Source organism: Diadema setosum, chromosome 2, assembly GCF_964275005.1.
Source record: "Diadema setosum chromosome 2, eeDiaSeto1, whole genome shotgun sequence".
Lineage (NCBI taxonomy): Eukaryota > Metazoa > Echinodermata > Echinoidea > Diadematoida > Diadematidae > Diadema > Diadema setosum.
The window spans coordinates 41,367,425-41,492,514 of record NC_092686.1 but is presented as its reverse complement, the minus strand read 5'-3'; the positions used below and the strand labels follow the sequence as shown (position 1 = coordinate 41,492,514).

General features: G+C 38.9%; 3 protein-coding genes across 5 annotated transcripts; 2 read left to right on the top strand and 1 right to left on the bottom strand.

Annotated features, from left to right (window-relative positions):
* Window positions 1–5,344: 5,344 nt before the first annotated feature.
* Window positions 5,345–59,721, top strand: LOC140245990 (S-adenosylhomocysteine hydrolase-like protein 1). Its single transcript, XM_072325440.1, has 13 exons — window positions 5,345–5,621; window positions 25,932–26,096; window positions 29,133–29,220; window positions 30,789–30,889; window positions 43,963–44,160; window positions 45,252–45,428; window positions 48,087–48,286; window positions 50,058–50,128; window positions 52,625–52,719; window positions 53,394–53,492; window positions 55,937–56,084; window positions 57,723–57,843; window positions 58,742–59,721. Exons 1-13 carry the CDS (start codon window positions 5,502–5,504, stop codon window positions 58,746–58,748), a joined length of 1,590 nt encoding a protein of 529 aa, XP_072181541.1. The 5' UTR covers window positions 5,345–5,501; the 3' UTR covers window positions 58,749–59,721.
* Window positions 59,722–66,931: 7,210 nt separating this feature from the next.
* LOC140245988 (DNA-binding protein P3A2-like) lies at window positions 66,932–81,216 on the bottom strand. 3 transcript variants are annotated; one of them, XM_072325437.1, is made up of 9 exons: window positions 81,142–81,216; window positions 77,394–77,539; window positions 76,364–76,478; window positions 75,234–75,360; window positions 74,165–74,473; window positions 71,717–71,971; window positions 70,686–70,835; window positions 70,186–70,297; window positions 66,932–69,380 (listed from the first exon to the last, which is right to left on the bottom strand). In XM_072325437.1, the coding sequence occupies exons 2-9, from the start codon at window positions 77,506–77,508 to the stop codon at window positions 69,142–69,144; spliced, it is 1,422 nt and encodes a 473-aa protein (XP_072181538.1). In that variant the 5' UTR covers window positions 77,509–77,539; window positions 81,142–81,216; the 3' UTR covers window positions 66,932–69,141. The 3 variants fall into 3 exon arrangements, with proteins under 3 accessions (XP_072181538.1, XP_072181540.1, XP_072181539.1); XM_072325439.1 differs by lacking the exon at window positions 81,142–81,216 and adding an exon at window positions 81,001–81,134; XM_072325438.1 differs by lacking the exon at window positions 81,142–81,216 and adding an exon at window positions 79,994–80,070.
* Window positions 81,217–83,684: 2,468 nt separating this feature from the next.
* LOC140245106 (uncharacterized) lies at window positions 83,685–124,387 on the top strand. The gene is made up of 3 exons (XM_072324706.1): window positions 83,685–83,883; window positions 117,557–117,944; window positions 123,748–124,387. The coding sequence occupies exons 1-3, from the start codon at window positions 83,685–83,687 to the stop codon at window positions 124,385–124,387; spliced, it is 1,227 nt and encodes a 408-aa protein (XP_072180807.1).
* Window positions 124,388–125,090: the final 703 nt, after the last annotated feature.

Here is a 125,090-nt window from a genome sequence, read left to right as displayed (position 1 = left end):
CTTAGCTGTCATTAAATAGGAATGATATTTGTGTAATAATTCCATGTCATCATATTTTGTCATTTTGCTTTTGCAGAAAGAGGCATTTCAGAGTATGAATGATAATGAAGCACTCGTAAGCCTCCATTTCCAATCAAAGGGAGTACACCAACTACTGTAAAAGTGGATAGTTTCACATGAGTAATTTTTCATGCTCGTCAGGTTATGATGAGCTTCGTGTGTTATTAATTCTGGGGAATCAAGACGTAAACTACTGGAACACATTGCAAGCAAAAATAATTGTGTGCTTTTATTTTCGTGTAAGTTGCTGGTTGCGTGTAATGTGTGAAAATTTCAATACCGCGAAAATTTTACAGTATGTGAACTAACATTGCAGAATGTGTCATGCTCTTTGCACCAGTTTAGAGGTAGTCTTCAGTGCATTGTTTGACTTCCTGTGTGGCATGTTACATTTATGTAGTATGCTTATGTGCATTACATTAACCATCCTAGATGTGAAGTAAATATGCACAGATAAGTTTATTTTTGACCTGTCTCTAGTTCAAAGAAAGATCATGCTAACATGTGATATGTAGTTCATCCCTATTACAGCTCTGTATCAAAGACTGTGGAGACGAAAGTGTTGTTGTATACTGGTCACTTCTTAGCACTGGAAGCAGGGAATGACACATGCACTTTGAATTCAAAGATTGTTGAATTTTGAAGGGGATCTCTGGATGATTTTCAGACTTTTACATTTGAACAACTATAAATTAGATAGACTGAGTACAGAGTTTCAGAATTTATGTTGATTGGGATGAGGAATGAGAATGTTTTCAAAATTAATAACAAATTGCAATGAACAAGGATAATGACATGGCAGCCTTACCATAAGAATGCATGAGTTGGGACTCAAGGAAGCAGAACAAAAGAAGAAGGCATGCATAGATTCTTCACAGGTGAACTTGTTGAGCAAGCAGTTTTGTAATGGAATTACACTGCTACATTTCTGAAATATGTGAGGCTCTGATGTGATCAACAGTGTTTAGTGTAATTTGGTTAAGATTTTCAGTTTATTTGTTTCTCTGTTCAAGGACCACAATAAATTCCACGAATCTATACATGGAGCTGTCGATTTATATACTACATGATGTGAAATTATGAAAATTGTCTGGAATGCCCCTTTAAACCACCTGCCATTTAGTAGGTTCTTACTGCAGGGTCTCTTCCTTGTCTGTTCTTGTCTGCATTCAGCTGCAAATTCTGTAAGATAAGAATACTATGCAAAATAATGTGGAGGCAGGGACTAAACTTGATTGCAGAGGTGCTACAATCACATTAATGATATTTGATGTTGATTTGATATAAATCTTCCTTACAACTGTACATGGTTATGTCAGTCATCTGACACAACTTTCAATGTCTGAACCAGATAACAATTGTAGTTTTGATTTCCCACAGCAGAGACGCTGCAATACTCAGCCACTGTGGGCAGTACGAACAATAACTTCAGATTTGTCATTCTTGCTTGTTAACTCTATCTGAACCCGTTGAGGACGGACTGATTTTGCTACAACGTGCATTTCCCATAGACACCTGCCCGAGTATACTCGCGACTCGTCCTCAGCGGGTTGAGGCACTAATCCCATCTGTTCCATACAATTAGCGTTAAGTGGTGAAGAAGCAAACTCAAGTGACAGTTGTGTGTATTGTTTGTACATGTACCATTGTGATGGGGTTGTGGTTCTGTAATTCCACATAGATAAATCAAAAGACTTTTTCAGGTTTATCATGATTAAGATGAGATTGATGAAATGCACACATTAATGTTAATTTGGAGACAGGATGAACTTTTTTTTTTTTTTTTTTTAATCAAATTGAAAGAAGCTTCAGGGGAGGTGTTAGCAAAGCCCTAAAGGCATTATGTGTACTTGTACCACCAAACTTTTATATGCACACCTTTCAAATTCTGTGATAATTATTCTGTATTGATGACATAAGGTATCAGCATTACAGTCTTCTGATTCTCACCAAAATACTGATAACAAGCAAAACTAGCAACTAATATTTGAAGTGAGATCATGTAAGAGAACTTCAGTTGGTTAGATAAGATATGATTCAATCATTGTACAAACATTACAGTTTAACGATGAATCATGCACTGTTCTGTACCAGACATATTGGCCAATGCTTACACAACTGTCATGGTCCTGCATTCAATTTGCAAGGAAAGTGTGATGACATTGCAGCAGTTACCAATTCATACCTCGGTAGGTCAAATAATGTTTCTTTGGAAGGTCAAATCATGGGACCAGTTAGTATCAAATCTAGTATTTGAGCTGTGAAGATATACAATGTAACATGTAGTGGCTCACCATATTACTTTGATAATCGTGTAAGAAGATTGGCAAGACTAAACCCTGTGTAATGAAGAGTTTGAGGGTGATATCAGCCATATCTCTGATGATAACCATTTGCTGAAGAACAACAACAAATACTGACAGCTTTCTAGGACTTTTCTTTCAGAATGCAAGATCCTGCTATCTTTTAGCATGTTGCTTCTTTGCCAAAAGAGACTTTGGTCCACACAATAATTGTTTACAGAAGTGATAACTCACGGTCATGTTACTTAGAAGATTATTTTCATGTGCCCAAAATGGTTGAAGCGTGACTTACTTTTTCCATTTATGAACCAATTATGCAAAAGCTCGTATGTACTGGTCATAAGTGATGAGGTAAATGTCATGTCTTAGATTTATAGCATCATCCTATTTCTGTGCAAGACTTCCACCATGTTGTGCAATTCTTTGCAGAATTTTCAAGTGTTCTGTGTTCTTTGCAAAAATATGACTTGAGTTCAGTTAACATCACTTGCTCTTTCAGTCAGTGCCTCTTAACACCGTTTTGCTTTTGTTCTTAATTTGAAGGAGATATGAACATTTTGATCTGAAAATGAAAGAGATGATAGGGTTTTTAAAAAAGAATCAAATGTTTTGTGCAAGGTCAATTTCCCATTGAAACTCTGTTGGTCATGAATAAATAAGTTTCTGCATCGTTTCAGATGCAAGATGTCACATCTCGTTAGTTGTCTCTCTCTCTCTCTCTCTCTCTTTTATTTGTGCCCAAGATGTGCACTTGTTCATAATTATGATACAATAGTACGAGTCATTTTGTGTGTGTGTGTGTGTGTGTGTGCGTATGATTTCTTGACATACCTTTAACCCTATTCTAACTGGGCTATTTGAGACCAAGTTTTTCCGGGGGGGGGGGGGGGGGGGGCAAATTTGGTCTCAAAATATGCGGGAGACTTCAATGAAAAAAAGTCATGAAACGACGCGGCAAAGTCTTTGCGTGTTGTGAAATCGTGGCGCGAAACGTCGAGGGGGGTTCAATTTGACCCCCCAGTTAGAATAGGGTTAAATTGATACTTGGATCGGAGGATAAATTCAAACTATATTCAAATTCAATTCAATTCAAAATGATTTTATTTCCATATAAAGTAATACAAAGTAATACACGTATACATAATGCTTACATGAGTACATAATATTATAAGGAGCTTTGAATCACAGAAGTTTCAACAAAACATGAATACAATTATTATAATGATATTAACTCTGGTTTGGATAGATAAACAAATAGGCAATACAATCTTAATTTATAACTCTACATGGAAAAGAAGAATTCAAAAGAAAAGCATAGCTTGTAAAATTTGTGAATAACTCTAGAAGGTGAGGGTATCTCAAGATCCGTCAAGGACTCCATGTACGTGTATAAAATTTTGATATCCTGATGTCGGGCGAAATAATCTGAAAATAATTATAAAAGAAAGACTATGACAAGGACAAGAACAAAAGTAGGGATGGAACAGACAGAAAATAAAACTAAAGATAGACATGACAAAGAAATATATATGACAGTGTATCCCTGGTATGCAAGAGACAACAGGTTTATGGTGGCTTTCATCAGCTGTACCAAGGAGGTTCAAGAGATTGAGTCATAACAGTCTTGTTCCCTTTGATCCCATCTTTGTCGTCACCAATCAAAAGTATTTGAAGTATGTGCCAAACTATAGCTGCCCCACAGACAGGAAGACAATTGATTCATGTAATATTGCATAATCACCAGCCACTCTCTAAGGAAGATCTTTTTGTCTGTATGATAGCTACTTTTCACCGTCCCTTCTTATAATAGAAGAGTGGCACATACTGGTAAAGACACAGGGATGTGTGAATAAAAGATTGTGCAAATAATGATGAAATCAAAATCAAAATCAGCTTTACTTGTCTTTACACTAATCTGACATTTCAATGAATAAAAACTACTAAATATTAGACCATATCAGGTTTATTTGTGAGAGTGAGAGTTGAGCACTGTCAGTGCTGGTTGGAAATAATGTACCCAGTGACGGGGTAATGATAGTCTGTAAAGCGCATTGAGATACTTAAAAAGTGTGAAATGCGCAATATAAAAACTAGCTATTATCATTATTATAATTATTATTATTATTACTATTATTGTTGTTATTATTTGTTGGAAGTGATCAGAAAAAATAACATGGTCAACTTTTCAGTGAGGGCACAGTTTCATATATTTTCACAACATACAGATCAGATTTACACTTTTGCACATATTACTGTCTGGATGGGATATATTTTGTTTTGTATGCTTTATCATTAGGTGATAGAAACTAGTAAGCAACATATAGCCAACATTAGCGCTCAAAATTAAAGATTGCTCAGAAAGGCGACGGGGTTGAACCTCGACCATCAAAGGCACAAATGCACCTGTGGAATTATTTTGTGCATATCCATTAGAAAACTGACAACTGAATAATTACAGCCAGCTGGAACTCCATCTCTTGAACCTCCTAGTCCTTGGTTGCACAGATGTAGAATGTTGCGTAGTAGAATGGAAGGAAAGTGTTCAACCCCGTCTGCTTATGCACCTGTGCTCCTGTTGCCTAGGATTTAGCATTAAATTGACCGCCTTTCGGAACTTTTCGCCAATGAAACAAGTTTTGTGTCTACTGCTACTCTGTCATTGGTCAGTCGATAAAAGCGTCAGCATTGCGTCGGTTGTCGATCTGTTGCATTATTCATTACGATTAGGTCGTTCTGCGGTCAATGGTTTCGCTAGCCAGCTTTTTTACCACGACACGGTCCACGCGATTTTTGGGTGAACGTGCGAAGAGCATGTGGGAAGCCGCTATCAGCTGCAGTACTGCGTTGGTGTACTAGTATCTCCCTGTTTTACCACTACTACTCGGCCACCGGTACGGTAGACATCCGTTGCATTCATTGTGTGTATCAATATCGTAAGAACTTATGCCAATGCGTAGTGAGACGGTCCATGCGTTCTCGACAAATCGGGACGTATCGCAGCATTGTCCAACATAGCTGTTAAATATCCGCTTTGCCGATAAATCTACTGACTGTATTCGAGACATCGGACTGGTGTGGCATTTTTGCCCGATTCTTACCTGTAATTGTGAATTGGGTGTACATTTTCCCGAGAGAAATATGGCTGATGCGGGAGCGAGTACCTCTGGCTCGAGCGGTAATGGTGGTAATGGCAAGGTGTCCGAGCGCTCGCGTGCCGATTCGAAGCCCTTGCATCCTGAGACTGTATCGAGGGAAAGGGTAAGTATGAAGTAGAATATTCTAACGGTTACTGAGTATTAACGGTTAGAAGCTAGATTTATATTTAGTAGATTCTAAGTATTTCTAAATAGTTGTAGAATAAGAGGACATTTATTGCGGGTAAAGGATAGTCAGCAATGAAAAGATGATACTCTTGAAGCACGGTAAAGAAATCTGAAGGTTACTGATGACTGAGAAATTTGTGCTTCTGGAAATTCAGCAGTAAATTTTATGTGGCCATGTCTGCGTCTGTCGTGAGAATCATGGTGCATGATTATGTCAAACTTTGTTCTCACTTCTGGGGAGATAGGCCTACCAAAAGAAATCCTCTCGGTCCTCTTCAATCCTGGCACAAAATTCATATAGGTATCTAGAGATTCTCCAGGAATTTGGAAACCTGCTCAATGACAATGTGTGCTATAGAGGTGGCTCCTCGATGCTCAAAAGCAAAGGATCCTTCCTCCTCGTGAGCATGGCCCGTGCTAAGTAATGAGGCCTTCGGGGCGAAATGCTCATGATGCCCCCTGTTCACTTATCATCCATCTCACATCTAACATTGTCGCAAGTTTGCATGGTTACTTTTTTTTATTTTGTTACACTCACGTCTACTCTCCATGATGAAAAGAAGAAAATTTCTGAACTCTTTGATGAAAATCCAGTTTTGATCAACTAAAGCAAGATACCCATCTTTCGACCACCTAAATTGCGGAAGCCAAATAGCAAGCTTGATTCAAACGCCCGTGCTGCGATCATCGTTCAAACGCCTGTGCTCTTTGTTCGATCCCATATGTCCGTGCTTCGACTTCACGACGTACCGCCATGCGCCACCTATGAATGGATTAGCGTGCGTGTCACGTGTACACATTGCACTATGAGAGCACGGTACTCGATATACTCCACGCTGTGCGAGAGATTCAATGCATTATACGATGTGACCGAACCATGGCAAATATCGCAATTCTGGCACGGGTGGCATGCAAATATGAATAGCGTGTATTAAAACGCACAAGTTATCCCAGAAACTGCTGCCACCGTGGCTGTAGTTATACACGCTGTACAGATTAAATTTAGATAAATGGACTATTGACTTAGACACTTGGAATGAAACTAGTCTATACATTGCTATGCAACTTTACTTACCCGTTACTTACCCGTCGAACTGCTTATGCCAGCTGACCTGGGAGGGTTGTGACAATGATTTCGGGGGTTAGGTGACGTGGCCCACTGTTGTGCTCTTCGGAACACGTGTGGATGTATTTGCATAGTCTGAATTTTGCACTTGATTTGCGCCATTTTTAATTTAATTCATGAATTTCGGTTAATTTATATTCGTAAGAGTGGTCTATTCATGGAAATGGTCAAATCAAGGGTAACGTGCTTTAATGTACAATGTAGATCCCACAGCTGCATGGCTCGCGTGCTGTCTGTGCTGGATGCAGCGGGATGCTATCATTAAATATCAATGTTGACATTCATGTTGCACAAAACTACTCGCTCTTCGCAAGCAATTGTGGCATATGCTGCTTCCATAATCTAAAGCTTAGCCATTTTCTGTTATGCAACTTATCTTTCGAGTAACCAGGAGCTACAAATCAATGATTTTATGATATGATTTAACAGCAAGTTGAAATAGAACTTACATTTGAACATCAATTGCAATGAAGTTAGCACATTTCTTAAAGATTATTAAGAATAACAGGTCAAACTGATAATTCATCCTGTAATGATCTCATCATGTGAAAATTACAATTCTCACTTTCTCTTCCATGCTAGGCCTTAAAGGAGACCTCCAGATGATTTTCAGATTTTGACCTTTGAACAACTACAAATTAGTTGTACTGATGACAGAGTTTCATAATTTATCATAATTGGCATGAAGAATAAGAATATTTTCGAAATTTAAAACAAATTCAAGTGAACAAGGATGATGACATAGCAGAGTCACTGCAAGAATGCATGAGTTGGGGCTCAAGGAAGCAGAACAAAAGAAGAAGGCATGCATAGATTATACAAAGGTGAACTCGCAAGCAAGTGGTATTGTAATGGAATTACATTGCTACATTTCTGAAATATGTGAACCTCCTATGTCATCATCCTTGTTCAGTGTAATTTGTTTGAGGTTTTTGAAAGTATTGTTTCTCTACTCAAGAACCACAACAAATTCTACAAATCTATACATGGAGCTATTGATTTATGTACAACACGATGTAAAATTATTAAATTCGTCTGGAATTTCCCTTTAAGCTTTCATACGGCACTTGATGGCTCTTGTGCGTACACTCACCAAAACCATAAATGCGAAAATGGCATAAGCACTGTGGCTTTGTGTGGGTGTGCGCCACACAGGCAGCCCCTAAAATTCTGCTCCAGTAGTTGTTACTCTGTACTTTGTCATTTCTACTGATCATGTTGTACCAGGCCCAACAGTGCATCCGTGGCATCCATCAGCATTGGTTTGTTTGTTTGTTTGTTTGTTTGTTTGTCTGTGTGCACAAGGAACAGATTATTAAATTTTGGTAGTGATCCAGGAATATTTATGGATTTTTTAAGGATCTTTTAATCTTTTTGCAGATAGGGTCAATGAACTTGGGAGTTCAAGCTTTGCGTATTTAAGGTTTGCATGTATGCCTTTAAAATGCGTGCTTTGCTTGGGCGAGTTGCCGTGCAGCTGGAAGCTGATGACATAAACAAAAGGCTTGGAACTATATTGGGAAATCAGATGATTTTCAGCATGTTTGTATGGGTGGAAATTAGCTGCTTGGCAGAGATCTGTGCTCTCAGAGTGCTTTTCTAGTTATTCATATAGTGTAGAAGACAAGTGTAGACAAGTGTAGAAAACAATCAGTCTGACATTAGTAGACCTTGTGTAAATATAAATTTCCTTTCTCTCACACTGTATGTCAAGGGTTGTGCCAATACTGGTGATGTAATTGGCACCTTGCCTCCAACTAATTTCTGTTATCCTTTATGTGTTTAACTTAAGATTTGTCTTGGGAGCATGGTGGTAAACAGTAGTGGATTAGGACCCTAGACTTGCAGGAGATCCTGAACTTGATCCCTGTATACAGTTTACATCCTTTGTCAAGATGTTGACCTATAAATAATGATATTCTTGATCCGCAACTTCAAATGGTACCTGGTACAAATGCAATTCTAATGCTAGTAGTGTATGATGACTGCGTCTTCTTGGCAGCGCAGTTCCTATAGATGCAGGAGGGCAGGAGAGGCTGCCCTGGCTGTGCTGAACTGTCACACTATGCATAGCTGCCAAGTCTTCCGGACTCTGCAGGAGGCACTCTGAAAGCATTGTACCATACCTCTTCATGTGCTGACAAGAGAATAAGACTTTCCTGATCTGGAAATACAAATTGTAATTTCCATCCATTTCTAAGAAAATGTAGGGCCTACACACTAGTCACACACAAGTACATGTACATTGTAACGCGAAATGTGACAAGTCTGTACTGATACTCATTATGATACAGTGCATGTCCCTCTACACACAAAAGATGAGCCTGTGCATTTATCTGAAAGTGGGAGATGGTGTGAATGAAAGTGATGAAATACATATGAGCAGGAGTTCGACAAAACAAGCAAAGAGTAGACACAGTATTTAAAAAAAACAAGTCTCAGGGTAAATCATGTCATGTAATAGACAATATCTTTGACACCTTAAAAATGCAATGTACGTCTGCAATCCTCATACCCCCAATGGCTTTGATAAGAAAGAAAAGTCCTCATAACAGTTTGCAGAAACAAAAAAACAAAACAAAACAAAACAACTGAGAAGCAAAGATCCTCTTGAACTGTTTTGTCAGAAGGGTGAGTAATAAAATGTCTGTACTGTTCTGTCTTGATGAGAGGTGAGAAATAAAATTTTATTGAGAAATATGAAATCCGATAGGGACTTCACGCACAGACACAAAAGGAGAAATATGTGATAAACTGGCAGTGCACTTCACAGGGCAAAGACTACTACTCTGACACATTGATAGCATGCCTTATCAGATGACTTCCTAACAATCAAATTGTCGTTAAACTATTATCAAGCATGCCTCCGGAAGAGTGAGGCTCTAATGTTCACTGATGCTTATTTAATGATTCATTATGTTCACGCATGTGGATGTCTTTAAAACATGTTCTTGAACAACTCTGACTGTACCTTGGAGGATGGTTCATGTACATTGTAGTTTAAAGTATGCTGCGATTGTGCAAGGTCTTTGGCCTACTATTTGCATCTAGCACGCCCACCAGTCATTTGCCAACTTTGGATTAAATGACATGTTTTTACAAGTAAGACGGAAAACAAAGATGGCTTACTCTCACTCGGTTTTCAATTTCCCCACCAATATCACATGCTGTGTACGTTGTATGTTTGTTTGATTATGTGTACTTGCTGCTCAGCAAAAACAAAAACAAAACAAAACAAAATACAATAGAATGTATGTCATACATGATCATTGAACACTGTTGATGTTACAAACATGTTTTTTGCTAATCCAAAAGACAAAGTTTCTTCATAACAGATTTGTCAGTAAACTGAAAAACCTTCTTAGCTTGAGATACAGTGACTTACATTGTATATCAAACTACCGCCAGTCTTAAACAGATATTCTCATTCTCATTTTTAGGAATGCTCCTGATGTTGAATTATAATGACTTTCCTGTGGCAGTTAAGACTAACCAAGCATCAAACTTTCAGTATTTGCTTTTGCTTTTGCTTTTTTTTTCCACACATGTCTCAAGCATTCAAAGAAAGTCATCTTTTCTAGAAAGTAAAGTAGATCCACTGCCCCCATACCACATAATGGATGTAATGTGCTACAGATATTATAGTAGAGATTTTGTTGTATGTGTGCACATGACAGAAATTCAGAGGGCTTTCAATGGAACTGACTCTCCATCTATTTAGTACCATCCTGCAAGTATTTCTTTGCAAGTGCATAGTGTATTGAATTGCTGTAGTAGCATACCTCACTTGCAGTACGAATGAAATGTGGCAGGAAATAGCAATAGTAATAGTATTGAAGGCAGGTCCTTTCTGAATGACTGTGAGCCTATCCTACACTGATCCCTGGCTCTAAGCCAGGGCAGGGAGACCCCTGCACTTCCAACCCACCTCGTTTAGCTTAAAGCTGCAGTCTCATGCGTCTGTGCAGACAAGGTGAACAGTATGCGAGAAAACTAGAATTAGAACCCAAACATGGACAATCCTTGCCTTAATATTTCCAACATAACCACATAACAAAGTGGTACAGTGTAATGTCTATCTTGCCTACCCTTGTTAGCTCACCTGAGCCAAAGGCTCAAGTGAGCTATTGCGATCGCCCTTCGTCCGGCGTCCGGCGTGCGTCGTGCGTAAACTTTTTACATTTTCATCTTCTTCTTGAAAACACCAAGACCGATTTTCATCAAACTTGGCAGGTAGCATCCCTAGGGGGTTAGGAACTCAATTTGTTAAAATGGGCACCATGCCCCACCCAGGGGGCCCCCAAGGGGGCCCAAACCCCCCAAAATTAAGGAATCTGTAAAAATCTTCTTCTCTAGAACCAGAAGTGAAAGAGCCAAGTTAATACTATGAGTTAGTACATTGATGACTGTAGTTTCAAGTTTGTTCATGGCAGAATCAGGGGTGCCCCCCCCCCCCCATGGGACCCAGGGGAAGGAGGTGGGGAGGGGTCCTAATGGGGCCTAAATTGTACATTTTCATCTTCTTCTTGAGAACCCCATGACCCATTTGCACCAAACTTGGCAGGTAGCATCCCTAGGGGGTTAGGATCTCAATTTGTTAAAATGGGCACCATGCCCCACCCAGGGGCCCCCAGGGGGGCCTAAATCCCCGAAAATGAAGGAATCTGTAAAAAACTTCTCTAGAATCAGAAGTTATACTAGAGCTAAGATAGTATTATGAGTGAGTACATTAATGACTGTAGTTTCAAGCTTGTTCATAGCAGATCCAGGGGTGCCCCTCTTAGGGGCGGGCGGAGGGGGGGGGGGGGAGTTGGGAAGGTCCAAATGGGGGCCTGAATTGTACATTTTCATCTTCTTCCTGAAAACCTCGTGGTGGATTTTCATCAAACTTGGCAGGTATCATCCCTAGGGTGTCAGGATCTCAATTTATTAAAATGGGCACCATGCCCCACCCAGAGGGCCCCAATACCCCCCAAATTAAGGAATCTTAAAAAATTTGGGCCCAGGGGAAGGAGGTGGGGAGGGGTCCTAATGGGGCCTAAATTGTACATTTTCATCTTCTACTTGAGAATGCCTGGTCAAATTTTAGTAGAGCTGTGAATAATTTAGATTAGTGACTGCGTGAAAGGTGAACTTGCGATACTCAGGTGAGCGCTAGACCCGCGGTCTCTTGTTCATGTTGCTAGCCAGTATTATACAGTAATTATCTATTTTGGAAACTTTTACCAATAACTATTCCCCAAAAACTTTGGGTAGTTTTCGCTCTAGATGCTTTTTATGCCGAAGGGTGCCAGAGGCGTTATTATTTTATCTATATGATTGTGCTTCAGTTATAGCAATTCTATAGCTAGAGGGATTACAGTCACAGAAGAAAAAAAAAATTACCAAAGATGTGTATGCTTTTTAGTGACAGCATTTATATTGTGATCATGTTACCTAACTAAGACTTCATGTTGTATGAATATTTATAAGCAAAAAAAAAAATCTTGTATAGCTGTAAATGTTACAAAAAGCCACACACCTACTGGTGCTGCCTAGCATATAATGGCCTTCTATGATTTTTGTCATATCTAGACAAAATGCATAATTAGCTGTCTAAACTATAAAGAGTAAATCTTGTCTCTGCTGATGCATTAATCGATGTTGTTTCCTTTTGCCAGTGGAAGACCTGAAAATGGGGGTTGGAGTTCACAGGATCACATATGAGTGTAATCAAACAAAGTGTAAAAGGTGATGCTGTGGAACATAGGAGGCTATCAAATGATAGAGCTATCACTAAATTTTTGAGGAGCTTAGTATTCAAGTCACTTCCCAGTTTCTACCATGTTCTCAAGCAAGGCATGGTGCACATGCTCATGGCTATTGTACACATACACATACACCATTGTACAAATTACACCAGTACTGCTCACCTGACACTAAACTAACATTGACTAAAGTGAAAGCAAGACCCACAGACGTAGTTGCAGGTTTCAGGAATACCAACATATCGTAATGTCTTTATTTTATCTTTTTAATTATTATCAGTGTGAACAAGAAAAACTTCAAGTTAATCTATTTTAAATACTAATGCAAATGGATACATTACACATAGGAATGGCACAGCACAGCACAACAAAGAAAGGAAAAATGCTTCTTTTAAACTGATATGGGCTGGCAAAAGCAATATGAACTGCTGCTTGTTTTGTTTTGTTTTGTTTTGTTTTTTTAGGACAAATTGGCTAGAACTGTGGGTGTGATTGGCTGCATTTATAAACAACTTTCATGTTTAAATTGCGTTTCAGTACCCACTATCAAAATGCATTTGCATTCTCAAGTTGTTGTTTTTCTTGCATCTGGTCGTGAGTCCATTTGGAGGCCTGTCACTGTGCAGCTCCCTTGCTAATTTTGATTCAAGGAGGGGACATGCGTTGTTGGCAGGGGTTGGCATGGGGACGTCTGAGCTATAAAGGGATTTCAAAACAACTTTGTATTTATCATCTCCACAGAAATGTGTTTCTGGCTCAAACGTGTTTACGATAGCCCTTTTCATGGCATTTCAGAAACACATTTCTATCCCCATTCAAAACATCTTTGCGTATCAACTGCCCAAAACTCCCTGAAAGTTGTTTGGAAACCTTCATTCTGCACTAGAAGTGACATGGGTGCAATATATTCACTGACAAGTCCAGTGTGTAATGTGTTGAGCATTGAAGAGTAACAGTAATGACACTCGATCTATTTTCATCAACTTCTCTGGAGAGGAACTGAGGGGTTCCTAATCTATGTGGCACTGAATCACACAGCATGTTATGTTTGTGAAAAGATTCGTATCCTCACTTGGTCTAATGTACAGTTGGGCTAATTATCATTTTGTCTAATGACCAGAAGGTCTATTTGCAATTTTGACTCCTTGGATTTTTTCCCATATTGTCTAATAAACTGTGGGCATTAGATGAAATGAACATTTCCCATCTGGAAGTAGACCAACTGGTAATGAGACAAAGTGGCAATTGGACTAAAATGTCGTTAGACAAACTGTTTGTAGATAAAACAGGATTAGACCATGTGGGTTGAGACTAAATGGCTATACTAGACAAAGTAGGAGTAGACCAAATGATGGATCACGTATTGAACTACACAAGTAGTGAAACCAGACAGGGGAAGGAAGAGAAATCCAGATTATGAAGATCATGTGTACCGGTATGTACCTAGATAAGCAGGCACAATAGTGTGTCAGACACAGGACAGAAAAAAATAGTGTAAATAATATTTATGGAGAGGGAGATCTATATGTATGTAAAATATGAGGTGCATGTACATTGTATTTGGTGTTGAGAGAGCCTGTTTAGGGAGGGGGGAACAAGCCTTTGTGTTTGTGTGTGTCGTACTGTTGTGTGAATTTGTAATTTCGCGAATTTTACAAGACGCAAGATTCACAAAATTAAAATGTACTTCCAGTTTTGAATGAATTACCATACTTTCCAGTTAATCGAGTACTCCACTTTTTAATAATTTGGTAAAAAATGCTCTGCCAGACACTACCCGATTAAGCGGAGAGTACTGTACCTGGCGATACCCTAGCGCAAACAGTATCCCTAACCTATGCCTCAATATTTGTGCATGAGGATGTGTTTGTGTGTGTGCGTGTGCGTGTGTATGACAAAATAGGTACCGTATGTTTATGTCCAAGAGGAAATGCGCCTAACTGGAAGCCTCTGCAATGAAACGTATGTTGTACTTGATACATTGTACAAACTACACATAAAATGAAACATTTTATTAGACTCTTGTATTTCTTATTTGGGTTTGTCAGAAATCATATTGTTTTATGGTCATAAAAGGCGGCTCCTCTTGAAGCACAACAGGCGTATTTGTTCAAGAACCTCTCCTTTCCCCCCCCCCCCATCCTGCTTTGCCAACAAAAAGCCAGCTGTCTATTTATAATAAGAGCTAAAAAGCCTATACTGTTGTCATTGTTAACAAATGGGGGGGGGGGGGGAGGGAGAGGGGGGGGGGGGAGAGATCCTCAAGGGAAAAAAGATGTAACCAGATTTATTAATGGAATGTGTACTGTAGATAGCTGAATACACACATTTTCTTTTCTGTCAAGTTTACCTGGATGAGCCAAATAAAAAAGCAAACACACACACTATGAACAATTATTGTCAATATTAACTCTCAGCACATGCAGGACTTGCTTGATTGTATTTTTATTTGCTGAACATTGTCATTTATGATTTGTTGTAAATCTAAATGATTATATTGTATTAGGCTTGACACATCTCTTCTTTTGAGGCCTCGAATAAAAGAAAAGAAGTTGCATGGAACCAGTTTGTCTTTTCTTTTTTCATGTGTGCTTCCCCCAACTACCCTAAAGTTGTTATAATGTCCCACTTAAAGATAATAAAAAGTTTTGGTACCTCAAAAGTTTCCCTGAATTTCCGTGTTTCAGGTTAAAGTACCTTTCATATAACTAACACTGTGAGACTTACTCACCCCAAAGTGCTCTCATTTCTTAGTAATCATGCAATTAACTGCGACCAGCAGCCCCATACGCATAGCGTAACGGGGCTTCGCATTGTAGCATTCAGGATCATGACAGATTTAGTATCGCGGGTAAATATCAACTTAAAATCCAAAAAATTCTTCAATTTGAAGACTTACCAATTAAGTTGAAGTATTGAAAACAGGCTTCGGCAACGTTTGGTTCTGTCGAGAGGACCTTTGGAGAGCTACATACACTACGGCCAGCACATGCGCACACATCACATGAGAACAAATTTCAAATCCATGAATGGATAAGATGTTTGTGTGCGCATGCGCTGGCCGTCAATTCAGTGTAGCTCTCCCAAGGTCCTCTCGACCGAGTCACATTCAGTCATCAATTCGAACAGAAAGGGACTACCGGTATTGGCAAAACCAAACGTTGCCCGAAGCCTGTTTTCAATACTTCAACTTAACTGGTAAGTCTTCAAATTGAAGAAATTTTTGAATTTTAAGTTGATATTTACCCGCGATACTAAATCTGTCATGATCCTGAGTGCTACAATGCGAAGCCCCATTTAGCTATGCTTATGGGGCTGCTGGTCGCAGTTAGCTATGCGTATGGGGCTGCACGCTGCTGGTCGCAGTTATCATGCAATAACGGTTTCGTACAATACGAAAATCAGACAATCCGTTCAAAAGTTATGAAATTTTTAAGTAGTCACTGCTGGATGAGAAGACTACTACTTGTACAGTGTATGATGTCACATGCGTACAATGATATAAGGACAATAAAAAGAGAATTTCACAAAACTTTACTTTTGAATAAAGTGCACATTTCTTCGACTTGTTACTGATGAATATTAAGGGTAATATTGTTCTCCCTGCTTTCTGAAAGAGAGAAGTTGAGTGTTCTGTTGTTATGCGAGAAAAATGAAAATATGTTGAATTTTCTTTATTCTTTCTTTATATCGTTGTACACATGTGACATCACAAGCTATAGTAGTCTTCTCATCCAGCCGTGACTGAGCAGAAACTTCAAAAATTCATAACTTTTCAACGGATTGTATGATTTTTCCCAAACTGTCACTGATGTCTTCTACTAATATTGCTGCATTCACAAAACCCACGTGTCTATGAAGGTGAACTTGTCCTTTAAATATTTGTGTTAAAAAAAAAAAAAAAAAATCCACTAAATTGCAAAGAGGCCCAGGATGTATTACAGCGGCAGTGGAATGGTATACAATGCCAACATTGACTGGTTGTGATAAATCTAATTTAATCAGAAAGATGAAAGGGAAGTTTTTTGTTCATGACAAAAAGTTTTATGTCTAGATATTTTTATTTTGTATAAGTTTAGGAACTCTGTGGTATTGGACAGGGCCAAATGTATGTTATTGGACGGTCCAAATATGCAACCTACAATGTAAATAAGGCAATACATGTACCATCAAATTAACTTTAAAAAAAGATCTAATTCCTGTTATATTTTGGCTGAAAGTTCAACATGTTCACCCTACTCCCCCTAATAATTTGTCATACAGTTGTATCAATACAATAAAATGTTGCATAATTGTAATACATAAATACAGTGTAGGATGAATTGAGTAGGATGGATCTTTTATCATTTAAAGAAAAGGAAATGAAGTGAAAATATGTGCAGGTCATTAGAAAACATGAAGTGATGACATTATTGCTTCATCAATTTGCAAAATGTAACTTTGACCAATGTCATATACATGTATTTCATGAGAAATATGAAACTTGTAAAACTCCATTGACTTCCTTGTCTTAGAAATTTATCCAAGTTTAATATTTCAAAAACTTCCACAACTCTGTTAAAATCTCAATTTTCACAGTCAGCTTTAACCAAGGCATTTCACTTTTTGGCGCAGAGTGACTATAGGCAATACGGTAGTTTGTAGAACTTTGCATTATACAGTAGTCATGATGCAGAGCCTCGGGCCTCACTATTCCAAAATTGTTCATACCCTAGAACATGATTTTTTTTTTTTACGCAGTCAGTGAATCTGTGTAAAGTTTGCAATTAGATAACATCTGAATTTTTTTTTCTTGAACATTTTGGAAATCGGCAACTTGATGATGACAGTGACCAAAACTGTCTGTGATGTCGTCGTAAGAGGGCTCCATTCCTGGTGCGTGCCACAAGCCAAGGACAGCTTTGGGGTAGATGGTAATTGACTATTTCTGCGGTCCCTCAGCGTTCGACAGGGGAATGTTGAATGTGCGGGTGAGCATGTTGTCCAAACCACACACGTCCTGAAACGCCTGGTCTGCGCAGGTCTGTGCCATCTGGCACGAAGTTCCATACAGGATACACAGACGTCTGCAATTTGCACTGTAGACATGACTCTCTTTTATACAACATACACTGTGTATAATGTGCAAATGTATGGTGATTCAGGCAGATAAACATATGAAGTGCTGTATGTGCCATGTTGTTACATCCTACCAGTCTAGTCTTAAAATTTTTTAACAAAACAAAACAAAACAAAAACTTAAAAAGAAATTTGAAAAAAAAACCCCAAAACATGAAGAGATGCATCAGTGAGACAGATGGCTAGATAAAATAAATGCATACATGAATGAATGAATAATAAACTGGATGTTATTATATTGTAATGAATAAAATGAGTAAAATGGGGAAATGCTTGAAATCCAGACTGAGGTGAAATTCAAATCTCATGTTACTGAAAGATATTGTGAGCTAGAGCAACATAGTTTTGTTTTAGCACACATTGCAAGATTTTCAAAATTTTCATGTTACTTATTAGTAGACCAAGTGTTCTTGGCAGAAACTGGATGACGTCTAGTTTATTATACTACCGCTGCCATGGGTGGCGGTTATGTTTTTATCGGCGTTGGTTTGTTTGTTGGTTTTTTGTTTGTGTGCAAAATAAATCAAAAAGTTGCAAACAGATTTGGATGAAACTTACAGGAAAGGTTAAGAATGACTCAAGGAATAGATGATTAAATTTTGGTATTGATCCAGGAAATTTTATGAATGATTTTCGTTAGCAAGGAGTGTCACGGGACTTCATTGGGAGTTCAAGCTGCGCATTTTTTTAGGTTTAGTGTACATATTCAAACCCCCAAAATATGCGCACTAACGTGTGTGCTCTAGTTTCTGCTAGTGCGAGTTGTACAAATCAGGCGATTTTTAGCATAATATGTAGATATGGGTGGAAATCACTGATCTCTATGGAAGAGCAAGATCAGTGGTGGAAATGAGCTGCTTGGCGGAGGTCTGCACTCTCAGAGTGCTTCTTTAGTTATTACTTTATTTGGCATGGGAGATGGCATTTGATGAAATTAAAGTATTTACAGAAGAAGACTGATAACTGATAAATAGAGTAAGACAAAAAATCAATATCTTGATCTTACTGAAAGCTTTGCACCATTATACAAATGATTCTGCAGCAAAATGCCTCCCTCCCGTGACATGCAGTATGCGTGTGCGTCGACCCAAACTGATATTCAGAGAATCAAAGCCGTAGGACAATTGTTGCATAGAAGTGTGGTGCCTAGGATTACAAGTTGCTGGGAGTGTTGTGCGTCATGAAAGGTATGCGACACTTGTCTCGCGAGTCATGTTTGCCACGGATCTCATTCGATGGCAGCATCTCCTTTCAAATAATATTTGATATGTGCCCGAGGGTGATTTTATGGGTCTGTTGTCCATACGTCTTTTGTCTGATTCTCTGCCTGCCCCTATAAATCCCCTTGTTGTCATAGACTTATTAATTAATTTCCTGTTATTGCCTCCAGACTGAACCTTCTACAGAATGGCAGAAATGGGGACAGGCTCTCCTGTAGAATCCACAAGAAAAGCTGTGTTCACACATGCACGAATCATTTATTTGATTCAATACGTACCTCACACAGAAATGGTATTTTAAGGCAGCATTATGATGATGAAGAGGTACCATATAAAATGATGTTACAAGTATAACATTGCTGTGGAAAAGGTAGACATGTGATTAAAGAAACTAATTAATCGAAAGTTTGTAGTTTTCATCTTTAGTATCAACCTTGGAATTGCATGAAAAAGAACTTTTACCCTCTGAAAATGCTATTTTGCTTTCCTTCCAAGTTTCGTAACGGTCTTGCACAAAACCATGACTGGGAGAGCATTCATGAAGTTTTGAAGAATGTGAATTGGGTTGTGATTTAATGGCTAAATTATCTCATGATCGGCAATCAACAAGTTCTGACGCACACATCCCTGATAAGTAAAAGGTTGTCTGAGCAACAGTGGTCTACAGGCAGAAATAACCACAACTTTTTCTGTTCCCCATTATGTGGGTTGTTCGCAAAGCAAGCACATCCTGCACCGTCAGCACACAAAAACCATCATCAGTGGCTTGCAGAGCTATGCAGTCAGAAGATTATTGCAAGTACAATGCATGCACTTAGTGAGCTAGGTGACATGTTCATCTGAAATTGCAGCATTCTTTGATTGTTTTATATGATGGTCATAGTCTTTATTCAATGCTTTTGATGATTCCTTTGGTATTGATTGTTCTATCATTCTCATCATTATTCCTACAGTCAAGCAATTATAGCACTTTCAGTGTCTGTTTCTTTCTCATGATTGGTTAACATAAACGAGTGATAGAGTAAAATACTTTATTTCTGAATGTGTTCTAATTACATGTCGTTATCATTGTAAGTCTAGTAATTACTGACTGATTTAAAACAAAAGAACCAAAGTAAAAATTACAGCCCACTCAAGTTTACACAAAGAGGTACAGTGTACCAGAGGGATTGCATACATATCATGAATGAGTATAATTCTTGTCTTGAAAGACTAGAGAATGCACGGAAATTCTTCATTTTTTTTTCATTTTTTTTCATTTTTTTTTTAACATGTAATGTCCCATATTTGTGTTCAAGTAGTTTCAACTGAATTCTTGGACTTGTGGTCATGTTGTTGCTGGATGAGAATATCATCTCAACTGTTGTGTGCAGCCCATGGTGTGAGAAGTGTTGGTTAATGGTTGTTGATACACTTTCTAGTACGTCTCCCACGACTCTTCTCCAACCCCCACCCCACCCCATTCTCACACATACACCTACACAATGTTATTTTCTCATGTTAGAGCAGGTTGACCTACTTTGATCTCTGCATTAATCATGTTATGATGGCATATAAAACCTTGTAACATGGATACTGCCATTGATATAACAAAGAAAATAAAGAGAATGTGGTCAATGTTGGCCATGCTCCTGTCATTATTGGTACCTTTGACTAAGTGTAACAGAAGGTCAAAAGCTGTCAAGTGTGGCTTCTATGGCTCCTGAGATGTAATTTCACAGAGATCATTAAGGGGGAAAATGCTCTTGTCTCGGGTACTTCTCATGGAGCACATCCCGTCTGGGTGACGATAATCAGCCTGACATTCCCTGCCCTAGCCAGCTGGTGTTGTTCACTTCCTGTTTTGTAATCCCCGCATCTTTGAGATTGACGTGGGTTCCTGCGAGGGGCTCTCCTACATTTTACTGCTTCCATGTGGCACTGTCCCTCAGTCTCTTCCACGCTCGTCTTCACTCGAGCAAAAGTTTTCAGCTGTGTGCAGGGCGAAGTGAAAAACACCTTTCTTCTCTGACAAGAATTTGACGGGACTGGAGATCTTTTGTACGCTTTGCATTCAGTGAAATCTTGCGCTTGCCAGTGACTTCTTGCTTGCTAGTGACTCTGTCAATGCTAGGCTGATACATAAAGTCTGTTGAGATGGAGTCTACTCTCACCAAAGAAGATAGCAACAAGCTGTGCGCCAATGGTGAAGCGACAACAGTACAGGTACATCTTGCTGATGCAGAGAGTAGCAAGATTCCAGAAGTCACCAAAGTCCCTCCCTGCACACCCGAGGTCACTAAGAAACAGGCAAATACAGAGTCCAGCGGCATCGATAAAGCCAGCACTGATGCCTCGCAGCTTGTGAGCACAGAGGCCCATAAGGATGCCAGTGCAGACGTTAATAAGAACACAAATATACAAACTGGGACTGCCACCTCTCCCGCGCCACCCAAAGCAGAGGAGACAAAAGTTGCGCAGGAAGGGAAGCCTGAGGTCCCTAAAGATGTGTCGCCAGAGATCACCAAAGATGTGAAGCCGGACTTGTCTCAAGGTACCCAGCCAGAGGCTCCTAGAGACGCGAGACCGGATACAGCAGCAAAGGACGTCAAGCCAGATGTGCCAAAGGATGCAAGGGAAGATGCTCCAAAGGAGGATGTCCCCAAGCCTGTTAGTCCTGCTGAGGGTGAGGGTGAGAATGAGGAGGTTAGTTTGATATTCTTGGATGTTGGTGTCTAGTCTTAATCCATCATTGGCCATGGGCAAATACGGTGCACTTACAGGATATAATTTGCTTGGACTAAAGTAGTTCTGGAAGTGTTTAGCACAAGGAGGGAGTAACACTTAATAACAACCTATAGCTTCTAATTTTTCAGACATAATTTTCCCCAATAATAATTGCTTACAGTTGTAGTTTGCAGTACCTTGCACATTAATGAATAATAAATGTCTTTGAAGGTGATAGAGTAATCAACTTAACTTGTAATGCACATTTATTAAATTGATTTATTGAATTCTTTTGGCTTCTGCAAACCCACTAATGGCCTTAATCTGATGTCTTTCTTATAAATACTTGGCCCCATTTTATCAAATAATAGAATTGATTTTAAATTTCCTTACCACACAGTCTGCCATAGACTTACAGTTGAAATCAACTTTATAATCAATTTTAACTCTTCATAAAACAGGGCCCAGATCTCCTTAAATCAATTAGTACAGTACACACAAAATGTTGTAAAATGCTTGAGTGTGCCCTCAAACATTGCAGTGCCATCCTGAAAATCATGTTTATTGACTATGGTTACAATTAGGCTTGCAATCTCTTTGCTAGAGCTCTGTAATATGAGAGTGCTTGCATTAAGTGTTGACTGCTCAAAGCTCTGACCGTTCTTTAAGACGTTGCTGATCATGACATATTATTTTTCACTGTATTTGTTGTGAGTAAAAACAATCGTCATAGATCATCTGACAAGAAAACTGAAGGCAAAATGTAAAAGCAAATGTCTATTCCTCTGTATTGCAGTGCGACATCATAAGTTCTATCAGCAGTCATATTCGTATGTGTGTGTGTGTGTGTGTGTGTGTGTGTGTGTATGTAAGGGTGTGCATGTGTGTGTGTGTGTGTGTTTGAAATGTACCACTGGCGAAAATTACATGTATGCCCTATAAAGTGCTGGTACTGTAAAAGTGGATATTTTCGCGCGACTAATTTTTCGCGTTCGGCGAGGTAAGAAGAGCTTCGCGTGTTTTTAATTCTGTGGAATCAAGACATTAACTACTGGAACATATGATGCATCACGCGTTACCCCGGGATACCGTAGTACCCCGGGTAACCGCTTTGTGTAGCGCCACCTCACGTCCACTCGAGGACAGCCAGAGAAAAATGCATGCACTGTGTGTGCGTGTACATAGTCATTCCCATGCCACTGCATGTTATACTATGCGTGCATGGAAGCTGCGATACCACTAGCGTGTGCTTTAGTGCAGTGCAGTGCAGTAGCTAGCACGCGCTAGCTCCAGCACCAAAATAATTTCCTCATTTTGGCACCCAGGTTACAACCTTTTTAAAAAAATAGATAATTCAACAAAATGGCTGATTTTTGTTTGGTACCCCGGGATACCATTTATGTCATCATATGGCAAGCAAAAATATTCGCGTGCTTTTATTTTCGCGCTAGTTTCGGGTTGCGCGAAATGCGCGAAAATTTCAACACCGCGAAAATTTCCACTTTTACAGTAGTTACTATTCATGTCAATACATTTGAGCAGTGTAAGGACATACAAGAAATCAAAATCATTCATTCTAGGTCTTCGAGATGACTGAATAGTGACTTGAGGTATAATGGTGGTTTTAGTTTCCTCTTTCCCGAGGAAGAGAACATTATCAATTTGTGAAGAGTCAAATAAAATGTCTCTGTCAAGATTTGTGTCATGGTACAGCCAGTGACCTGCATCAAATGAATGTGTAAAGATGTTTGACTCCATACAGAACTGGTGTCCTACGTGAGACACAATTTTACATACATTGTAAGCTATCCTTACAATATTGTAAAAAATCATCATTATTATCCTACAGAGGATTTTGAACAGCAAAGAATATTTTCATTTACCAACACAGAATTTTAGAAGAAAAAACCCCCCGATATTTGAGTTAATTCGTGATTGACGTTTTTACTTCATATTTCGGGTCATCTCGTATATCTCAACCAATCACGGTGCAGTTTCTAAAAACTTTGGGGAATCCCCCTCTTGCCGTCCAATATTTTAAATATTGGTCCCCTCGGCAAAAAATATTGGTTGAGTTCAACAAACTTTCTAAGTGGGTCGGAGGTTATGAGGTGCGTCGACAAAATAACACTTATACACTGTATTTGGGCTCTAAAAATCCTCTGTATGGATAATAATCCCTGGTATTCCATGAATTAATGCCATCCAATATCATCTACAATCAAGGAGAGCAAGCATAAACTGCACAAAAATATTTGGCTTCTACTTGTCTTTTAAGTTGACTCGGCGGTCATATCCCAGCGCTGAAATGGGGGGAGCCCCTAGAACTGCGTATGAAACAAGCAACTAGCAAGATGTTTGTGCGCTTGTGAATTGTAACAAAATGACGTGCAGTAGTAGCAAGCGCTCACGCAACAGACGAGACAGAATATGGTGTGATTTTGAACGGCCAGTAACAATGCTAGCCTATGGGGAATTGATACGTTGGTCTATGCGTTTCGTCAATATGCTCTGATATTGAACGGTAAAAAATTGAGCGGACAACAATACATGTTTTTAATGCGCCACTAAAACGTCCTATATAGACGATAATTTACAAGATTTATCTTCTCCATTGTTGTCTAAATGTCAGCCTCTGCAAAAATACATGTTGAGATTCTCTTATGAAACACATCACTTTGTAGCGTTTTATGGCACCATGACACAATTTACTGCACACAGACTGCTGGGTATTATGCAAAATATTGTACAATCCTTATACAAGACCGTGGTGATGAAACTTTCAAAAGAAGAATATTCAGATTGGGAGAGTGTGTTCCAGTTTAGAGTGAACCTCTTACTATCATGCGTTGAGATTATGACACGCTATATACAGTAGCGCACAGTATGACCAGTGAAATTAGTATTGCTGTGTGAAGTTTTATGATAGGATTTCACTCTTGCTATTGCAGCCCCTCGGGAAGAACACATACATGTGTATGTACCACATTATGTACCACACACATGAAATGTGGAATAACAGACCAACTCGGAGGGCAGATTATGGATTGCTGAGAGGATTGAGGGAGTGTGTTCAGCGTATTATCCACTATGGCAGGTTCATCTCGAGTCTGGGTCGGGATGAGTTGTGTAAGAGAAAATTGCAGATCAGCTTATTTTCTCCTTTGTCGTGATACAACCGTATGCAGGCGAAGGAATATTATGGCCTTTGACAAAGTATTCAGGACATGATTAATATACAGGTGTTTGAGAGAGATAATGAAACTTGCAAACACCCTCATGGAGAGAGAGAGAGAGAGGGGGGGGGGGGGAGAGATGGCAGAGGGACGAAAGACAGCAGGAATAGGTGGTTGTAGATAGTAATCTATATTCAATACATGTTTGGTTGTATATTTATATTACATGTGTCTCTTTTTTGGGAGATATCATGCCAGCTGGTTTTAACCACATACAAGATGATGAAAAACAGTACTGTCACTTCTATTACATAACACAGAGAAAACTAAGATGCCGAGGTACTGTATAATGCTCAATGACTTGTCAGTATTTCTACATAATATATGTGCGCATGGATTTCTCTTAGTTTCATGGTTGCTCATGTAAGTTATATCATGCATATTTATCATGGCTGTATTTTCAAGGAGGAATATATTCATTGAGTGAGTTCTACATCTTCAGAGGCATAGGAAAAGAGGACGGTTGTTTGTCATCCCAGTTCCTTTGAGACTGAGTAGATTTCGTCCCCCATGCCCCTCACTGTGGCCAGAAACCACTTTACTCTCGTTTCCTGCGTGTAGATACAGCAAACTGGATGCAATGTTCTCTTGAACAAGATGATGTAAGGCAGTCTGTATCATGTTGTTATGAAACGGATGAAGAAATGTGCGCTTCTTCCGCTTCACAGTGAGCTGGTGGAGTGATGATTGAATTCTGTGAGCATGATGGATGGCCATGAACTATCATCTGCATCATACGATGAGGTCATTTTTGACTTGAGTGTATATTCAAATTGACCGAGTGTAAGCTGTAACCAAGTGTACGGCCAGTTCTCAAAATGTTTAGTAATAGACTTTTTATTTATGTGGTCACATATGTATCATGAGCACAACGACATTAAGTTGTGATGCCATTCAGTGGTTAGAAAGGGTAAAGTGTGTAAGACATCTTTTGAGGGCACACTACGGTTGGACTTAGACAAGCAGGTGGATATGATAAACTGCTTGCAGACCTGTAGGGTTGCAGGGATATAACGGCAGACCACATACTTACGATAATCACTAACATTGAATGAAATATTCATCCCGTGTTTCTGTTTATTTATGTTCCAGAAAATCACCTTCCAAACGGGGCCACCTCAGGCGGCAGCCGGCGGGAGGAGGTACAAGAGGCGCTCCCGCTCCCTCTCCCAGTCCTCCACCGACAGTAATACGTCGGAGTCCTACTCCAGCTACTCGGAGGATGAAGACGAGATATCTCCTCGAGTGAAGGAGCAGGTGAGTGGCAGGTCTCTCCTTTGGACCCAATTAGTGCCAGTGGGCCTCTCGCCCCCTCCACTAGTACCGGGCCTCTCGCCCCCTCCACTAGTACCGACACTCTTTTTATTTGTGTGATATTTGGAAAGTCCATCCCAAATTGGAGTATCTGAGAGGAGCAAGGGTGCTTAATGGTTGTTTACATGGGTATCGTGTTGTGTTTCAGGAAATGTCTGCTCAAAGATTAGACAAGTTCATCAGAGATGCCAACTGTTACTTTTTTTACATATTTTGTACTGTGTTTTGAAAAAAAAAAATACTGCAGGTTTCATGGAAAATACTTTCACCAATTGTATTACTACTCAAGTCTGTTGCATGAAAGGTAGAAATACTGTTTTTCCACCAAAAATATGCCTTATCAGCTCATGGAATATTGCAGTGCTATCTACAATGTTGGCATCTGTGGTTCGTGCAGTGTTATGTGTGCAGATACACATGTTTGGGATATAAAATCTTCCCATTACTTTGGCAGAGCTGCCAGGCTTTCCACATTCTGCTGGAGGATCCCTGAAAAATTGGATACATGTAATTCCTATTTTTTCCCCTTCTAAAGAAGAGAATGTGGATGCCTCCCTAATTTGGGAATTCCTTTTACCAATTGAGATGCATTTCACACATGAATTTCTGCCTGATAATACTTGCAGAGCGTTGAACCCTCACCAATATTGATTTATATAAATGTCAAAAGCCCAGCTCACAAATTGTCCTCAAACTGCATGGCACATCATACACTATCATGATCATTTTTTATAAGATTCTAAATGTTTCAGTATATGGGGAAAGCAAAATAAGCAAAGGCAATCATGGAAGAGTACTGCATGATTTGGCATTGTTATTTTGAGGCTGTTGTCGTATTAGAAGGAAATGAGTTTTTGTTACACACATTCTGCTACTTTAATATACACTCTCTTTCCAAGCCAGCTACAATAACACCTACAGCAAAGGGGTACATGCTGGCACACACATTTCACGATGGGCTTTCTGCTGTCAGCTGTATAGTATTTCAAGATCAATCTCAGCTATGTGATATGAGAATACTGATAGGTGCCGAGCATGGAATACATCATGAGGGAGGTGGATGTTACAATCACCAAACATCCCATCCCATTGCCAGCAGAATGAATGGGATGGTCGTTATCTGCTCTCCCTTATTTCTCTTCCAATAAGATGCATTGGTATGGCTTACAGATTCACATGAGCCAATGATTCTGTGGTTGTCTGAGATGCTATCTTCATTTATCATTCCTCCAAGTATTTGATTTGTTTTTTCTTTTTAGAGTTTTAGCCTCAAGACAGTATTTGTTTTTAAGATAGTAAGAGCTTAAGTGTAGAACTATGGGTTGATTAAGTCTAAGAATTTTTTATAATATATTTCTGATACCACTTTTGTCTCCTTTGAATGCAGACACCTCCCAGAATCTTTGATGCCAAAGAAGTTTATTTCCTCTCGAAAAGGTTATAGATTCTGCTTTTCAGTTGAATATTGCAGCTATTATTATATGATACAACAACAACAACAACAAAAATAGCACCTCTTCCTTCCCTACCCCCCCCCCATTACTTCTTGTGGTGATATAGACTATCGTCTTTGAGTCATCGTCTGTATATCGCAAGGCTTTCCTACCCTTATGGCATAACACGTTCATTGGTGGCAATTATAGTGCAGCACCTCACCCTGAATCTGTTTAATCACGAAAAGTCAGTGTTGTGCCAGACGAGGCTTTGTAAGAAAGTAACGCCCGACGCAAATACATGTAGTTCTCCCCCCCCCCCCCCCCCTTGGGTGTTCCACATTTATACATTGTATTCCGGCTCACCTTGGGCAGTGCTGCACGCATTTCATTTCTGCAGCATTCAAGTTCATAGAGCCTTCAGAATTGATATCCCTGAACCTTACCCTTCTACCATACTATTCATAGGGAAGATGTTCTTTAATGTAGAGCTCTGCATTATCAGATTCAAGATGGGGGGGGGGGGGGGGGAGTTAATGGTATAGTGGTGGGACAGCGTTTTAGACTTAAATTCTGATGCACATAATTTCGTGACGTCTGCCAACTTTTTGCGTAGCTATGTTTCCTGGACCCGAGCCATGGCCTTGTGTTGCGGATTGTCAGGCTTGATACCAACTACTGTGACTCAGTTGGGAATATCATCACATCGAGGGCACTAGCCTAGATTTTGAGGATCATAAAATTCTATGTGTTTGATAAAGTCCACACTAGCACAAAAAGAGTGATTAGGAAATCATGTCCATTTTTTTTTTGTGTTAGTTAAGCAGTGAAAAATGTTGATATGATATGCATGTTCACCAAGAGATCCATTGGGGCATTGGTTTTGTATTTGTGCAAGATTATTGATGTATATGCCATCATTCTGCTAAAGGTCGCAAGGTCTAAAGTCAAGTCAGATTCTAAAATTTCAGTTCATGCAAGAAGAGTAATATCTTTGACTTCTATCTGTCTGAATACAGGCTATGAAAGGATGGTATGATAAGACAATGCATTGGTTGGATTTGAGGCTGGAACTTCTTGCAGGTCAGGGGTCAAAGGTTTGAGCAAATTAATTCTCGACTGTCACAGTTTCAGCAGCAACAACAGAGGTAATGTCAGTTACCATTGCCATGTCAGCAGAAGGAAAAATTCGATTTGCTGTGTACCATAAGCTCATTGTACCACAGTCTGGAATCACTGGCAATGATGCTACAGTCAATGTTATTTTCCTTTTTTGTCATACTCTGTTGGACAATCTCATACTTTCATATTGATATTTGGGAAATAGGAATGGATTAGAAAATCCAAAATTGCAATCCTCGACCGTTTATATCATTTTGTTTGTGTTGTGGCAGAATATAGATGGCAGTACAGAGACACAACAGGATATCACCTTTTTGGTGGGAGAGCTTGCAGTGACGCATTTATTCGTAAATGAATATTGAATTGCTGGAAAATAAGCAAGTACGTAAATGCCAACCTTTCAACCATCTTTCTGACCTGGCAGAAAAACTCAAAGGGAAATTCTGACTTCTGCGTCAGGAACATCAAGAAGGCTGCCTTCGGTCGCCGAGAGATCGAGATCGCAGAGCAAGGTAGGTACTATAAATTATGTTATAAATGTGGGAGCCACTAATTTAATTAGTTAGGGAGGCATGCATTTGGCAGAGGCTGCCGTGAACTCTTCAACCTCCCCTGTTCTCAGAAGGAAGAGTGTATGTCATTTCGAGCTTGTAGATCGTTAAGCCTACCAAAAATTTGCCACTGGTGTTGTAAGAATTGTGTGGTAATGAAATTCGGTTGTGCTTGATAACCCACTGTACAGCACATACAAGGTATGTTGTTTTCCCAAGGATACTCAACAAGAAACAACATATTTAAACAGGAAATGTCTATCCCTGTCTATTTCATGTTGGCATTCTAAGCACACAGGGAAAAAACAACGTAGCAACTGAAAATGAAGCAACTTTGTATTTGTCATCATGGAATGTGGCTAGTGCGTAAGACAGTATGCAGTAGGCTACATGTATGTCAGTGTAATCTATACATTTCTGTTTGTTTGGTTCACCCAGATGAGCTATGCAGTTTCTGTCTTACATGTATGTAGGTTGTATAATGAAATCCACAAGAAATGATGCTCAAAATGACAGGAGAAATTCAGTATCAGACCTCAATTGATGGCAAGTTACATTGATTTTCAGAATGCCACCTTTACCCCACCACATCCAAATCCACGTCTTTGCATAACCAGAGTGTACTTTTCTGAGTGTAAATTTGACCAGAGAAATATGTGTCATTACTATGATATATCCATTTATTTATCTTAGGGATTGTATTGGAATCAACAGTTGTTACTGTTTCTTTTATCTGTCTCAAGGTATAACTGTCAAAAATTAGTTGTCACATTTGTGTTTCGTGTATTAACTTTTGAATCTGAGCTTGTTTTATGTGCTTAGTATCATTCTGTATGTATTGTCGTTTATACATGATTTTTGTTTTTACTCAAGATGTATGTGATTTTTGCTTTTTACCATTATTTATTTATGTATGTGAACCCTATGAAAACCAGCTATGCTGATCAGGGTGTTCCACCCCATGAAGTGGCAATAAATTCAAATCAAATTCAAATCCAGTCTAGTCTAGTCTTTTAGCCTCGGACTCTCTCAACTCCACAGAGACTGGCAGTAATATTACACGATGTCCTTTGGCCAGCAGAATATCTTTCCACTGTTTTGAACTTCCACTTGATACCTTGGACTGTGGATACTCAAGTTCCTCTCTAGAAACGTGTGCGCATATATTTGTTTCCCAGATAAGATTGTGTTTCTCCTGGACACAGAGTATATCAAGAATCAACATCACCAGTGGCCACCAAATTGCCTCCCCCCCCCCCCAAAAAAAAAAAAAGAAAAAGAAAAAAGAGTTACCATTTGATGGCCTTATTGGGCAGATAAAATTCATTCAAAATGAATTTGATATTTACTCTACCTCAGGCCGCTACGTTTCTTTGTTGGGGCACAAAAAATTTAATATTCAAAGATTTTAGTGTCTTGTACGGGCCACCAAGGAAAGAAGTAAACGTTGAACCATGGTATACCTGGATCTTGCGCATGATTTTATTTTTGTGTTTGTGTTTGTATCATCTTTATTTCTTTCCTCTTAGAAATGCCAGGGTTAATGTTGCTGAGAAACAAGGTTGCTGGAGAGAAGCCACTCAAAGGAGCTAAGATCATTGGATGTACACATATCACAGCTCAGGCAGCGGTAAGATTCTAATATCAGCATCAAAGTTTGCAAACTCTTTTTTTTTTTTTCCTTCTTCTTTTTTTTTTTGGGGGGGGGGGAGGGTGAGTGGGTGTTTGCAGTGGTTGCATTCTTCCTTTGTCCAGTTTCACTCTCACATTTTCAAGCACATTTTTATGATTGTGAGAGTACCCTTTTAAGAGGCTTTCCCGATTTCCCCCAAAGTGCATCTTCATATGGAATGGGCATACGAATACATGCATTGAATTCTCAGTCAACCTGTTTCCTTGTTTCATAAAGGATGCCCCAAGTGAGGGCAGTGGATTGAAAAGAGCCAGAATTTTCCAAGTATTTGCACATTTGTTTATCTGCATGTATCTGTAATTATGAAGAAAGCATGTTTTTGGGTCTTTGTTTGTATTGACTGTTTCCTACAAATGGCCACATACAGGCAATAAAGGTAAAGATAAAATGTATGTTGTGCATGTCTACCATTGCTAGGGTGGTGTGTAGTAATTCAAGAAATCACAGAAGTGATATCTCATCCCACGTTATTTAATGGTACACCCTGAAATCAATATAGATGCGTGTGTGAGACAATTTTACTGGGAATGACTTGTTAATATTTGGCAAGAGTGCCAACTTCTTGTGAGAGCTCTCATCGAGTGGGACTGTTGACTACAAAACCTTGTTGTAGTGGTTTCTGTAGATGAGTTGAATGTGAGAATAGAGTCCAGATCTGCAATGTCTTTACATGTTCCACATCATAGTTAGTGAAAGACTGTATGTGTACAGCATGCATACTTTTTTTTTTCTCCCTCTTTTTTTTTGCCTTTCAAATGGTAAGGGCCTAAAGGATTGTGTGATACATATATTTTGTCTCTTGTCTGTAGTTTATGAGGCCTATAGTTAGCAGCCAGGCTGACTCCCTGTGATATTGTGATCTTATTTACTGGTACAATACAGAATGTGATCCAATGAGGTAGCAGAAGGCCTGGTAATGAATTTCGATATGGCCAGTTCATTGTTCCACTTTGTGCATATTTTTATAGGCAGAACGAGGTCATTTGTATAATCTGGCTTGTTAGTTTTTAAACTCTTCAAGATTTAAGCATCTGTGATGTATCAAATGATTATTTATGTAATCCATATAAATGGTACTTTGCTAGCACATTTCACCTGACAGCAAGCCTGGTATTTGGCATTGTTAATCCAAAGAGCATGTTTATAATGCAATCAGTACTAAACAATGAAATGGTGCGTACCAAAATGTCAGTTGATGGGCCATTCCAGTCACCTGGTATATCATATCACCAGTTCAGTCTTTGTTTAAACATGAATTCTGTAAATTGTTACTTTGGGCAAGCTTATGTAGAACCTATTGCCAGTATTTCATGCCTCTTTGTAAACAAGTGAAGTGCATAACCAACTGAAAAAAAAAGAAAAGAAAAAAAAGGTCATTTGTACCGATGTGCACATGAGCTAATTTTGAATTGGCTTATTGGAGCTTGTAATTAAACAGGGATCATGACAACTTCTTGATAATCACTGATGTGAGATACTACGGGAGATGCAGGCTTGTTTGAAGAATGTGGAGGATTATAAATCAACTCCCATTCCATAGGGTTCACTAAACTTTCCATGTGCACTTTGCTCTTTTCCAAACTTGTCATTATGCTTTTGTGTGATCTGTCTCATGGGCAGTTTAGTGAAGTGCTTAGGGGACAAACAGGTCACCCGTCTTTGATGACACAGTCAGGGAGCTGTTGCCAGCGAGTGCCAGGGTATCGAAACCAGAAGGACACAGCTTATTTAACCTTTTCGACACTACGGCATCAAAATGCTATGGCTGAGATACGCACACAGGTGGCTGTTGGTAATGACAGACTTAATCAGTGGGGGGGGGGGGATATCTAGGTCCCTGTTTGTTATTTGCAATTCCTCCCATCTCAAGTCGCCCACTTGGAAGCCTGAGTGATGAGGCCAGGATTTCACCTGCTTTTAGGACAGACTGGCTCTCTGGCGACTTGTAGGGCTATCAGAAATGCATAATGTAATTCCCCCGCAACCAGACTTTTTCTGAATCTTTCCACACAAAAAAAGGACCAACTGTCGCAGAGGATTTACAATGATGGAACACTTGCTTTATGCGAGACTCGATGCAGCTCGACTTATTCTGACTTGGAACAATTTCATTGAACCCCTCTTCCCAGTGATTAAGTACATTTATTGGAAGGTACATTCCTTTCCCTTGTTTTAGTCTAACATCATATAGATTGTTAGGAATAAATGGGGAGGGGGGGGGGCAGCAATGTGATACGGGGGTATAAATGCATCCGATGCAACTTCACAGGTATCTCCGTGTAATTTTGTGGTGGTGATTGTCTCTCAAATTGAGAATGTTAAAAATGGCATCAAAGTGGTAATTCATGTAGCAAAGTGAAATTCATTCAGCAAAGAAAATTCTTCTGAATGAGCACAGTGTTACTATAGAATAGTGGTCGTGGGATGGGGGAAGGAATAAAAATGATGAAGCAAGTTGAAAAAAAAAATATATATATATATATGTATCATGAGCCAGAATATCATCTGGCATCAATACTTTTTTTTTTGTGCTGCTCACTCAATCACTCTATCTCGTTTATGTGCCATTCCCTATTTGTTTACCAATGCAATAGAGCCAAAATGTGATTTTTTTTTTTATTTTTTTTTTGGTGGTAATTCTTGTTCCTGTATTAGATTTACCCTGTCATTGATAATCTGACAGAATGACATGTCCCCTGTTTTATACATGTATCTTGATTCTTATTGAAGAATTGAGCTCTTCCTCTGTCTTGAGATTCAAACAAGATATTTCATGCACAGGATGCATGAATCGTAGGACCTACTGTTAAATGAGGAATTTTAGCGTGCATTTTAATTTTGCAAATTTTGTGAGAGCCAAGATTTGTGAAACTAAAATATACATAAAACTTCTTATCTACACTATAAAATATGCACTGAATGCCAGAGCCAATTCACAAAAATTTCATACTGCAAAAAAGGATGTTGGCTCCAATTCGCAAAAATTTCATGCTGCAAAAATATCTTACTTTACAATGGTCTGTGATCAAGATTGTAAATCCCATGACTATCAAGAAATCTCTTTTTGTGGTGTTTTTATGCCTCCGCCACGAAGTGGTGCCGGAGGCATTATGTTTTCGGGTTGTCCGTCCGTCCGTCCTTCCGTCCGTCCGTCCTTCCGTCCGTCCGTCCGTCCGTCCGTCCGTCCTTCCGTCCGTCCGTAATGAATTTTGTGGACAAGGTAACTATCAAAACCTGTTGAGGTATCCTAATGAAACTTGGCATGTATGTGTATTAGGGGGTGAAGTTGTGCCTATCAACTTTTGGGTGCACATGCTCAAGGTCAAAGGTCAAAAGGTCAAGGTCAAATACATAAAATTTCACTATTTCCACCATATCTATTGAATGCCTGAAGATATTTTCTTGAAACTTAGTGTATACATGTATTACCCAATTAAATTTCTCTGGTGAAATTTTGGGTCATGAGGTCAAAGGTCAAAAGGTCAGGGTCAAATACATAAAATTTTACCATTTCCACCATATCTATTGAATGCCTGAAGATATTTTCTTGAAACTTAGTGTATACATGTATTACCCAATTAAGATTCTCTGGTGAAAGTTTGGGTTATGAGGTCAAAGGTCAAAGGTCAAAAGGTCAAGTAAAAATATTAAAACTTCTTTTTTTTCTCCATACCTTGGAAAATTGTTCAAGGTATCTTCATGGAACATAGTATATACATATACTGACTGGAAGTGATTATCTAGAGAATGTAGGGTTCATGGGGTCAAAGGTCAGGGGTCAAAGGTCAAGTGCAACACTTCAAAATTTTACTATTTCCCTCCTATCATGCAATGCCAGCAGGGTTATTTTTTTTTTACACTTGGTGTATGCATACATGTGTAACCTAATCGAAATTCTCTGGAAAGTTTTTTTTTTTTCTTCTTTTTTTTTGCCTCAAAGGTCAAAAGGTCAAAAATCAAGTGAAAGTGCTGAACTAACTTTTTCCTCCATATCTCGGAAGTGGCTCAAGTTACCTTGAAACTTAGTACATATTATGCATGTTCTACCTGAAAGTAATTATCTTATGAATTTTAGGGTCAAGGGCCAGATGAAAATGGTAACAATTTACTATTCAATTCAGAAATTGCACTTTTTCTCCACACCTGTACCTTGAAAATTACTCAATGCCTAAATGTATGAATGGGTCAAAGTCGAGTTAAAGTCCTTAAATCCCTAGATACATGCTCGCCTATTCATCCAATTAAACCTAGGTCAAGGAAGGTGAACATTCAACACATTTGTGACAAACTTGTCATTTCAATATTTTGCCAATTTTGTGAAAATGTAATCACACATTGTCCACATGTACTATCTAGACCTATTGGGAAAATCATGCATTATGGCGGAGGCATACCAGTCGCCAAAGCGACATTTCTAGTTTGTTTTGTTTTGTTTTTGTTTAGATACTTTCAGTGCAGTACAAATTGTTGTGAGTTTAAGGATCCGTTTGCCACTTGTGGTACAAATCTTGGACACACTGTCATGTTTTGTGAGACATAGGCTGAGTAAATGATGCCAAGTGCCTGCCATGGATTGAGTTGTATGGAAATGAGGCAAGCCTACTTGTGGGGCAACCAATGCATATTACGAACTCTAGAAATCAATCATTACTGTATCCCAAACACATATTATTATGTCAGTCATACAAGTACCTTTGTCCAGAGCTATGGAAACTCGTGTAGTCTCCAAACAAATGATCACTGCATTTGTACTATCATACAAAGGTGTTGATAGTTTACCAAGATTTGCTGAGTATCTGGTTGGTGCAGTAATACTCGGTTCAAGTGTTATCACATCTGCAGGAAATGATTAGATAGGCCTACAGTCTATCGATATCTTATTCCATTGTCAACACAAAATCGTTTAACCCACATTATTCTGCCCCACTGGGCCATTCAGTGACAGATTAGACCACTGAATTGTTGAAAGGACATTCTCTTGCAGTTTCCTACTGACTCCATGTCTGCTGTGCATGGTTAAGGGTAAAATAAAAAATAAATTTTCTGTAGCAGTTAGAAGACTGTTATCCACAAAGGTGGTTTTATATCATTGTATGCAACTGAGCACATTGTACCTGTTTAATATAGTATGTACATTGTATTGAACTTATCTGAATGATCTAACGTTGCACATTTTATTTTATGCAGGACCTGTGTAGTAATTTTGCCAATCATTTATAAACCAACTTTTAACTACTCAGAAATAGTTTAGGATTATTGGGTCTTGAGTTCACAGTGCAGGTTATTTTAAGTTGTACATGGTTGTGCCATGCTGTAGCTTGCACTTGTGAGTGTAGAATGATAACAGAAATGCATGTATGATTTTGATAAATATATTGAAGTGTGATAAGATATCAGCTTATTGTTTGAGGGTTGTTTTTGTTTTTATCCTGGACAAACATTGTACAATGCACATCCTAAGGATAACACTACCCGAATTGTGTAAACGTGTGATACTTAGGGGTGACTGGCACTTTATGTAGGAGGTTAACTATACAAATCATGCAAGCTCTTTTGTCTTCAGTACATACACATGGTACACGGTACTGCTTGCCAGGATGAGACCAAACTATACAGTGTAATCATTTCTACGAAATTCTGCTTTCACTTTGCTCTCAGTTCCAGTGTGGTATTTAAAGCAGCTCCATAAGAATTTGAAGAATGTTCTCTTTTCTTAAGATTTGTACCGTGGAAAATTATACGTGAACCAGACTCCAGCAGTGCCTGAACATTGAAATTGTTTTGACACCTATGTACAATCAGCATATATCTTTTGTGGGTAAGACAGAACAGTAGTCTGTCATGTCTAAAATATTAATTTGTTGGAACTAGAAGTACATTACATCATCTTAAATACATGTTTTTATGTCCATCTTACCAATGGTAAATAAACTATTGAATTGAATTGAATTGAAATCTGACAGTTATCTCTTTCTACATAATATGCCTACAAGTATAAGTTTGTCCACCTTGAGCTCTGTCTCTATTGCTACCAAACACACAGCCCAGGCTTGGTGTATATTGTACCAAATTCATGGCTTTTCAAGTTTACAGAATTCTTCCTGCATCATTGGAATCTGGAGCTGTAATGAAATAGAATGAAATATCTATAATGTGGAAATAGAAGTGGTAGAGACTGGTACTACACCCCTACATCATTGGAATCTGGAGTTGTAATGAAATAGAATGAAGGATCCATGTGGAAACAAAGTGGTAGAGACTGGTACTATACCCCTACATCATTGGAATCTGGAGTTGTAATGAAGCAGAATGAAGGATCTGTGTGGAAGCAGAAGTGGTAGAGACTGGTGCTACATCCCTGTACATGGCCAACCTGTCCTCAGCTTTCTCCCTACTAAAACACATTTTTAGGACATTAGGGCAGGGAAAAAGTAAAAGCAGAAGCCAGCAGATGGTGTGGTTGCCGTGGCAACATGCACATTTAGTGTGGGGGTAATTCGCTTTGCTTATTTCCAACACGGCAGCTCTTTGTCTCTTTGTTCCTGTGTCCAGTGGTGGCAAACTCCCTTTAATAGGAATTCACCTCTCTGCTGAGTTCTCTGCATCGTGTGGTTGGGGCAGTAGGTTTGTGTGACTCCTGTGGAATTTGTGGTTTTTTAAGGCCAGTTTCGATATCAAACAGCCACTGCTGTTGCAGCCCTTTGATGCAGTTCGCGGAATGGTCAGATTAGTGGCAGTTCATTTTCAATGACTAATGTTAAAGTATCCAAACAATTCCCATGCAGGTAAGAAATGAGACCTGAATTAGGGGAGCATATTCCAGTCCTCTTCATTCAGGGAGGAAAAATTTGAATTGGCAAATAAATGACATGATGGATTTTGTGGTACAGGAATCATATTCAATCATGGTGCATTCCAAGTTAGTGTTGCTGCCTTTTATTTTGTTTTGTTTGTCTTAAAAAAACAACAAGAATGAACAACATTTTTTGTGTGTATTTGTATGTTTTATTGATTTTCTTGATTACAAACAATACAAATTACACAATAATTATGAACATATGGAACAAAAAATAAAAATGAAAATAAGATAGAACAACATGATGAAAAAGATCTCCTTTTAAGATTTTTAATGCCAGCTACGGTAAGTTTCTCTTCTGTTAAGATTGTCCTGTCCTGGTGAGTAAATGCCGGGGGGGGGGGGGGGGGGGGGGTAATTGCCCTGATATGGCCAAGATGTTCATCCTGGGACCCTTTTGAATATAACACTCGTATTTCTTTTACCTGAATAAAAGATTTAATAGTGACATGATGATAATGGCAAGGCCCTTCAGAAGAGCAGGAAGTAGGATTAAACCTACAAAAATTAGCGGGATACAAATCTTGAGATTTTTGCCTGTGTAGACACAAAAATCCCACCAATTAACGCAATCAATACCGTGCTGCAAATCCCACAAAATCTTGTGCTTTTTTTCTGAATTGTCATGATAATTCGCCCCGCAGTGACCGTGGTGATAAGCACAATCAGGGTATGCAATCATGACTTTCTCACTTTAAAAAATTGTAACTTCTAAAAGAATGCACCAACTGACTTAAAAATTCACATGCAGCATGCCAAGACATCAGTAATCACATGTGGTAAGACAATAGCTAATTTCTTCTCATTTACTGTTAATTATTAAAGATTAATTACCAAAAAGTCCCCCAAAACCCACGTAATGCGTCAAAAAAAGCGTTTTACAACTTACGTAAAATCAAGATTTGAGGTCCATATTTTAAGTCTACCCCTATGTGTTTGGTATCAAATTAATGGATTTTTTCCTGGCATTGCTTGCATGCAATAAAAAACAGTGGTTCTTTCAGCTGGAGAAAGTTATAAGGTCTGAAGTCCCATCCTGGTAGGAGTGTAATGCTGGCTTATTTTTGTGACATTGTGACCTTTTAACCCATGCTGTACAGCTATACATGGAGAAACAGCTTATTTTTTCGCTTTTCCTGAAAGTACTGAAGACACACTACAATATGGTGTGCTGTTTGCCAATAAATGTTCAGCCAGTTTTGAGTTTTGAGCCATTTTCAAATGCTGAATAAAATAAGTGCAGCCGTTTTTCAGTACTTTCAGTTAGGTATATCCTGATTTGACTACTTTAAAGAATCTTTTCCCCTTATTGAATATCCTTGTTTTTTTAACCATGAATTGTACATATGTAGAAATCTATTGTGTGAAAATTTTAGCAAATTTGAGCAATAGGAACTTATTTTTTTATATTTTTACAAATTGCTGAGCATAAATAAGACCGATACACGCCCATGTAATACTGCATGAAGGTCATATGATAAGTGTTCCGTGTTCATATTTCAATGCTTGTTCAATTTCTAAAGATATCATAAGCAAAAGCATAGTATTTTGGCTTAATATGTCATTGTTTGAGTGTCACAGCTTGGATATCAACTCAAGTCATCATAAATCTCACATTCATTCTTCTATAACTGTGTTTACAAATATGAGAATTGATCCAAACACTGTGCGCACATTCAAGGTCAAACTGTACAGATAATTTTTTAGATGAAAAATATAATATCTTCCAAAGTACCAGCCCTAATTTCATAAAAATTTGTAATAATGGCCACTATATGTCTGTTACCTATTCCTGAAAGTTTCGCCTCTTCACTCTTTGGCAAAAGTGAAATATGATAAAATATGTAAAAGTGGTTTTATTTGAATTCAAAATAATGCCTACAAAATTGATCATCCATTTTGAGAAGTGAAAATATGAAATTCATTCATATTTTGTGATATGTCATGGCTATGTGCTGGTGGTGAATGAAAGGGATATTTATCAGGAATATCTAACAGCAATATCAGATGAAAAAAACATTCTCCTTTTTTTTAATGAATTTTTCCAATATATTAGTCATTTCAATGTAATTCGACACCCCTAATTTAAATGCTAATTTATGCGCAGTTTAATGCAAAATTTTGACTCTTTCTTTACATGAAATGAAAATTTGAACACTCAGCTACAACAAACAACAAAAAAAGCATTTTCACCAAGTTTTTTCATTTTTGCCCTGTTACACAATTGCATACCCTGATTGTGCTATTGACCCCGTGTGAATGCTTGACCAAAACAATCTTGAGATTTTTATATCGTATCATTCAAAACGCACATCACAACAGCACATGCACCACACCACTGTGCCTTACAACAAAGGGCGAAGAGAAGCTTGAGCAGTGAGTGCACTCTGTGTGCCAATTAGTGGGATATTTCTGTTCATGTGAACTCTTGAATAAAATCTGGAGATACGGATTGTGATCGTTATCCTGCTATTTTGTATACAATGTGTAAATGCGGCTAAATCTACCATCTGTTACTCTGAAGAGGCTAGCCATCAGGTAAATAACAGAAATGGTAATGATAACAATAATGAAGATGATGATGATGCATGCAAGTCATGTTTGACAATGTTTTTTCTACACTCAAATTCCCAAGCTTGGTTGCTGCAGACTGTACGTATTTATATTGCTAAGCCGCCATGCTGACAGAAGGCGACATGTGATACACGCATGCTGGCTCATCGCAATCCCAGCCTTGATTGGATTCCGGGCATACAAGCACCGCCGACTTCTTCATGAGCCCAATTTTGGAAACTTGAGCTGGAATTACAAATTTTAGCAAATCCAGACGGATATTTGAAGAGTACCCCTGCGGGCGTGGTCTCGGTATCGCAGCCAGCGGCTCACACTGCCTGTCCTTCCCAACATGATTTGTTTGGATTTCCCACACAAGGAGCCATCCCAAGCAATGCTGAGTAGAAGAAGGAATGAACTGTATGTCTAGATGCAGTTGTTATTGTTTTTAGTCGTGAATGAAGGAAAGAGAATTAGTCTATTTTGTTCAGCATTTGTGAGATTTGTTTAAAGTTCTTTGTTATCATTTGTGAGAAATGAAGCACGACAAGTGTTGTCTTTAGCTTGAAGATGACAAGGGGTCATGTTGCATTGGGCACGCTTGCTCATCATGTTGTACAAAACAAAAAATAGTGCACTGTCTATCATACGAACCTCAATCGTGTAGTCTCAGACAAGGGGGATTTTTAACAAATCTGATAAAGCTTTGTTTTTGTCTTCAAATAGCATGGGTGGACTGACGGATTAACTGTACATGTAGGCCCTACGTTGTGTCACGTCTGCATTGCCATTCTTACCTGTGGAATGAATGAAGGCTTGTGTTGTCAGTCATTGCTTAGTCAGAATGATGTAATAGAGTGACATGTCCTTATCTTGATTGATGGGGATCTACTAAGGAGACATGGTTTGAAACATGATTGTGAAGAGGACCACTTACAGTGATATCAGCTGGAAGAAAACTGGGGGGTGGGGTGGTTGAAGATCAAAGATACGACCGTCTTGGCTGATGTTGGGGTGTGACAGCATGTGTCTCTCTGTACCTGGTCCATACTACGATTGTACATTATATATCTCTGTATTGCCCCACTTGTCTGCTCTGCAAAGTGATCTTCAAATAATCTCCATTTTAAATGTCCAATCAATATATCTTTTGATAAAATGGGAATGTGCCAAACTCTCTATGTCCTTCTGTGAAAACAAGGTTGGCATTGTGAGAAACCTTTCGGTGTTTATTGTTCATAAAAGGAGAATGAAACCCAAATGTGTGAATTGAGGAGATGCAGCAATTTATTGAAGAATTATATATTTTTTTCAATCAATTTCTTGAAATGAAATTCATTTCCAGCCCCATGAACATTACATTTATCACATTGCCATCCCCAGTGAAACCCAGGACAATTTTCTGTATCTGCTTCTCTGTCTCAGTCTTATCCAAAATGTATTCAATATGATTGGACCCCCTCCCCTTTCTTTGCTACGTACGAACAACAAGAACAAAGTGAACATTCAAAAAAATGAGGAGTGATACTTTCTTATTTACTCAATTTGCTCTTGAACACATGAATAGGATAAGGTAAATACTACATTTTTTGTGAATTTAAAAGTTACAAATCATCTTATGTATGGTAATTTGACATCCACGAATATCCATGTATGTGATGGCTTCTCTACAATTGTACTTGAGTATGTATTGATCAGTAAGTGTGTATGCCTGGGCTGGCTTGTACACTGAAAAAAGCATGATTATGTGACATATGTACATGTGCTTTAGACTGTTTTGATAGCAACCCAGGCATGCAGGGCTTTACTTGTCTCGCCTGAGACATACAAGTAGGAAACCTGCAACTGAAAGGATCATCTGGGAGGAATATTGAATTGGCCCCTAGACGGTTACCCCTGGCTGGAGTGATATCAAAGCTAGATCAATGCTACAGTGGTTAACTGGGGCTTTAGCCAGTGGCATAGTGTGGGACTAAATAAACCCGCTGCTGTGATGTGTTGACACATTTGTTTGGCATTTCTTTCAGAAGCAAGCATTTCATAACATTTAAAGGGAGTAACGACACAACCCTCTTTAGTAAACACCTAGCCATTTCCTGCCAGGTATTATTCTGAAGATGTCACTTTGTTTCAATGAAGCATTTGATCAATATTCGTAGCCTAAACTTTTAGTGTCTTCAAAAATGTAAATAGTGTTGGCTACGAGATTCAGTTGACATGATGTTTTCTGAAGTAATTTTCCTTTTGAAAGACATCTTTCTGAAGTGAAGAAGTGTACATTTTTTACCAGTACAGGTAAATGGAATCTTTTAGTGTGGTTACAGTGTACCACATGAACTCACTGTTCGTGCTCTCCTCCACTCTGACCCCCCCCCCTCCCTTTTGTGTAGCAATCAAGAGCCACTACCTTTAAAATTCTTCCAGGGGGTGACTTGCACTCTGTAGAACTTCCTGTGCAGGTGTTTCTACCCAGATAATGTTTCTGGTCATATTGGATGTAGATTTGGGTCATTTGTTTATGCCAACATCACCTCTCTTCCAATGTAATAGGCACTATACCTCTCTTCTCAAATTTTGATGGGAGTTCTTGCAAAGTCTGTTTGCCTATGATGTGTACATGTATGTCATGTATTATTTGACTGCTACCCCTACTTAGACTTAAATGTGGCATCCTCTGCTCATTTGTTACTAGGGGCTATTGAATCAGTCTATATGTTTGAATCAAGAGAGCAACAAGTATTTCACTACTTGAGTTACGATCTACATGTAGATACTTATACTTTACTTTCCAGCCCCATCAGTTTTATGATTCTGTGCCAGAAGCACTTTGTTTCCATCCGGCTGTCCATACCTGCACATACTAGATGTGATGTAGACATTAGGAATAATGTAGTTTGAATCGAAGATGGAGGCCATGTATAAACTTGTACCATGTTTTTTAACCCCAGAAAGTACAGTCTACTTTTAAATGAACTTTCAAATGAATTGGAACAACAAAACAGAATAGCCTTACATCGTGTTCAGAGTTTTTTGGGGCAAGATGAAATGCAAGGTCGGACATGTAGGTCATGGTCAAATCATTACTGTCTAACTTGTGGTATAACTTTAATATTGGTGTACCTAAGACTTGAAACTGGGAATGCCTGTTTTAGGTCAGAGGTCAAATGTCAAGATCACACTTGAAGTATACATTATATATCACCTGCAGTAAACTTTGAAACCATTGCCTGCCAGTGACTAATGAAAAAAAAACTGATATATTGTTTATGATTTCATGTTCTGCAAATGCATAAAAATGATTTTCAGCATAATTATCATAGTTCAACTTTGTTGGCTCATCTTGCATTGCTTAGCCATATCTTTGTATGTTTTTTTTTCTGGAGTTTGTGACATATCAATTTGTTATGGTAATCGTAAGTGATATTTAGAAATAACGTGCGATGGTAAGATTACAGGTGTATGTTTGTTTGATGGGAGTCTGCATTTGCATTGTAATGATTTATTTCCACGAAAGTGTCTCAGAGTATTACCATGTTGCTTTAAGGAATTCTGACAGTTTTTTTTTGTTTTGTTTTTTTTACTTTCTTTCTTCCTTCATTAGGTTCTGATAGAGACCCTGTCTGCCCTTGGAGCCAATGTGCGATGGTGCGCCTGCAACATCTACTCCACCCAGAACGAGGTTGCTGCGGCGCTGGCCGAGGCAGGCTTCCCGGTGTTCGCCTGGCGCGGTGAGACGGAAGAGGACTTCTGGTGGTGTATTGAGAAGTGCATCCTTGCTGATGGCTGGCAGCCCAACATGGTATGTGTAGTGAAACAGCTTCTGGAAAGGAGGGGGAGGGGGTATGCATCATGCTATGAAAGTAGACATTTTGTACAATTGATTTTGGGATTTTTCAATTTTTGTGTGGTTGTGCCCAATAAAGTTAGATAACTATATAATTATATACCACATCTTTGATCTTACTTGCTTACAGTCAAGTATTACATAACTGGTGATATGAGTTTATTGCATACAAAATGGGCTAAACAAAGTATTTTCATGGATTTATGTTAATTGTTGTACTTGGTCACATGGATTTATGTTAATCGTTGTGCTAGGTCACATTTTGTCAAGTGCATGAATATTTCCAAGCCATGAACAACTACATGACAGTTCACCTTAGTTGCAGTTCAGTTATAGCATGTATTTTATGGACTTGTTTTATTACATATTAAAATCTATGAATCTGTTTTTACCAAAGGACCCAGAAATGAACATTTCTTTTGTACAGTGTTAGTAATTCTTGTATCAAAATGCATGGATCATATCTTTCCCTGAATAGTGCAAGCTGCACAGGTTATCTGTTCAGAAACAAACCTTGATACAGAAGTTAACTGTATGTATGACTGCATTTTGAAAAGGATAGGCTGCCAGTTGGATTTGTCAGTAGTTGCTGTATGACTGGCAAGTTTTGAAGAAACAAGGGATAGGATTTGAGTTTGTTATGGAATCATGTGATTGGAGTGTGCAAAAAAAATAAATACTGGCATAAATCTTACGCAAGAGAGAAGAACGAGAGAGCGAAAGACACAGACAGGCAGGCACACAGACAGACAGACAGAAAGGGGCAAATGCAGATGATAAATATCTTTGGGCATGTGTTATGGGGAATGTTGTGAACCTTTATATAGAAGACAATATATTTTGCAGTACTTGTGGTGAGGGGGAGAAGTCTTGAAGGTTATTGTCCTACAGGAGATGTTCATTTTCAGAATGTTTGTCCTCTGAAGAAAAGCAGTAAGGACGGGAAGGGGGCAGTCCAGAGGGACCATTGAGAGTCTATTCAGAGGAAAGGGTCATACCAACCAACCACAGCTCTCTCGGTAATCTTGCCATTTTGCCGCCTCCAGATCCTTGACGACGGCGGTGATGCGACCCACAGGATGTTGAAGAAGTGTCCGGAGACCTTTAAGCTGGTCAAGGGCATCGTGGAGGAGTCTGTCACGGGGGTCCATCGGCTCTACCAGCTCTCCAAGTCTGGCCGCCTCAGCATCCCCGCCGTAAACGTCAATGATTCTGTCACCAAGGTAACAAGAAGTGTGTGTTTACAGCGTGCAATATTTTTAAACCGGCTGTCAGAATTCACAAACTGGCTCCTTTACACTTTCTGCACACAAAAGTCAGGAACAGACTTTTGATCCAACTGAGTGATGTTCAAGCCCCCATGGTCAGGTATTTTGTAGCACCTCGAGTATCTCTTAATGATTAATTTATGGACACAATGTCCTTTTGAAGGAATTTGCTGAATCTTGTATGCATAGAATGAGGCATCAAAAAAAGTGATGAACAAGCTTTTCACAAACCATGAAAATTCTGCAGGATGTTTTTTGTTGTGTTTTATCTGTTTTGAGATGGAAGTTGATAGAGTCAAGTAGTACAGACTGGAGTTTGATATGTCGCACAACTAAACCCGACAGACATTTAGTTCTAGATGTCGGAACAATCTCCACCAGTGCAAGAAAGACTTGATCTTCACCCTTCAGAGCTCCCGTACATCAGCATCTAAATACTCCTCCGGGAATTAGGAGGCTCCGTTTCCATGGTAAATATTTCCTACTAGAGTTTCTGTCGTCAGGAAGTTCGTTATTTTTCCACGGTATTGCCGAAAGTGAGTCAGCGGGGTTGTGTCTGGGTGAGAGAAGTCCTCCGTTTCATTTTCTGGCTCGACAAAGCTACAAATTGGGTGATGACATCTCTCCCTTTCCATAGTATCTGCACAGGAAATTGTATGGTTTGGTCGCATCAAGTCTAGTGATACGTCTTTGCTCTGCATGTTTCGGGGACAAAGTCAACTGAATTCCTCCCGTGTCTGCTCTTGAACTATCCTGTGTGGTCATATTTGGGAACTGTAACAAAAGAGCATGTACAAGATGAACAAGGAAGAAAAAAAAGAAAGAAAAAAAAACTTTATGGGTCAGTTTTGTTCTCAGTGTCCCTTAACTCTTATTCAGAATTAGTTACCAATGTTCCATTTCGTTTGGATGTTCTTAGATTTCAGAACAACAGTCTGCTGTACTGTGTTTTGGATCACTTATTGAAAGAATTGATCAGCAAGGAGGGAGCATAATTTACAACAATAAGGAATTGGACATAAGTTATGGCTCTGCCTGATGGACATGGTATAATCGGTAGAAAATGCTTGTAACCCTTTGTGTGTTTTTGAGTACCAATTGACACAGAAAACCTCACAGCGTTGTACTCACTGTTTGAAGTCCCTGGCATAGAAAGGGTAAATCTGTGCATATGAGTAGAATACAAATTTTGTGTGAAATGGTAGAAAAGAGGAGCACATTGCATCATCTGGTCCAGGACTTTTGGGAGGGATGTTTTTGCTCTCTGCTGAAGGAGATGGAAGCACTAAAGGGAGATAGCTTCCTGTCAGTCAAATTCTGAAATGTCCGATGGCTTTAAAGGTTTTGACAGTGAGTCGAGGGTTGCTTTGCCATAATTCCCATCTCTGTCATCCTTGAAAGACGTCGGGAGCTCGACATTGCAGCCGTCGGAAAACGAATTTGATCCCTATCTGAATCACTTCCCCCCCTCCCGATGTCCCTCCTCATTTCCCGGGCAACAGTAACCATGAACTTTATGTCATGACAGTCAGTGGAAGGCCCAGCCTGGATGCTGGCCAAGTTGATTGGACATGAGAGATGTTTGAGAGTCTTACACATCCAGTTTGAGGCCCACGGAATATCAGATGACTACAATATGTACCAATGAGTTTAGTCTTTAGTGTTCATTTGTTCAGACCTTGACCTCTTGTTTTTAATTTGTTTAGAATGATAACTCATGCATGGCATTGCTTAGTGCAATTAAACAATATGTCCGAGTGTGTAATGCAACAATGAAGGATCTGCACTTATTGTGAACTTTAACTTCAGCTATTGTTTCATTGTTTTCCGAGGTTGGATGTGTAGATACTATCAGCCCCATTTACACAATCTAATGCAAGTTGGTTTTGTGTAATCCTCTGTTTTTCTTCTTCCATGTAGTGTCCAATGCAGGGCTACTTAAGGGATGGGGTTATAATAAGGTTCTCGTCATATTTCTCTGTTCTATCCAGTTTTAATACCATTTTATTGTGAATTTGTCCATGCACTGTATCTGGTGTCAGTTGAAGGCATTTTTGGTCAAATATGAGCAGGTGTAGTATTGCAACCCCACCACTAAATCAGGAGGACTTGTGAGTCCTTTGTCCTAAGTTAGGATAGTAAGTGAAAAAGAGAAGGTCAGAAATGTACAGGTAGTCATTCATATACAGCAGGAAGTTCAATACATGGTTCTACGCATCACTCACTTAAATGATGTGCAGTCCTGCAAGAAATTTTAGTCTAATGTTGATTATTCCTTCATACATGCAGTTACCTAGACTTTCTGGAGGAATGGAATGCCTACTGCTACATTTTGTAGAATGTTTATTGAATGCTTCCATGTAGTAAGCTGAATTTTAAACAAAACATATGTCCTTTAGATATATTTGGTGAATGGTATATCCTATTTAATGGATGTCATCTTGTGAAAGTGATAAGTGAAAATGTGCCTTGGAAATGCTGCTGTTATATTGTCCCATTCTAGCGAGAGTTTCAGTTTATCTGTGTTTTGAACGAATGGTGGTGGCTGTAATGCAATGTATTATCTCATGAAATCATTTGTCCCTACTGTATGCTATTCCCTTTTATCTTCAGGTCAAATTTGATAATCTGTACTGTTGTCGGGAGTCCATCCTCGACTCCCTCAAGCGTACCACCGACATCATGTTTGGCGGCAAGCAGGTGGTGGTCTGCGGCTACGGCGAGGTCGGGAAGGGCTGCTGTGCTGCCCTCAAGGGCCTGGGATCGATAGTGAGCGTGACTGAGATTGACCCCATCTGCGCCCTGCAGGCAGCGTGAGTTCTCTCTAGCTTGTAACAACCATGGGATGGGATGTGGTGTGTGTGTGTCTGTTGTGCCCAGCCCATTTTCCAAGATATGAACTCTTGTGATTAGAATCAGGAAGTGTTGATGGCTGCACAGCCATTGATGCACACAGGAGACTGTATTGTCTGAAAGGTCTCCCTCTGGATTCCCAAATTTGATTCACTGTTGAGTACAAGTGTATGACAAGAATCCATAAGGAAGAAAGGTGCACAGGAGATTGGAGGTTTGCTTATTTACACAGCAACTGTGGAGCTGAAGTTTCTGGGGTCAGATTCAATGTGTGTGTGCTTGTATGAAATCTCTTGCATGCAGAGTTGCCAAGTCTCCCTTATTACCTCTGCCCAGGAAGGAGGTTATGTTTTCTATCTTGTTTGTTTGTTTGTTTGTCTGCTTGTAAAATAACTCAAAAAGTTTCAAGTAGATTTGATTGAAACTTGCAGGAAAAGTTGACAGTGACACAAGGAAGAGATGATTGAATTATGTTAGTGATTTTGGAATATTTATGGATTTCTGAAGGATTTTTTTGTCTTTAGGCCAATAGGGTCAATGAACTTAGGAGTCCTAGCTGCTCACGCTCACTAAAGCGAGTGCTCTGCTCAAGGTGCCACGCAGAATGCAGGAGGCTGTGTGTCATAAATTAAAGGCTTCTATACTTGGAAATTTAGCGGTTTTCAGCATGCGTGTATGTATAGAACTGAGTTGCTTACCAGAGGTTTGAACTCTCCGAGTGCTTTTCTAGTTCTTGAGGAGACTACCTGAAAACTTTATTTTTGTTCATAATGTCCTAACAATAGAATACAAAAGCCTCCCTGATTTTTGGTATCATTGGGGCCTATTGAGCTGCATGGAATGCACAAGTACCTTCCTGATTGCTCTTTGGTCTAGGAGTCTTGATCTAGGAGTGTTCGTAGCCCCATGTATGAAGTCTAACAGACAGAGCCAAGAAGTGTTAACCCACATTACTGCCCATGTTTTGCCTTCACAGCACATGTGGGAAAATATTTCGAACCAAAAATGAAGTTATCAGTTTATAAGACAGAGTGAGAAGATTCTTTGAAGTGTTGTTTATTTCCACATTTATGAAGTCAATGTACGAGGAGAACTTGCAGTTCAAAATATTTTTTGTGTGTTTTTTGTGTGCTAACCTGATTATTCATTGAAAGCATATTGTGTAGGGAATATTAGCTTTTAGGAAATAGAGAGCAAAATGATGCCCTAGAGTCTGATTTACAGTTGTAGAAAGAAAGCCGCACCTCATGTAAGGCATTGCTCCCTTCGTGTGTATCAGCATTAGTGAACAACTGCCTTGACAATCAGTGTAATGGCGTAAAAAAAATAGTACCATTCAGGGTTCACTACTAACTTTTTTATCTGGTGGCCCATTTTAGTCATTAGAATGTTTAAATCTGAAATTCATTTGGGCCAAAAAAGAAATGAAGTGGCCCAAAATAGAAGGAAAAATAAAAAATCCACTTTGAATTTTAAGTGGTCAGTTGGGCCACCAAAAGGTAGCCTGTTCAGAAATGTGGTAGCCAGACATCAATATTTAGTGGCTCTAGGCCACCACTAATGTATAGCCCTGCTATTGTTGGGTGTTCTATTGCTTGAAAGGAAACTTGCTGGGTGCAGACCTCATTCAATGAAGTTGATCTTTGCCAGTGTTTTCACATCATTGAAACGACAGATTCTAGTGAAGCTTTTCTCTTAACATATCTTTTTGTTGTCTTTTCCACTTTACAGCATGGATGGATTCCGAGTCGTGAGGATGGACGAAATCTTGAAGACTGTGGACGTACTGATCACTTGCACAGGTATGGGGAGGAAGTTCTTTCCATATTCAGATACAGGTGTGGCAGTTTGCTTAGAATGTTCTCTGTATTCCAAGCAATTCATAGATACTCGCATGGAACCAACTATTTTACAAAGTTGTACTGTATCGCAGAGCTAGATTTCACAAGTCAGTTGATTTTTTGTTTATGTATTGCTTTTGTTTTCTTTCAAAACATTCCCCTTCAAAATGTTCCCCTTAGTTATCATGCATGCTGTAAGTGGGTTGATATATACATTGCTACTCATACAGCTTGTTGTGATGGTGTAGTGTTTTATTGGTAAGCTTAATAATTCGATAGCATTGCCCGCGGACAAGAGGTTTTGGTTTCACAGCCCGATCCATCTGGCTCTGCGAATGTTGTTTGTTGGTATGGTGATCCTTCTGTTAGGAGGCAAAACACTCTATCTCTACCAATCCAACATAGAGTGGAAATCCTCTGAGTGAAAGATATGTAACTCATGCATATGCATTAACCCTGACAGCACTTTGTACACTGATTACTGTGTCTGCTTGGGCACTTTCTTCACCAGATTGGCAGAGATTTCCTTAAACTACCTGGCATTGAATAGAGATTACTTAATCCCCTTAATCCCTGCTGTGTCATCATGTGGTCTTCCTGTTCATCTGAGACATTGTTACGCCTGAGCGAGCCTGCTCCCTTACAATTAGTTCAGGTTTTGAGGAATTACCTGGAAACTGGTGCACGAGCACAGCAAGTTACAGCTATGTAGGTGCCTAGGCACATCAAAGGGTTCACCAGGTTGCTGGCCAAGTTGTCTATTTCACACACATTTCTATAGATATAAGAATGAAGCTGACCCCTCATGGTTAACCCCATGTGGCTTGTCACAGTAGATGGTTTCACCCACTCCAAGTATACCATAGGACTGAAGGAGAATAGTGATATTAACCCGTTGAGGACGGACTGATTTTTCTACAACACGCATTTCCCATAGACACCTTCCCGAGTATACTCGGGATTCGTCCTTAACGGGTTAATGGCAAGAGCAGCAGGAGAATTGCAAAGATAAACTAAGGGACAAAGGTTGGCGACTTGTGACTAAGAAGGATGCAGCAAACTCATAAATGGAAGCTAATGTTGTGTGCCTTTCTTTTGTGTCCTATGTTGATGCTTGAGATCATTTATTGAGCTTTTTCCAATAACAATTTATGAGGTAATCTGAAAATTATAGGCCCTAAAGACATACAATTTGGATGTGACTCATCGGATTAAAAGGAGCTACAAATTTGCTGGTACTTTAGTTGAGAGGGGAAAAAATATGATGTCAAGATCTTTGTGTGTACATTGACTCTTTGTCACACTATCTGTGTTGTTTTGATCACGTTTATGAGTAGCCAACAGGGAGGAAGGAATTCTTCATCTGCTATTCATGGTTGAAAATGAAATGTTAATTGAAACATGGGTCCTCTTGTCGGGGTTTAATGGGCTCTTTGGAAGAGATTACATGTAGTTATTCCCTGGGCTGTAATTCTGGAGATGCTTACAATCTAGATATTTTTGTAGATTCATCCCTAATATATATGATATACCAGTATATATTTTAGGCAAATGGTTGTTCAGAAAATATATGTTACTGTAATACTTCAGTGCATTTGTTAAATTCTACCTAGGTCCAAAGCAGATCAAAATTGTATGCAAAAGATTCTGCCAGGTAACCTTTATTCTAACCTGACTTATGAACTACAAACAATGCCTAGAATTAGCATGAAAATGATTTTAAATTTTCATAAATCCAAGTGTGCTGCTGGGCGATGAAGACACAATGGGCATGTCAGTATGTGTAGATGTAGATATTAAAGTTAATTGAAATTTCTCTCAGAATACCACTTTGGGGAAAATGTTAACACGCTTTTTTTGTGTGTGGAAAAAGTTTGTAACTGCATAGCTCAGAATACAGCAATTTTTTACTGAAACTTGTCTTTTATTTATAGACTGTGTATTTCAAAGTCCATTCTAAGACCCACATCATAGGGAGATATGCATTTATTGTATCCAGTTTGAATAGTTACAATGGCAGTGACTAAGACACTCACTGCAGGTTGTCTGGCTGCCTGCCATATTTTGTGCAATTACTACGAGTTGCTATTGTTACTATAATTGCCTCGTGAAACTCGACCCTGTTGTACATTTTGTGCCATTGCTTCTTTTACAAGTCAGCATCTACTGTAAGACCAGAAACATTCACAGCATAAAACTTTCATGAATTGGAGTGGACTACAGCCTTTTTTTGTGGTATGAAACTTTCATGAATTTGCCACTGGCAATCAATGCATTGTATAGACCTTTCAAACACCTTTTTACTTTCGCGAATCTCTGCTCCTTGCAAAATTCGCAAAAGTTTTGTGCGCAAGAAAATTTCTGGTTGAACAGTCAATGCTGAGTACCTCCCAGCATAAATGTTGTTCACCTCTTTTCATTTTTTTTTTTTCACATTTTGCTTTTAAAAACTGATAGGAAACAAGAATGTGATCCAGAGGCATCACTTAGATAGGCTGAAAAATGGATGCATCGTCTGCAACATGGGCCATTCCAACACTGAGATTGATGTGGTAAGCCACCAGCTCACTTACTCATTGCAAGACTTGACATGCTACCCGGATTATTCTTTGGCAAGAGGGGAAATCTTTAAAATTAGATTCAGTTTTCACTCCCATTAAGGACAAAATTATGGTGAACTTAGTAAAATAGTGGTGAATGCCATCATGTGTAGAGCTTGACTTGGATGGCAGTGTGTAGACCAAGTTTTTGAGACTTCATCATTTTTTTTTTTTTTTATAGTATTGTTAAGTTTAGTGCAACTGATTAACAAATTTCCGTTCATTGATGTGAATGATTGACAAATTTCCGTTCATTGACGTGAGTAAACACTGATTATTCATTGTTTGAGTTCTGGTAAGAGCCATGATGAAATCGTCTGTTGAGAATGAGAAGGGCTTTAAGTCTTCTCGAACACTATGGGTTTTGTGGTCACTTAACGCCCTTATCATTCTCAACCGACGAAATTATGGGCATGCATACTCAGTTGACAGGTGGGATGGCCATGATTTTTATCATGAGTATTACTCCAAAACTGAATCATCCATATAATTGGTTTTTTTTTTTACTCTGATGAAGGGCAATTTGTCAATCGGTAGCAAGTAAGAACAATTTGAAGCAAGAATCATTACCGGTAATTTCAATTGTTGATTTTGTCAGGTGTATCCCTTTTCTTCCTGACATACAGGAGAGTCTTCGTACCCCGGAGCTCGTCTGGGAGAGGGTGCGGGCTCAGGTGGATCATATCATCTGGCCAGATGGCAAACGTCTCTTGCTCCTGGCTGAGGTAAGTTCACAAGCATTCGCAGCAGTGTATCCTCGTCCAACACCCCATCTTCTTACGTGACCCTGCATCACAAAACAACAGCAACAACAACAACAACAAAAGTCACCAGGCATGGATTTTAACCCGTTGAGGACGGACTGATTTTGCTACAACATGCATGTCCCATAGACCCCCGCCCGAGTATACTTGGGACTCGTCCTCAATGGGTTAAGGTAAGGACAGACTCTGAAAAAGTAGACTCTAAGCTTTAAGGTGACCTATAACTCGATACAAATAAACCCTTCTAACCATTCCAAATAATGGAATCAACTTCTTTGAGAACTGCAAAAAAGATTAATCCCCACTCATTTTTTAATCCCAAACCAAATAATTATATAGAAAATAATTGCCTTTTCAGAAAATATACAAAACTGAAAATTAAATAGGTTGACCCATTTCACCGATTTTGAGTGTTTTTGTGAAATAGGGTCATATGACTTTTTGTTGGTTTTGTGATGCACGGTCACACATGTACTGACTGTCTCCCAACCCAATTCTCCCGGGCAAAGCAGCTTGGGCTAGCAGCCAGCATTAATGTTGGTCAAGTCAAAGTCTCTGCTTGCATAGGGCTGGTTGAAGGTTAGTTCATGAGTTACTGGGGGAGATGGTTGATTTATTACAAAGATAGGCACTGACCATTTCTTTGGGGCAGCATGTGTGGATCCTTGCTTTGTCTTGGCTGATGTCGCATTCTATTTGGATATTTTGTTCTTGACTCATCAAGATTGATGATCGATGAATTCCGTGACCATTCCGGCGCACAAAATTTTTTCACCGCGCGGTTCGCTGACTTTTTAATTTCAAGTCTTGCGCAACTTTTGAGACCAAATTTGTCACGCCCGGGCATACCGTTCTGAAGCCACGCCCCTTCAAAAAACTTTTGTCAACCCCCAAATTGCTCAAAAACGTGATTTTGTGTACAAAGTCAATACAAATTGTGATTTTTCAATTAATTCATATAAAGATTCATATTTTTAATTTTAATGGCTGAAATCAATTTATTTTAGTATAATTATGCTTCAAAAAATGTGTGTGACAAATTCTGCTGAAAAAACAACAGAAACAAAAGTTCGAAAAAACAAAGAAATACATAAAGAATTGATAAAACAATATAAAACGTAAGAAATTAATTGTGATACTGAAATTTTTTCTATGCACAAATGTTAGTAATGTCACTAGGAATATTTACACCAAAACTCAGCATTCCTTAAGCTTTTATAAGCCAATTACAGACGAAAATGAGTTTTTTTGCATATATTTGCATAATTAATTGATTTAGAATAGAAAATGCAAATTTTTTGAAAATTTAATTTAACAGTCTTGTAGATTACATCCGGCTTTATGTTCATGCAAAATTTTGCGGCGATCGTGCGATCAATGGCTGAGATCTGAAGGGGGGGGGGCCATAATGCCCCCCCCCCCCCCCAGGAATTCAAGCTCGCTAAATAGCCCTGCTGGGGCCCGTTGCATAAAACTCCAACCAGATTTTTTTTTTCCGGTTGGAATCACAAAATTCCGGTTGGAAGCTGATTTTACATTCTTAGGATTTTACATTCTTAGGTTAGCAACCTTAAAAAATTCAGGTTGGGCAAATCCCAACCTGAATTTTTTAAGGTTGCTAAAAAAGTTTTATGCAACGGGACCCAGGTAAGTTAGGGTTAACTAGCATTGATGCCCCATGACAGAGCTTATGTGGCCTCATGTTAAATCCAAGCCTATTGTGATTCTAGTATTTTTTGTTTTCCACTCTGAATACACCATAAGCTGCCCCTCACACGACCTCATTCTTTTAGCCTTGGCTTCAATGCAACACTGTAGATGAGACAATCATATGCTTGACTAATGCAGTCAGCGAGCTGTTTTCTCCCTTCATTTGAATGCAGCATTGGATTTGTTGGATCTGTTTCAATGATGGTATAAGGCAAAGAGCGTCTCAACAACATTTTGGGCCTCACCAGTGGATATTGATGGCTCATTTGTGAATCATAATGTTCATGTCATGGGTAGTATTGTATTTTACTGAATAGGGATAGGCAAACGGATTACTCAAACAAAATCACAATAAGATTTAAGTGTATATCAGTCTACAGGGCTTTCATATTAGGCATACTTTTACACTTACTTTGGTGGCCAACTTTTGTAAAAACCACCAGTCCATGTAGACAATACATTCTATTTCAGAGTATGTTACATGTTGATTTACCTGTCTGTAGAGACCACTTGCCCATGAGCACCACCTTTTCTACCCCTCAATGGTTGGTCTTTATGCACAGATGACATTGTATTTCAACATCTTTCTCCAATGCTATCTGTTTGTATCCATAGTCCTATTTATTCCTGCTATTTCTACAGTTCAATGTGTTCTAGTTAAATCTGCACCTTCCATGTGATCTTTCCGTTGTTAGGGGCGTTTGGTAAACCTCAGCTGCTCCACTGTTCCTTCATTTGTGGTGTCGATTACCGCCTGCACCCAGGCTCTGGCTCTCATCGAACTCTTCAATGCTCCTCCGGGGCGCTACAAGCAGGACGTGTACCTCTTGCCCAAGAAACTGGGTAGGTGTTTCACGTCAGCTCAGCTCTAATCCAGTAATGCTAATATCAGATGAAAGCAATGTTACGGTATCATTTGAAAGGAGTGGTGTTGGGTGGCACCTTGAAAGGCAATGGCTCGTCTGGCAAGATGTAGTGTATGCGCCATATATTTAGCGAGTCTAAATTTTTGTGAATCGGGACTACCCAACGATTTCGCGAGTGGTTAAATTCGCAATTGTGGAGTACTGTACTGACCGGAGAAATATATATACGTGTGCGCCACATTCCTATTGGGATCAGAGTCATTATTTTGCCGTGTCTTTGATTTTGCGAATAGCACCTGACTCGCGAAATTGGCGAAAATAAAAACCTCACGAAATATTTGGCGTATACCGTGCCATGTTTGCCCATCTTTTGGTACATATGAATGAAGGTTGCGTGGGTTTAACCCATTGCATACAACAATGATGTTTGCCATGTGATGACTGCATGGGAGGGTAAGATATCTTGAAGGCAATGTATTAGCTTTGATATTAAAGTGATGATTACAGTATGTGAAATATAAGACATATAAGATGTGAGTAAAAATAGATAAAGAAGGCAAGATATAAATATTCTTATATTCCCATATTTGTATTCACTCAATGCTGAAAAGTACAAATGTACACAGAACAGACTTATGTTTTCAGTCCATAAAATTGTGAGTTTTGATTGGGATACATGAGATTCCTATGTGTACAATTATGTGGCTTATGCTGACATAATCTCCACAAAATTGTGAGTTTTGATTGGGATACATGAGATTCCTATGTGTACAATTATGTGGCTTATGCTGACATAATCTCTTTTAAGTGAGAGAACGGATCACTAAAATGAATGTTTAGAATTCACCTGAGCAATCCTTTCTCATAACATGACAAGTAATATCACTCTCAACAATTTTTTTTTTCAATTGATGCAACTACAGTGTAGTTGGTATTATAATGTCTCATATAGCTTTTTGATGCCTGTACTCTGATGATAAATTCATCATACTGCTCAAAAGACTAGGTATCCTTGAACTTCAAAAAAAAAATGTGGTAATGACATCAAGGATTTTATCAGTGATAAGTGATGTATACATTGAAAGTGTTCTTGCTGTATAATCAGTCATGCTTGTCAAAGCAAAGTTAGCAATGAATGATTCTCAGATTAACTCTGTCATAACCTGTGGCACCTCTCTGTTCATGCCATTTTAGTGGCGTCTTGAGATCATGATTCGGAGGAGGTTAAAGGCCGTGTTTGCCTTTGGGAGCAGCGATTTAAAAAAATGTTCAAGATACCACTTTTGATGCATATGTGTAAGTCAGATATATTACAAAACATCCTATCATATCAGATTTTTGCAATAAAGTCTTAAATATAAGGAGATATCACTATATTTCTCATTAAACCAAAACTGTAGATGCTTTAGTCTGGAAACATTTTTAATACTAAACATTGATTAAACTGGTTCAAATTTTTACATTGGTTGTTTCTATCTATAACTCACATTTTAGAACTATGTTGAAGCACTAATGCTGGGGTTTTGTTTCATCTGCAAAAGGTAAATTATGCCTTTAACCCACCCCCATTTCAATTGACATATTCCCCCGTTTGTGACTCCTTGTATTCGCCCAGATGAGTATGTGGCCACTCTACACCTTCCATCATTTGACGCCCATCTCACTGAGCTCACGGATGAGCAGGCCTCCTACCTCGGACTCAACAAGAGTGGACCCTTTAAGCCCAACTACTACAGGTATCCCCAAATCATGAGTTGTTGATGGAAACCGCAATGATAATGTGCCTCAAAGCAGAATGTTGTGTAAAGTAGAGTAAAGATAAATGGATAGATAGATAGATAGATAGATAGATAGATAGATAGATAGATAGATAGATAGATGATAGATACTGTATGAGCTGTTATTTTCGCGAGGATTTAATTTTTGCGAATTTTGCCAATCACAGCTTGGATCGCGAATTCAGCAACATGCTAATATGTCTCAATGCGCTTGGGTGATAGAACATTAATGTTAGCGTTGGTGTCGATTCGCGAAAACAACGTCTGTCTCGCAAAAATGTCTATAATCTCATTCACGAAAATATCTGTGCGTGAAAATGACAGCGTATACAGTGGTTTGATAGATAAAGATACATGTAGATAGATAGAGATAGATACTAAAGATAGCTGTAGATAGATAAATGGATAGAATGATAGATAGGTCGATTTTAAAGGATCAACATTATTTCTCATTAAATAATGTCACCATATTGAAATTTTTAATACAATCAAACAAAAAAAGTTTCTCCAAGATTGAAATATCATTGCTAACTCCCTCTGAATAGTTCTTACTCCTCTGGAAATTAGATGTGAAATATTTGAGTATTTCTAGTCTAAGATGAGCAGTTGGAAAGTTATCAGACGTGGACAGTTACGTAAAATATTATACATTCTACATGGAAAATTACACAGCTCATATACTGAAAATGGTCAGTGTATTTTGCTGCCTGTACCTAGGCACTCACAATTTGGTAATTGTAGAGTATGAGAGTTCAATGTTAAATGTTGCATTTTAGTTTTATATGTTCCTCCTTTTTTTTCCCCATTTATGGTATTTAATTGTGATATTGTCTTTTTTTTTGATGTACCAATGCAGATACTGATGCATCATCTTGACAAAAGTCTGGTCCTACCAGATGCTGTTCAGTAGGACATCACAACATGCATGGTCACTGTCCACATCTTCATGGGGAAGCAGAGCAGAGGTACAGGCAAGGTGGAAGGAGGGTATTCCCCTGTAACCATAGTGATATACCCACATTGAATATAGTCTGGTTTGAATGATGTAAAGTGTTTGAGTAGAGAACCCAGTATTATCACGTGATACACCATATGACTGAAAGTGGCTGTACGTATGTCGATGAAGGATTATATATATATCTATAATCATTGTATTTCAGTAAGAAAAAAAAAAATCAGATAAAATAAAATGTGTGTGAATTGATCCACGGAAATACGTGTGGATGCAATTATTCATTGTGTCTGCCTCAGTGAGAAATGTGAAAGAAACTTCATAGCAATACTAAAATATACTTTGTTGTACATGTACATGTGAGAATTGATGATTAGAAAAGTAGATCATATACTGTGAAAAAAAAAGGAGAAAACAGAGTATAGAAGGGTAGTTTTGTAAGCCTGTACATAGCTCCAAGAAGCTTATTCTTCATTGTGGTTTTTTGATGTTGTGCAAATAGTTTGGGTTGACGTAACATGTCAAGAGAACAATTGAGAAAATATTGACTTCAGATTTCTTGTTGCAAACACAACTTGATCTTAAGTGTGGTAGTCGTTCACCTTGCACTGATGTTGTCGTCAAATACGTGAGAAATATGTGACTGAGATATTATTTTCCCTCATATGGATTGTGTAGATTTATGTGAACATGTATGTATATGGCACAACATACACTAAAAACAAGTTCCCAAGGAAATGCATTCTTTTTTCTCTTGAAACTTAGTGGAAGTATCTGATATCAACCTTGTTTATTTGACAGTTTGTGTTCATGAGAATATTGAATTGAATGTATCATGTCAGCATAGGTTGTGTCTTTCTAGCATGTTCATGTATCAGTCAAGATTTATGTATGGTAGATTAAGTAACTTTTTCATTAAAGTTCTCATACAAATAAGAATGATCACAAATATAAAAGATATTAAAAGTGATGCGGTGATATATTCATGTAAATGTCAACCCTTTGCCTGTAGTAGATTCTTCCTAAATATTTTTGGAAATGAATTTGTAAACAATATTCTCAAGCATTCCATTGATTTGAAATGTTTTTCATTAAATTGATTGCAGATAGTATTTGACTGAAAAAACAAAAACAAACAAACATACAAATAGTCTGCTAGGGCATACATTTAGGGCTTTACAATCATTTAATCACATTTAGGGAAACTCTCTCCCTCTCTACATCTGTCCTTGCAAATGTGATCCAATGATACCCTAACCCATGTATAATCGAGACCCTTTCTGATCATGTATGACTTTTAATAATTCTTATTGTATAGAGGACTGTTCTTGCTGGTTGGCGATGTTTTCAATACAGGTATATTTTCTCCTTTGCAATGTCTTCATTGATGCTTACACTGTATAATGGGTGGAATGGAAAGCTGCATTTTGTCAAAATGTTTACCATGCTACATACGGATGCATTCTGTCAAGTCTGATGTGGAAAGACTGTAAAAATATGAGTTATGTCGAAGCATAGTATAGAATATGTCCCTTGGAAATGTAGTAGATGTATATTCCAAGTTTGGATAAATTAATCTGTGTGTATGTGTGTGTGCTTTTCGCGTGCAGAATATTCATAATGCTTCAGTTCGTTTGTTTGTTTAAGCATAAGGAGTGTGCATCTGTAGCTCAAAGTTCTGCTTGCACGTGGCTAGAGTTCCTATATGTAGGTGTTTACCCTTCTGTAGGTTTCCATTGGTCTGATTTGGCTAAGACAGGCTGTATGCTCAAGTCACCCTGTGAACTGATGCTTTAAATCCGGACTTTTGAGCACAAGGATATTATGTGGTAACTCTAGCTGGTGTTACAGAGTATAGGTGCCAGTAGAGCACGAGTTTTGCCAACATACAGATAAAAGATAAAACCGAATATTATTGTTGACTATTACAATCGTAAATGTCCATCTTTCAAGGCTTTTGAGAGGTTTTTGTTATACTAATTCACTTTCTACTGAATGTTGGTGAAAACATATATGTTCATGCACTGATTTATGCAAGGAATATCAAACAATATTGGGGTTTCCTGCCGTGTTGTTTCCGTGATATGCTGTTTAATTCAAGCAGCTTGAGGCAGTCCATCGAAGATCTGTCACCAACTTGGTGCAGCTGCTACATAACCCCTACGTGCATTCTACTTAATGTTGAAAACATTACCACTGAAATTCCATTAAAATCTGTGTTTCGTGTAAGAGAAGATAAAGCTCCCTATGATATGGCAACTTTTTCATTTCATTTCAGTATTAGCAAAGCTGCTGCTCTTGTATTGATTGACAGAGATTGGTGTTGCTTTGTGAATTCATAATATTATATACCACTGACTTTTTTTCATTTCTTGCCATCTTTACGTTTGATGCTGATAATGTTATGCTATTAAAGATGATTATGTTGTTTCCTTTTGCTTGACAATTATCCTGATGAAATCAGCTTCCCATTGTTGAGGAATCATCCATCTGTGTACCCACGCACACTTGGCTGGGAAACGGGAACTTCTGCATTTAGTGGACTTTTTTGCACAAAATGATTTCGTAGGCCATTTAGTAATGAAATCTGCAGTCTCCAGTATTAAATGTCATAGTGTAATATGAAATGATTTTTGTTTCTATATTTTGAAATTGATGTTCAAGGCAGGAGACAGAAATTATTTTGTTTGTCGAGGAGAGATAATTTTAATAAAGTGTGTTCGCTTCCCTGTAATAATGCAATAGGGTATATGATAAAGTTTGTAGATAGTTTTGTGTTTCTAGTCAAGAAACAGGGTTTGCTGGGCTGAAGTCATTCCACAATGCACTGCAAGATTTAGCAGGTGTTGGCTTCTTTGTTGTGAATCCAAGGAAATGTGGTTACACTTAAAGTTGTACAAATGTATAATGGACCTACTACACATGGACGCTCATTGCTCATTATTTCACGCACCCGTTTTCTGTTAAAGCGTTACAGTGATGTTTTAAACAGGCTTTCCTACTTTGATCGCATCATAACTGCTCACAGCCAGCCTGGATAGAGACAAAACAGTGCTTTGAGGAATGAAAAAACTACATGCACAGAAGATAGTAACTCTCTTAAATCAAGAAAAATGAAAGTGCAGTTGTACCGTATATTGGGAAATCATTGCGCAAGGAATTTCATTTGCGAAACGCAGGTACTTAAAAACAAATATTTTGGCAGGTTGAAGGGGATTTGTAGTCTAATTTTTCCCATTTTCTCACATTTTTTTCCAGTGTAAACATGGGTAGTAATGGTAGATGGCAGGTATGTCTTACCATCATGCAACATTACATGCATGTCCACAAGAATTCACTTCAGTAATTACCGATTTTGTGACAAAAATTTTTGCACGTTTTGAGGTTTGCTGCTCCCCATCACTCATGTTTATTCAAAGGGAGCTAAATCTGAAAAGGCACCTCCGCCATATAAGACTGAAATGAGCGAGACATTTCATGTCGGTGACAATGAACAATGGTGCAATCGTCATTGTCCAAACATCTGAATGTACTCATCAGGATGGAAATGATCAGAAGGCGGGGTTCATAATGGATCAAAGAAAGATCTGTGTTCATAGTCCATAAGTGTAGTAAGTCGAATGTTGTATGAAGCAGACACATTTTTTTTATTTTTCACAGAGAGCAGTTTTCAGGTGTTTGCCATCAAATTTCTCTTCTATTCACTGTATAACATGAGAAAATCTATGCTTTATTTCGTAGTATATGAGTGCAATGGGACACTCATTACTTATAATTGCCAAATTTGGCAGTATCCATGTCAATGATGATTGTATTTTGAAAACTGGAATCTTCTGTTTTGTAATTTGTGCAGCCTTTATTAAGTTAAAATTTAATACTTAGTAACAGGGGCTCTGAAATTTCCATCATACTACCATCCTTGCACCTGCATAGCTACTGATGTTTGTTAACTATAGTTGAGATGGCCGATTCCTCTGGAGGACCTTGAAAGTCATGCTTATAAATAAGAAGTTATCTTCCTCAATTCAGTGCTCTTTCTGGTATGCAAAGTTTGATTAAAATTCCTTCTTTTTTCCCCTAAGAGGTGAAAGTTATGAAATTAATGATTAAGGGAGAAATAGTTCATCTTGTTCATTTTAGAAAGAGTAATCATTACATGCACACTTCTGCTCAAAATGTTATTGTAGATGAAATAAAGTGTCACTTTATGGAGCAGTAATGCTCTGTTCATGTCTGTTTGCTACCTATATTTGCCAACATGTTTGTGCTATCTGTCCAAACAGCAGTGTGCTGAAGGTATAACTAGCATCAGCATAAGAAGATGCTCTTTCTATGCTTACTCTTGGAGTAGACCTTACAATGAACATATTTGTACTTCATTGTAAAAATGTGTTTCTCCTTCCAACACCATCGCACAAATAGGTCTGTATTCAAATCACCTGTTGCCTCAGCTGTACCTCTTTTGGCCATGAACACTTTTTGGACTATTATAGCATTATAAAATAGCAGTTACGCTCCTGGAAATTATTTTGTCCTGAACAAATTTTACATCTTGAATGTAAACATACACTACACCTTGCCTCGGGAAAAACAAACAAACAAACAAACAAATCTATTTGGACTGATGAAATAGCTTTGACTTAGAGAAAATTTGTCTTATGAGGGATTAAAATCAATAGAATGTAAAGAGAAGAGGACTTGAAAAAAAACCTTTCACCTAGACCCCGTTTACAGTGTGGGGCTGGGCCGAGCCCGGCCTCAATTGTGGGGCCGAGCCCCGCAATTTTGTCCGTTTACACTGCCAGGCTCAGCCCGGGCTTTTAATTCAAACCTTTCAATATTTTGTCGTAGTGGCGCTCTGCTTGTAAACAAGCGCAATTTGGGATAGTCTGATTTCCAGACCCTTTGCCAACTGGACTCCGCGACGGTGACGAAGTCGCCGCCTTTGCCGAAGGAAAAATCCTTTGCAGGTCAAAACCACCTTAAACTATACGAGTTTTTGATGTTGCGGGCGTTAGTATCCTGAATAGCGAAATAGTACGGACAAAGGGTCTGGAAGCCAGACTAAATTTGGTACCGCATTTGGCCCAGTTTGTGCTTATACTGAGAAAAGGCCGGGCTCGGCCACGGCTCGGCCGTGGCCGAGACCACCTCCAGAGCGTGGCAAAATGCACGGCCAATTTTTGCCCCGCATTTGGCCTTTTGCGTGTTTACACTGAAATGAAGGCTGGGCTCGGCCGCGGTGGAGCCCGGCCTTTTCGCTCACTGTAAACGGGGTCTTAGGCGGTTATTCGTCTTATCTTCCTCAACTTAAGCAAGGTTGACTGTATTATGGAAGTTTTGTTTTTTTCAGGGTCTTCATTGGAGTATGCTGACTTACAGGTAGGTCTACAAATTGTGCAGGATTGATGACTACAGTGTATTGTAGTGGAGGCAAGAGATATTTTGAGAAGAACTGTTCCGCATGTTCAGCAGGAAAATAATTCATTTTTGCAGACTGCTTAGTGTGAAAATACATGTACCTGCAAACTTCCTTTCCCATCAAGTAAAGGAAAATAGCGACATTAAGAATTTCTTGATACTGTAGTACATGTACTTTGAGCAAAGATTTTTTTTTTTTTAAATAATTTCTGTAAGAAAAAGTGTACTGAAAGTTCAGATCAACTGTATTTTACACTAATGTGCAAATCCCGTGTGTTCCAGTGAGCTTTTCACCTGGACCACATGTAATTCTCTGGATATAATATTGCTCATTCAAATATGAGCATGCGTATGATTCACATGTAATTCTCTGGATATAATATTGCTCATTCAAATATGAGCATGCGTATGATTCAGGGCCCTTTTGGCAAGTATGTTATCTAGTGTTGAGCTATGTTGTGAAAGCGCCACATTGCCTACCTGCTTTTCAGAATTGAAGTGTAAAAAAAAAGAAGAAAAAAGGATGATGGCTATGTTACAAGGTTTGTAAGGTAAGCCTAGTTTGTAAATGCAGTTTTTGCCAGATTGCATGTAAAGCCTGCTTTAATATCTGTTGAATGTGTTATGAAATACATGTATGTTGTAACTGCTTGAAAAAGAAATACATTCTGCTGGAGAATCGGCGCAAATGTACAAGGTATGGATCAGTCTCTATGTGAATTCTTTGCTTTCATGGAGTGAACCTGTTTAGCGTGAACACATCTTTCAATCAACACTGAATCCTTACTTGAGGAATACATGTACAGTATGTCCAAAAAAAAAAAAAAAATACAATCAGATTTTCCCATTGATAACACCCAATATGATTAAACTGTCTGAATGCTACTTCAGGGTCTTAAAATCTTAACATCTTAGCTCTATTTTGCAGAAAACCCCGTTCAATTTGGTTAAGCGGTCACAGAGAAATGTGGATTGTTGTAAAGCATGTCACGAGTCTGATTCTTCAAGTCTAGCACTTCGATGCTCTCGAGTGTGAGTACAAAAGACAGAACTTGGAGGAAAGAGATTCCAGACATCCTCTACAAAATTCATCATTTCTCTTTGACTACTGAAGCAAATCGAATGGGTTTTTTTGTAAGATGTGGGCAATGAGTTATAGTTTCATTCCCTGAATTTGTACATTTAGATTGATTCACTATTTAGATACATGTACGATGTATCATTGCGGAGGGTCACTATTTTTAAAGATACATTTATCATTGCGGAGGGTCCCGGTGTAATTTTTTTAAGGGACATGCGGTACAGTACAGCTTTGATATTCTATGTGCGTCTGTTTGCATGCGCTCATGTCCGTGGCGTGTGTGTATTGTGAGAGAAAGCACACAAGCAAGGGAATGGAATTATTGTACTACCTTCAGTGAACATTGAAGCTCATTCTGTGTTTTGCAAATCTGGCTTCTCTGAATTATTTCCTGCGTGGAGCAGCCCTTCACACCTAGAGAAGTCTCAACCACAAGATTATGTCTCAAACCCCTGATAACAACTTACATGATGTAACAGAGACTGTACTGCAACAAAGTAGGGGAAGTACATGTAGAAATCTCAACTCGCAGGATAAAGAGCAATGCATTTACACGTGTCTCCCTTTTTTTTTCTTCTTCTTTTTTTTTTTGGTGGTTTTAGTATTTCAAGATGTGTTACAAGATCAGATAAATTTTGATGATTCACTCTTTGTTCTGTCAAAATGTTTTCAAATAAATAGTGATACGAAAACATTATATCATGTCATGCATTGTAACTGAATTCTACCAATGAACACTGAATGTAATACAAGGTATTTGAATTGTTGGTTAAAGGTAAGGAATCCCATTTGCATGCCTCAAATGAAGAGTTGTATAAATACAGTGGTATGTTGAAGACAGTATCATTTTAGAAACTCCCATCAAGTATTGAAAGTGGAAGGTAACATTTAGTACATTTTTATCGACCGTTAGATTTTGAATTGAATTTTTTTCGGGGCTCACCGTAAATTCCAGTACATTACTAGGCTACCTTTGCAGACCCATGCACTGCATGTGTGTCCATCATGTATATTTTGTGAAGTTCGTTCATCAAAACTTACAAACATTTCTATATACATTCTTGCCACACACTTTATATGTTATTACATCAGCTCTTATACTTTTAGATTTGTGTTTATAGATAAAAAAATACAGAAGACTGCAACAAAAAGGCCTAAGTGTGGCTGATACACAGAACTAATGAGTAGTTGAGTTTTGTGCATTGTCTAAATTGTAGATAACTGTTGACTTCCAAATTTCTCAGCAGTGGCCTAAACAAGTCCCCTGAGGTTCATATTTAATGTTTTGCTGCATTTTGGGAGGTCTGCAAAAGGTATCCCCTACCTTTAAAGCTTTCAATACATACATAGAAACAGAATCAAAGAAAAAAAAAACTCATCAAGTTTATAATTAATAAAATTCTCAAGTTGTCCGCACAGGCACAGAACCCACCTCGTTCTCTAATGATAGGCACCAAAGCAAGTCACCTACATCACATACACACACACACACACACACACACACACACACACACACACACACACACACACACACACACACACACACACACACATTATAATAGTAATAATAAACTACACATTGCACTGGTTCCTTTTGCATGGTTTATGGCGAGCTTTTATTGTGCATAATATATTACCAGTACAAAAAAAAAGAAAAAAGAACAACCTGTGATCACAATACAAAATTCATTCATTTGCATAAGTCAACAAGTGCACTCCAACCTTCAAGTATTACATAATTCTCTTATAGAATATTATAGATAACACTTTTCTGTACAACATTTACAGATCACTCAACACAATTTATCTAGGCCGCATGAGTTTAAAGAACTCGTCAACACCCAAGACGATTTTATAAATGTGCAAAATCACTGCTTTGTTTTTGTTTTGTTTTTTTCCAACACCCTCTGTGCATCTTCATACAGTCCCTGACATGATTGATCTTAAAAGAGACGAATTGTCAAAAGGGACACCACCAAGCCAAAGAGGAATAACTAGCAACATAACATAAATCCCTGAAGAACCAACAACAGTCAAAGACATGTACCCACATGTACGTACTCCCTTACATGCATGGCGATCTTCCGGAAGAGGGGGAAAGCAGTTATCTTTACCTAGAACATGGTGCTAGAGCAACAAGGAAAGATGATTTGACTCTTGAATTACAACTTTGATCATCATTTCTGGATGCAACCTGTACATAGAGTACAATTTGAATTTAACTCGACCATCATCTGGCCTGCAGACCCGAGTTGGAAAACAAAACAAACACTTCACACATTAAGGACCTGTAAGAATGCTACAATCAAGACTCATAGAAATTCCGTATGTCAGAGGGTTGTGGGAGTTAGAAGTTCATTTCAAAATTTGTCAGCGTTTAGAGTAAAAATTGAAGTACAAGTGTTTCATACATGAGCAAGTGTGAACAAATATCTGCCTCAACTACAACACTCTTTTCACAATAGAAACAGAGGGGCCCCGAGATAAAATGCTTTACACTTGGATATTAATTTAAAAAAAAAAAAAAAAAAAAAACCAGAAAGGCATCAGTGATATTAACTACAGTCAACTCCGCGTAAGTCAATCTCAACAAGACTGCAGAAAACGCATTGACTTGGGCAAAATTCGACTCTCATATGCAGATGCGAGGCTCTGAACATAATTTGAAACTTTTCATTTTCATCGATTCAGCCGATTATTCGACATACATGCTGTTGACTTTTGTGGAGTTGACTGTACTATAACATTGGCGTGACATACAAACAGCCACAGATTTATTAGGACTGATGTAAAATCAAGAATAGAAAGGGAGGGTGGGACAGAGTGAATGGGATGAGTATCCGACCCAAATGGCAAGAACCACATACAATCTACAGGGGTGTTTTTTTTTCTGCTTTGTATAAACACCAACAACCCTTGAAAAAATCAATCAATACGTCACACTATGATTTACAACAATCATGAGCTACGCACGATTTTCTGACAAATTCCTAAAGTGCAAATAATAACTGTCTTAACATGTGCTATCCCAACTGCTGTACATATGGGGGGGGGGGGTGAGGTATCTCCAAAATGACTGATTTGATTAAAACTTAAACTAATATCTGGCACCTGTAACTGTAAATTCATAAAAATGTATTAGTATTGTAATGTACAATTGAGTGCTCTAGCACATTTGTCTTCCAATATTTCTTCTTATATCTCCCACAAACGACGTATACTCTCTCATTCTTTCCTTGTATGCATTCATACACACTGGCACTATCAACTCGGTACCAGTTGGAATACAGAATAGTTAAGAAAGTTAAAAATTTGAGGACAATGCTCCCAGTCTTCTGCAACCTTGCAATGAGTTTGATACATGGTAATGCTTACTCCTGGGGGGCATTTCATGAAGCATTTTGTCCGACAAAGTTGTCGTTCAAATTGCTCTCAGCCAATCAGATGCAAGGATTTCAGTAGCTTGTAACGGTTTGTCAGAAAAATATCCGACCAAAATGCTTCATGAAATGCCCCTCTGATGCATTTTAAAAGCCATGACAGGGCCTTCTTTCATCAAACTTAAATGAAACAAAAATGATGAAGGCTGAACACCTCATGTAAATGTGTCTAGCAGCAATCTCAAGCATCAGAATACAACACAGAGCAATTCATTCCTGATCTTGCATGAAGCAGTCGCAGAGATAGAAGAGTGAGTGCTTCAGGTAAATCCTAACCACCGTAACCACCCCTTTCCCCCTTGTGTATTTAGCTCCTGTGACAGATTAAAACCAGCTGATGCACACTGCCTATACATGCCCTGCTATGTTTGCTGGTCTTGAGGAACAGTGTTGACCACCACAGTGGCCACCTGAGATGTGATGGGTTGCGCCTGTGTGGCGATTGGCTGCGCTGCTTGCATGGCCGAGGCGTTTTTGATGGCCGTCATGGCGATGGGGGTGCCCTGCTGCGCAGCGTGGGCCACATTGACGTTGGCAATCTGGATGGGCTGTCCGTCCCCTGTCACAACCGTCTGGTAAACCGATGCTGGAATGACGATTCCTGGAATGTGACGGCAGGAATGGAAGAGGGTGGAATTTCACAAGAGCGAAACTTTGGCAACGTTTGAAACATTTTGCGAAACTCGTTAATTTCATTTCATCAAATCTTCAGTTTGTTCTCACAATGTGCTAGCTAGACATGCACTGCTTCTGCATGAAGCCCAATAGAAGTCATGATCATATGTCACTTGAAGGTAGTCTTGCCACAATGTCTCACAGAAAAATTACATAGACTAACTCTACACAGCTTCTATGCAGACAAGCAGGTCTACCATTTGTCTGGATATGACTCCTTCACACCAAGTCAAACTGCAGTCTTGTCACTATCTGAACAGCTGAAATATGGAATTCATGATCAAGAGGCTTGTTCATTGTACCATTGTATCAGAGAGGGCAAGAGTTCTCTTCACAGAGTGAACTCAGAAGGATCCACTAGTTGAATTCTCATCACATACATGGCCACTGAGCAAGGAAGTGTTTGTAACAACATAAACACTAAGTAACCTGAACCCATCGCTGCTATCCTCTGTAGAGTTTAACATGTATTTTGACAGCAAATGGGATTTCAACATACTAAGCATATGAAATGAAGTTTCATATGACACATAGCTATCCTGCACAAACAGAATTCATTTGTATGAAGAAAAGTTAATACTATGTATTACAGAAACATACACTTGGCAGCCCTATAATCCCAGTGGAGTTAGTGCAATTCACTATCACTACTGACATGACCTTGGTTTTTTATATACGACATAACGTGATAAAATTCCAGTGACCATATTACAAGAACGTAGCATCTTTACCCTGAGCTGTGCCATCTTGGACTGCTTGCAGTGAGCCATCACTCGAGAGTACGAACTGCGTGCCCTCAGCCAGCGCTGTCACAGTGTGGGTTCCTTCTGTGGTCAGCTCGCCCTAATGTTGTTGGGAACAATGAAACAAGGGGACTGAATATCAACAGAAATTACTCGGCAATGTTACAGATATCCCTTTTGATTGCTGCAACTTTTGGGATGAGTGATAAGATGAGCAACAACCGAGTGTAAGCCACTCCCGCAGTATCTATCCTCCTTTATCATCCAGTCCATCCACTCCATAGATTGAATGGAATGTTATTGCTTGCAGAATGGCATGTCTTCAACTGGTCATGCAACTGCAGGTACTATGTAACACACCCTCTTCCACCCACCCCCCCCCCCCCCAAAAAAAAAAAAAAAATCTTCAGATCCTCTTGTACGCGTAGCTTATTCCATGTAGATCATATCTTGTACACATCCACACTGGTAGCAAAGGGGGTACCTACCTCCGTGCCCTGAGCAGCAGCAGCCACCTCAGCCAGTGTCTGCACCGCCTGCGTGGCCTCTGCCTGCTGGTTGCCCAGGGGCTGCTGGATTTGCAGTGGCTGTAGCCGGACCTGCTGGATGGCCTGCAGGTTGGTCAGCTGCTGGACTTGCTGTGGTCCATCACAAAGACAGAAAGAGATAGGACTCAAAATTTGAATGTATATACCACATGCATGACCCCACCATTACAAATGTCACATTAAAAGACTCCATTCACTGAGCAAACATACTTGTGTTGTACAAAAGTATTCTTTGTCGTGACTGCACATTAGCAAGAAAAATTCATCAACCCTATATCTGTTATTTCTTGTTTAATTCTGGTTGAAAGTGGTTAACATGATTTGGGGGATGAGTCCTTTGTCTACATTGAGCTGTATCAATGGTGCTGCTCAACAACACTTTTTGACATGAAAATGAATGGAAATCCATCCAGTGCGGCTTTTGCTATCATAACACACATAATTAATGCTTATTTATAAGCATTACTTTATTTTGCACATGCTCACAATGAAAAACTGGCCTCAATGCTGGCATGTTCCTCCCCTACTGACCATCAAGTAATATGCACACAACAAAGTTATTTCCCAACTTTTGTCTACATGTATCTAGTGATTTCAAGAGCTTACAGAATGCAACACTATGTGACTCACCTACAGTCCTGATCATTTCTTATTTTATCAAATAAAAAATAACAAGTCCGTCCTGTGATAGATTCACGTTTGAAATGGTGTATCAGAGAGGGCAAGTGTTTTCCTCCTTACACATATTAAATGTATTCAGAAGGATCCACTAGTTGATAACATCATTCACACCAACATAAGCTTTGTCTGTATCCCTCACCACGAAGAGTAATATGCGAGCCAGGGCATATACTCATGCTTTTCACAGACACTAGGAGTATGAATGTAAGCAACCAAGGGGATGCATGGCAACTCTAAAAATCACTGACCAGACAGAATACCTGTGTGATCACTGCAATGTATCAACATACCGTGACATCGGCTAGTGTTGCAACTGTGGCCCCCGTGTCTACTTGGATGAGTGAGACGGTGCCGTCGGGGTTGTTGATCGTGTGGACTACAGCATGCGATGGGAGGAGGGTGGCTGTGGGTAACTGAGTCTGGTGGTTGGGGGTCGACTCCATCTCCTTGTTCTTGTCCTCCAGGAACTCTGGTAAGAGGTCGTCACGGCCATGATGCTTGTAGCAGTTGATGACGATGGTACGCAGTGCGTGGGTCCAGGACACCTGCAGTCAGCGGCAATTACAGACAATGGTCAAGTCTTGCTCAACTGGGAACATTTCTTTCAAGTCTTCCAGGATTACGGACTGGCCATGCCGTGAATCAACCAATTCAAAGTACAAAGGAAGGCAAAAGGAGTAGTCTACTGTAAGACTCACATATGGTCATATTTTTCATGAAGCTAGTGCTCATTCTCAGCAGGTTGAAATCAATGCTAGCCTTCTTGTTAGTGGCTAATAGAGGCTAGCAAACATTCAATCCAGTTACTGTGTAAAATATTCAATCAGATTTGATAGAAATAATTCAAACTGAGGTTGAATATTAATTTTTGTTTTGCTGAATATCAACCACGGCTGCAACGAAAAGCCTGTGGACAATCTGAGCACATTTACAGGTCACTACAGCTCCAAAAATGAGTTCAAAATCGTCACAATTGGTACAGTATTAAAGTCACAGTAAAAACTTACATTTTAACCCTAAAGGGGCCGGGCTTTTTTGGCTATGCTCAGACCGGGGGGGATGGATTCCGCCCCCCCCTGAGATCTCAGCCATCGGTGGTGCGATCGCGATGAAATTTGGCATGTGTGAGACCCGCATCATAATCTACAATATTGTGTCATAATATTTTTTGAAACAAGCAATTTCTAATTTTAATTCATTAATTATGCAAATTAAGCTCAAGATCATATTTTAGCCTAATTAAAAGCATTGAGAGTCTAATTTTTTGATCTGTAAATCTGTTTTGGCATATTCAACATTTGTACATCACAAAAACTTCCAAAACTCATTTCAATTCTTATGTATTTTATTGTTTTCAGAATTTCTTATGTATTTCTTTGTTTTTCAACTTTTGTTTTTTCTTTGTTTTTTATTGGAAATTGTCACTGACCACTTTTCTATCATAATTAGCACAAAACTAATCAATAAAAATGATTAATTGTAAAAATAATCAGGTTTTTATGACTTTCATGACAGAGCACTGTTTTCCATAGGAAATGTACACAAAATCACAAAATTGTGCCCGTTTTGGGGCGACATTCCATTACAAAAATGGGCGTGGCTTCGCAAAAGTATGCGCGGACGTTGCAAATTTGGTCTCAAAAGTTGCGCGAGACTTGAACAAACAAAGTCAAGAAGCCTCACGGCGACGAGGTCTTCTCGCGTTACAGAATTATAGCGCGAAACGTCGAGGGGGGGGGGGGGGACGGATTCCCCCCCCCCGGCCCTTTTAGGGTTAATGGATATAAGAAAACATATAATTTCTTATGTGATTTCTCTCAAAAGGGTTGCTGCAGTATTCTTTCGTTAGAATAGCACAATGGTTCCTGCATGCACCTACAGCATTGCCATTGTGGTCTTTTTTTGTTGTTGTTGCCTTATTTTTCACATCTGTAGTCTTCTTTTTGAAATGTATTGTTTTTGACAAAAAGAAGAAGAAAAAAAGGAAATAAAATATGCAGCAAGAAGTGCTTAATAGGCAGTAAGTGTTCCTTGGAATGACACTGGCTAGTTTTAGCCATGCAGGCAAAACTGTAGGCTACAATTCACATCGACTGTAGTAGATTTGCTTTTTTCTCCTCTTCTGACGGGAAGCAGATCCTTGTATTGAAGTGACCTACAAAATTCTGGCTATCTAGACTAGTCAAAAGTAAAGCCTACTGAACAGTCAATTGGGCTCATCCATGCAGAAAATGTTAGACAAAATCTAACTGCAGCTATGTTGATAATCTGGTGCATCAGAGAGGGCAAGTGTTCTCCTCATGAAATGAGTTCAGAAGGATCCACTAGTTGTGTTAACATCATTTACACCAGATTGTCAATTATACCACAGACACCAATGCTAAGCTCTCGTACCAGCCACGGTGCCAGCTTGTGGTAATCTGAGCAGGCTACATGCAGAACACAACAAGAGATAGGACTTCTTTGAATTCAGTGGACTTTAACGAACTTCTTTGTGTGGGGGAGATGTGTTAAAAAAAAAAAAGAATAAAAAAAGAGAGTGTACATTTGTATATCACCTCAGGAATGGTCACCGAGAAGTTAGTAAATCAACATTGAAGCCCACACATCTCCTTCAATTGTATGCATACAAGGAAAATAAAGAAATAATGGAATGGTGTCAAAATGAAAAGTCCCTCCTTCACTTCATCAGCACTGGTGATAGCATGTCGATACAGCTCGGACAGTAAGTAACTCACTTTTCTCTTCTCATCCTCTGTGCGGACGTCACTCCTGACGTTGGCCCAAGGCAGGTCCGACGGCCACCAGACTGGCCTACAGCTCTCCTTACCCCACCCTGGCTTCCCCCTGCCCGTTGAGTACTTCAGCATCAGTGGGATAAAGGCCCGCAGCTGGGCCTGGGTCATTTTGTTGACCGGTGTCGGGATGCCGTCTATCACAAGCGGTGGGAGTTCATACAGGTCAGAGTTATCGATGGTCTGCTGGGGTGCCCTCTGGGCTAAGGCACTGTCTAGGTCTTGGAGGATCAGAGTCTTCATGTTCCTCATCTGTCAAAGAATGTCACAAATGAAGTAATATCTCTCAAAGGGAACAGTACTCCATAGATGAACAAATACTGGCGATGCGTTGTGGCAAAAGCATCCAAAGTTATGGGAAAGATGTTACATAACTAACAGCCCTGGGATAATTCTGCACGAAACAATCTGCTTTGTGAGGAATTGAATCTTAAAGACCCATGCTAACATTAGCAGATGAAAAAAACAAAAACAAAACAAAACAAAACAAAACAAAACCCAGCCTATGTGATTAAAGACTGTTCTAAAATGTGAGTTTTGGGATAAGAATAACCAACATTTAAATATCCAATCAGGATAACTCCTGTCAGATATACAAAATGTGAATAACACTTTAAAAAAATAATTCTAGAATAAACTGTCTAATCGTTTATTGAGATTAAAGTGTCTCCTGATATTTGTACCTTTATTGCAAAATTTTTGTTCAGTAGGGGGTTTTGTGATACATCTGAACTCTACAAATGTATCAAATGTGTTAATTTAGATAACGTTTGATCACTGCTCCAAATGTCAAATAGCGGCTTTAATGAAAGAGACTCAGTGTTGCAAAATCTCAGATATATAGTTTTGTAACCATATAAGTACCAGGGTGTTTGTCCACAAAATATTTTTGACACAGAATGTGCTTATATCTCAATACTACTTCAATTTCAGAAGACATGCCAGTTGAAAATTCATGCGACAACAGGAAAGCCAAATGAGATTTTCCAGAAACACACAAGACTAAACTTACAATGTTTTCAAGAGGCGCAGCTCCAAAGACTTTGAAGTTTCCATCATGTTTGCCTGGGGTGCAGGTCACGACGACAGCCTGCTGCCCAACTCGTGTAGCATACTCGTCAATTGTAGCTTTTAATTTCCTGCATCAGACACAGAACCAATGATTTACATAAAAAATGAAAATTCTTCACAATACTGCATTTGAATTCTCTCAGCCGTGCATCTTGAACAAGACACGTCAGATACTAATCATACATCAACACAGATGATGACACACAATTATACAACAAACAGTGCACTCTTCATACAAATATGATTCATTTGTAGAGAAAGCAGTTCAAGCAGGGAGGTGCTAGAGAAGGAGAGACAACTACTGCTCTCCTTTGAAGTCGTGCGCAGTACCGCCGAGAAGATGTGCGTTCAACTACAGGTGTTACCCATGTGCTTTGACAAAAGAGGGCATCAATAATTGGGACTAGCGCTCTCACATCTAGAAATACTTGCCCCTACTGCAATACGCTCTCTCTTTCAATGTGATGGGAACAATGAATTTGTGTACCTTGAATTGGAGCAGCGAATCAAAATGCAGTGTAAAACTGACAATTTTAACTGCAAATACTGTAGTTTAAAAGCATGCTGGAACACGCTTTAGTGGAGTACTTTATTTGAAAGATCAAAATATCTCAGATTAAAAGATAGAAAACTAGCATGCGGAAATGTGTGCATTACAGAAAAATATTAGGCTTTTAAGAGGGCCTGATTTTATTTCATTTCGATTTGCGCATTACGAAGAAACAAGAAATACATGTTTATAATATTGAATTCTTTTCTAAACTATTCCAAATCAATTCGAGTATTTCATTTAAAATTTTACGGTGAAATAAAGCTTGTAATTCAACGAAAGGTGAAATGCGTTCGTCTCCGAACTTCGTCTTGCAACTAGAGCGGTGCGGAGCATGACTTAAAAGCATAGTGGAATGCTAGACATCCCATTGTAACGCCTTGAACCCAAACATGTGTTTGCATGAATTGCGAAGAGTTGCCACTCATCTCTGTAACACCTCCCTGGTTCAAGCATACAGCACAATACAAACAGAAGCACTCATTTCATTCTCACAAGTGTCCTCTCATTTCAATACCCACCTGAGTAACCTTGTTTGCTGACGGCGGCGAATGGACGGATTGGTTTCAAATGAGTGTGGCCGCTTGCGTTTCTTCCCAGTAGCAATGGCTGCTGCAGCAGCTACACCAATTGGACCTACATTGTATACACATTGCATTCAATGCATGAAAACATAAAGCATGATTTTAAGGTCAATTCATACTGCACTTTGCAACATAAGAGCTTCGAGACAAAGTTGCTCAGTATCAAACAGTAATCTTATTACTCTGTAATAAGCTTTTTTTTTTTTTTTTTTTTTTTACTATATTTTGCACGTGCTGACAATACTGGCCTCAATGCTATTATGTTCCTCCCCTACTGACTAACTAAAGTAATATGCACAATTAAAAGTCATTTCCCCACTTTTGTCTATCTAGTGTTTTGAAGAGCTTACAGAATGCAACACTATGTGACTCACCTACAGTCCTGATCATTTATCAAATAAAAAATAACAAATCCGTCCTGTGATAGATTCACATTTGAAATGGTGTATCAGAGAGGGCAAGTGTTTTCCTCCTTACACATACAGTATTCAGAAGGATCCACTAGTAGATAACATCATTCACACCAAAATAAGCTTTGTCTGTATCCCTCACCACGAAGAGTAATAAATGTGAGCCAGCGCGTATCTGCCTTGTCAATACACACATTTTACATGAACATGTGAACCTCACTCTAAATGCTGTGCTTTTTATCAGAAAACTACAAAAATATTGTAGATAGTCTCACATTGTGACAAAGCATTCTTGGCCTATGTGTTACCACAAATTTTGACAGGACATTATGGACATCCAGATAACAGATGCACACAAAACTTAAGTTCTATTTGAATAACTTGAAACGTTTGTAAGTTACATGTATGCGGTCAAATAAAATTGATTACAGCCAGACAACGCAATAACATAAAGCCTCTGATGACACAGCATGGGGGGGGGGGGGGGCTTGTTATTAATGAAGAAAAGCACAAAGCATATCATAACAACATGATTCAGATTTGACGAATTGACCCACCAGCTGCAGCCAACTGTGCTGAGACATCATCTGTCATGCTCGAGTTGAGCAGATCAGAGTCATCAAAGGGAGTGTCTGGTGAGGATGGCTCACTGATATCCTCGCTAATCATCATGGTGGCTCTCGTCTGGGGTCAGTCTCTCTGCCTGGAAAAAGTCAGATGGAAGAGGCATTGTATTCAATAGATACTCTAACAAAATGTACAAGTCTTCATAATGTTGTACAAAGCATCAAGATATGCTCTTTGTCTTTGAGGATAGCATTTGAAATCTTGTCAACTGGACACCGAATATCAAGAGTACAGCTGTACGGTATTAAGATCACTGGAATTTGCAGATAAACAGAATAATGTACAACAAAGGCTATTTAGGTATTGGGTTGTTTGCACTACTCCACACTGTAACTTTTCATCTTTGCCAAAAGTTTGATGGCTGGCTAACTTTTTTTAAGCGAATCAGAATGGTTCACAAGCTCGATGGGCCTTGGTATAGCATTTCTATCTTAATCCAACTGAAAACTTTTGGTCCTTATAATACTGAAGCTCACACTTTGGTAAAAAAGATAACAGCATCAGTGCATGGTCATAGTAGATCTACCATCAACAGAGTGAAGAATCACTTTCATCTCCTGAGATTAACAATGAAACAGCAAGAGCAAGAATAACATGGCCAAGATTTGCATCATTTGCGCAAACGTTTCACAAAGTTGTCTTCACAATACAAAAATTGATGCACCTAAAATTTATATACTGTCTCATTTCACACACTCACATCAAACTAATCACAGTTCAACATGTGCAGAAAGTGGAATTTCATCAGATTTTAGAATCATAAACAGCCATGACAGCTATGGTGGGACCGACAGATATATGTACATGTACTGGTAGTACAGGGAAAGGAAAACAAACAAATGAAACCTTTTGAATCAAGACTTAAATTGTGTACAGTGAATCGAGGGTAATCGAGGGGTTTAGCTTAGGGGCCATGCACAGTTTTTACCTCTCCTCTATGACTCCATAGTATTTTAGGTTAAAACAGAATATTTTCTCACGCTTGAGCTTCTTTAGGATGTCTTTATATAATGCAACTTCAGCCATAAATAACAAAATCATTGCAATATACACTGCCTAGACTTGAGCTGTGCATGCAGAGATACTGAATACAAGTTTGAGATTTGATCGCTATTAATCGTATGCATATTGGTGTAGGCTTTCTGCTGAAATTAGCCAGCATGTGTGATGAGATTGTCAGAGTATGCTAGCTTTTGGAAGGCTCCTGACATGTGGGACGAATAGAATGTGGCAATTATCCCCATGGCAATCTCTTCTCTCTTTCTCTCGTCACTCTGAAGGAGAGTGAAGGTGAAATCAAATAACGTATCGAGGGGAAATACCACATTCATTCTTCTCAGTTCAACTACATGTAGGACCTTTACCATCACAGATGCCAATTCTTACATTAGTTATAGTTCGCTCAACCAAAACTATACAATCCCTTTAGATCTACATGCTTTAAGTGGCTAAAAACAAACTCACTCACTTAAGAACTCTATTCTATTAGGTCCTACATTTATTGAATAGACATGCGTGTACACGGCGTCTGGTCCGGCCACTCTAGAATATAAAGGACAAGTCCACCTTCATACATGTGGATTGAGTGAATACAGCAATATTGGTAGTGAAAGTGAAAGTTTCAAGTGAAAGTGAAGGTTTCAAAGACTGTCCAATTTCCCCCAAACAGTGAAAGTTTGAGGGAAATTGGACAGTCCGTTCAAAAGTTTAATTGAATTTTTAAAGTACTAAACTACAGTGTATCTGCACATGGCACCAGTCACTGCTGGGGATGAGAAGTCTACTACCATGACTACGCACTACCTACGGGTGTCACATGCGTACAACGCTATATAGGGAAATATATTATAAAGAGAATTTCACAAAATTTTACTTTTTGAAATAAGTGCACATTTCCTCGACTTGTCACTGACATATATGTTTTATAAGGGTAATATTATTCCCCCTTGCCTTCCAAAAGAGGGAAGTCAAGTGTTCTTTCATTAATATGCAAGAAAAGTGAAAATGTTGAATTTTCTATAAAACATCTTCTTTTATATCGTTGTACACATGTGACATCACAAGCTGTAGGCGTAGTAGTCTTCTCATCCAGCAGTGACTGAGCTGAGCAGGGCTAAATCGTGATATCAGTCCCCTCTTGTTCTGCGCACGTGCGCGTCTTCACTAGACTAGATGTCAGAGGCTTCTGTGAAAGTCTATGGAGGTTGAAAGCAGTCACTGGCTATGACGAAATGAATGGCGGTGAATTGAGTGGTGGACTATTTCACGATAATGCCCCGAGCAGAAACTTTAAAAATTCATAACTTTTAAACAGATTGTCCAATTTTCCTCGAACTCTTGCTGCAATGTGTTCTATCTGCATTCAATCCACATGTCTATGATGAAGATGAACTTGTCCTTTAAGTACACCTAGGCCTAGTCTAAATTCAAGTAGAACTGAACTGGGGTGGGATATTACAGACAACAATCATTGACATTGTGCAGGAAAGGAAGAAATTAGGAATATCAATGGTATCAATCCACCACGCACGTGGAGAGGTGGCATAAGGCCCACCCCACTGTCGAGTCGGCCGTAACATCACGAGGAGACCGATGCGAAAGTAAGGACCAATGCAACCGGCACAGCATGTACTCCATCCAACAAACGGGAAATCCGTCGCAATGTGACGCTGCCACCACGCAACACACAGGCATGCGAGTAAATAGCCAATTGTTCCCAGAGTGGTGTCATAATCCATCCTATTTCAATAAATTTGCGATCTGAAATCCTGACAATATGACAAATTTAACAGTCGATATCCCTGCTCAGGTCCTCCCCTTGCAACACGCGGGCTACTTTTACTCCTCTGCCAAAAACACGTGTTTTACTGGGCCATGCTCAGAAAGTTTCTGAGCATCCCTGCAGCAGAGAAGACCCTCTATGAGTCTGCGTACAACGGGGCCGCGTCGGCGCAGTTGGATCTGTGGTTACCGACGGCTAGCAAATCGTTGCGTGCACATGACACTACACGTAGGCTCACTAAGGCTTATGTAAAATCGTATAAACCTTACCACAGCGCAGACTCCGTCACGATCCTCGCCGTGGTTGGAGATGGACACAATCCCGACAATCCGTGGGAATCGTGCCGTGTTTACATCTGCAAACAAATAGACTACCCTCTATTGCACAAGTGGAATATTCTTTTAGAAATAACGTGCTGCATTTACGGTTTATCGCAAAATTCGAGCACCTTTTACAGAATTTCCTGGCAGAATCTGCTACATCTCTCGCCCATTTCGTGACCCGCGCGGTGGTGAAGCGAAAAGTTTTAGGCCTAACGTTAGGTCTAAAATCTTCTAGATCTTAGTCGCGTGATATTCTTTGCTATGCATATTTCATGTGTTTGCTGCATCCAGTAATTATCCTAGAAAAAAACACTATATTTGTACTTCTAGGTCTGTTGGCTGTGGTGCTTTTCATTCATTTTGGTATACCGGTAGCTTGCTGTGCGGGAAAAAAAAAAATGGCGGAGAATGCGGCTGCGCAGATCGATTTACCTCGCTCCAAAATACAGTTAGAGAAACAGGTTCTTGGTCGTCAAATGAATTATTGATACATTGATAACCAACTTCAGAGCAAAGACAAATACCTACATCAATGTCAATCACAAATCATTAAATGCTGGTGAATGGACATACCTCAAAATGTGATGAAAATTCAATCCTCAAAAAGCGTTTCTCTCTGGTTTTCACATATGCGCACTAGATACGCTTATTGATGTGTACTGAGCATGTATTCAAGTTTGCATGTAAAGCAACACAGCAGTTTATCTCAATGCAAGCAATGCAATGCAATGGTCGTGCGCATTTAGTGCATGTGAAGCTGGGCATTCACACTGCACCGTACACACACACACACACACACACCATGGAGCTACTGTACTCTTACGCACACACATACTCACACAGTTGCATACTGTACATACTGTCGCTGTGCATGTTTCCATGCAATGTGCTACGATCCGAGACACACTCCACGGCCACAGGTACAAACGTTATAGGGGATACCAATAGGGGATACGCGAATTGAGAATTGATTGACAGAGCAGTCCTGTTGCACACGCACGGGAGGCACGATCGCTGGTAGTGCTATCTGAACTTGGAATTGGTATTTTCTCGATCTGAGAAGCCCCAAGGTTTATCAAGGACAAGTCCACCTTCATATACATGTGGATTGAGTGAAGGCAAAAATATTAGTAGAACACATCAGTGAAAGTTTGGGGGAAAATCAGACAATCCGTTCAAAAGTTATGAATCTTAAAGGACAAGTCCACCTTCATATACATAAGGATTGAGAGAATGCAGCTATATTAGTAGAGCACATTGCAGTGAAGGTTTGAGGAAAATTGGACAATCCGTTCAAAAGTTATGAATTTTTAAAGTATCTGCGCAGTCACTGCTGGATGAGAAGACTACTACAGTGTATGATGTCACAAGCGTACAATGATATAAGGACAATAAAGAGAATTTCACAAAACTTTACTTTTTGAATAAAGTGCACATTTCTTCGGCTTGTTACTGACGAATATTAAGGGTAATACTTATTATTCCCCCTGCTTTCTGAAAGAGAGAAGTTGAGTGTTCTTTTGTTATGCGAGAAAAGTGAAAATGTGTTGAATTTTCTTCATTCTTTCTTTATATCGTTGTACACATGTGACATCACAAGCTATAGTAGTCTTCTCATCCAGCCGTAACTCAGCAGAAACTTCAAAGATTCATAACTTTTCAACGGATTGTCTGATTTTTCCCAAACTCTCACTGATGTGTTCTACTAAGTAATATTGCTGCATTCACAAAACCCACGTGTCTATGAAGGTGAACTTGTCCTTTAAATAACGCAGGTCAACGCTCGTTGTTCTTATAATAGGTCCTACACTGCCAACAAAGATTTGCATATCATGGCTGCAAAAAAGTGTTGCACTAAAAGAGTGCATCACAATGTAGGTGATAAATAATGATCGCGTGGCAAAAGGTTTACACTTAAAAAATTGCCATATTTTCAAAACCAGGGAACGAAAGGTTATCACACATTTTATTAGAGAGTTTTATTCCGATTCATGTGGTATCATTTTTACAAAAAGTGCGGTATGTATTCATGCTGTGGTTGGATGAGCACCTGCAGCCATTCTTTTTTGCAAGAGTGCAAATAAACTTGAATCGTGCAGGACATGATAGGCCTACTAGTAATAACAATTATTGTAATAATAACCAACAACAAAAACAACAGCAATAATAATAATGATAATAATAATAATAATAATAATAATAATAATAATAATAACAACAATAATAGTTCAAACGGTTCGTCTGATCAGCAAAGACATCGGCATGGACTTCGGCATCAACAAGTGCGCTACCCTGGTTATGAAGAAAGGGAGACGAGTGAAGAGTGCAGGAATATCACTTCCTGATGGAAGAATATACTACAGAGTTTGGAGGAAGGAGAGAATATCACAGGATCGGAAGACAAGAAAGATGCTCTCAAGTGCAGATGTTGACAGGTTGTACTTGTCACGGAATATAGAGGCCGAGGGCTCGTGACATCAGATTGCATCGAAATGGAGCAAATCAGCTTCAACAATTACATCACCAGCAGGGAGGAAAAACTCCTTCGAGCCGTTCTGGTTGAAAGTGGAAATAATGTAAACGCCATTGATCAAAAGCCAGAAACGAACAGAAAGATCCGCAAAGTGGAGAGAAAAGCAGCTACACGGACAGTTTTGCAGAGAGACGGAGAACAGCAGCAGTAATGACACATGGTTATGGCTGAAGAAAGGAGAACTGAAGAAGGAGACAGAAGGACTGATCATCGCTGCCCAAGAGCAAGCACTTGTCAACGAATGCTCTAAAAGCCAAGATACAGAAGAGAGATGTGTATGCTGCATGCAGGATATGCCGAGAAAGAGACGAGACAATGCAACATATCGTATGTGGCTGTAGTAAACTGGCGCAAAATGAGAACAAAAGACGACATGACAAACTGGCAGAAGTCGTTCACTGGGAGCTTTGCAGAAAACATAAAGTACCATTGCATGTGAGAGCAAATGGTATATGCACGAACCACAGAAAATTTCTGAAAATGACCAAGTTAAAATCCTGCGGGATTTCGATGTTCAAACTGACAATATCATCCAGCATAGGCGTCCGGATATCATCGTCGAAGAAAGGGCTCGACAGAATATATGTGCACGATTGTCGATGTCGCGGTACCGGGAGACAGCAGAGTAGCCGAGAAGGAGAAGGAAAAGATAGATAAGTATAACCAGGGCCTTGCCAGAGAACTTCGCCGCCTGTGGAATATGAAAACGAAGGTGAACCCTATTGTCGTTGGAGCACTCGGAACAACGCCAAAGCAGCTGCGACGGCACTTGGACGATGTGGGTGTGCCCGATCGAGTGCAAACGCTCCAAAAAGCAGCATTGCTATGGGGACGGCGCGAATCCTGAGAAAAGTACTAGAAGTCTACTCTCTGGAAAAAAATAATCGATTGAAAATATTCACTCTTGAAGGAGTGAATACAAAAAAGAGTGAAGGAGTGAAAATGTTCATTTTCACTCGTTTTAGAGTGACCTCAGGGATCACTCCAAAATCTTCGAGTGATCCCTGAGGTCACTCCAAAATGAGTGAAAATGAACTTTTTCACTCTAAATTCACTCTTTTTTGTATTCACTCCTTCAAGAGTGAATATTTTCACTCGATTTTTTTTTTTTTTTTTTTTAGAGAGTAAGGTTCCAGGATGGAACTTGACGTGATATTGATCTCCTAGAGATATCTTGTGAAGATAGAGACAATATTAATGATAATAATAATAATAATAATAACAGTGTTTATACTTGAGTAGCGCACAGCCTGACAGGTCCACCTTTCGGTAAAAAAAGAAAGAAAAGGTAATATCATATACATGTTCAAGCTTGACAACAGTAAAGAAAATTGCCAAGAACAAACAAACAAACACATATACCAGAAAAAAATACAATTGTTTCGAACATTATACACTCTAAAAACATCCGAGTCAGAACTGACTCGGAACTGGGTCCATTGGGGTCACACACCATTCCGGGTCAGAAATGACAAGGAATGGGGTCAGATATGACCCATTCAGAGTCATGAATTGGGTCAGGGTGACCCCATTCGGGGTCTCCATGACCAAATTCCAAGTCATTTCTGACCCGGAACGGTGTATGACCCCAACGGACCCAATTCCGGGTCAGTTCTGACTCGGGATTTTTTAGAGTGTAGATTGCAATATTCCTCAGTGTGAGAGGAAGTAGATAGGCCCTATGCGTTTTAAGTTTTGATTTGAATGTTTCTGCATGTAGATGACTGATTCCACAATGTTGGTCCCATAACCATGATAACGAAGAAACGTGATCACCCCATCAATGTTTTACTCTTGGTGTTTGGAGTAACAATGCATCTGATGATGAACGTAGACTTCTGTGTCGGATTGTATTTGGTAATAGAGTCAAGTAGGTAGGCTTATATAGGGGGAAAAGAATGAACTGAATGCTGTGCTATAATAACAGAATCTTGAAAATAATTCTTTTTTTTTTCTACAGGTTGCCAATGTATAACGGAGAAGTGATGATATGGAATCAAACTTTTGTAAAAAGTTAACAATAAATTGGCCGGGCGGCAGAATTTTGCAACCGTTGAAATTTTGTGCCTTTTTTTTTTTTTTTTTTTTTTTTTGGGGGGGGGGGGGGAGATTACAACAACGAATTCGAAAAATTCCGATGAGAAGAAATCGAAGCATAGATAAGTATCTCAGCTGCAGATTTAGAAAAACATTTCCTATGAAACTTAATCACGCAACTGATATCTATCATTCCGCTGAATTCGAGTTTTATGACTTCGAAATGACATTTCCTGATCAAATAATTAACACCTAAATCAGGGGCTTTTTTTTTTGTTTTGATGGAGTAATACAAGTGCTATATACCGATGTGGACATGGCATGATCGGTATATCGGCTTTGAACCTAATAACAAAAACTCAGATTGATCTTCATTCAGTTTAAGGACATTGGATGCCGGACAAGCCAGATTTTCAGGTCTTGCAAACTTGCTTCAATAATCACTTTGCAATGGTGGATGCCAATGAAGACACAGTAGGTTTAAGAGATAGATAGATTTGTATATCATCGGCATAACAATGATATGACCAATACAATCCTTTTGAAATACTTTAATAATTACTGACTGGTTGCATATACAGAGAGAGAAAAAAAAAAGCAGCGGGTCTCCAACAGAACTCTTGGACAAGGTAAGATATAGGCCCTACACCAAACTTTGTACATAATGGTTTTACAAAGAGGTAGAATCACCAATTTTGACATAATGAGACCGCTCACATAAGTAGGACATAAACCAATCAAGGACTTTCCCTTGATACCCAAATATCTCAACCCTTGAAACAGAATAATGTGATTTTTGTTTGTTTTTTGTTTGTTTGTTCATTTTCCATTTTAGAAGATGGCTGGATAGCCCATATTCAGCTACGTTCCATGGGGTCCAGCTGGATGTGAGGTGGGACCACTTCACCGGGATAAACACCCTGCTCTTTGCGATGAATGAATGAAGCGGGATCTTATGTTGCTCTCTCATACACGGGACCTCCATTTATGTCCTATCCGAGGGACAGAGTGTTTTGCCTCTTGCTAGAGGGGACGTATAGTTATACACACAACAAAAAGAATCAAAAGTTGAACTCACCTTAAGGGCGGTGAGTTGGCTCAGTCGGTAGCGCGTCTGCCTCACGATCACGCGGCCCGGGTCGAACCCGAGTCTGGACTGAGCAATGTTGTGTGTAAGCATACCGTCCCCTCTAGCAAGAGGCAAACACTCTGTCCCTCGGATAGGACATAAAATGGAGGTCCCCGTGTATGAGAGAGCAACATAAGATCCCGCTTCATTCATTCATCGCAAAGAGCAGGGTGTTTATCCCGGTGAAGTGGTCCACCCATAGGCGCCGGAAGTGGGGGGGGGGGGGCAAAAACGCATTTTTGCCCCCAAAAAAGCCCCCCCCCCCAAAAAAAAAAAAATAATAATAATAATAATGATAAATAAAAATAATAATAATAGAAATAAATGAATAAACAAAGAAAATAAAATAAATATGTATATATATGAATAAAAGGGAAAAAATATGCTACAAACGGCAGCTTTTGGACTGTAAAATGTCAAAATTTTCAAGCTCGCTCGCTTCCCTCGCTCGCATCAGCAGTTGAGCCCGGTGCGCCTCCCCCTTAATTTCTGAAGCGAAAAACATAGCTACGACGGCAGTTGTTGGACTCTAGAATGTCAAAATTTTCAAGCTCGCTCGCTTCGCTCGCTCGCATTGAATCGTTATGCCACACTCCTAACGTTGCTGCCAGTAATTGCCAGCAGTTGCGCCCGATGCCCCCCCCCTTATTTCCAAAGCGAAAGATATAGCTACAAACGGGAGTTTTTGGACTGTAAAATGTCAAAATTTTCAAGCTTGCTCGCTTCGCTAGCTCGCATTAAATCGTTATGCCATTCTCCTAATGTTGCTGCCAATTGCCAGCAGTTGCGCCCGATGCGCCCCCATTTATTCCAAAGCGAAATATAGCTACAATTAAAACTCCAGTTTTGGAACTGTAGAATATCAAAATTTTCAAGCTCGCTCGCTTCGCTCGCTCGCATTTTATTGTTATGCCATTCACCTAATATTGCTGACAGTATATAATTTGTCGATCGTTTCACACCGTCATTCCATAATCCATGTAAGGAAACTTACAATGTTCCTCAATGACTGCGTTGTTGAATGTATCACATTCCGTAATGTATTGTAGTCCCATTATTGCTCACGCACACACACACAAGCATACAGACCGTCAAAATTACTTTATGGTTCCCCCCATGTTTCGACCCACCGTACGTCACTTTACATATATATATATATATATATATATATATATATATATATATACACACTGTATATAATAGATGTGTGTGTGCGTGTGTGCGCGCGCGCGCGCGCGCGTGTGTGTGTGTGTGTGTATGTGTATATTGTGTAACATATGCATGGTCTAATCTTGAGCCCCCTCCAATGTTTGCCCCCCCCCCCCCCCCAATCCAAAACTGCTCCGGCGCGCCTGGTCCCACCTCACTCCAACTGGACCCCATGGAAGACCAGCTTAACGTAGCTGAATATGGGCTATCCAGCCATCTTCTCAGATGGAAAATGAACGAACGAACGAACGAACGAACGAACGAACGAACAATATCAAGCATAAGAGCAGTGATGTTACCACCATTCTAATTCTCTGAACACATTATCTGTTAAGTTGACTAACAGTGTTTTCACACTATGACTAGGTTTGTAAGCAGATCAAATGATTCAAACAATTCATTATCTTGCAGATAAAGTTGTCAATATCGTGAGAAAACAACCTTTTCAAGCAGTTTACTAAAAAAAAAAAAAGGGACAAATTTGAAATTGGGCGGTAATTTTTGAGACGCTCCTGATCTAAGCCTGTATTTTTTCAAAGTTGGATGAATAACTGCTCTACACACCTGTGGAAACTGCCCCTAATCTCAGGTAAGCAATATTATGATTCTTGTGATAACGGGTGCGAAAAGTCTGCTATACTTCTTAACCAAATCTGTCGGGATTGGATCAAGTTTACTTGATTTGTTTGGTGAGTTCTTAAAAAGCTTTTCTATCTCATCAACAGTGACAGACTGAAACTCGCTCTGGCTGTTCACAACAAGTTGGGAAGCACTGTTGGATTGCCACAATTTTATCAATGAAATATTGATTAAGACAATTTGTCAGCTCAACCTACTGCTGCATGAGTGAGGTGTCCTGGTAAAGGAGATCACTGTTTCGGTGAAGTAAAGCATTAGCAACTATGAAGTGAAGAGTAGGCTAAACAATATTATAATGCACATCAGTGAGGCGAGGGCATTTGTAAGAACCAACACCCACGCAAAGTATATAGGGGTCCCACCTTTGGAACCGCCTTAACACCTCGAGTGTGGTTAATGACTGGCACCTACCAACAGTGGCGTATCGGGGGGGGGGGGGGGGGGGGGGGGGGGGGCAAGGGGGCACGTGCCCCGGGCGCGCGTTTTTTTTTAGACGGCACAGATTGGGGAAACTAAAATCTATCGGGGACCCTATCCCTAAACCTAACCCTAATCCTAACCCTAACCCTAACCATAACCATAACCAAAAACCCTAACCCAACGTTTTTCCATAGGTTTAACACGCGCCATGCCCCAATCTGTGCCGTCTTAAAAAGAAACGCGCCCCAGGCGCCACTCCTTGGGAGCGCCAAAAACGGGGGGGGGGGGGGGGGGGGGGGGAACGAAAAAAAATACTCGCCCGGACGGAGGGTGAGGGTGGGTTTTTGTTTGTTTTTGTTTTTTCCAGTTATGTCAGTATCACCATTCATAAATCCAGCCCGGACCAGCCATCATTATTATTATCATAATGTTAATTATTACTTGAATTATCAACCATAATATTGAAGAGAATCCCGTACTTCCTATATACGAACATGCATGTTCAGAAAATGCTCACACTGATTTGTAAGTTTTAGCAAGCTTTTGGTTTCACTTATTGTCGCATGATCTGTTATTTTATATACATGGTAAGCCACCATCAGTAAAGGCCTACTGCAGTTTGCAAGTACAACGAAATATGAGATAAGTGCAATGTTTCCTACACAGAAATATACAAATTTCGGCTCACTCGCTCGTACTAATTTAGAGTATTTTTTCAAGTCCTCAGTTTGTTGGTATAAATCGTTATCTATAAGGCCGCCACTATCTTGATTATGTAAGATTTAATAACCCAAAAATGACAAGAATTCCATGTTTTGTAAGCTGAAATACAAATATTTTCGGCTCTCTCGCTGCGCTCGCTCGCCAAAATTTATTACATTTAAATCACTCTCAAAAGACCCCTTATTAAGTGCTTGAAAAACATATCATGTGGACTTTTTTTTTAAAAGTCCCTACCGGGGTGGGGTTGGGGTTGAACACTTTTTCAGAAATTAGGGGCGCAATTTTCGCGCTTGCCCCGGGTGCCGTTTTCCCTAGGTACGCCACTGCCTACCAACTCCCTTGAACAATGTCCGAAAGAAAAATAATGCGTATTATTGGCTTTTTTAAACTGATGATGAAGCAGATACTTGTCGTTCGATAAAATTCCGCTCACTGGGCACAATCATTATTTTCTGCGATGCCCGTTTAAAGAAGAAATCCTCTCCAGAATTTTGCCAATTTCATGGCAAAAGAAAGAGGAAAAGATTGTTAACGACACCGATCTTTTTGCAGTGTACGGTGTGAAAAGCGTTGATATTTCACCCACTGCAGATATAGTTGTCAAACCTGAATTTCAAACCGCTTAGAAAACAATAAATACAGCCATTTTAACGAAAACAAGGATAAGCCCTGCTTTACTACGATGAAAAACTCAATAATTCTGTAATCTTGCCCAAAATAAATAAAGTTATACCAAAGTTGTTTTTTTTTTCTATGCAAACGCCAATATATTCATAAAATAATTTTTGATTATCAACTTGGTTTTTTGGCTAAATACAACACATCTCATTCAGTCCTTACCTTCCTTAATAAAGTCTCAAAAGCTGATGATAATACAACTTAATTGATGTCTTTCTGGACCTTTCCAATTAAAAGGCTTTTGATTCACCATCGACGGATGCATGGTGTCGGAGGAAACAAGCGCCATGATTCGGGAATTTCCTTGCAATCGCAAACAATTTATTTTCATCAATTGTCATTTATGCAAAACTTTAACAGTGATGTACTTAAAGAAGCGTTTGATATCAACACATTAAAATAATAGTCCCTTTTATTTGCTCTTTATATCAACGATAGTAATACTATGTTGAATGTTTTTGTTATTTACTGATGATTGTAGTAATTTTCTATCTCACTCCAAACCTGATAATATTGATTGATACTTTAAACACTGAATTAGTAGAATTAAAAAAAAAGGATAAGACCTAACAAACTTTCATAGACCTTCAAAAAAAAATGTATGTTTTAGTTATTTCCTTGAATTTACTACAATGTAAGTAATATCTATCAAATATTTTAATACAGTTATGGAAAAAGGCTCTGCAAATAAAGTCTTTTATATAGGTTTGATTTTTTATGATAAACTCACTTGGAATTTACAAATTGATTTTATATGTCGCATTTCTTAAGGACGGTGTTCAAAATAAATTCACATTATTTTGGTCTTTTGATAATGATGAAATAGCTCTTCTACTTTGTTATAATCATGCCTTACTTAAAAGCTGTTATGGCATACTCGCCTGCATGGAGAAACACATATTCCTCACAGATAAAGAAAGGATATTGCGTTTTGCAGATGCCATATCATTATGTACTGATGTTCTATTTCATTAAAAATAGCATTTCGAATATCAATGATTTGTATCGTTTGCAGATGACCATAGTTCACTAATGTACAAATCAACCAACCATTCTCTCCCACTTTCTCTTCCATGTTGGTTAAAACGGAAATACTGTCCATTGATATCCTACCCGAAAATCCTATGAATTTAACTTAAATTCAACTTCAATTTAAATTTTGAAATTCTCTTGATAACAGTCTAAAGAAGCTGTAGATTTTAATACTTTCAATTTTAAGTGATTTTTTTTTATTCGAAATTCCGACATATAATAGCGGGATGAGGTACACTCTTGTATAAAAAGCCGTATACATTTCTTTCTTTCTCTTTTTTTGTACCCCCTCCCACCGTGAGAACTTTTTGCATTTACTTGTTTAAGGTAGCAGAATATTTTGATGTAGATTACAATGAACAATTTGCCTATAAAATGGTATTATTCAAATGAACTCTTTGTATTAACTTTTTACATTGAATATATATCATGAATGCTGTCTGTTAAGCAATTCAAACAGAAAAAGCAAGCACAAAAGGGTGTAGATAAGGGGTATTTCTCCTCCCATACTAAGGTGACTTTGCATTTTCAGACCTGAAATTCAGCGATCTGGTGCAAACTTTTGGTGAACCCCCCCCCCCCCCAAAGAAAAAGATAAAATAATAATAATTGAAGAAATAAATAGGGCTTTTTCAGGGAAGTGTTAAAATCATGGAATTTAGTTCTTATTCCGAGTGTGCATCATCTGTGTGTATGTACAAACTCTAGTGAGGTAGAGCTCAGGGGGAGGGTGTTTGAGGTCGATTTCCCCCTCCCACTCGACTGAGCTTTTGCGTTGTTAGAATTGAAATAAAGCGATCTGAAGCACACTTTTTGTGGAAAATTCGGAAATTGTCATTCTCCAAAGTGTACTAAGTCTATAGAGGGGGACCAAGCAATGGAGGGTGGCAAGATACGTCTCCCATATTCGAGGGGGCTTTTTTTTCAGTTTTAGAACTGAAATTCAACAATCTGGTGCACGCTTTTGTTGGAATATCTGGAAATTTGTCAATCAGAGAAGGTGGGAGGGGATAAGCCCTATTCCCCCATTCCTACCCAAGGGAGATTCTGTATTTCTGATTACATTTAAACGTTTTGGTGCACATACTGTTTCAAAAAACATTTCCCACTTTTGATTCTTAATAATTCAAAAATTATCAGATAACACTGTCATTGACATGAGTGATAGCTGAATAGTGTACAATTTTGTTGGAGGTGGCTTAAATATGAAAGCATAAATCAGTTTCATGAAATCCATGATTAATTTCACAGGTTCTAGATTTTGCTCTATTTTCAACCCTCTGTACAAAACTTTCACTTTGCACAGGGGTCAATAGGTATGTATGGGAGTGTGTGGTTAACACCCTGACAATGGTCCTGAACAATGGCCAGGGTTTGAATGCTTCATTATTTATTCATGAGAAATTCCACTATCACAACTAGTCTTTATTCAGCCTCAGGCAGTATCTGTGTAAAGTCAAACGTCTGCCGATACTGTCGTTGAGTCGCGACAGTGCTCTCCCTACTTTTGAAAAACGAAATTACAATGAATACCTTCTGTTCTGTCGTAAACATGGTGACAGGAAGCAAAGAAAATCAATTAGAGTATACACTTGTGTATATGGAGCCTTAAATAAATCTACTGTGAAACAAATTGCCCCAATGAAAAATGCTGCTGAACTCTTTACCAAAAATGATCTCTTTTTACTTAAGTATCGAAAAAGCGACAAATTTGTCAGACTATTAGTAGACAGTTGTATTAAAATGAAGAACTTCAGATCATGTATGCTTATTTATATCCCAAATTTAGTGATATGTGAAGCAAAATTTGAAAATGATTGCCAGCTGGAATGAAATGTGGTGTTTGCAAGCACATGGAAACATGTGCTTACTTTTTCCATGTGCATGCATTTTACCATTTACCGTGCATGAATTCAGTGACCAGGGCAATCCATATGAATTATCAATTAAGCATTCATGTGCCTGGGAGCGCGAGACTGACGCCCAGTCAACAGGTGGCTCAGGCATGTCCATTGTTCAGGGCCATTGTCAGCACACACTCACATACATATCATTGGTTCGTTTGCAAAGTTCAATTTTTTGTACAGAGGGTTAAAATTAATTTTGACCAAAATCTGAAACCTTACTTCAAAATCAATCTTAGATTTAATGAAACTGATTTATGCTTTCACATTCAAATCACCTCCAACAAAATTGTACACTATTCAGCTATTACTCATATCAATGACAGTTTTATCGGATGAATGGTTTTTGAACTATTAAAGATCAAAAGTGGGAAATGTTTTTTGAGACATCTAGTATATTGTGGCATATTTGGAAAACTGTCTCGAGCCTCGCAATTTTGTCCGTTTACACTGCTGGGATCGGCCGCGCTTTTAATTCAAACCTTTCAATATTTTGTCGTAGTGACGCTCTGCTTGTAAACAAACCAGTGCCGTATATTTTTGATTTGATTTATTGGTTTCTGTATCATCATTGTACATACAGACATTCATGTACAAACATAAATATAATAATGTATATATAAGTGTTCTTGTTCATTGCCTGTGTACAATGTACAGCAAAAGTACAACAAAACATACAACAATGAATAATACAGAGGGGCTACAGCATAAGCGTAGCTTGATTTGCGTGCAGCCCCCGTATAGCATAACATGATATTATATAATATACATCGGAAGGAGAATGGGAGGGAGGGATGACTTGCATAGAGATAGGATAGTTGAAAGGAGAAAGGGAAAGGAGAGGTTTGTCTGCTTTCACTAAAGGTTTATACAAAGTAAAGTCACCTGTATCACTGATTAGCAAGACATGACAAAATATTTCCTCACCGAGGTGTGCAGGTGGACAGTTGATACAGGTCATGGTCGGTTACATAATCATCATTACATATTTTCTACGAAAGAATTTCATGTATAATACATTAACAATGACGATGGAATTACTGATATTCAGATAACAACATTGTTTTTACGGTTACAGCTCGTTATTCCGAAAGTTCGTTATTCCGAAGGCTCTTCAGTCCAAAGATTCCTTATTCCGAAGGTTCGTTTTTCCGAATTTCATTTTCGGATGAACAAATCTTCGGAATAACGAACCTTCGGAATAACGCCACAAATGTTCGGATTAACGAACCCCTTTTTTTTCGGATTAACGAACCTCTAGGTATAGGGCTCACACCCATAAATATTTTCCCATAGGGATGTGTGTTAAAAATCAAATCTAAAAAAATTCTGTAAAATAGCTGGGAGAAATGAGGTGTTTCAGCTTCACTAACCTGGATAAGTGAGATATATCCTTTCATCCATCAAATTTTCAGGGTGGATTCTTCAGTCCAAATTCTGTCCAGGGGTCCGCAAAGCCAGACTACGAGTTCTTGTCACTCAAAAAATCACCCATTTTCCGTACACGTACCCAATGAAATATATTCCCCTCAAATTCTACCAGAAAAGCTTTCATCTTCCAACCAAAATGCAATTTGTAGAGGAATTCATACTCAATATCTACAGCTATTCAGTCTTTTGCCAAACTACATCATTGATTTTTAATTATTTTTTTTTTCTTCATTTATTTTGGTATCTTTAGTACGAATTTGTGAAGGGGTCTGGGACATTCCATTGCATTTACGGGTGTGAGCCCTATAGTGGAGGTCATATTTCTCATATGACTTTTAAACATCATAAATGTGTTTTTGATGATATTTACCCATACATCATATGGGAAATTACACATTCAAGGGTTATAAAGCTTCTCAAAGGGACACTTTTGAAACTCATGCCCTTTGAGGTTTTTAAAAAAAAATAAAAATGTTGTGTTGATCAGTTCTTCATAAGATGAATACTTGTGCAGGCAGTAATCTTTGATTATGGGGGTGTCATCATCACATTATTGCCTACAAAATACTTGAAAAGACTTTGTTTTGTCAAACAGACTAACTGTATGAATTTTGACCTGTTTCAGTGGTAGCCAAACAAAGAAATACATTAAAATAACACAGTCATTCAAAGTTGTGTGATACTAATGACTGCTATGCACAAAGATCTAGTACCACAACAACATAATAAGAAAACAAATTGTAGCCAAACAGAGTTGGGGGGGGGGGGAGGGGTAGAGGAGAGGGGTGAGGGGGGTAGGAAGGAGAAGGGGGAGGGAGGAAGAGATCTGACACAATAGATCAACATAAACCAGCAGAGTTTGTATGGGATGAATACTTCCCATAGACTTGTGTGCATTGCATGCATCCTCTATAAGGAATTTGCGTGTTTCGGATCAACGAACCTTCGGAATAACGAACCTTCGGAATATCGAACCTTCGGAATATCGAACCTTCGGAATAACGAACAGCACCTGTTTTTACAGCCTTCCTAAAAGAATACATGGACTTTAAACTTCGAATTTCAGAAGGAAGAGAATTCCAAACATCGGGTCCAGTGTGTCTGACAGATTTCAGAGCCATCACTGTTTTGGGATTGTACAAGTGAAACTTATCAGATTGTCTTGTTGGATAAGAATGTATTTCCTTGTTTAATTGAAATATCTAGTGAGTAAAAAGAAAATGGCAACTGACCATTATGTAAGCGAAACATAAAAAGTGAGTTTTGCAAAAAATTAATGTCATTTACCGTAAGTGTTCTTAATTCTGCGAATAACGGATCTGAATGGTCTCGATAAGCTGAGTTGGTGCATATACGTATAGCTTTCTTTTGCAAAAGTAATATACTATCAATGTGGCTTTTTGAAGTTGCCCAGTAATGTTGCAATAAGAAATGTGCGATAATATCAACGAAATATATAACGTAAATAAAATATTCTGAGGGACATAATACTTTAACTTCTGAAGTATACCAACATTACGAGATACTTTATCAGAGATATATTGTACATGAGCGTTCCATTTCATATTTTCATTTAAATATATTCCGAGGAATTTAATACTCTCTTTTTGTTCCAATGATACTTCATCCACCATGATATTTAAATGTTGCATTTCATTGTTGTGCTTCTTGTTATAGAAATACATAAAATTTGTCTTTTTCAGATTAAGTGATAATCTATTATACTCTTATACCACATAGATAATTTCGGTAATTCAGTACTGAGAGTTCTTATAAGAGCGAATGAAAATCAGAATTGGAACAAAATACATTAGTGTCATCAGCAAACATAATATATTGCAGTGACTTAGATGAGTTTGAAATATCATTTACATACACTACAAATAATAGCGGTCCCAATATGGATCCTTGTGGGACTCCACATTGTATATAGGTAATACTTCAGAGTTAACAAATTCATAGTACACATATTAATTTCTATTTGACAAGTAATCTTTAAACCATTCAAGTGGAATGCCACGAACACCATAGGACTGCAATTTACGTATGAGGATAGTGTGGTCAAGAGTGTCGAATGCCTTGCTTAGGTCCATGAAAACACCGATGACATGTTTTTGTTCAGCTAAGGCAGTCGACACTCTATCGTATGATTGGGCTAGTGCCATATCTGTTGAATGAAATTTCCTGAAACCATACTGGTCTTGGTTAAATATATCATATTGTGCCAAGAAATCATACAATCTGTTATATACAAGCCTTCTATTACCTTAGAAATACTAGGAAGAATAGAAATAGGACGGTAATTTGATACAAGAGAAGAGTCATCTTTTTTATATATTGGAATAACTTTAGCAATTTTACGGCATGCATTCGGAAATATACCAGTTGAGAGTGACATATTACAAATGTACACTAAGGGTGTCAGTATACTACCAATAATCTGTTTTAAAAAATACGTGCTCAGTTCATCATGACCAGTTGCATAACTTGATTTTAATGAGTGAACAATGTCAAGAATCTCACCATAATCTGTTGGTTTAAAAAATAATGAATTATCATTTGACGCACCTAAATACTGCGAAAAATCCGTTTGTGTGGGATCTATTTTTGAAGCTTGACTAGGACCTATATCAACAAAATACTCATTGAAACAACATGTGTTGCGACACGGATTGTCGCCCCTACACGGATTGTCGCCTCCTGCTCGGGGCGACAATCCGTGACGGGCGCTGGCGGCACGGATTGTCGCCCCCGTCACGGATTGTCGCCTGGCGACAATCCGTGACGCTTGTGCAGTTCCCAGTTTTTGACCTCAAAGGCGACAATCCGTGTTGGCAAAAAATTTGTTGCGACACGGATTGTCGCCCTGTCACGGATTGTCGCCCCGGGCTCGGGGTGGTTCCTCCGGTGTTTAGCTTTGGTGGGATGGGTATGACTGGTAAGTTATGCGTATGTGTGTGTGTGTGTGTGTGTGTGAGTTTGTGTGTGTGTGTGTGTGTGTGTGTGCGTGTGTGTATTGTGAGCTGCATGATATGTGATGTGTATGATTTGTTGTGTGTGTGTGTGAGTATGTGTGTGTGTTTGGAGTATAATAATACAATATGTAGAAACTGTGCATGTGTGGTGGTTGTATAGTGGTAGTGGTTTGTTTGTGTGTATATGTGTGCCTGTATGCTTACGTGTGTATGTGGAATATAGTGGCGCTACTGTGGCAATACAAACGCCGTCTGAGTGTATGAGCACGTGTTTAAAGAATTCACACCAGCGTTGATCTAAAAATAGTATGGGTGTGTCAACCAATATCAGCGGTGAGGCGGGCTAGGCGAGAGAGAGAGACCGAGAGAAAATACATTCGAGGGAGGTGCCCTCCCCAAATGTTATTTGTCTTTGTTCATTTTTCACTGCAGTCATTTTCTTCCATCAGTCTTATAAACTAGAACGTCCAAACCACTATTCTTTGTCCCAGAATAGGTTTGGCATGCTTTATGCATGAGCGAATAATTTCCACACGCCGTAAAAAAGTATTGTCAATCGTTACTTGATTTTAGCACGAACAAACTGCCATTGCACACCGCTAATACATACGTAATACAAACAAACACCAACAAACACTCAAACAAACCTCATAATGCAAATAAACCAACTCAACACTTTTTTTCCTTGATATTTATTGATTTCATTCAAATCATTCATAAATCGACCCATTCTGGGTGCAACATGAACAAAAAAAGTTACAAATGGCAATTCGAAATACAAACAAATCCATTTGTCAATTTATACCACAAATAATCTCACGTCAACATAGATAACTAGATTATAGACCAACCCTACTAATAATTTCTTCACCGGAAAGTTTTGACATTTATTGTATAGGGCCCTACCAAACCTATATTCCTTGAATTTATTGGTCTGGATCATGTAACACCTTCTTACTTACAAGGGCATATAAACATTAAAAAAACACACAAATACATTACACAAATCTAGAATGAAATCAGTCATAAAAAACCCGACCACCCCCTCCCCTCCCCAACCGAAACAAATCTAGGGCCTACATCTATCCTAAATATTAAATCCTACCAACATCCGTCATACCATTTATAACTATCCTTCTTCAAATCCAATCCCCAACCCACCAACCCCTGATTAAACAAAACCTAAATCATCCCACACCCACATCCACCGACCCAAATACACACACACACACACACACACACACACACACACACACACACGAAGGTTCGTTATTCCGAAGTTTCGTTTTTTTTTCCGAGGCTTCATTTATCCGAAACACACAATTCCCTATACCTAGTGGTTCGTTGATCCAAAAATGAAATTCGGAATAACGAACCTTCGGAATAATGACCCTTCGGACGAATGAGCCTTCGGACGAATGAGCCTTCAGAATAACAAACTTTTGCAATAACGAAATGTAACCCCCTTCCCACATACCGACGCACACCCGAACCGATACCACATCCTTCCTGATGAAACGATTTCCCAATAATGATAAAGAAGACATAATGGACCGTATGCAGAAAAGCAACATCCGCCCGCACGCAAGCTCCACTCCGAATTCATATACAAATCTGCCAAACAAACTCATCAAATTCAAAGCTGCTGATAAAATCAATATCAACGTTTATGCCAGCAACAGCTTACTAGGTATCCCTCCCCACGCGCAGCTAAAAAACACATACGCAAAAAACTGACATGATAAACACATTCTTCCATATCACACACACACACACACACACACACACACACATACACACACACACGCACAAACGGACACTAAATTATCATGTGCACGCGCACATACACACTTCCTTGAAACCTCACCATGACTTTTTACATGGCATGTTTGCATGAATGTAGCCATGTAAGTTATGTGTTAGTATTTCAATGATTATGTCCAGAATGATATTACCCAGCAAAATGTGCTTCGAGGGCGGGCGACAATCCGTGCCGCCAGCCCCCTACACGGATTGTCGCCAGGCGACAATCCGTGTAGGGGGCGACAATCCGTGCCGCCAACGCCCGTCACGGATTGTCGCCCCGAGCAGGAGGCGACAATCCTTGTAGGGGCGACAATCCCTGTCGCAACAAACATGCTACATCCCTAGGGTTAGAGAGTGTTTGACCGTCACGCATAATTTGAAATGTTGACATATTCTTTTGCTTACCAATAACATCATTAATATATAAATAAGTATATAAAGAGAGTCTGGCCAACTCATAAATTGGACGCCATGTCGTTACCCAGCGTACAGTGCGCTTAGCGTATGTGCTTGGGGGTTAGCGTAGTACGCGCAGGCGTCCCAAAGGCGCAAGGTACTGTGTTGCTTGACTTTTTTGACAATGACAATGACAATGACAATGACAATGACAATGTTTTTTTTTTATTTTCTCATGTCACCCAACGTCAGGGTATTGAAGAGAATTAAAAATAAACACCGTAACAGATAAAATCAGTTAATTAATACATTAATACATTGTAAATTACATATATATACAGAAAATTGCATATTTACAAAATATACAAAATATACAGAATGGTGCAGGACCCAGAAGAGAGAAAGAGAGTGAGAGAGAGAGAGAGAAGGAAAGAGAGAAGGAAGACAAACAAAGCAGTTAAAAAAAAAAGCAGGGCAACAATAACGCAGATAAAAGCAATTTCAATAATATAAAACTAAACATTGTAAAAAGCTGTATTTACATGAAAAAAATACAAATAATGATATTAATAATTATTATTTCTTATGGAGCTTCATTATTTCCTTACAAAATTTAGCTAAATTTATCAACTCACTACGAGAGAGAGAGAAAGGGTGTAGGTTGGGGGAGGGACCAGTCAGACAGCAACGTCCTGAAAAGCCTTCGCATTTATCGTACGCGTATGCATGGACCTCGCGGACATGAATACGTAATGAGCTGGGAGACCACATTTTTAGAGTGTCTGTAAATCTAAACGACATTATCAATCTTCATGATTTATACATCGATAAAAAGCTGAAGAATTGTACTTTGACAAAATTCGACCACTTAAAAGGTTATGACATATAAAATATACTGAACAAGGAAATTATAAAACACAAAATTTGCATATTTTTCATTTTTCTTAAGGGGTACACTAGACCAACGAAATTAAGGTGGACCAAAATGGAAGAGGTATAAAATGAAAGAGGAAATATCATTCTATGAAAACATAATGACGTTATGTGGACTGATCCTATGAACGGGTCAGGTTGGCGAATAAATCATTGCGTTGTACAGTTAATTTTTGACGAGATTTCGGTTTGCCGCGAATACGCGTTTCTGATTGGTTAAAGCCCAAAGAAAGTTCTGGTACGCCTGCAAAAGTTGTCAAATTTTGCTCCAAAATGTGAACGTGTGCCTAGGAAATGTGCGGAATAACGCTGTAATAACAAGATATTCGATGGGTAACGACGAAAATGGGAAATATTAACCAAAAACGTTCAGTCTCAGAACTTACCCGAACGGGGTCAGGCTAGACTCGGACTCGGAGATAACTCGGTCTCGCTGTGCTTGACGGCGGGATGAGTTGTATTGGTTGTCCCTCTGGATTGTACAGCGTTGTACTATGCATATGGGAGCGGCCTGTTGTAGCGTTCTGGCTACTCGCAGTAATGGTCCGAGTTGTTACAACGCGCGCATCAAAAACCTCTTTGGCGCGCATGCAAAATTAGTGTGCGCCTCTCAAGCACCTCTAAAAGCAATCAGTTATTTAATTCCCAAAATCGTAGTGAGTTGATAAATTTAGCTAAATTTTGTAAGGAAATAATGAAGCTCCATAAGAAATAATAATTATTAATATCATTATTTGTATTTTTTTTCATGTAAATATAGCTTTTTACAATGTTTAGTTTTATATTATTGAAATTGCTTTTATCTGCGTTATTGTTGCCCTGCTTTTTTTTTACTGTTTTGTTTGTCTTCCTTCTCTTTCCTTCTCTCTCTCTCTCTCTCTCTCTCTCGCTCTCTTTCTCTCTTCTGGGTCCTGCACCATTCTGTATATTTTGTATATTTTGTAAATATGCAATTTTCTGTATATATATGTAATTTACAATGTATTAATGTATTAATTAACTGATTTTATCTGTTACGGTGTTTATTTTTGATTTTCTTCAATACCCTGACGTTGGGTGACATGAGAAAATAAAAAAAACCATTGTCATTGTCATTGTCATTGTCATTGTCATTGTCATTGTCATCAAAGACGCTTGATAAACAACAACAAAAACTTCAAAGACCGCGCGTCTCAGCAACTGTCCATTTGTTTTGTACAGGATAAGCACGCACTTTCCTGTCTGCTCATCAAGGCCTCGTTTGGTACCTGTAGTATAGAGTACTGATGAACATGGCGATCACGAACTGTGTGTAAATTGTCTGAAATAGGGTCGAGTTTTCCCTAAGACCGAGTTAGTCTGGAGCCTTCTGGAATAAAAGTCGGTCTACCGACTTTTATTATTTTTCTCAAAATACTCCAAAACGACTCATCATTCCGGCAAACCGCGTCAGCCAGGTAAGTTTCTTTGTAGACTCTTTCGATATATTGCAAGCAAATATGAAATGGTGTCAGACGGGTTCTCAGGCCCTTACCAGAACTTAGTTTTCACTTTAATTCCTTCGAGTGGAGAGTTGAACGAACCTCGCGGAATGACAGTAAACGTGTACTCTACATAACAGTAATACACTGTGTATAGATGACAGTGTAGGACCCTATGGTGTGTGTGTGTGCGCGCGCACAATGTATGTATACGCGCTCAGGTTCAGGCAACTGCAGCTAAGATCTCCACGTAAACAACAAAAACAACACTCCACTCTGATCGACAGCTCAACTTTGGCCTGAACTTTGTTTGCACAACTAGAAGCTACTAGATAGAGTAGCGTGCATTAATAGATAGCATACCCACACTAAGTTTGCGCACATGAGTTCTTTGGGGGCTCTCTATTTGGTATTAGAATAATCATTCCTTATTAATCCACTGTATACATCGCTGAGTAATTTATCTAATGACACCCTGGGAGCGCATGATCATTCATGTATCTCAAATTGCCACACTATGATTTTTACTCGACGAGACTTTCAATTTTTATTGTTTTCTAAGTGAGGGACCAATTCAGTTCTTACTGTGCTATCATATAACAAGTATATCTAAAACGTTGACTATCATTCATGTGGTGATTCAACCTATGAACGGGTCGGGTTGGCAATAAATAGAAAGCCTTGTTCTAATTTGTCTCAGGGTCGTTTGGAAAATATCGATATATTGCAGAGATATTTATAATGGTATCATAAGCTCATTTTATATAATGTAAGCATTAAAAGGTATGATTTATTTCAAATATTCACAAACCATGTCAATTAGTCGCGGATAGTAGATCTTCATGTCGTCAATAAGTGAATCTCGGAGACCATGCACTTTGTCTCTGAATTATCTCGCAAAATTTCGGGTGCTGAGAAGGACATGCGCAAAAACCTGCGCGTACGATAAATTTTTGATTTGAGCTCATTAACAGCAGCGTTGCGGTCTGACTGCATTCTGTCATTCCATCCATGTTGAACGAAGCCGACAATCAATCATTTTTACACATTCAAATAGACTATTTCATTGTAGACACAAGCACTCAGGTATATAGATAATAGGGAAGCTGTCTCAAGGACATAATTCCTAAATATAAATATGAGAAATTATTGCTGTATAAATAAAAGAAGAATTCACAGTATGCCGTGTCGTAAACTTTCACTAGACTGTATGCTATATTGTATTTAGCAAGCTGTCCAGGGAACATGACCATTGTATAACACAATGATATCTAAATTTACAATTCTATCAGTGCTCAGGCGATTGACGAATTCCACAGTTATTACTGTTTTGCACATGAATAACCATCAATTACCATCTAGTACCATAAAGTATAGTTATGTATGAAACTGACATGAAGGCCTAATAGTATGTAATTCAAAAGGAATACGATGTACAATGTACAACATGAAACTTCATCCGCAAGTGCGTATTAAGTTATGTAAAATGATCTCAAATTGTTTAGAAATAATTTTTAAAAAGACCTGTAATTGAACGAAAGCACAAATACCTGGATAACATGATAATGAGGGTTATCCTAAGTGACATTCGTACTAAATATAAACTACGATCAGGACCATTTAATAAATAAGTAAAAAACAAAACAAAAAACAAATAAAAATTGTCCAAATGGCTACCGGTATACCCCAGCCATATTACATAGTTCTTTTAGCAGGCGTTGAGTACGTCTTGACGATGTTACACAACAGTTTCATATTATTGACAGAAAATAAATGGCATGTTTGTCATAAAATTTAATGCGTCGAATGTTTACTTTCCTTGAACTAGGTGTGAATGGATGACTTTTATTGTTTAAGAGAGCAAGTATTAAGAAATTTGAGTATTTGTTTTTACTCGTAAGTCGACCTTTCTATTTTCATGACAATACTTTGAGTGGTTATTTTCAAAATATGTGGAAAATCTTGTCATCTTACTATTTTCACTCGACCTTTGACCATCATGGCCAAAATATATCCCTACGCGTAACTGTGTAGTAATGATGGCATGCAAATACCGTGTTTGCATTGGGTAATATCCAAGGTATGGAGGAACTGGGTAATAATATTTGAACAGTATATAGTAAAATTTTAACACTTTAACACTGACATTGATCCTTGACCTTTGCCCCCCTCCCATGACCCTCACCTCCCCCCCCCCCCCAAAAAAAAGAATAATAATAAATCACAAGAGAATCACGGTCGCCGCAGTAAGTTTGGTCTGGAAGTACATGTACTTACCTTCAAAAATTGCATATCGATATGGGGGAAATAGTAATATTTTAAGAATTTAACTATTACGTACATGATTTTGGCCTTTCACTTTGAGCGTGTTTACATAAAAGTTTATAAGCTAAAGACAAAGCTTCGAACACTCACACATGCATACATGTCAAGTTTCATTACAAACGGTGTCCACAAAATTGATTACGGAATGAAGGGCAGACGGACGGACGGACGGACGACCAAAACAAATGCCTCAGGCGACACTTCGTACGTTTTGGCAGTGACGTACTAATGTAAATCAACACTTAGATAGTCTGAAAGACACCGCGAGTAATCCAAAGAAAACAAATCACGATAGTTTTCCCGTCGCACTCTGATTTCCCACCTTTTTTTTTTCCTTCGTTTTGGATCTGTCGGAAAGCGGTGCATTATTACACTTGAGTCAGGTCGGTTCAAGCAACGCCATGCTGGACAGGAATTAAGGCATGACAAATCTTCGGTTTATCGCAGAAAGATATCAAAATAATTTTAAAATATATTATAAACCTTCTACTTCAATAAAGTAGACAACGGTAATGACAATTCATTATCCCCATGACCATGACCGTGACTGATATTGGGGACTTCCCAAAGGCAAACAAAATTAGCGCGTAGCTGCGCGTAATGAACAATGGGCACTGCGTATGAGCTTTGCTCGCGCCCGCGTGATTGACTTTGGTAACGACATGGCGCCTGTAGATCACGGGACCAGCTTTTGACCAATCACAGGCTTCAAAACACATAAGCCAAAAACCGAGTTTGCCAGACTCTCTTTATAAACGGCACTGAAACAAACGCAATTTGATATAGTCTGGTTTTCAGACCCTTTGCCAACTGGATTCCGTGGCGACGAAGTTGCCGTTCGGGCAAAGGCCTTTGCCGAAGGAAAAATCCTTTGCAGGACAAAACCACCTTAAACTATACTAGCTTTCGACGTTGAGGGGATTAATATCCTGAATAGCGAAATACTAGTAGTAAGGGCAGAGGGTTTGGAGGCCAGACTAAAATTGGCCGCGCATTTGGCCCAGGTTGCGTTTACACTGAGAAAAGGCCGAGACCACCTCCAGAGCGAGGCCAAATGCGAGGCCAATTTTGGCCCCGCATTTGGCCTTTTGCGCGTTTACACTGCATGAAGCGGGGCTGGGCCGAGCCGCGGCCGAGCCTCGCTCTGTAAACGGGGTCATATTATGTTCAATGTGTATGCATGGGGGCGGGGGAGGGGGGACGGGACGGACGAGTAGGGAGAAGGCATGGGCGAGTGCTATCACCACCCTTCCCGTACGAGGGAGCTTTTGCCTTTTTAAAGTTGAAATTGAGATAATTATCTCGTATACGCATATCAATTTGATGGAATATTTTTGGGGAAAAAAACTGATCTGTGATGGGGGCAGTGAGCGAAGAAAGGATTGATTAAAAGGGGATATTCCCCTTGTACATGAAGGAACTTTCGAGTTTTCGGAATATAAGTGATAAATCTTGTGCACTCACAATTTCTGATAAATCTTGTGCACTCACAATAAGTGATAAATCTTGTGCACTCACAATCTTGTGCACTCACAATATGTTGATATTGTTTTAGATGGTATTCCACTCGAAAATGTTTCCCATGTAAAATTTCTTGGAATAACAGTTGACAATAAGCTTTCATGGAAATTTCATATTGACAGTATATGTAAAATCATTTCACGTAATATTGGTATAATTAATAAGCTTAAGTTTTGTTTTCCTTTGTCGTCCCTGCTTGTACTATAACAACATTGCCATATCTAAATTACGGTATTCTCGCGTGGGGAAATACTTATAAAACATTTTTGAATAAATTGCTTTTATTACAAAGAAATCACTCCGTGTCATATGTCATACTGCATTTTTGTCCCATACTGACCCACTATTTTATGAGCATAAAATATTGAAAATTAATGATTTGTATTTGTTTAATCTAGGACAATTTATGTATAACAAAAATAATCTTCCAAACATATTTGAAACAATGTTTCAAAGAAATCAATCCGTTCACAATTATCCAACACGGCGATCAAATGACTTCCATTTGCCATTTCTGAGAACTTTGTTGGCTCAAAACACATTCATCTACGACGGGCCAAAATATTGGAATTCACTTCACAACAATATTACAACAGCTCAATCTCTGAACTCCTTCAAGAATAAATTAAAATTATTTTTATTGAAATCTTACAACATCCAACCGAGTTAGTTTCCCTTTATCATCTCAGTCAAATCATCACTCTTTTTTACATAAGTCCTCCTTATGTTCCTGTCTGTGTTCTAAATATAACGATGTGTCTATTCTCTCTTTCTCCTGCATTCTTACCAACATAATTACGTATAAAAATGTTTTGCATTATATTCAATCCAGCTTATATTTTATCACTTATTTCACATTATGGAATCTAGATTGCTTGCGTCCACGAAGGCACGTGCTGTAGTTTTTCCCCTTTCTTTCCTTTTTTTTCTCTTTTTTTTTCTTTTTCTTTCTTTTTCCCTTCCCAATCGTCTTGATGTCAGTTGACATGTATCGGTTCATTTTATTTTGTTTTATATTGCTGTCTTGTGTATTTTCTGAGGGTCCCATATCGTTTAAGCTCTGCTTCTTAGTGGGACCCTCCACTTCCATCCTCATCCTTAGTTGACTTGTATTATACGCTTTATGTATATATTAACAAAGATGTAATTGCATCTACTTCTCATTTTCACATGTACATTGTCAAATTACGTTCTGCAAGTATTACAAATACTGTACATATAATTATGCAATGTATATAATTTCTTTGTTTATTTGATGGAAGTGAAAATAAAGTTGAATCTTGAATCTATTCAGAATTTTTTGTATATCTGAAAAGTGTACTAAGGCTCGGGAAAGGGGCACAGAGGGGAAGGGTTTGCACAAGAGATTTTGCATTTTTTAAATTGAAATTCAGCAATCTGATACACACTTTGGATAAGATATTTTGACAAATCGCAAGAAAATTTTCCTCATTTCGGGAATTATTGGGGGACAAAATGACATGTTTGCTTCCCCCCCCCCCCCCGTCCTCCAGGATCGACGTCCCTGCATACGAGTGGGCTTTTGCATTCTTAGAATACAAATACAAATGAAAAGTTTTGATGGAAAATTCGGAAAGCTGTCAATCAACAAAGTGTACTAAAGTTTGTAGTGGGAAACAAAGCGGGGAAAGGGTTGATTGAAAGAAGATATCCCCTCCCACCCCGGTGGATCTTTTGTGTTCTTTTTTTTTGTAACTGAAGTGACGGACCTGGTGCACAATTATGATAAAACATTTGGGAATCTGTCAATCTAAAAAGAAACAAGAGACCCGCGGGTCCATAGCGCTCACCTGAGTATCGCAAGTTCACCTTTCACGCAGTCACTAATCTAAATTATTCACAGCTCTACCAAAATTTGACCAGGCATTCTCAAGTAGAAGATGAAAATGTACAATAAGGGCCCAAATTTTTTAAGATTCCTTAATCATTGGGATTGGGCCCCCTGGGGTCCTCTGGGTGGGGCATGGTGCCCATTTTGATAAATTTAGATCCTGACCCCCTAGGGATGCTACCTGCCAAGTTTGACGAAAATCCATCATGAGGTTTTCAGGAAGAAGATGAAAATGTACAATTCAGGCCCCCATTTGGACCTTCCCAACCACCCCCCCCCCCACCCCTGCCCCCAAGAAGGGCACCCCTGGATCTCCTATGTACAAACTCAAAACTACAGTCATTAATGTACTCACTCATAGTATTATCTTAGCTCTATAACTTCTGATTCTAGAGAAGATTTTTAAAGATTCCTTCATTTTGGGGGTTTGGGCCCCCCTGGTGGCCCCCTGGGTGGGGCATGGTGCCCATTTTAACAAATTGAAATCCTAACCCCTTAGAGATGCTACCTGCCAAGTTTGGTGAAAATGGGTCATGGGGTTCTAAAGAAGAAGATAATGTACAATTTAGGCCCCATTAGGACCCCTCCTCACCCCCCTCCCATGGGTCCCAAGGGGGGCACCCCTGATTCTGCCATGAAAAAACTTGAAACTACAGTCATCAATGTACTAACTCATAGTATTAACTTAGCTCCATCACTTCTGGTTCTAGAGAAGAACATTTTTAAAGATTCCTTAATTTTGGGGGGTTTTGCCCCCCTGGGTGCCCCCTGGGTGGGGCATGGTGCCCATTTTAACAAATTGAGTTCCTAACCCCCTAGGGATGCTACCTGCCAAGTTTGGTGAAAATAGGTCATGGGGTTCTCAAGAAGAAGATGAAAATGTACAATTTAGGCCCCATTAGAACCCCTCCCCACCCCCTCCCCTGGGTCCCAAGGGGGGCACCCCTGATCCTGCCATGAACAAACTTGAAACTACAGTCATCAATGTACTAACTCATAGTATTAACTTAGCTCTATCACTTCTGGTTCTAGAGAAGAAGATTTTTACAGATTCCTTAATTTTGGGGGGCTTGGGCCCCCTGGGGGCCCCCTGGGTGGGGCATGGTGCCCATTTTTACAAATTGAGTTCCTAACCCCCTAGGGATGCTACCTGCCAAGTTTGATGAAAATCGGTTCTGGGGTTTTCAAGAAGAAGATGAAAATGTAAAAAGTTTACGCACGACGCACGACGCACGACGCACGACGGACGAAGGGCGATCGCAATAGCTCACTTGAGCCTTTGGCTCAGGTGAGCTAAAAAAGAAAAGGACAGAAAGGGGAGGGGGTATCCCCCTCCCACGCGAGATTTTTTCTTCTTTTTTTTTGTGCATTTTCAGAAATGAAATTCTGCAATGTGGTGCACACTTTGGATAAGATATTTGGACAGTTTTCTATCAAAAAACTCAAGAAAATTTTCCTCATTTCGGGAATCACTGGGGATCAAAATGATGTGTTTGCCCCTCCCCCTCCCCCGTCCGCGCCCCCCGTCCTCCAGGATCGACGCCCCTGCACAGAGGGTGCCTTTGCATTTTTAGAATTCAGATGAAAATATCTCATAAACAAATTTATGAGGTAATGTGGGAAAATTTCAATCCCAGAAGTGTATACCATTTTTTTTTTTTTTTTGGGGGGGGGGGGGGGGGAGAAACCCTCCGTTAATGGAAAGTACATGTATCTAGATATCTCCTCCCACCCACGGAACTTTTGCATTTTTTTTTTTAACTGAAGTAACAGACCTGGCGCACACTTTAGATGAAACAATTTAAAATTTGTCAATCCAAAGTGTATTAAGTAGAAAGGACTGAATGGGGAGGGTATGGGAGGGGGTAGGCCTATCCCCCTCTTACGCGAGGGAGATTATGTATTTTCAGAATTGAAATTCAGCCATCTTTGGGTGAAATATTTAGACAGTTTTCTAAGAATTCTTTCTAAGAGTTTTCTAAGTAAGAACATTTCCACATCTCGGGAGTTACGAGGAGGAGCAAAATGATATGCTTGTCCCCAATACTTTTATGGGGGAACCATCCCCCCCCCCCCCCATCGCGCCTCTGCATATGAGGGAGCTTTTGTAAGTGAAAGATCTGCTGCACACTCTTTGATAGAATATTAGGAAATACCTCAATCTCAAAAGTGTACAAAGTCTATCGAAAGGGATCCAGTAGCGGAGCTTTTTCATGTTTATGATTGCAATGCAGCGATCTGATGCATAGTTCTGGCGGTATTTGGACAATTTTCCATAAAGAAAGTTCGAGATTTGTCCTCATCTCGGGAATTGCTTGGGGGGGGGGGGGGGCAAATGATTCTCTGCCCCAACACTTCCGTAGGGGCGGGGTAAATGCCCTTTTTAGTCCATGGGCCAGGCCAGATATTGGTACCACCTGAGGTGGCAAAACCTTTTTGGTGTCACTTTGTTTGTCGGGCATAGATATGCTTATCAAGCTATGATAGCATTTACAAATGAGTAGCTTAGTCATAATAAATGAATTTTTAACCAATATATTTGGTCTCGTTTTTATATCCCTGTACTTCTGAATCGAGACTAGCCGCTATACAAAGAAGAGCACTGTCTTCTGTATAGTAGAGCAGATAAGCCGAAAAATTGTGCAAAATTTGACCAAAGCATGAAACTTTCACCAGTGTTAGTACATGTTATAAGATTCATTTTAAGATCGGGAGGTAAGTCTGATGAACTCCAAAGGTCAATGACCTCAAAATTTGATAAAAATTGATATTTTGCGTCATTGATTAATGATAAATATGGTGGGGCTAATGATGTACTAAAAACTCATTTTTGTTACAGTGGAATTGTCTTCATGTTCCATAGAACCCTGACAGGTTTCTACCTTTGACCTCTGATGACCTCTAGAGGTCAATGACCTCAAAATTTGATAAAAATTGATATTTTGCGTCATTGATTAATGATAAATATGGTAATGATGTACTAAAAACTCATTTTTGTTACAGTGGAATTGTCTTCATGTTCCATAGAACCCTGACAGGTTTCTACCTTTCACCTCTGATGACCTCTAGAGGTCAATGACCTCAAAATTTGATAAAAATTGATATTTTGCGTCATTGATTAATGTTAAATATGGTAATGATGTACTAAAAACTCATTTTTGTTACAGTGGAATTGTCTTCATGTTCCATAGAACCCTGACAGCTTTCTACCTTTCACCTCTGATGACCTCTAGAGGTCAATGACCTCAAAATTTGATAAAAATTGATATTTTGCGTCATTGATTAATGTTGAATATGGTAGTGATGTACTAAAAACTCATTTTTGTTACAGTGGAATTGTCTTCATGTTCCATAGATCCTTGACAGGTTTCTACCTTTGACCTCTAATGACCTCCTGAGGTCAATGACCTAAAATTATCAGAATTTTGATATTTGGTGCAATTTGTTGATGATAAACATAACGATGTCCTAAAAATTAATTTGTGTTACAACTGAATCGTTTTCCTATTCCTCAGATCAAGGGAAGTTATTTACACGCCTCTGCCTTTGACCTCTGAGGACTGTGACAGGTCAATGACCTCAAAATATCAAAATATTGATATTTGATGTATATTCAATGGTTAACTGTATACCTGGTGTGCAATCATGCATTATGCTATTAGCATTTATACTACAAGAAGTGTCTTCTCATTCCACAGAACATTGGTCATTACCTTGTGTATATCCAACTTTGACCTCTAAGGACAATGTGAGGTCAGACTTTTAGAAAATCAAAATTTGTGTAGGATTACAATTATTGATGTTTGGCATCATTGGTTTAATCCGAAATGTTTAATCATGTACAAATCACGCCTTGGCGTTATAATCAAGTATGTATCCACATTCCACAAGGCATTGGTTCATAGTAACTGGTCTCAGGAATGTGAGCGATCAATTACTTCAGAAATGAAGCTTACGTGTCTTCAGTGATGGCAGTGACCTCAAATATAATATTTATGTTTGGGTTAGTTATGCAGACTAGCTTGCATGAAATTATGTGCAACATTATCCAATTTGCACTGGACAAAATTTGTACGCTTAAACATGGAAGGTGGGGAGAGGAGTACCTGTGGTTTTGGTTGATGCTTAATAGTTTGTGAACAGGCATATGGCAAAGTTCCTTGAACTGGATGAAAGGGTGACAGATGCTAACCAGAAAACAACAGGCCCACCTCATCAGATGTACGTCACGAGTCAAACAACCAGAGTCGTATAAAGCCCCTGAGTTACACAACCCACGAGTCATACATCCCGTGACCTAAACACTAGATGAACAAGGTCAATGAACTCGACATCAAATATAATAGGCCCATAAGCTGTGCTGTCCGCGAGCTCGACACTCGAGGAAAACATGCAAGGCCCACGAGATTAATAAATGTATTACATCAAAAAGCTTAATCTATTCAGTTGAGGTCTTTGTGGACCTCCCCCTCCCCCCATGTGTCGGACTCTTATGGGCCTGGTTTGCCTAAGTATCAAGCTCACGGGCAATGCTACCTAGTTTCGAGCTGGCGGGCCTGTGTTGGTCAGTGTCAAGCTCTTGCTCGTGGGATGTATGGTTCCGGTGAATGACTCATGGTCCTGGAGCATACAGTGACGTCATGGACCATCTGGAAAGCGACATACTGTGCGGCATAACATTCATTCCACATGAAGCAACCCTGTGTCTTGCAACTTGCTATTGTCATCCAATTAAGTTTGGGTCATTACGTCAGGCAATTTTGGGCATTTTTTCAATGACCTGTTTAGGATCGAACCTCAATTCCAAATAGGAGTGGAACTACTATTTACTCTAATTGTCTTCTTTATGCTCGATACTCCTTAACACTTGGGCCTGGCCATGCATGTTATGCCCCCATGCCCACATATTGGTTGTTTCCACTAATGGCCGCCATCCTGTTTGCATCCAATGTGTGAATCAGGGTACGCTGGCAGCGGGTAATATCACCTGCCAGCAAGTGATGATTCAGTGTAACCTGCTGAAATTGGTCTAGATCTATACCCTCGATCTCTTTCAAGACAGGGCAGCATCTGCGTCTTCAGTGAAGCACGCGATTGAGCCTACGTACATTGCACGGATCGGCACACAGATCTCCTCCACGACTAAACTGGATAGACATCCTGAGGTCAGACCAGCGTTCTTTTAGGTGCACAGCCACTGCGATCATCAGAGTCTTCCAGTGGCAATATCTAAACAGTTTGGGTGAAGGCAAGCTTGTCTCTTGCGATGAGTGCATTGCACATAGAGTACAGGATGCACGAGATGATAAGAAAGCTTCTTTTTGACTCGCGGGATAGGCTACAATCCTTTCTCAGGCAGAGGTTCTGAATTATCGGGTCGTGCTCAGTCTGCACACAGTGAGCTGAACACCATATCAAGTATACGTGTGTAATGATTGTGTGTAATGATATGGGAAAAATGCATGGAAAAAAAAAATCAAAATACATGTTTATGTATTTTACGTGGAATCAGTTCCTATCTGTTGTCTTGGAAGAAATGCATTAATCTTGCAATGTTGTTGTTTATTATTTTCCCTCTCCATCACCGTGTATATGTGGGACGTATTGATCAAAGTTTTTGTGATGTCTAAAATGCGAGGCTGTATTGCAGGTGGCCTATTGCAATTTGTTTCTCACAGTATATTGGCATGTTTAACAGACTGTAACTCACCAAGATGCCTCTTGAAATGTTTTGAAAAACTTCTGCTTGATTTCACAAGTTTTTGTGATGTCTAAAATGCGAGGCTGTATTGCAGGTGGCCTATTGCAATTTGTTTCTCACAGTATATTGGCATGTTTAACAGACTGTAACTCACCAAGATGCCTCTTGAAATGTTTTGAAAAACTTCTGCTTGATTTCACATGAGCGGATGATTATCAGTTGTCTTTCTGCTTTTTCATCTTGTGTGAAACAAAGTATTGTTTCTCTTCAAAAGATAGCGTGCCAATTAATCTGCACTTACTGTTGGTGCTCTATCGGCCCTATAAGACATTCAAACCCACCTTCAGCCTAGACATCCGTAGGCGTCGTGGTGTCGAGCGGGATCTGAACATCTCCCATGAAGTGAGACTTCTCTTTTCTTTTCTTTTCTTTTCCCCACCAACAATGTGAAACAAAGATATCCGTAGGCGTTGTGGTATGAAGACGTGGTAGAGCGAGACTTCTCTTCTCTTTTCTCAGGAAACATAGAAGCATTCGCACATACTGTTTACATTTCCCATCACATGCTTTTAACATTAGAATTTTCATGTACACATTTTGCCTGGAAAAGAATTACTATGAACTTTTCAACACAATACATGTTCAAAAGAAGCCATTTGGTTCATATATAATTTACTCGACAGAGTGATTTATAGGGGCCTATACTGTCCACGTACTCGAACAGTTTTCGCTAAAGATACAAGTATGTTCACAAGCCCCTTAACATATCAGATTACTACATCTCTTGAAATGTCTTCAAACGTAAATTAAAGTCATTCCTCTTAAATGATTACTCTCGGTCGACGAATGAGGTCCTCGTCTACATGTCATTTGTCGATCTCGTCAGTGTGACTGGGCCGTCCGTTGAGCGGTCTGCCGTCACGCTGTCAGTATTCTCTTCGTCACCATCACTCTCCACTTTGTATCAGTCTGACAGGGCGCTTCAACATCTCCGATGACACCAGTTGACTATTTGGAGTTTGTAATTGCACTCCAAATTGGCGTAAACCAAAGTTTTGTCTTATCGTGACTCATAGTTTTTCCTAATGTCCTCCTGCTCGCCGGTTCAGTCATGACAGTCAGATCCTCATCACATTCACAGCGTAGGTCGATGGTGCATTCAGCGTCGTTAAAGATTAGTTGGTTGACTTGGAAGGGGGGGGGGGCATGATGTACCATAAGAAAGAGGAACTCCTGACTTTATCTCTGTAGTCTCCAACTATTCTCAAAGTTCCTCAAAATTCCAAAATACTCTGCAGCCTTTGCTTCACTACATAGTGTGAAACCGCTCCCACTGTGCTTGCCACTCTAACTGATTTCTCGGCTGAGACATGCTTTTTCATAACTATAATTTACTAATAAACTTCCTTTCCCTAAAGCATTTCATTGGCTCAATCTTATATTGGGGTGTGGCGTTCACTAGAAATTAATTCCTTACTGGTCAAATGTTCATTTTGCTCCTCCTATTCGTTTCTGTGAAAATTCAATTTTCTATGATTTATCTCAATTTCTGATTAACTCGCCCACTCTCTTTTAGTTTCTTCATTCACTTGTTCTCTGTAACCACTGGTAAAGACTTTATTGTTTCTTGGATATCAAAATGATAAACCAAATGAATATTAGTGTCCTTAGGCTATGGCAACCAACGTCATCGTTGTGCTGGGTCATTACCCCTGAATTTGTCTTTGGAGTTTCTGTTTGACCCACTCCACTTAAAAACAAATGCTAAAATAGAGGGATAAATTCTGGCAGGAGGGCCACCTTCCAGCTCAGAGGGTCATTTATGTTTGGGGATCAGAGGGCAAAAACACGTCATCACGTCATTCCCCGTAATTTGGCGCGGGGCTTTGGGGATGGAGAGTGCTGACCACTAGCGGGGAAAGTAGCCAACATCAAACTCATAAATTCCTATGACCATAGACTTTTCTTGGAAGAGGTGGTTTTTACCACAAAAAAAGAAAGGAAATAGCTGGAAGGAAGATAAACGGTTTCGTAAACTCCAAGAAGGGGAAAAGACTTGACCTCACAGGGTGTCTAGGAAAACGACTGCAGTGTTCTGTTTTCTTTTACTCTCTATCCTATTCTATTCTATTCTATTCTATTCTTTAGTATAAACATGTGCTAGTAGCCATCTGGGCTACAATTGTGTTTGTTTTGTACATCCTCTAAAGGTCACCAGAGGTCAAAGGTCCTATCTGTGCTCTTTGGAATGTGAAGACAATTTCTTGTTAAACAGGTATGCTTGTTTTGTACATCTTCACCATGTTTATCATTAACTAATGACTCTACAGATCAATATTATGATATTTTGAGGTCATTGACATCTAAAAGGTCACCAGAGGTCAGAGTTAGAAACCTGTCTTTGCTCTTTGGAATATGAAGACAGTTTCATTGCAAAACAGATATGTTTATTTTGCACATCTTAACCATGTTTATCATTAACTAATAACATCACAGATCAATATTATGGTATTTTGAGGTCATTGACCTCTAAAGGTCATCAGAGGTCAAAGGTAGAAACCTGTCAATGCCCTGTGGAATCAGAAGATTTGTAGTACAAATGCATATTTAGTGCAGCGTATAGATCTAAGCCTATCATTCACAAATGCCTCCAAACATCAATATTCTGATATTTAAAGTTCATTGACCTCTGGAGGTCATCAGAGGTCAAATCAGACTTACCTCCCGATCTTAAAATGAATCTTATGGTATGTACTAACACTGGTGAAAGTTTCATACTTTAGTCAAATTTTGCACAATTCTCATGATTTTGAGGGTTTAACCGCTCTGTCCACTAGGTGTTCTGTTGTAAATGCGGCGCGCTTAGTCTTTATTCAAGGCAGCGAAGGGAATATCCAAAGCTTATGATACAGTGTATATCCCTTTATCTAAAAACACAAAAAAGCAGATCGTGGATTTTGCCGTATTTTTCAATTATTCATCATTTTCCGGTGAAAACGCTACGGTGAAAAGGCTAATACCACGTCAATGTCGCTTTATTTCCATCCAACAATGAAAGATAATGCAAAAACAATATACCGGTACACTGCAATACATTATAATAAATAATATTGTAAATTAACAGAGTGATTTTTGTTTAAAACTGATGTATTTGTTGAGAGGGTAGTATAAAAACAGTATAGATAATCTCTTTTATTAGGAACTTTAGATATACACTGTATCATAAGCTTTGGATATTCCCTTCGCCGTCTTGAATAAAGACAAAGCACACCGCGTTTACAACAGAACACCTGTGGACATACAGAAGACAGCGCTCTTCTTTGTATAGCGGTTAGTTTCGATTCAGAAGTATAGGGATATAAGAACGAGACCAAATTGGTTAAAAATTCATTTATTATGACTAAGCTACTCATTTGGAAATGCTATTATAGCTTGATGCCCGACAAACAAAATGACACCAAAAAGGTTTTGCCACCTCAGGTGGTACCAATAACCCATTTTTCGGGTCTTGGCCCATGGACTATTTGCCCCCCCCCCCCCCCCCCCCGAGATCATCCCTGGATATGCCCATAGATGTATCCTGACTGAGTCATCATCGTTTCAGGAATTATTCAGGAAATGGAGGGGGGTTCAATGCGGTATAGTTTTTGTTATTGTTTGTTTGTTTGTTTGTTTTCGTACATAGTTTAGCAGATGTTCTCGAGTTGCTCGCGTCATAGCATGTTTACATGTAGGCCTATACTATTTGACGTTGTCAACGTACTTGGACCTTACCTTATGTCGATATTACTTTCTTCGCGAGCGAGCGCTTGAGAAAATACATTATCCTACAAGATAGAATACTGTTCAGCTCTGTTTCCTGTCTGAAGGCGGGCGTACGAACGTCATGCAATGTGCCAAAATTGATTCAATCACATTTCTGCTTCCTCCATTTTTTCCCCTCAAATTTCAGGGGGGGGGGGGTGATAGTACAGGCCATCCCCCTACCTCCATTTCTGGGGGGATTCATCCCCCATCCCCCCCCCCCCCTCCCGGGATTTACGCCCATGATACATGTATAAGGTTTCCTCTCCAGTTTCTGATGACTACCAACTATATACATAGATCGATATTGTTTTGTCAGTCACTGAGTCAGTCAGTCAGACTAGGGCGGTGCCAGTCTCCCGGGTCAAAAGTGTATGGCTTCCACTCGTTCTCATCCGTATTGCAAACAACAAACCACGTATAGTGCTGCAAAAGGATACACGTCATATCCTCCACTGTCTGTAATAAATTCTCTTCCAGAGCGAAGTAGACACCTTTTACGCGGTCGCCTTGCGTCGAACCAAACAGTTCCGTCTAACACTCGCTTGGGAAGGTATAATCCTTTGTCTTCTGGAATGGCTGCCACTTCGGAACAAGATGCCAGAAAGCCACGTCGCCTTATACTGTGGTGTAATCCTCGAAGTGGATCGACGGCCCTAGCTAAATGTCTGACGAATCTCGACGAGGACACGGACGTCTGGTTCGAACCGTTCACTTTCAGCAGGTTTACAGGAGTCCATGCTAAGAAAATGTCCAATATTGACCTACCCAAAGAATTCACTGGAAAAGAAGCGATCTTTCACGGCATTGCTCAGTCCATTCAGGCTCGATTTCCATCTCGGCCAAAAGTCAACGCAGAGTTATTGGCGTAAGTAATTATAAAGACCAGTCTGCTTTATACCGTAATTATGTCCCCCAAAAAATTTCAACGGGACCCTCCGCAATGATAACTTTAAAGATAGTGAATCAATCCAAATACAATTTCAGGATACGAAACTACAACTCATTGCCCACATCTTGCAGAAAATCCTATTCGATTTGCTTTTTGTCTGATCAACTTGTAGGTTGCATTCTCTAGCCTCTATAATTATATACATGATACAGTGTGCTATTCTTCTTCACGAGTGCCAAAATGTGTACATTTTTCCATGAATGTGTATTTCATTTGAGTATCAATCCACTAATTTACAAAACAAAATAGAACTCCCATTAATCAAATTGATCGCTCTAATTCTGAATTTGAATACCAGAACATTTTCGCGAGCGTGCACTGTGTAATGCACAATTAAGAATTGGAATGACCAAAGTATGAAATTGACCGCGGTAAAACCTATTTTCCGGTCAATTTTAACATTTTGTAATTCAATTTCATATAAAGGGCATTCACTTTCATGCATTCCACACTCGCAGCACTGAATCAGCAATCAAATTCAAAATCCGGTTATTCAAATTTGGAGCAAGAGAGAGAGAGAGAGAGAAAGCACGTTCATTTGCATTGTTCAAATCTAAGATGGGAGCATGTATTTTAGCAATGAGCATTTAAATTCATTTAAAGGACAAGTTCACCTTCATTAACATAAGGATTGAGAGAATATAGCAAGATTAGTAGAACACATCATTGAAAGTTTGAGGAAAATGGGACAATCCGTTCAAAAGTTATGAATTTTGAAGTTTTTGAGCAGTAACTGCTGGATGAGAAGACTACTACAGTGTATGATGTCACATGCGTACAACAATATAAGGAAGATACTGTATAAAGAGAATTTCACAAAATTTCATCTTTTGAAAAAAAATACACATTCCCTTGACTCATTACTGACATATGTTATGGGTAATATTATTCCCATTGCCTTTAGAAAGAGGCAAGTCAAGTGCTCTTTAATTATGCGAAAAAAGTTAAAATATGTTGAATTTTCTTTACATTTTCTTTATACTGTTGTACTCATATGACATCACAAGCCTTAGTAGTCTCCTCATCCAGCGGTTCCAACACAAAAATTTTAAAAATTCATAACTTTTGCATCGATTGTCCAATTTTCCTCAAACTTTCACTGATGTGTTCTACTAATATTGCTGCATTCTCTCAATCCTTATGTTTATGAAGGTGAACTTGTCCTTTAAAGCCGGCGACAGAATCTCGTGGGTCATTCAAATTCGTGAAAGGGCAACCATGTTCCAAATAAGACGGTGCATTCAGCTCCAGAAGAAGTCTTGCATTTAAAAAGCTTGGGAAGGAGTATATGTGTCTTTTTCACTTTAGAAGGTTTGAATATAGATTTGGGCCTCATGATGAGGATTATTTATTTTGCTGCAGATCTACCTGTTCATTCTAAGATTTTATCTTCACGATGGTGTAAAATAGCAGCTAACGCGGACGCTATATACGGGCATATAATGTACTGAATAACAAATGAACATATTTCGGGGAGGCTGATTGACACCTTCGAAAAAAAAAATCGACTACAATGAAATTGATGACATGCCCATTATAGACATCCTGTTTATTATACCCGTATATCGATATCTTATTGGATTCCATTTGCCGAGCTATGTGGGATCATGTAGTGTATGTGTCAGTCTTTCTTTAAAATGATGCATTGTGCGGCATATAGTGTTGGGGCATTGTCCACTTTTAGTGCATGTGTGCCAAGAAGTATGTTCAAACTGTCGGTATGTTATCTGGATGCATTGCTGATTAGACCTTACCATTTAGAATTTCTTAAAATGAAAAACCAAGAAGACTCACGAGGCCGACAGGATGAACAGCGCCATCTATAAACCATTTTACGAGCGCGTAAAGAATGTCTCGATTGTGGAAAGAGGAAGAAATGAGTGATGGGAAAGGGAATTGCTAGGGTGTTACCGCGCCAGTTGCCTCCTTCAACTCCTGGAATTCTCAAAAGCTTTATTTATGTTTACGTGTGTGAGTGTGAGTGAAAAAAAAAAAATATATATATACATATCGTCGCTGGGGTGATAAGACCTTGTATCTGCAATTTTGGTGAAAATGAGTTTTTTGAATTAATGGTCAAATAATGGGTTAAGAGATGTCCTGTCCAAATCACAACTGTATTACTCCAAAAATGAAGCCACCACGGCATGTTAAAGGAAAGGCTATCCCATTCGCCACAGTGCTTTGGCCGCCATTTTTTTTTTTTTTTTTTTTTTTTTTTTGCTCACCTGAACATTTGACATTTTGTAGATACGAGGTCTTATCGCCCCAGCGAGGTTGCAACCAAAAGGCGCTAAATCCATTGAAAAATGATGGATTTAGCGCCTTTTGGAAGCAAGCTCTTTATATATATATATATATATATATATATATATATATATATATATATATATATATATGTATAGAAAAGATGAAGAAGTAGAGTGGTAATGCATTTTGACAGTCCAAAAGTGCTATTTATTCAGACCAAATTTTCGACGAATACATTCGTTTTCCTCAGGGTCGACAATGACAATATATATATATATATATATATATATATATATATATATATGTATATATAATAATGATAATAATAATATTAATAACTTAAAGTGCGCAACAGATTTTTCCACATCAAGTCCAAAAAATATAATGTAAAAGCACCTCCGATTCCAAGTTAACTCCTCGACATTTTTAGGTATTCTTGCTTTCACGCCCTGGAATAATAATACTGTAATAAGAAAAAAAATCTACATGTTCTGCGCAGTTGTGACAAGGAAATATTTTCAGAAATGGTCAATGTCGTAGTGCACACCTACCTTACATGATCTGGAGGGGAAAAGAGAAGACAAAGAAAACAATGTCCGCGGCACAAAACTTCTGGAGAGTTGCGTGATCACCCGAGCGAGGTACAAGTCAGATACAGTGTACAATAGCAGAAATACAAAATATGCACATAGAAGGTTCAGGAGAATCTCGAGCGAGACACAATCATGTTACGTAATGACAGAAATACGAAGTATGAACAGAGAATATCGAAGAGGATTGAAGAATACCTATAAGTATTAATTCAGAAAAACTAATTTAAGTTTATGCTGAATGAAGAGACTAAGATTGGATTATTTCTCTATCAAAATCATTCAAAAATTTAGCTCCTGTAGTAGTTATTGTTCTTAAAGCAGATACAGTCCATACGGGAGAAAGATGAAAAGAATCTTTTTTTGTCTCGTAGGGTAAGAATGGACTTCAGTATTTTTAACAAACATCAAGGAAAACACATCGAAGAACCCACCTGAGTTTCACTGATACATAATGATCCAATATTGAAATAATGTAAATAACAGATCTTGAGTGTTCTTCTGAAAAAAAAAAAGTATTATTGTGTTCCAGAAATGTAACGAAGTTAATTATCCTATGTCTCTTTTCTGTATCAATGATAAAGAATTAAGTCTTGTTCTACAGCAGTTTCCCCATGCCAGGATTCCATAACCTTTATAGGGCAATAAAAGAGTAGAATACAATGAATGCAGAACAATAGAACATGTTTAGAAAATACTGCTTGAACTTAAACATAACACCTACATTTTTTTCCAAATAATAATTTACGCAGAGAATCAACATGAACAGTGTCGGTCTCGTGATCCCCTTTTTTGCGTAGTGTCGAACTCATGGGCTTTATTCGCCAAGTGTCGAACTCTTGGGCTTTATTCGCCAAGTGTCGAACTCGTGGGCTGTATAACTCGTAGGCTGCATGACTCATGGACCTATATGACTCCATGGGCTGTATGACTCATGGCCCACCATGGCCCTCAAATCCTGTCGGCTTTGTGGGCCTTATGACTTCGTGGGTGTCGATTCCGTTGGATGACCCAAATATCATTGTCCTTTTTTCTGTATAACTTGGGTGTTATTTATTTTCTTTTTATTGTCCTGCATTGCTTCCAAAATGTTGTGAGATTGTAAAATTGGGCATGTGATCAGATACATCGTGATATAGTATGCCTCTTGTAAAATAATTTATATCCATACCATTAGAAAATATTATCTAAAAGTGTTTTAGAAGTTTAACTTATTCTCGTTGGATTTTGGATGTGAGAATGCAATCAAACAACGTTGATATACTTAAAGGACAAGTCCACCTTCATATACATAAGGATTGAGAGAATGCAGCAATTTTAGTGGAACACATCAGTGAAAGTTTGAGGAAAATTGGACAATCCGTTCAAAAGTTACGAATATTTTAAGTATCTGCGCAGTCACTGCTGGAAAAGAAGACCACTAGAGTGTATGATGTCATGCGTACAACTATTATAAGGAAAATAAAAAGAGAATTTAACAAAACTTTACTTTTTGAATAAAGTGCACATTTCTTCGACTTGCTACTGACGTATGTTAATAAGGGTATATCCCCCCTGCCTTCTGAAAGAGAGAAGTCGAGTGTTCTTTTGTTATGCGAGAAAAATCAAAATATGTTGAATTTTCTTTATTCTTTCTTTATATCGTTGTACTCATATGACATCACAAGCTATAGTAGTCTTTTCATCTAGCCGTGACTGAGCAGAAACTTCAAAACTGCACAACTTTTTAACGGATTGTCCGATTTTGCTCAAACTCTCACTGATGTGTTCTACTAATATTGCTGCATTCACTCAACCCGCATGTCTATGAAGGTGAACTTGTCCTTTAACAGTTAGCTACTTGTTTCGATCATATATCCATGTTGTACAGTTTTCTGGAGCACGAGTTTTTGTTTTGCCTGGATAATTTATATAAACAGATCTTCACAGACTTCAATGTGAATAATTCTAACTTTGAAACGAAAATGATTGTGGATATGAATGTCAAACTCGACACCCCTACCATTTTTAAGATCAGAACGAAATAATTTATAATCATCAATTTCAAATAGGTTAGTGGAGTTGTGGCGTACCATGTTTCCGTTGTACCAATCGCAGAAAAATGAACATTTTGAAGAGAGGTAATTCTAATGACTCAAAATTCTTGTTTAAACTTCTGGCAATCAGGTGTGCAGTGAAGTGGTTCGTAATATTTTGATTGCCATTTTGGTCATTGCCAACTTAACGAGTTCGAATTAAAATCACCAAAAAGTATAATAATATTATACTTTTTTTTTTATACCAAGTTGGTATTTGCTCCAACTTTGTTAAACTTTGATCAAAATGTACATCATTAAAATGCGTGGTTTATGTCAAAATGCCTTGAAGGGAGATTATGAGGGCTTGGAGCTTATTTGTATAGTGGACGTGTGTGTGTGTGTGGACGTGTGTGTGTGTGTGTGCTTGTGTGTGTGTGCGCGCGCGCGTTATGTGCTTTTATGTGTGTGTGTGATGTTAATGCCCTTCATCAAGTTATTATCATACCTTGTTGATATGATCTGATATACTCTTTTTGTCATCTCGCATGCTTTTATTCCATGTATTATAGATATGGAGGAAGTCGATTTGTCAAGCGACTGCTGCAACTGTTGACAGTATCACATTTATGCTTGCAAATTTTCCCAAACAACTAAGTAGGTTTATAACTAATTCAAAACACAGTCTGTTCATTACAATGCAGTGCTGTTAATATACCTTATCAATGATCATAGTTTGAAATGTTCTTATATTCTCTATCTCTCAGTAATCTCAATATGAAAAATGAAAAATACAGTATAATTCAGCAATGATTATACTTTGAAATATCCTGATATACTAAGTCTCAATATTTTTCCATGCAGATATGGAGGAATCAAACAGAACTTAGAGGCTTCTTCAAGTCGCACGGTAGTTGTCAAGGCTATGGCAGTAGCCATCCATGACTCGTACGATTACATTCCGTCGGGATTTCGCCACGTCATCCTTATTCGTGACCCAAGACGGGTGGTGTCTTCCTTTCGTAAGATGATAATAGATTACAGAAAACTGGATCCCAACGACAACAGTATAGACCTCGAAGAGGTACACCCAGACTATCCAACCTTGCACTGGTATGGCGAGATCTACGCACTTTGGAAGCACATCCGGGAGAAATTTGAGCCAAACCCTTTGATCATTGACACGGAGGATTTCCTTGCTGATCCGGCTACGTATCTGAGGAAAATCTGTGAGTTGATCGATGTCGAGTACCGCGACGATCTGCTCGAGTGGGATCCTTCGATGGAGGCCATCAAGAAGTGGAAACACTGCTGCAATGAATTGTTAACTAGTGGAGGAGTATCCGGTGCTCTGCTATTTCAAAGAGCTTTTTGCAGCTCCAAGTTTGTCCCAACCTCCAGCCCTACACCTTCACTAGAGGATCTCACTCCTGACTGTGTGCGCATCATTGGCAAATGTCAGGATCTGTACAATGAAATGTATCAGCATCGATTTAAACCCTAGTTTTTGAAGAGCTTTTCCCTGTCACTAAAAGGGAGCTCATTTTCAGAAGTTAAAAACATTTTATATTCTGGTATCATATACCGGTCACGAATGAAATAATTTTCTTCAATGTTCTTTGTCTGGGTCAAAATTCATTGTTGTCCACACTGAAACATCATTTGATATGGTAGGGTAAGAGTGGGCGAGTTTGTAACCAATTATTGTGTGCATTAGGGTAAGAATGATAATGATGATAATCTTGGTTATCAAATTCACTGGCACTTGGAATTTCGACAAGTCGCAATTGGAATCAAAATTAGCGAAACTTCAACAGAGTAAAAGATACAATGCCCATCCATCAACTGATCTAAAATGCACGATACGATCCCTTGACAATAGTCGTCAGATTAGGTTATGCATCCAAACCTTCTGCAGTAATGCTATTTTGATTTCCTTGATCAACGCTTGGCTTTGAAGTATGCTTATTTTGTGTCTCTTTTTTAAATTCCTTGTTATCTTCTAATGTTCTGCTTTAACATCACGAAATATTGTAGAGATTCATATAAGAGAGGCCTAAAGATACAATTGGATAATCACAAATGTGCAAATATATAGCGTATGAAATCTTGTACTTATTTTCTCAGCAAAAAAAAAAAAAAAAAAAAAAAAAATGTTTGTTCCGTGCATTTCTCAGGGGTTGGTGTAACTAGACGTTGTATTTATA

Excerpts from the sequence above, each read along its gene's own strand:
- LOC140245990 (XM_072325440.1), top strand. The coding sequence starts at position 5,502 with ATGGCTGATGCGGGAGCGAGTACCTCTGGCTCGAGCGGTAATGGTGGT. Across the intron at positions 50,129-52,624 it reads CGTACTGATCACTTGCACAG|GAAACAAGAATGTGATCCAG; the intron begins GTATGGGGAGGA and ends AAAAACTGATAG. Across the intron at positions 52,720-53,393 it reads CCAACACTGAGATTGATGTG|GAGAGTCTTCGTACCCCGGA; the intron begins GTAAGCCACCAG and ends CCTGACATACAG.
- LOC140245988 (XM_072325437.1), bottom strand. The coding sequence starts at position 77,508 with ATGATGATTAGCGAGGATATCAGTGAGCCATCCTCACCAGACACTCCC. Across the intron at positions 74,474-75,233 it reads CTGCGCCTCTTGAAAACATT|ATGAGGAACATGAAGACTCT; the intron begins GTAAGTTTAGTC and ends ATTCTTTGACAG. Across the intron at positions 70,836-71,716 it reads CAACACTAGCCGATGTCACG|CAAGTCCAGCAGCTGACCAA; the intron begins GTATGTTGATAC and ends GATGGACCACAG.
- LOC140245106 (XM_072324706.1), top strand. The coding sequence starts at position 83,685 with ATGTGCACGATTGTCGATGTCGCGGTACCGGGAGACAGCAGAGTAGCC. Across the intron at positions 83,884-117,556 it reads ACGGCACTTGGACGATGTGG|AGCGAAGTAGACACCTTTTA; the intron begins GTGTGCCCGATC and ends ATTCTCTTCCAG. Across the intron at positions 117,945-123,747 it reads GTCAACGCAGAGTTATTGGC|ATATGGAGGAATCAAACAGA; the intron begins GTAAGTAATTAT and ends TTTTCCATGCAG.